Here is a 144,179-nt window from a genome sequence, read left to right as displayed (position 1 = left end):
CCATGTACTGGGGTCATAAAGTCCAGTACCCTCTCAAGTCCTCTTTGTGCTGCTTTTAAATAAGTCCTTTGTCTATTCATTTATAAATGCTTATTTTGGTAACTATGTGCAGAGAACATTACTCAGTTCCTCACTTCAGTGATGGAAATAAGACCGATGGCACTAAATGTCAGCAATGATGGCTGGGCTGGGGAAGCTGTCCCTGTAAAATTTCTTTTAACTTTGATGAGAACAGAGCTTGGGACTAAAATTGCTGATGCAAATGGCAAGGACCACTATCCCTGGAAAGGGTATAACCCTTGGGGTTAAGTAAGTGAGGGTAGCTTTGTGCAATAATTGTCATAAAATGAGTAAAATATACATTTTCCTTTCTTCTCACAATAAATGCCCTGGGGTTTGATCTGTGCTATTCCTTAAGAGATCTTTTTCCTGCTCACACAGATATTATTATTCCCTTCGGCTTCAGCTGAACCATTTGGGCAAGCCAGAATTGCAGGATTTGAGCCCTTTTGGCATTTACAATGCACATTTAATAACATGACATAATTTTAAGGCACTTCGCAGATGTTAGTGAAGCCTCCTGTCACTTTTATGAAGTTAAACGGGTGTGATAACTTGGGAAAGGGTGGGGAACAAGGACCAGGACTGAAGTTTATTACCCCATAAGTGTCTTTCCATAGTCCTTCCTGGGAAGCCACCTCCCTGCTTTTGCCAAGCCCTGCCTGGGTTACCCGTGTCCTCCTCCTGTCACCTCCCACACCGCTTGCTCCCTGTCCCAGCCCTGGCCGTAGCGGTGGCAGGGTGGGTGCTGCAGGCAGCCCCTGCATCAAACTGTCTCCGATTTGTGGATAATGAAATAAAATAGCTTTGAGTGTGTTTCAGGTGCGCGAGGGAAGAATAGATGTGAATTATGCTTGCTGTTACCAGTAACAGCGGTCGTTAAAATATGAAAACATTTTTCATTACTTGGATTTACTGTATTCTGTTTTTCCATTGTTTACACATGCAAATATATTAATTGGATTTATTTTAATGCCCCTTTTTGAGTTCATCTCACAGAATGATACAGTGCTGCTGCGGCACAAAAGACCGTTCATGCACTGCTTTCTGGAGAGATCAGTTTTGTGTTAATTCCTAACATGGAGACATTTCTGTGGGGCATGGGTTTAGACTGGCTTCAATTTTAAGAAAATAAATGGTTTGTGAGTAAGTTTAACCCCTTAATTTTGCTTTAAAATAATCCTCACCACTCCTACCTTGGGGAAACTTCCTTGAGGGGTTTATTGATCGGCTCAGGAATCGTAATCCAGGCTTGTACTTACATGTAAGCAGACTCAGCAGGCTAATTATGTTGCCTTTTTTAGATTTTGTTTTAGTGTGATCTTTGTTAATTGGATGGATTAATTTGGTGCTGTTTTTTGTTACCATTACAGTCCTAGCTATGAGTACCATAACAGTACTTGCTTCGTAGGGTCTGGGTAATAGCTCCATGCTTTGTCGCTTTGACCTGGTTTTTCTGTGTTTTCCTTTTTGATATGGCTGGGCATTTCTATCCTTTTCTCACAGGTTGTTATGTTTATTACCAAGGATGTGGTGACATGGCTGGTAAATCAAGTTCCTGGCCAAGGCAAATGCCCACAGACAGTGCATTTGGAGCCTCCCTGCCTTTCCAACTCTTAAGTTTCCCCGAAGAACAGAAAGGACATAAAGACATCATAAATATCCTCATTAATTCTTATTAAGAAGAGGAAGAAGCACGTAGTAAATCAGTTTTGAAACTACAACTGGTGTGCAAAAATGAAAAAAAAACCCAAACCAAACCTGCTCTCGTTGTAGAGCTTGTGATTTGATCTCAGGGGCTATGGACACCTGTGTTCTGCCTGACGAGAAGGGAAGATGTGAGAATCCTGCACCAGCAGGCATGGATGACTTGCCTCCCTCCCTACAGCTAGCCTCTAAGGATAGGCTTAACTTCAGAAGTGTGAATTTTTGTGTCCTGTCCAGTTATCATTAACAACAATTTATCCACATGAATATTTTGTTCATTTTTTACTTTGGCTGAGTTCATGGCCTTGGCAGGTTCCCACTGAGATGAATGCTGAAGCCTGTTTGCACATCATATGGAAAGGTGTTTTCTTCAGCCAGCTCAGGGTTTTGTCAACACTTAACTTTGACTGAATGCTTCCTTGAGTTCATGACATGAAAGAGATTAGGAGCTTCTCCTTGGCCTCTGTCCCATGAAGAATGCATTATTTTATTTACTGTTCCAATGCCTCTTTTTTTTAACTTGTCTTCTAAGATGCTCTCTCACAGCATTAAGTCCCAACTCTCCCGCAATGCTGGTACATCAGGCTTTTTTGTTTTAATTCACATATAGGATCCAAATCTGTTAGTCTCTGACACTGATCAACAGTAGATCCCTGGGTGAGAGTTTTTGGACAAGAAAACATGTCATGATGCAGCCCTGACAGAATCTCTCAGCCTGTAGCTCTTCATGATCAGGGATGGCTTGGACCCAGGATGGTACCTGTAGATTTTTTTCCATAAATTTGAACTCCAAAATGACATAGGTAATTTTGGACACAGCATAGTCCTCTGGCTTAAGAATACATTGAATGAAAAAGTATTTCATCTTGCTTGTCTGAACCTGCTGCTTGCTTGTGCCTCTAGATGGCTATTTAGACAGATAGAAGACAACAAACAACCTTTCTTTCCCCATTTATCTTATTCTCGTCAGTAATGATTTCATTAGCCTGTAGCATGCCACCCTGCAGTCAGGTCTGGAGAATATGCCTCCTTAATCATCCCTGATATGACAGCTGTACCTTTGTATCAATCACTATTGTTGCCTTTACCACAACTTTTCTAGGTCTTCTATAACTTCTCAGGTGGAGCAGAATCAGAACTGCACAGCGATACCCATTTTGTAGGTGCAGCACTGGAACGTTCTCTATTTTATTCTTTCTGCCTTTCCTACTACTTTATGTAATATGATCTGCTTTTCTTAATTGATACATTTTCATACAGCTACTTTAACTTCAAACTCTCTTTCCTGAGTAGTTGTGAATTGTGCAGAAGACTCCACCATGTACATAATATGCAAGTGATGGCTGGTTTTCTTTGCTGTTGTCTCTGTGAATTTCATCTTGCCGTTTTCTTCACCCCATTAGTATCTTCTGGTGTTTCTGCAGTTCTTCCCAGTTGTCCTTTATTCTTACAGCCCTTAATAATTTTGTTGCCTCACTCCCCACTCCCCTTTCTACATTTTTAGGAATCTGTTGGACAACGCGGCTGCCAGCACAGAATCTACTGGAGTATTTGATGTTCTCCTTCTATTGCGAAACCTGAGTATTTTTTCCTACTCTTTGGAGAGACCTTCCCTCTTGCTCTGTGGCAATTTAGCTTCTTCCCCAGTCTTTGGTGAGAGACCTTGTCTAGCATCTTTCAGAAATCCAGGAAAACAATCAACTGTAATTTCCTTGACCATAGGCTGGCTGGTCTGTCTAAAGAACCTTAATATATTTGTGAGATATCAGAGACTTTTCTTCCCTATTGCCTGTGGAATTATTCAGATGATCATAGTAGTTCTTACACATAATGTTATTTTGCTTTATGGGATATTTTGTGGATGTATTCTGGATGGTTATTGGCTGGGAGAGTCAGGTTTCTCCTTATCCTTTAGGAGAAGCGACGAGTTCCCTTCCTGACTCGGCCAGGGCATTATTCTGTACTTCGGAGTCTTGCTCAGGTCTTCTTCAAAGTGTTTCCAGGAAAACTGCCTTTGGATTCAACTCCTAAGTGCCCTGTTTCTAGAATTCCTTATTACTGTAGCATTTGGGATGTTGCTGTATGAAGCAGATATATATGCCCAGAGAGGCATATTAGTTTGAAAGTATAAGGCAGTACCAGGTGGATCAATCTATAGCTGAGTTTAAAGCAAAGAGAGCTTTTTCTGCTAATCAGATTTTTTTTTTTTTTGACTGGAAAGTGAAAGGCCTGTTAGGTGAAATACTGCATGGCCTTCCCAGAATAACGAGGCAAAATGAACTAGGAGTGAAATTTGGCCACGGCCAACGAAGTCAGGAAAGCAGCTATTTTCATTCTGCATGAGGCTTGTACAACAAAAGAGGCAGTGACATCCTTTAAGCTATTTATATCGAAAAATTGTCCTGGTTTGGTTTCATAACTACCTGCTCCTTTTTCCTATGAAATCCATTTTTGCTGCCCATGCAGTCCCAACACTTGAGCCCAGTGAAATGACCTCCTTTCGCGTGCCTGTGGGAGGGGTATGAGAGCTAAGGGACATCTAAAAGAATTACAGCAGGTTAGTGTAAAACCGAGGAATTCCTCAGACAACATTTTGGCACTGGGGAGGATTATGTCATTTATCCAGGGGCTGGATTTAGCTTTAGCACTTCTCATTGTTTCCATTTGCTGTAGTCTTCAGAGGAGAGACTCTGGTTATGCATCACCAGACTAATTCTCACACTTTTCTGAGAAAACGGATCTAAATGGGTAGAACAAACCCAGGCACTTAACGTCTTTCCCTCCTCAAGTCTGCAGCTAACCCTTGTGAGTTCATGTTTGCGCGCGTAATGTTCAACAAAAATATGTGAGCTGCCTCCAGACTTTCTGGGCCATTTAGGATGAATAAGCGTAGCTATTCTTGGGGAAAAAAAAAAAACCAACCTTGTGGCACAGCCAGTGTAGACCTCTAAACGTCCGTCAGCGGACGAGATCGTTTGAGTGCTGTCAATGGGATTCTGTGCAGGCGAGGGGGGCTGCCACACTGAGCCCATTGTGGGACCCCGGCCGTTTCCCTCTTGCAGGATGAGATCTATTTGAGGTCCAGGCACTTCACACAGTCCCGTTTGCAGGAGGTAATGAATAACCTCTCATCCTGCTCTTTAAGGCCCCCTTTAGAATACGCTTTTTCTGAAGTTTCAATGTAATGTCTGGAGGGGGAGCGGAATACCCGTCATCGGTTGCCTGAGTTTTATTTTTATCAGGTCTTCGGAGGAGTGGGGGAAGGAACGCTATGAGCCTAAATCTGGTCCCTTCAGCGGGCAGATCCCCACGAGTGCGAGGGGGAAGGTACAAATATGGGCTGTTTCCTCCTTGTTCAGTTGAACCCCATGCTCTGAATATGCCTTGGAGGGGAAAGAAAAAGGCTTCCTATTTTAACCTCCATCCCGTCACACTCACTAGCTGCTGTGTTTCAAACTCTCCCACAAGAACAGCTAGAGTTGTATGAAGATATGCGGCTAAACTGCGTTCACAAATAATAATAATAATTTATTTTTAAAATCACATCTCTCTCTGTGAGTGATGGAAAGACACTGAATCTTTAATTTCCTCCCTGAAAGGCTATAAATCCCTTGAATGAGGGTTTCTTCACACAGAAAAACACAGCACAAAGAAATTACCAGGAAAGAGAAGGGAATAAAACGCTGGCCAATTATTCTCTAGCTCTGGAGTGTTGCTGCCAAGGCTATTTATTTTCACAGACAGTGTTAATTTTGTATGCACACACACAGCTTTGCTTGCTTATACCACAGTGAATTTTAATTTTGGAGGAGGCTCTGGTTCTTGTCACCCTTAAATTCACCTCCCCATTTACTGGATATGAGCATCTTTCTGACTGGAGATCTCCAGGTTATTTTCTTCCATCTGTTTCTTGGGTTTATGTGTCTAAAAGGGTTTTCAGGTGATCCTAATAAATTCTTCCTGAAAAGCCACACAGGCCAAATGGAGTTTTTTCTCTGGGTAAGACATAGGCAAAACACCCTCTCTGATTTAAGGTGTCCGGTGAAGATGAAGTCTCAAAGGCAGGCCACTGTGGTGATGGTGACATGGCGTGATGATCTGGCATCTTCTCACCGGCTGACTCCGTATCCCTGCTTTTCAGGTAACTACAGAAAGACCTTAGCTAAATATGCCATACGTGACTTCCAAGTGAGTCATTCTGTAGAGCATGTGCTGAATCTCTCTCCCCTCACTGGAAAATCGGTTTTTGCACTTGTGGTGTGACAATTTAAAAGGACCTTAGCAGTTTGCATCTGGCATTGGGTTCTTCAGCTACAGCAGATGTTAATTATGAATTGGCAAGGCATGACGCTGACAATCCAAGAGCAAAGGTACAATACATGAAGCTTTACTGCAAGGACTGCAAGGATTCACTCACATTCAGCCTCTCTTGGAAGGCACTCTTACACATGCAGGATTGTTCATAATTCTTTTCTCCTTTGTTATAAGGCATGCTTTCTTGTGACGATGATGTCCAGTCTTCTGTGCTTTAATGATCTTTGTGAAATGAGAATGGCAAAAGCAGCCATGTCTTTATTTAACTTAGTTTCTGCTTGAGCTTGATTGCTGAAGTGAAAAATCAAAACACTTAAATTTGGAGGGAGGACAGCAAAACACCTGTTAAAGCTCAACTTCATAAATAAGGTTAATCTGCATAAATCACTGCATTGAATTTTATGTTAATTAAAGCTTTTGTGCCTTCAGTACACTAATTGAGGTGTGGAATTCTCATTTTGCAGCCTCCTTTGCAGGGGCAACTGCAGGTGCTGAGCTTTTTTGAAAAGTAGGCCAGCATGGTGCGCACAGAATCAGAAGCCTCTTTGAAATGCCTGTTTCTATTTACTAAACAAAGCTCTTATTTTAATCATGGTTTCTCAGTAAAATTATCCTTGGACTTTCCTTAAAACTTCAGTGAGGCCAATAGAAGATTCTTATGAGTTGGACCTCTACTGAGGGTCGGTGAGGTGAAGGATAGTATAGGTATCTACTAAAGCATCATTAAAATGTAATTTTGCCCATTCTGACAAAAAAAATTTACATTCTTTAGTGGAGTCTCCAAAATATAATTTGAACATGACACATGTGTTTGGGAAGCTATTGCTTCTTTTTCAAAGGAACCACACCAAAGCTTGGACCATCAAATCAATTTTTTGGTATTAACTGTCTTCAAGTGTACACAGTGTTTCAGTTTGGGAAATTTGATTTCACAACATGTGAATTTCACAAATTGGAGTTCACCAGGATTTAGGAAATTCTAAAACTAAGGGGTTATTTGGGACTGCTCTTTGAAATGTAGAAAACTCGATGAATTCTCTGATAGCCGTCATAGGCAGGAACAACACTGAGACAGTTTGGATGGACCCTGTGACTGTGCATGTTATCATTTGATGTTATTTTTGATCGAATACCATTTTTACTCTTCAAAGAAATAGTAAATAATTTCTACAATTAGGATTTGGCTGAACATTAGGATTAACGTGGTTTATGTGCGTGCAAAAGGCTCAATGCAATATTTCATCTCCACACATCCTGTATACATTTGATATATTCAAAACCAGATATACAGCACTTACTGCACTACCTTTACAGCCCTACTTGTTGCAATGGTTGTATGTTGTTTTATAACTTGTACCACTGGGATAATAGGTGTCTTGCCTAGTGATTTCTTGGTCATTTCTTACAGCAAAACTGCAGCCAGTCTCTTAATCCTGAACTGTAGGTGAGATCGGGTGAGGATCTCGTCAAGGTTTGGTGTGACCCGAATCATTAGAGCATATCCAATCGTTTCTTTAAATGTGAAGGATGCTTCTGAATTTCTGTTCCCTGTGTTGCCTTTGAAGCTTCATGATCAAACACTTGTTAAGACATCAAGCCTCTGTGCTGAAGAACATTCATTTATAAGAGTGCATGCCATCAAGGCAGTGTAAATAAAAGCTGAAAAAGTCAGGTTGTGCTTCGGTAATATTTCTCTAACTTTTGCTTGATGGAAAGCAATTAAATAATTTGTGTTATTTATACAAATGAGTTTAAATGAAGTGTGGTTCAGTAAAACTGAAGATGTTTATAGTGCAATCCCCGTGATGCCATATGGATCATTATCTTATCTAGACACCTTATCTAACTTCTCTAAATACTGAGTTAACTGTAAATAAAATCGTGGAAACCCATTAGAACTTACTTTTCTTACTCTCCTAATAGAAGTCTGTTGTAGTTTTCTCTTTCCTTTTTCGACTTCTGTTATTTAATTGTGATGGGGAATTTCTTTTTGAAAATCCCACCTCCTTTGCTTGCCGTATTAAAGAAAATTAGGCCCTTTTCCAACGGTTTGAAAGACACACAGCAGATTGTTCTTAGGGAGCAGAAGTGTCATGCAAAGTACTTAGCTCGCGTAAAAGGTACGGGGTGACCCCACAGCCACCCTGAAGTCAATGAGAGTGCTGCAGTGGACACCATGAAAGCCAAACTGTTTTTCTTTTGTGGTTTCATCTGCTGATTTCCACGTTGGTAGATGAACTATATCCCAGCTGGCAGCAGCAGCCAGCTGCTGCCTCCTTAACTGTACAGGGAAGGGAAAAATACTGCCTTTTAATTCTACCTTGTCCATCTGCAAGGTGATGGCTGCTGTAAGCCGTTTGTATCAAGATAACCCTGGAAAGTCACCCAGCTAAGCTACAACCACATGCTGTTCTGGGGAATAAATCTGGAAGATGGTGCTGGGAATGGAGGGGAGCTATAGCGGTATGGATGTGAAAAGAAGGGAAGCATTAGTGACATGATAGCAAATATACACCACAACAAATGAGTGGTTTTTTGGTAAATAAATAAATAGTCTCCACTCAAGTGGGAAATGAACTTTTCATCACACCAATTTGAAATGGGAGAACTCTGGTTTTATGCCTCTTTGTACCACATGGAGAGTATGCAGATATGAGGAGAGTCTTTCAAGTTGATAATCCATGGCTCCCCAGCATTGTCCAACCAATTTTCTTGGCTTTTGGGTCAGGCAAAGGTGACAAGAACAGTGAAAGGCTGCTCTTCAAAGCTGTACCTGCCAGCCTGGAAATCTAGAAGCTGCAAGTCAGTCACAGAATAGCTGAGGAAGGTATGTTTTTCCCACAAATAGGATTCAAGATTAATCTCAGTTAAGCAGTGATTGAAATTGTCACCCCTTTCAAGCAGTTTAAACAACACAGTGATCTTTTTTCTGTTAGGAATGATGTGAAGTTTACATCCCAGAAGACCACCACCTCAACAGGCATCTCTCCATGGATTTGTGTGGTGGGCAGGAAGGCTGAACAAGTCTTTTTGCTTCCTGGACTGAGAGATTTACATTTACCCTGCATTGTACTTAGCCTTCTACATCCATGTGAAATGAATACAGATGAGATGTGTTGCACTTCTCTTTGTGCTTGCAGCCTGCTATAATGTGAACTCCCACCTGGCGCTGGTAGGAATGGCTCAGAGCAGAAGAGGACAGAGCCATCAGCCATCAGCCTCAAGGCACTTCAGTGTGACAGCCTCTTCCTATTATTTTCTGGACAGAAACTCTCACAGGCATAACAAACTTCAGATTTCAGGGCACTCAGTCAATTTTCTTACCTTCCTAGTTTTTCTGAGTTTGCACCATTTTTTTGTGGAACAATATGTGCAGTCTTCCTGCATTTGGTAAAAGGCTGAGTCCGAGTCTGAGGACTGATGCAGGGGGTCCCATCCTGAAAACCGTGTGTGTAAGGAATCGCACTGGCATTCAGAAGTGTTTTGAGTCTTGTGAGGGAAAATGTAGGTTTGGAAGTAACCGCTTCCTATATGTTTTCATTTACTGGGGTCTGAGTACTATATATTTCTGATGTAGCAGGTTTTCATCAAGTGCTTCTATGCTTTTAATCTTATTTTGCATATTTATTTTGCTACATATTAATGCTCCACTGATCCTATAGTACTTTCTGACCTCTCAAGAAGTTAATACTTATTTTTCAAAACTTATGATACAATCCAGCTCCTAAAGAATTGTAAAATAACTGAGGAAAAAGTCCAGTGGTTATTGCAAAAAGAAAAGAAAAAGTTATGGTGTTTCTGACAAAGTTGTGGCAAGTGGGTTGATTTCCTGTCTACCTGGGTTGAAGGGCTGGAGTATTTTTCTATTTCTTGACTTTTAAATTGCTTCTCAGTCTTCATCAGTATTAGCATTTTTCCAGGGGAGAGAGTGAGGCTGGCAGTTCAAGGGCTGGGGAGGGGGGGAAAAAAGACTCTCAATATGAGGTGGAGCAAATTAATTTAGTGAGCATTGCCCAGCATCCGAATTCCAGCACTGCCCTGAAAGGTTTCCGAAGTACTCGCTGCTCTATAGACTGCTATAATTTCTAGCCTGTGGGTTTGCCAGTTTGCTTGAGATGCTCCTCTTTCCTCCATGCCCTAGAGTCCTGTGGCTGTTAGGGTCCTGTCAGTGGGTCCTTCCTCCCTTGGTATTCATGGCACCACTCCCAAGCTTAAGCAGTTCCTGGCCCTCTTTGGCTTTTCTGTAGCTGGCACAACAGATGGCTCAGGAATATACGTGCTCTGGGGCCTCTCACATTCCAGCTCCCCCTTTCAAAACCCAAAAAACCTCATCTAATATCCATAATCCTTCATGTCAACTGTTTCACATTAAAAAGATATATATTTTTGGTTTGCTAAAAAAAAATTCCTAAGGGCAGACCTGCTAATGATTAGCTGATGTAACAATGCCCAATAAAAGCAACTTGTAGTGGTGAAGTAAATATTACCGCACCCAATAACCAATGGAGTATCTCCATTGTTTGCTGATTTGTAAATTCAATTGTGAAAAGTTTTAAGACTAACGATGTAACTCTTGCATCCACCTCATGAATACTTCAGTAAGTTACTCAGATTTTCTAGCAATAACCCAACATCCACCATCTTTCATTTGAATATTTGAAAGTGCTTTACAAACAAGTCTCAGAACACCCTGATTGCACCAGTTTTTCAGCACACTCTTTATTTCTTCTCAGACCATTCAAATAAACAGGCAAGGTTAATGGTTTAAGGCGTAACAAAAGTTGAGTGGAGCAAATGTTTCCTTCCTTCTTTGCACCAGCCCTAACATTTCCTACAGTGTCCATGAACCAGCCTGCAGCGAGATGCTGAAACACCCGTACCGCTCAGAAAGTAGCACTGAACCCAAACGAGAAAAGTCAATGGGACCTGAGGTGTGGCATCAGCACCGGGTACGGCAACACATGTGGTGGTGCCAGTTTGAAAAGAGTGACACTGGAGGGGAGGTGTTACCAGCGTGGTCTGCTGGGTGGATTACAGCCACAATGGCCAGAGAGCCCTTGCTTGGGTTTCAGTACTGAGCCTGTGGCTTTCTCTCTGTATTTTTGTTTGTTTGTTTTGAATGCTGTTTGCAAAGGAGAAGATACTTTTACAAAGGTCTACTTGAAAAACATGATATTTAATTTGATGTTGCTTTGGTGGGATTTCTGTAAACATTTGGGAAACAAACAGTAGTTTTAAAATAGTGGTTTTGCCAAAGCTCTGTTGTCCTTTAGATTTCAGGGGCAATTTGTAGCCAGTTCTACTGAAATAGGAGGATTACTCGACTGTTTACCAACCTTTTTTTAAAAAAAAATAATAATCTTGTGCAACTGATTTTTTTGACCATTGCAAGCAGCCCTGTCATAATAAAAATAACTGTAATAAACTCATTTCTTTTTTAAGTTTGGGCAGGATGTAACTTACCTCATCTTTAAAGAATAGCATTGGCACTCTTGCTCCCACTATTGCTGTCTCTTTGGAGACCAATATTCGAATGCAAAGAGTCAGCTCTTACTGCCATACAACTTTTTAATGAAAGATCCAAGCTCCAAGGGTGAAATGCATACCAAATTTTATTGAACCTGGAAAGAAAGGTTTTCTCATTGAGAATGCCCAGAATCAGTTTCACTTGGGCAAAATAATTACCTGCAGTTGTCACAGGTGAAGAGTGTTAGCCAAGGAAGCACATATGCTGGTCTATTAATTTGCTGAGAGACTAGGTAGGGTACTTTGAACTGGGTTTCTCTGCCTATTGGAGAAAAAAACTGAATATGTCCCTTGAATGATTCTCAAAACCGTATAATTAATGACTCCAGAGAGAGTGAGAAAGTTAGAAAATTCTTTGAAAGGGTATTCTGAGTTCTGAAATGACATATTTTAACATCAAGTAATCAGCCGATGAGATTCCCCAGCCCGTTTAAATATTCAATACTTTATGCATGATGATATCTATCATTCTCACGAAGCACAAGCTCCTGAAAAATCTCCTGTTTCTCCTCGCCACTGATTTTTACGGTAAGTATGCCATGCCATTTACCACCCAGGTTTGTGCGTGGAACTTCTGTTGGCACTAGCAAGGAGTGTGTGTGCTCCCAGCCATGGCACAGGTCAGTCGGTGGGCAGTTCTCCTCCTAACGAGCCCGTGGGGAACAGAACCATGCTGGGCGGCCAAAGCAGCTCTGATTTCCATGATTTTGTACATTCGAGTACTCTTATTTGCAACCTTCCAAAACAGTAAAGCTCGAGTCACAATGTAATGCCTAGGCCAAAAACCAAAGAAGCTGAGGATAACATTTGGAAACTTCACCAGCGGTTGGGGTTTTTTTAAAAGCTATTTTTATTTTCTTTGCAAGGCCATAGGTTTGATTAATCTTGAGTTTCTCCTGGATAAGTATTCCAGAATTGTTATTTCACTCTAAGTCCACACATAAACAGCCTTATTCTAAACAATTCTGATTTCAGCACAGTTCACTTTGGGTAACCGCCGCTAAGGACACTTTTTCTGGAGTAACTATTTCAGTAAATGCTCAACTGTAGAAAAGTCGAGTCTCTTTTTCCCTCAGGTTACAGTGAAGGTGAATGACTGTTGTTAGTTGGAACATACTGGTTTCATAAGGTAATTTAGATGAAGCCAGTGCTCCGGAATTTATCCTTATGTCTTCAAGCTTACCTTACTTCCCTGGCTTTGCTCTGGATTTCCCACATGCAGTTAACTCCTGGTGGATCTTCATCTTGTCAGTAAGATAGAAAGAGAAGTCCAATAAACACGATGGCATCATTTCTATGCATCTCTTGCTCACGTAAATCTACGCTAGAGTCACTACAACATAAACATACTCCGTCCAGCCTACTTGCTATCTACTTCTTCATAGAGATGCTATTTCCTCTCCTAGTTTACATCGACTTGTATTCTCTCCAGCAACCACCAGTTTAACACCTGCCCTGCCAGCAGCTTCTATTCCTCTGTCTTCCTATGTCTCAACGTTCTTTCACAAGCAATTTAGTACATTCATCTTCTCAGAGTGCACATTAATGTCATCAAATACATCCCAGCTCAGTTACACCCTTTGCTTTGGTCAATCTGCTGTTCATCCATACTTTCAAAGGCTTAGGCTCTTGCAGCCTTTAAAGAAGCACCTGTTGGTCACTTAATCATCAGTGTTACATACTATACAGTACTGGGGAAAAAAACATCAGAGCAGGTGAATATTATCTGATGTTGTATAAGACTACCTGCCTGAATTAAAAGATGCAGTCTTTGAATTTGTGACAAATTACTGAGAATAACATTGCTATAGTAATTACTTTTTAATGTGGTATTACAAAAGACACCCCAGCCTACACCAGAACTTACTTCGTGGTGAGAGACAGAGTAGGATATTATAATAAGCCAGAAGAAGTGCATGCTCTCTTGTGTTTCTAGAATCACAAGAGAATTGAATCTAGAATCAGAAGAATTTCAAACCTATGCAGGAATAAATGACAATAGTTCATAGTAATTCCAGTGCCAAAGCAATGGTGACCAGTGTCATTTTAGACACCCTGCCTGCCCTTCACCTGCCTTTCCAGACGTTGCAGATGTGCTATGTCACATTTGCCAGCCTTAAGCAAGTGTCTTGGAACCATAGGACATCGACAGCTACTTTGCATCTATTGCCTTAAGTGCCTGTGCTTTGGCACTTGAATTGTTCTGTATGTGCCCTGAGTCCCAGTTAAATGCCTTGGCCATGAACATGTTTTTTCTTAAGAAGATGAAAATTTTCCTATCATTACAACTACCATGGAATTTAATTCTTCATTTCAAAAGGTATTGCAATAGAAGTAAATTCTCCTGAGTGTTTCTCAATGACAATTAAAGACGTAACAGGAACATGAAAATTGCATGTCTGCAAGACAAATTGAAAACTTTCTCTCCTCCCATCCCTTCAAAAGAAAACATGGAGTTAAACATGAAAGTTCTCAACAATCCCTGTTCTGTAAGATTGCAAACATCTTAAATGATTTATTATCACACCAGGTATTTTCTTTACCACACTTGGCTTTGAAACAGTCCTTTAAATACAAACATACCCTCTATTACTTGCATGGTGTAATACTGTAAGCACCAGGGTGCAGCAATGGTGGGTGGGCTCCTTTCGTTGCTGAACACAGGAATTCTCTAATGTTGTACCAGCACACATGGACGATCCGTGTGGGATGGTCCCATTCTCCCACTCCTCTGCTGCCTCCCTTTCCCTTCAGTTAATCCAGTAAAGTCTCATGAGCGCTGGAAGGTGGAAGATGAAGTCATGCAAATCAACACACCTTAAATCACTGGGCAACAAAGGAACCCTGTTAATCTCCCCAGACTTTTCCGCCCAGGAATGAAATCCCATGTGAGGTGTACGAAATGCTTCTGCTTATAACAGAAGTGCCGATTCCTCTTTTTGGGCCAAACACTACTCCTAGGTGCACACATGAGGCCCAGCTGAGGGAAACAGAAGACAAATGGAGCATCCACTAGCAAAATTTGACCCAGATACCAGGGAAATTTCTAGTCCTGATAATTGACTGCAATGGTGACACGGAAGTTGTTACTTATATCAAAGAGTGATGTCCCCCACCTCGGTAATTTTGCTGTGAAGATCTCCCCTATGGCACAGGCAGAGACCTCTCCTGTATTTCGCCTTATTCCCACCTCAAGCAACCTAAGCTGACGTGGCTGACGTGCAACAATTTTTCCCAAAAAAATATCTGTATGAACATGTCTGACTGTGTTGATGTACTCTCGACAAAATGGGATGAGCCACACATTTTTCTTGCTGAACCGTATGAGAAGCTGGGAGAGATGCGAAAAGCTAGATTCTCTGCTGCACTGAGACATTTCGTACTGTTAGAACAATGGGGCCAGAAAAAGATGGATCTTCCCACCGGGCGATTTATTCCATTGTTGGGAAATCTTTAGCCCCAGTGACTTCTGCAGCTGGTGGCAGGCAGAACTCTGGAGATGACAGGAACAGTGTTGCTGTTCCCTGCCCTTGCGAGCTCTTGATAAACAGATGGTTTAGCTTAGAGCAGCCGCAAGGCTTTTTTTTTTTTTTTTTTTTTTTTTCAACTGCTCACGATCTGCTTTAGATAAAACTAGAGCTAGGAAGCAACAGCCAGCTCCATTGTCATCCTTCTACCTTACAGCTGCAACTGGCAGCCATAGGGTACTGCTAAAAATGCTGAGGGACTTGCTGCTTCTCCCCATCAGACACAGGGGACTGCCCCGTGCCTGCTGCCATCCCTGCAGACAGCTTCCTACAGGGGTGCTCCCTCCCTGCTGACGTAAAAATGAACTCTGCTCCTAAAAAATCCTAATTGCACGTGGCGCTTCAGAGTCTTGGGGGCAGAGAAACACCCTGGGTGCTTGTCTGCAATGGTCAGTGTGTGGGGAAGCAGAGCGGGTGTCTCCAAACCCACCAGACTACATGCTCAGTCCGTGCTGCCCCGGAGCAGTGGGACCGTGGCTTCGTGCCTCGTGTGTGGATGGGGGGGCAGTGCACACTTCTCCCTCGATGGTGGGGCGAGAGTCCTCTCCTTTATCCAGCCCCTTCCTTTCATGAAACTGGTTGGAGCTTTCTGGCTGCTGCCCATCTGACCTTTTGAAATTGTCCTACGGTTTCAGAAGTTACCAGGAGGGAGATAAAGATGTATGCTCACTCCCCTGCATACAGCACATGTGCATTGTTTCCTTAGGCAACTAGATCTAACATAAAACCAAGAAATGTAGCTATTTTTTTTGTCATGTTCTTAATGCTGGATTTAAATTAGTGTGATACCATTAATGCCACTCATTCACAGAGATAAGACAATCCCAATGGTTTACTGCTTTTTGGCACCCCTGTAACCAATTACACCAGGGAAAGGTGGGTTTAAACTGCTATCAGTTGAAAATAGAAGCATTTTAAAATCACTTTGTGGGGTATGTATCATTTCAGAAGGTTCTGAGTAACCATGAATCAAGCTTCAAACCTCTTACCACATGTTAGGAGACCATCTAAATCTTCCCATCCTCTCAGTGCAGAATAGCTTTCACTCGAAGAGACACTATTAATGGCAAAATGGATTTAAAAAAAAAAAAAAAAAAAAAGAAGGGAAAAGGAATAATAATAAAAACCCCTTCAATCACTCGACTTACAGATGCAACTAATTGATTTGAGGGTTGGCAGGGGAGTGCCATGGCAGCTAGTTTGATGTAGTAATTAATGCAATCATCCTCCTTTGTTATTACTTTAATAAGGTAAACACCCTGTTAAAATAAACTGAAACAGTTGTCTCTGGCCAAGAGTTTGCAGTTGTGGTGAGCAGTGTAATAACCCCACAATGTAAAACTTGGACAGGAAAGAATGAATTACATTAATCCCTGAAGGTTCTTACTGCAGACTTTTGAAGTTTTAACTTTAAAGTTAGAGTGGAAAAGGAGATCTGAAACTTGGAGGCTATTCACCCTGTGGCTCCTGAGAGAAGGCAGCATGTGTCTGCTCCAGTACCCTGAATTCTGCTCATACAGCTGGAGGTAAGCTCGGTTTCTGCAAACACTCGTGCTTGTACTTATCTACACTAACACAAACAGTCCCATGGTACTAAAAGTTAGGCACAGGCATAAAAATCAGCACTTGCACAGGTAGTTTTTGTACTGCACTGGAGTACCAGTAAGAAGAAGGAAGGTTTCAGTTTTGCTTTTAACCTAATGACTGTTTTTTCAGAAGTGGTTTCCAGCAAAACCCACTTGATTCAAAGGGCTGCTTTATTTGGTTGGGTTGTCTGCTTCAGACGTTCATTCTGCCCATTGGCATGAAGAAGGATAGCTGCACCACGTTGTTAAGGATCCCTTCAATAAAAGGGAGTTGCTGGAACAACCAGCAAAATGGGGAAAACCAATTTACCAGTGAATAATGAAAATATTTTTCTCCCTATTTACTTACAATGTTTTAACCGTAAGATGTGTGCAACTCAGAATTTTATTCAGATACTTGAGATTTCTCTTAGTTTCTAAACGTCTTGTCTCAGTGGCTTTACCTAAAATACATGAGCACTCCTTTGGACTGAAATCTTTGCACTGGAAACTTTCAATTATTTTTATGCAAAGCCTATGTGGCTTCTTTGAGAAGTCCCATGTGACCAAAATATTTGGATTTCTTCTCAGTTCCTCTCTTCCCATTGACGCTTCAAGCATCAATAACCTAAATGATAATTTGCCAGATTCCCATAAGGTATGGGTCCAAAGATGAATGATATCATTGGAAATGCATGAGTAACTTCTGTGATGAATAACGTATTTTTCAGGATGGTGAGTGCAGAGTATGTTGTATTAGGGTAGATTTACGGTGTGAACAGGTAATAAGGGGTTATGGCCTCCTTATTCATGTCAGCCAGCATAACGAGCTCAGGGCGTCATGGGCAACATAGTCTCAGTTTGTGGAATTTTTGCTTTATTATTTATTGCCAATTAACATAAATTTCTGATTACTGGTTAGGGTACTGAGAAAAACAAAATGCCAACATTTAAACACTGAAGTAAACAGCTTTCCTCTTCTTTCTCAATGCTCAGCTTGGGTCAAACCCCTCTCCTAGCCCTGCCTCATCGCAGCTTCTCTGATTTCCCATGCAGGTTACACTTGGTCTGTCCCAACGCCTTTGCTGAGGCAGCTGGTGTCTGCCTGCCATGCCGGCTGTATTCGTTTCTTTTGGTTTATGCCTACTTTTTGCTGGTTTCACTCTGCTGCTTTTACTTGGGTTACCCTTGGCTGTAGTCCCCCAGGGTTATCCCTGCCCCAGTGTGGGTCCCTCGGAGGTGTCCCTGCCATAGGCAGGGAGCGCCTCCAGCCAACAGCCCCTCTCTCTCCAGCTGCCTCCTCCACAGCATCTCCAGCCCCACGTCTCCAAGAGCATCACTTGCCCCTGAAGCCTGCTACTTGCTTTCTTAAATAGGTCTGAGCCAGGGTACCACGTGCTCCTCAGATGGGCAGAAGTTCTGGCAAGTAATGGGGTGTTTTCACGTGTTCCTGAGATGGCTGTGCTTGGCACTTGACTCCTCATAACCTCTTCCATACTGGTCATCCCCGGCTATCAACTCTCTGCTGTTTATGCCCAATGCAGAGTCCCTCTGCAGGCTGTGCTGTCCCCTCTACAGGGCCCTCCATGCCGCTCACTTAATTTTTTTCAGGATTAGCATTTTAACGCGAAAACCTTCAGAAAGCTGAAGACTGTCCTCGCTGTCCAGAAGAGAGGCGTTACTCACAGCTCATGGCTGCGTATGCTCTTCAACGAAGCATCTTCTTGTCAAATTTTCAATTTGTCATTTCTACAGCAGTTGAAGTTGATAACAGAAATAGCACAATCCACAGAGAAAGCAGCTGATACATGTACAAAAATATATATCGAAGATATACGTACAAGAAGAGTAAGGACGCTGCTTATGATGACAACTCTTAATTCCCTTCTTTTCATTCTTTGGCTGGAATTCTTCATTCACATTCCTACAGCTGCATCTTCGTTGCTGGCTTCTGGCTGAAAAATAAAGTAGATGGTGAGTGCAGGTGTGTAGTAAGGGACCTGAGAGGACAGTGAAAACTGTCAGCTCTGAAATAGGAAAGAGAGAAGGCCACCAGCGCAGTCCCCTTCCCTTCTCTTTGGGTGGCATGGCAGGAAGAGCGAGCTGCCAGCCTGCAGGACCCGTGGCGTTTTTCAGTGCCCTCCCCCAGATGGAAGGGTGCCCCTGAGAAAGGATGGCGGCGCCGGGAACCAGAGCAGCGTGTCCCCGTCGCTGCTGGCCCGGGGTACCGCGGCATTGCCACCAGACGGGTGTTGCACCCACTTTTCCATGTGTCAGACCTAGTAGTGGCCGTGCGGCCGCGGTGGCTGTGGGCAGGAGGTGACCCCAGACCTTGGGTGGCAGCTCTGGCTTGGCGGGGGTCGGCGAGTTGATGGTTCATCGGCCCAGCTCACGGGGGCAGTTTGCCCTGTGGCCACCTGTGTTAGGGCAGGAGGGAAACACAGCACCGCCGCTTCGTGGCGGGCACCGGCACCGGGAGCGGGCACCGGCACCCGGCTGCCCCGCACGTGGGTGCTGCACCGCCGAGCCGCAGGCACAGCCGGGCCCGGGGCCGAGCGGCGGCGGCCGCCTGAGCTTCCCGGGCGCGCCACAGGGGGGCACGGCCGCACTGGGAACCACCGGGCCGGGCCCAGCAAACCCAGCCGTGCCGTGCCGAGCCGGGCCGAGCCGGGCCCAGCAAACCCAGCCGTGCCGTGCCGAGCCGGGCCGAGCCGGGCCCAGCAAACCCAGCCGTGCCGTGCCGAGCCGGGCCGAGCCGGGCCCAGCAAACCCAGCCGTGCCGTGCCGAGCCGGGCCGAGCCGGGCCCAGCAAACCCAGCCGTGCCGTGCCGAGCCGGGCCGAGCTGGGCCCAGCAAACCCAGCCGTGCCGTGCCGGGCCGAGCCGGGCCCAGCAAACCCAGCCGTGCCGTGCCGAGCCGGGCCGAGCCGGGCCCAGCAAACCCAGCCGTGCCGTGCCGAGCCGGGCCGAGCCGGGCCCAGCAAACCCAGCCGTGCCGTGCCGAGCCGGGCCGAGCCGGGCCCAGCAAACCCAGCCGTGCCGTGCCGAGCCGGGCCGAGCCGGGCCCAGCAAACCCAGCCGTGCCGTGCCGAGCCGGGCCGAGCCGGGCCCAGCAAACCCAGCCGTGCCGTGCCGAGCCAGGCCGAGCCAGGCCCAGCAAACCCAGCCGTGCCATGCCGAGCCAGGCCGAGCAAACCCAGCCCTGCTGTGCCGAGCTGGGCCCAGCAAACACAGCTGTGCCATGCCACGCCAAGCCGAGCAAACCCAGCCGTGCCGTGCCAAGCTGAGCCGGGCCCAGCAAACCCAGCCGTGCCATGCCAAGCTGAGCCGGGCCCAGCAAACCCAGCTGTGCCGTGCCGAGCCGAGCCAAGCAAACCCAGCTGTGCCGGGCCAGGCCGAGCAAACCCAGCCGTGCCGAGCCGTGCCGTGCCAAGCCAAGCAAACCCAGCCATGCTGTGCTGAGCCAGGCCGAGCAAACCCAGCCATGCCATGCCGAGTTGGGCCCAGCAAACGCAGCCATGCCGTGCTGTGCCGTGCCTAGCCGAGCCTCACCACAACGACACCCCGTCGTGCCCAGCGACGCCCGCCCCGCCGTGCCGCAGCTGCTGCGGCCCATCCCAGTTAGCGCGGGTTTGGCCCCGTGTCCGCCGGCGAGTCCCGGTGTGCCCGGCCCGGCCCGGGGAGATGCCCCGTCTGTGCGGGCCGCGGTGCCGGTGCTGCCTAGCCGAGCAAAGGCACCTGCCGGAGGCCTGGCAATCCCCGGGGCCTCCCCCGGTCTGTCCTTGGCCACCTGCCCGTTGGGCCGGGGCGGGAGTGGGGCTTGTGCCTGCCGGGGCTGGCGGCAGGTGGGGGCCTGGCACTGCCCGCCCTCAGCGCCAGCAGATTTGGGGCAGGGGCGGGGGGCTGTGCTGTGTCCCTGGGGGAGCTGGAAGTGGGGGGGAAGGCAGAGAAGTGCCCCCTCCCCGCCCTGCCACCCCGAAGGTGCATGAATGCGGGGGAGACTGTCCCCAGCCGCTGCCCCGCAGGAGTGGGGATCTGGCCTGTGCCACAGAGCTGCGGCTGATGGCCGGGGGGGGGGGGCAGGGGGGTCTGGTAACCGTTACCGTAAGGCTGCTCCTGTGCGTGGGCCCTGACCCTCTCCACACACAGAGTCCGGCCGGTTGCAGGAGGAGCTGTGGCTTTTTCACCCCCCGGGAAGCACCAGCAGAAGCGAACACGCAGGTGTCGGGCCGCCGTGGGGTTTCCCGCACCCACCGTGCTGTGCCCACCACGGCCCCTCGCACACGCGTCGCCCGACGCCTCGGCCAGCCCTGGCTGTGCAGGGGGAAGCAAGGTCTGCCCCCCACCCTGCTGCCCCAAAGGTGGGCGAACACGGGGAAGACCTGCCGTGCAGACCTTGCTCGGCTGCCCAAGGCAAGTGCAGAGGCATCTTCTTCCCCCTCAAAACCTCCTGCGCTTACTCTACTCGTCGGCCACGGTTGTGCGTGTGTGGATGTGCCTACAGGTGTAACCCACGGCAGATGTCGGTGGGATGGTCCCTCCGAACGTGCATGCGTTTGCGGGACGAGGGGTTTGCACGTTCCCCGTTCCCCTCCCGTTATTCCAGGTGAAGTTGAGGCAGAAGGGGGCCCTTCCAAAACCAGGGGATTTTATAGCAGAGTGAATGGGAGTCAGAGAGCAAACATACCTCTGAGGAGCGAACGTGGAGAGGACCTTGTGCCAACTATAATAATCAGTGTGACTAATAGGGAACACCGAGAACTGTTCCATTACATCATGAGACATTACATCGTGCTTGAAAAAACAGTCTTTGATGGCATGCGAAGGATTGGCAAGTGCATTTCAGGGAATCCTCCTTTATTTCTTCAAGGATTTCAACCCGTGTTCACCATGTTGTGCATAATTTAACTTTCTCAGCGGTTAGATTGAACATGTTGGTATGGGTTTTACGTATTCATCATTTAAATTTGGGTGAACAGAAGGCGTATGAATTATTTTAAAAGTTACTCATTTATAGTTCCTCGGAGGAATTAGAAACTGGGACTTTACGGTAATTTCACCATGTATTTCTAGACCTCGCCCAACGTGCTATGGTTTTGCAAAAAGCCAGATAGTAGCAAAACTTCGTTTGCATTTAGTCTCATAGAGCGTACAGAGTAATACTTCTATGTAAAGTATTGTGATATTGAGTCTCATATTTTTTGTAATTTTAATATCACAAGTGTCAATCAGGAAGGAGATTGTTGCCTTTATTACAACTAATATAGTAGAGCAAAACAAAGAACTTTTTAGAAAATGAATATGCTCTGGGGAAATTCAATAAATCTTTGTTAGAAGAAAAAAGGTCTTACATATAAATATATAAAGGCTTGCTGTGTATTGTGCAAAAGTTGCTTACTGCTAAAGGAGTAATGCATTGTAAATCAACAGTGGGTCCCATAGCACATTATGGCATATTTTATTGGGTTTTTACCTTAAGGTAAGGTCTTTTATTAAGAGTATATAAGAGCACATGCTGCTGAATACCTTGTTTTTCACAGTGCTCTATACATAATGGTTTTTTTTTTTTAAATTTGCTTCATTAAACATTCCTGTAATTAATGCATTTAATGGAAATCCAGCAGTAACAAATATAAAATTTACTGTGGTTTAAAAAAAAACCCCACTTTGGTTACTAGATTTTCCATTAGCAAATGGCAATGACCAAATTCCTCAAAATATTTCTGCATTCACCCTAGAAATCTCCTGGTAAAACAGGTGATGTTTCTAACTGTGTAATAGGAAAGAAATGCCACATAAATAATCCTTGTGAAGGACTCGGTATAAAAGTGGAGGGAGGGAGGGAGCATCAAAAAGTGTCTTTAAAATAATCCCCCAAACCCCCTGTTTCGGGCTTGATAAGAAGACGTCTGTATTAGCACTGGAGCTTGCCGGGTGAGTTATTAGGTGTTGAAAGACACCGTCTAGGAAGTCTGACCCATCAGAATTTGAATGCAAAAGGCAAGTGACAACTGAATACATGAAAAGCCTTAGACCCCAGTCCCAAAGCCCTCTTTCCCCGCCTGAAAAGCCCGTTTATCTTCGGATGAATAAGAGTTACAGAATTGGAACCTAAGGAAAAGATCGGTGGTATCCGTGGCCAAGGGAATGTCTCCCTCCCACCCGTTTGATTAGAACCATGTGCAAGTTTGGCTAATGAGACTGCAGGGCTTTCCCCTCGCCTCTGTGGATGATTGTGGCATTTTATTTGAATGCTGATATGGTTTCCCATTCCTGTTCTTTGCAAGCTTTTGGTCTGGGCAAATAAAAAAAGAGATGTCAGAACCAGGGAATCTTTTTACAGTGTATAAAAATCTTCCCATCTAATCCAAGAGGAAATCGTAATGTGGAGAACATCGGTGTTTTAATGGCCTCCTAATGAGGACGAGCTTGGCCAGAGCTTTGAAGAAGACAAATGGAAAGCAAACCAGCTCATTTCTCCTGGAGGGCAAGGATTATGAGAGGGCTGCATGGATGTGCCTTCAGCAGGTAAAGCTTCGCCTGCCTGAGGTCTCCTGGCAGGGCCCTGATGTACGGGCTGTTGGCAAGAGCAGGAAGGGGGTAGGCGAGTGGGGGGTGTGCTCACATTTTCTGGTTTCTCTGTCAGTCTATTCCTCTCTGTGTGCTGCTGGGAAAAAACGAATACAATTATATTTACCTAAACCCCTGGGTAATTAAGGCACTGAATTAAAGCCTGAGGAGCACTTGAAACTCTCTGATGAAAGAGCCTGTACACAGACAGCACGCTTGCAAACTTACATGTCTGAGGTTCTCCCTAAGGTACGGGGGATACACAGCAAACACTCTGTACAGCCCCAGATAGGTGATCACATCTAATTTAAAAGCCCTCATTACTCCCTCCTGACAGGCTTGGATGTTTGCCTGCCTAGTTCCAAAGCCAGCGTCTATCCATTTAAAATTAATATTTTTCATTCCTGTCTCCGCCGTGTGCATTTCAAAGCCGTCCTTGGCTTCCCCTCCCAGCTGCTGGCTCCGGTTAGCCCAGCAGCGGCTGATGGAGCTCCGCTCCGCGGCACTGATGGGATCCTACTGTGCTCATACCACGTTAGAAGCAGAGCTTTCCTGGAAAAGGGGCTGCCTTGCTCCCGAGGTCTTCTGGGGCTTCAGCAAGCCAAGGGGGCTTCATTTCCAATCGGGAAAAATGGGCTTTTCTCATCCCCTCCCAGAAATGAGCCGTGAGTGCCAGGGCCTCGTGGTTCCTCCTGTGGCACTGTCCCTCAGCAGGGCTCAGCCATGCGCTCCCTGCGCTCGGTAGGGGCTTGCAAGGGAAGGAGAAACGTTTTTGTGAGGCATCAAAATGGTACCTGGTTTTGCTGCTGCAAAAATAATTTTGTAGAATTCTCCTCAACGGACAACACGGCACAACAGGGCAGAGGAGATTGTCCTTGTGAAGATACACTTGAAGGTTGTCTTAAGCGATTGAAAATGTGGGTTCTGCTCTGGTAAGCAACTGTAAAAAGAAGTGAAAACCAAACAAACAACATTGTTTTAATCAGCAGCTTGGGTTTCCTTCTACCTGCCGAGTGAGGCCTGCCGACTCTTTAAGGGCAGAGAGCAGGTCACGTTTTAAAGCTGCTTTTGGCTTCATGGGCTTTGGAGGGGAAGGACAACTCTGGGTGGAGCCTTGCTGGTGGGTCAGCACCAGAAGTACAACCAGGTGGGTAAACCTCATGGGGGCAACGGGGCAGCACCACCACCACTGATGGCACAGGCTGTGGATACCATCTCCTGCAAGTTTCCATCTGGTGCCCTGGGCACAGCCTGGAGATACAGCATCATCCCGCAGCAGCTCACAGACATCTTGGCCATCGTCACCCCACTGACTTCCCTGTGCTCTGCTTGCTCCCTGCCCACCCAGGGCTCTGCACACAGTGAGCTGCATGGTTTGCTACACTGGCAATGCCATAAATACCTTTCTGCTGCGTTTTTGCCTGGTTTTATTCAGTCAGATTGGCTTTCGCCTGAATGACAGGACCTTGGTGTAGCTCAGCTCTTGCAGTGCCGGAGCCAAGCGGGGTCAGTCCAGTGGGACTCCAGCAAACCTCGCTGCCAGCACGGCCAGGATGTTGCCAGTCAGTGTGGGGCTGTGGGTGGCCCTGCAGGCTTTCCACCTCATCCCACGGGAGTACTAGCACAAAGAGGCAGCAGGAACACCTTCACAGAGGGCTGATTGTCCCTCAGCTATTTTAGGAGATGAGCTTAAGGTTGCAGCGCAGCTCCTAAAGGCAAGCCACCACTGCAGCAGGACAAAAGCAAAGCCACCGCTCCCTCATCCTCCCAGTTCAGCTTGTGAAAACTGCCTGGCTTTAACCTCAGTTCTGACAATTTGGCTTCTAGATCAAAGTGCAGGGAATAGCTACAGAAAAACACCAACAACAAAAACCTCAAGCCAGAACAATGGTCGGTGTTGTGATACCAAACACAATTCTGCGTAACTGGAATCTGCAGCCATGTCCCACTGTGGATGGTTCCTTTTTCTCATCCATGGCTATATGTTGTCTTTGCAGCACAGCTTCTTGAAGCTAAGAAAAACTTTTGCTAAGCTGGAATTGGCTCAGCCGCCTTAGAACACAGAATGAAAACGATTAGTGAAACAAAAGAGAAAGTGTGAGGAGGATATAGAGTCCTTCCATACAAAGCCTCCTGTCTTCCTGTGAGATCCATTATAATCCAGAGGGCCCCAAATTTAAACTAATCCATTTCTGCCTTTATTTATTTTTTCTCAACTCAATTTCCTACATGAACTGGCCGGTTATGTCAAGTATTTTTCTTTCTTTTGGCATGACTTGCCGTCAGCTGGATGTAATGCCCTGTGAAAACACCTGCTGACCTGCTGTATATACACATACATGCAGACACATCTCTACCATCCACATCTATACATCTATATCGTCTATATGTACCTATATAATCTGTCTGCCTACCTATACCATCTACTTATATCTATATAATCTGTGCCTGCCAATCGATCTATCTCATCTGTAAATGTATAGAATTTGCTTTTAGTGTAGGGCACACAGGTTGAAAATTCCTTAAGCCTCTGCAAAATACATCTTCAGGCTCCCCTCTCTTTTGGGAAAGGCAGCTGCCCCATTGCTTCTAGTTCAGGCTGCTCCGGCTTGCTTTGCCGGCAAGTCCTGGGGGAATGGGCTGATCAGGTTCGCTAATGGTGGGGCTCTCGTGGTATTTGCTTACCTAACACAATCAGAACACGTCTTAAATATTTTATCAGCTTTGCAGGGTCATTCTCATACCGTGGCGTGGTGTTGCACTGAAGAATAGAGCAGGCTGGAGGAGAAATGGTGCTCAAGAGTGCTGTAGAAAGAGAGTTTTAAGTAAATGGCCAGCACTAATGCCCTGCTTAGAGCTGCTAAAGCAAATGCCCCCTTTGCAGCAGAGCAGACTGGAGGCAAAAAAGAGGTTAGGGCAGGTGCAATAACACAGCAAACCAAAGAATTGAGCAAATGGCCCAACCCCCTTAGTTGCTGGCTCTGATCTGAAGGGTGGTGGTAGTCCTTGTTTAACTTAGATCCCTCTTTCTGACCCTTGAGTAATTTTTTTGCTTCCTTTAGACTAATCCTCAGGAAGTTTTGTGTTTAATCTTGTGCTTATTCCCTGTGGGCCAACCTCATGAATGAATGTGAGTAAAACCTTTCTGTAAAGAAAGTGGGTGCAAGAGGGTAGGTCTGGGGGGTAGCCCCAAGAGCTGGAGTCTCCTGTAGCGGGGCCTCAGCAACCAGTAGCTATTGCAGAGGGAAAAACTGGTTTTCCCTCTAAACTGGCCCATTGTCTGCCTCCAGCTGGGCAGCACTGAGTGCAGGGTGAGCCCGGAGAGCCGAGGTCGGTCTGCGCTGCGTGCCTTTGCTTGGGCCGTGGGTGGCAGGGCTGCTGGGGTGGGGAGCGTAACCAGCCCCCCCATTTCTGAGACTGCCCCCATGTGCTGGGGGGGGATTCCCCAGCAGACGGTCAGGCTCGCTTTCGTTCTTCTATGCAGAGAGCCAGTGTGATGTTGGAAAGCTTTGTGTTCTTGCGTGTTCAACGTTCCCTCTGTCCCAGTATATTCTATGAATCACCCCAAGACTAACAAGAAACCACTCATGTCCGCGTGCTTCTCCATCCTCCTGCTGAAAGGTTTCCTTAGCCCCACCCCGCTTCCAGTTTCTCCGCTCTTGCCCCCGTTTACATCTGGGCCTCTTTGGGTTCACCCCCCTCCCCTAGCCCCGCACCCCTTTTTGGGGGGAGGTGTCTGCTTTCTCTAGATTGCTGTGGCTGATCTGTTATGCTGCCTGCTTTGTGCCAACGCCTTTAGGTACAGACGGTGCCCTCTGTGCTGGCTCATCGTCCCTGCCCAAACCCTGCTGCGCTGCCGTTAGCTCTGGGTGCCCTTACAGCAAGTTTAGCCGAGGCTGCAACCTGGGTTCGGGAGAAAGCTGGGGGCAGACTGGGAGGCACAGTAGGTCCAGCCAAAGTATGAGGGGCTGGTGTGGCAGGGGGAAGGAGTCTTTGCACCACTGCTTCAACTGTGGTAAGCTGGGGCAAGCCTCTCACTGGTGTGGAGCGTCCTCAGCTCAGTCTAGTTCTGCCTCCATCCCTGCAAAGGAGAAGGGAAAGAGCGTGTGCTCACACTGATTAATTTTTTCTCTGCTAATAACTTTGTTATGATGTCCAGAGCAGCCCAGAGAGAGCAATAGTAACAGTGGACTGCTTGGAAGGGGAACAAATACTGCAGGAATGGTTTGGGAAACCATGAATCAGCTGCAAAGGGCAGTATTACCTCAGCCTGAGTACATTTTGCTTAGCTCATGCTGTCAGGTGTAAATATAACTGTGTGGACAATAAAATAGTCCTGTGATATGTCTTCATGAGAAGCATCTATTTTTACAGATATGATGATCTTTTTTCAGTATTTGGCCCCAGAGCAAAGGCCCTGCTGTATAAATACAGGATAAGCTGTGGCACAACCACCCTGCTTTAAAGGTGATGCAGGAGAATGTGGCCTCAGAAATGGCCCCAGCTAATGCCATGCCTTGATGTTTGGAGAAAAGAGGGAGCCATGTGCGCCCACTGCCCCATCTTCCAGCTTTTACAAAGGGAGAATAGGAACAGGGGCACGGTTCTGCCTTTTTCCTACCCATTTTAGGAGGGTGACTGCTCTCAGCCAGATTTAGCCTTTGGAAAACCAGGGGCGGAGCAGCAGAACCTGTGCCCGTGCCAGGGCCTCCAAGGGAGCAGCACGGTCATGCTGTGTGGGGCCAGTGTCCTGCAGTGTGACACCAGGACCTCTCAGCCCTCAGCCCCCCCCCCCCCCCCAGGTCAGGCCATCGCACTGGGACTGCCGGCAAGGTCACCAGGTTGCATTGATCTAAAGCGGCTTTCCCACTGGGGAGATGGGTTCGTCCTGACTAACTTTAGATCACGGTTTACGCATTATTGTGCCAAGGTCTGTATTGGACCAATTCATAGTGAGAAGTGAGGTTGGCAAGATAACAGGGGCATCACAATTAGAGCTAATTAGCCCAGCAGGAAATCCATTTCCAGGCAGCTTTTGGCAAGAGGCAAGGTTGGCGGGATAACAAGCATAGAGTGTATTTTGATATAAGCACACTCCAGCTGCAAGAAGAAGTAAAATAACAGCTTGTCTCATCCTTATGTGGAGGCCTCACGTCAGGGTCCACCACCTAAGTATTTTTGTTTGAGGCTTTGCAGCCTCCCTGCTTGGAAAAGGTTCACAGAGCTTGTTCTTGCAAAGCCACCTGGGCTGCTGGAGGGACATGGCGGGCTGCAGGGTCTGCAGGGCCCCTTGCTCCTGCTGCCAGGCAGGAGGATGCCCAGCACTGTGGTCCCCCTCTGACTTCGGGGGAGATGAGGGACTGCAGCTCAAAACAGAAATCACTGAAGAGTAGCTCGGTTTAATTGCAGGAGTCATCTGTATCGTAACATCTCTGGGGTATAGACACAGCCAAACTACTGTTACTATTTGTATTTGAGTGCTTTATTATATTGGAATTGCGGTGATATTATTAACATTTGTACAAATGCACAAAATTCTTGTCTCTTCTAGCTAGAAAGAGATGTAAAAATCTGACCTAGTTGAACAGTCTCAATGAACTCATTGTCCATTTGTAACAATAATGGGTTCACAATGCAAAAAAAAAAAAAAAGCTTAACATAAAATTAAACATATTAAATGCTGCAGCAAGTATTTACACTTATGTACCAAAAAAAAAAAAAAAATTTCTCCCTCCATTAAGGAAGGTGGTTGCTTTACAGAATAAAACAAACAGACAAACAAACACAAAACCTTTGCATACAATACAAACAACCTCAAGCCCAAAACTTACTGTGACAGCACCTTTTTTTTTAATATAATATACATATATATTTATATATAAACTTCCATAGTTTAGGCTTACTCCAAGCAGTGCTAAAAGTTCCTTAAAACCAGGACAATGGCAATAGTTCGAAGAAGCGACGTTCACCGACGAGTGCTACCCAGTGCTTGAATGGAGCTGTTAGAGAGGGGGGCGCAGAGCTCACAGCCACGGGCTGGGAAACACTTGGGTCCCAGCGATAAAGTCCTTGGCAAACCTCTCAGTGGCAATTCTTCTTGTTCAGAAGAGTGAAAATACCTTTTGTGCAAAATAGTTTGTCATCTGGAAGCATGGTAAAGGTTGTCTCTGACCGGGACCTCTGCAATCTCAGCTTTGAGGGGTGGGGGAATAAAATTCTCTGGAATGTCCTAAATTCCAGCAAGGAAAACATTTCCCTTGAAATGGCCTACCAGCCCTCCCACCTCCCTCACGTCCTGACACTGCTGCAGTTTCTGCAAAGCCAGAAGGAGCTTTCAGGCTTCATTCAGAGGGCTGCTGCACAGATTTTTAGCCAAGAAAGAGATTTGGGTCTGAGTCTCACGGCATCAGATGGCAAGCTCTTACTACGGGCTTCAGGAACAGTTCTACCAGGTGAAACTCAACATCACCAACACTTAATGTGCATAAATACAGAACTGGAGAGCCTGAATCCCAGGTATTACACATTGGTCTAAATATAGCAAGTTGCAGTTATTGATTCCAGTCCAAGGAGAGCCTGGGAAAGGATCAGATTTCCACTTAGAATAAATCTTGTCGGTGAGTGTGTGTGAATGCTGACATATTTTGGCCTCATACAGTTTAGGATTTACTATAAAGTCATTTTGAAAGCTATGGAAAACCAATAATGGTAAGCAATTTAGCTCTTAAATGTAAAGCCACTGATAAAACTGAGGTAACTGTAAGCTCTGGGAAAAAAAATGGAGTTGTAAACGGATGTAAACAGTCTCATCTGTCTTTGCAGTAAGATTATTTCAAATGTTGAAAAATAGATTTTTTTCTTTTGGTGTTCAGATCACTTGAGATTTTATTGCTTTTGTTTGTACTTAGAAGTTTTTCAGTTTTTTGTCTCTTTTCTTAATTATTTTTTTTTAAAAGGTGCTGTCCCTAGTCAAGTTATAAGGCAACATATTTTATTGATTCAGAACTCTAATACATAGTATGGCCACTGTTATCACCGCAGCTTCACAGCTACCGTGAGTTGGACAACAGTCAAAGTGCATGGCAATGCACAACAGAGCCAGTCTCCTGACTTCACGATATACAGGACACTTTGGTTCTTGGGATGAGAGATTATAAATGTAGCTTAGATGCTGCCTCACACACTTTGCATAATAAAACATTTATATGCTGTCATGAAGAGGGTGTAAAGTCTAAGTCACACTGCAGGTTGGCTGTTCTCAGCTTCTCCGTTGGGCAGGTGTGAGAGACAAGTTGTAGATATGCCACCAGTGAAAGCATATAAATGTATCTGGTGCAAACGTTTTACAAGAGTTATTTATAAATGATTCAACAAGGGAGACCAAGAAAGAGAGTGAGAGCTAAAGTGCAATTTTAAAATAATATAAATAATTGAAACGTAGAAATAAGATACTGATTAGTTGTAACCGGTTTTGTTTTATAGGCACAGTTTAGTTTTTATGTCTACAGATCAATCTTTTTCTCCTCTTCCCCCTCCAGTCATTTTCTCTGATGTATAATGGAGTTTCAATGGTCTAAATCTAAGGAACACTGCTCAGTAAGAGGACAGAAGAGGCAATGATAAGGCAGTATAGTGCAACTCACTATGAGATATTAGAAAAGAAACAAGGATGGGGTTAGATCTTCTGTGGTGATGTATAAAATCAGCCTTAAAAAAAAGGAGAGAAAAAAAAAAGACAGGCTTTCCAGTTATATGTTGACCCATGCTTTATAAAATGAGAGCACATTTTCCAATACAAAGGAAATAACTGAAGGTTTATAATTTGTTTTGTTGTTACCAAAAAAAAAAAAAAAAAGAAGAAAGAAAAAAAAAAAGAAAAAAGCAGATGCTGCTTTAAGGAAAACATTTAATTCTAGGAATTTCTGTACAACTGACCTCAGCAAGCTTTTCCATCTTAGATGGATGGCTTCTGCTTGAGACCCTGAAAGATTAAGATGCACACACACCTAGAGTAGTTTATTGCAAAACTAATATTGTAACTTAAAAAAAACAAACAAACAGATTCTGTACAAGAATACTGTTCAAATGGAATGTGTTAAAATAACATTTATTAATAAATACTTTATAAAATTCTATGTGAATACTAAATTAATAGATTCCTGTTTTAAAATTGCTTTGGTCCTCATGAATTTTCATAAATTCACTCTATACGCTTTTTTTTTAAAAAAGGTATTAGCTGCTAAAAAGCACATTTTGCCTAAACTAAAAGACTAGTTTTCAACACTAAATATTGTTGCTTAAAAAAATATGAATCCTCAAAAGTTGGGCATTTAACAACAGTTATAGCTGGCTTGTTAGTTAACAGGACAGAGTCAGTTAACACACTAAATCCACACGCACTGAGGCACTGAACCATTGACTTTCCACTATTCAGAAGATGGGCAGCAGACATTTAGCTTCGTAGCAGGAATTAACTCCCAACAGCGTGAAATTCTCCATAAATCATCATCATCATCGTCATCGTCGTCTTTATAAAACACACCATGATAGCACACAAACTACTTGTCTCCCACAGGCAGCGTTATGAATATGGCTTGCATAAATTGCCTCGGGCAAGGGGGGCTGGGGGCGAGCGCACCGCATCACAGCATCATTTCTTTTGGATCAAAGTATTGCAGTTGTCTGTGGCTGAGATTTCCAATGTGCTTCTGATGTTGCGCAATGAGAGATGCTGTCCACCGAAACACCTCCTTCGAGCAAGGTACCGGCTGAGGCTCGCGGCCCCGCTGGTGCCCGGCAGAGCGGGCAAGGGAAGGGTCCGAGTCACCCGCTGGCAGCGGGATGGGGCACGGAGCCCGATGAGCCCGACGGGCTGGCTTGGCAGCGCAGGAGGCAAGTGGAGCATCTCCAGCAGTAGCTCATGGAAAAGCAGGATTTCTCCTCAATGGAAGGAGCCCGGGAAGTGCATTTCGAGTGACATGCTTAGGAAGAGGCCACAGCCACTGACCGCTCAACAGGGGGACAGCCTGGGGACAGAGGGGCAGGGGCTGCTCCCACAGCCCTTGCTCAGGCAGCCTCCGGTGCCTGGCCAGACCGGCAGCTTGAGGAAAGGCTGCAGGATCACTCCCCTGGAAAACAAGAGCGTTTTAATGTGGAAGTGAATCTGATGAATAGTATAAGGTGCCTGGTACAGTTGGTCCTTTTACCGATGATATAGCCGATATAAATATGCTGCGTGTTGTCTTGGCCTGTGAACCTGCGACAGAGTTACAAGAAGCAATAGCAAATAGCTTTTCATCCTTTACTTATTTCCACATCACTAGCAAGGATTATACCTAAAGGCCAACAGTATAGAGAGGAGACATTTCATTGTAATTACACATTTAGGCCAACATGTGTGGTTGGCTTGCCTAGTTAGCATTAAAAAAAGAAATAATTGAGCTATATATAATACACATCAGTCAAACTGTCAAGCTGCTGAATTTAACAAAACTTAGGCAAGGTTTTTGCATTTTTCCTTTTTTTTTTTTTTTTTTTTTCTTTTTAATGTAGAAGCTTTCAGTTTAACAGCTAAATATTTTAATTGAGGAGACTGAATAAAATGAAGCTAAACCGTAATTCTAGTGCAGTGTAGTTCAACTGGGTATTCTAATATTACCAACAGCTTTGATTTTTATTTTGTAATGTATTTAAGTGCTACCTATATAGAGGGAAAGTTTTTTAAATAAACCTGCGATGGCATTTTCTTTTTCATAGTGAATGATGAAATTCAGACACAGGGGAAATGCTTATTTGTTTTGTTTTTTTTTACATAGTGGATACTCAGCTGGAACATTTTGCTTGACTGCATATTTGAAAAGAGTTCCCTTGGGAGCCGTGATGAAGCAAAACCATTTAGCTATTACAACTGGAGGTTTAAAAAAAATTATAGATTCAGTATTTAAAACACTTTAAAAGTATATGTTTGTCTAAAATATAATAGAAAATCCTTTACATTTGTATTTTTTCATGGTTTTTTTTTTGGTTCTTAGACTATATAATCAAGTCAAGATTTACACTGTACATTAAAAATCTTCTTCTTCTGAATGTATTTGCATAAATGGAAAGCACGATGTTAAAGAAAAGAATACTGATAAAAAGTTAGTTACCAAGATAAGAACTAATTTGGAAATGCATGATTCTCAGAACTTTGCTTTCCTTTCCAGGCAGGCCCTACGCCTCACGCTTCAGTTGTTTCACTCTCCTTCCTGCACGGAGAAGAGCCACCCTTTTAAAATCCACGACTCCTTTAAAAACCAAAGACAGCGTCTTTGAGGAGGAGAACTTTGCTTCAGAACAAAGCATGTCCAGGGCTAGAGGATTTGCTGGGAATAATGTGAATTAGCTTTTGCTATTAGGGATGCAGCTCAAAATGTTTGAACATTTATCACCGGCTTGGAGCCCGCTTCCTGGGTAAGCAGTGGGAGGTTTTTGCCGCTGACAGATTTGAGAGCAAAATCAGGTCCCAATATACAGCAAGGCAGCATAATTAACTGGCATCATCTCTGTCTGATTTTCCCATCAATCACTGGTACCACTCGGGGATGCAAATCAGTCCCGCTGAGGGGCAGGCCCGGAGTCCAAACAAAAACCTTAATTGTGGCATAAGGCTCTTTTCCAGACCCTCTTTGCAGGACTGAATTTTATCCGGAGTGCAGTGGGATTTGCCATTCTTGCAGTGCTTTTTAATGGCTGCATGCCTTCTAAAAATTATTTAGCGTCCTAATGAGACAACTCCTCGCCTGCCGTAAACAGGCGTTAAGTGCCATTAAAGTCAGTGAAGCTACGCTGCTGTCTGCCAGCTTGGGATCGGTCTGTGGATGCTTAAAGGAACGCCAGCAGAGAGCAGGTCTTTCCCTGGGAATTAAAAATGGCATTTCTTCAACTGGTCAGAACCGTTTTGCTGATTTATTCCTCATTTATAGCCTGTGAAACCTGAAGCTGTTAGCTTTCGCTGCTAGAACAACGCAACCGGGTTAGGGAACAGAACTTTTCCAAATTATTATATAGTACATGGATTTTTCTATGTTAATGACCAGCAGTGCAAAAGAATTGCTGTGATTCTCAGATGTACCTCACCACAGAAGCTTACAGGGCTGCTAGCACCAACACAGCTGGCTCGCAATCCTGCTTCACCTGGGGCTGCACTGCTTTCACCTTTTGCTGTTTATTAAAAACACTAAATCAGGAGCATTTCTACTTTTTAAAAGCCAAATGCTTGGCACAGCGCAGCCGCGGGTGAAGAGCTAGTGAAAGTAGCAGCCGTGCTGACAGTTTTCAGGTGGGCTTGAAGTTTTTGCTTGTTCATCACCGTTCTTTGACAAAGAGAGGGAAGTCAGAAAGCCTTGGAATGAAAAAAAGCAGGAAAAAAAGGCGGGGGGTGAAAAGGGTTTGGGAAGGGAAGAGGAAGGTGTAAGAATAACTGGAGGAGAAAAAGGCCAGGGCAGGGGAGAGAGGAGAAGAGGAAGGGCTAGATAAAAGAGTACGTTATTTGGGCTTGATTTTGTCCTGACGGCCACATCCCATAAAACCACTTTGAAAGAGGTTCTGAATGCAAGATGGGTCTGCTGAGAGCACAACGCTCGCTTGTTTTTATTATGCTGTCAGCAGATGCCCTCTCTCTATATTTGTAGCCTAATTACTCCTAGTTAACTACGTACGACTCTCTAATACTTTTCATGCCTCACATCGGCTAACGGCTGCGATTTAACACAACTCTGTATTTCTGAGGCTTCAGGCTAGATTGGTGAGAAGGAAACATGACTATGTACAGGAACAGTTAGGTTTATAAACAAGTAACTGGTACCAAAAAAACTGGAGAAAGCACCAAAGCATTTCTCAAGCTGATAGCATATTAATTGCATAACTCCCTTTTATGTAACTAAGTATAAAAGACTTTTTAATAACTATAAAAATGAAAGCCAGAGTCTTTCAAGAACTGAGGAATCTTCCAGGCTTGAGTTACGGTTGCAAATGTCCTTAGCACAGAGGACGCTTTGATACGCTACCACACTCCCCTAGCAGTTTCTGATCAACCACTTTTAAAGGATGGGGTTGATATCTGTTCTGTGGCTGGCGAGCTGGGTGAGAGTGGAGCTTCCCACGACGTCACTGACAGAGGAGGAGGTCGTGATGGTGTTGTGCTGGATGACTTGCTGCTGGGAGCAAGCTGGGACCGGGCTCGCGGGAGGACTGCTCTCGGGACCTGGGAAGGGGGTGAGGGCACAGAGACAACACATGTTCATTTTTCCATCTGAGTAACAAGCCCAGGCTGGATGATGCCCCTGGAAAAGGGATATACTACTATGGCAGCAATACTAACGACCTGAGGCATGCACAAGTCCCAGGATTTCAAAATACACAGTTATCCAACACTGCCTGACTTTTCTGATCTTTTGCAGTTTGGGGTTTGTGGTTTTTTTAAGCCAGCTTCTCTGATATCAACCTGACTTCAGGAGTTGGGACCTTGAAAAAAGTCCAAGATCCTAATGCTTATGAGACCAATATTGGGATAAAACATCCGATATCTTAAGGTCTATAAAATCAGTTGGCATGCTTAAACACTTTATTTGCTCCAGCAGGAATCAAAATTAGAGTGCAGTGCACTGCAGCACAGAAAATCTAATTCAAGCAAAACCTGATAGGCATGTAATTCAATTATGTATTTTTTTCTTTGAGTACTGTTAAAGAGCCAGATGCATAGTGATGCAGAGGAGACAGAAATGGCTCTATTTTAAGAGAATGCCGCAATCTAGCAAATATTAACCCTGAGGCTCTTCTGAGCCATCGTAGAGCCAAGCAAAGAATTCATCCCTAAATTACCACAGTCATAAAATGCATCAACTAGACAGAATCAATTCAATGTCTCCATCAGATGAGAAGTTTTTGAAAAAAAAAAAATAAATATCAAAGATAAGAGTTAAAAAAGAGTTAACAAACCTTGAAAACCTGCGCCACTCCTGGTCTGTGCGACTGTCACAGCACAGTACCATTTTTGCTGGAGGGGGACTGTAATGTTTTCCTTTTTAACTTTCCTTTTGAGAGTTATTTTAAGGTTCTGGCAGCACTGCACCCGGGAGGACTCTTGCAGGTTTGGAGCTGTGAGTTCAAGCAGGATCCTCCACAGGGGAGCGAGCGTCCATCCGTGTGCATCTCCTTGCCGAAGGGAGGGGGTGGGGAAGGCTAGCTCTGCTGTGTGGGATGCAAACCAGGGCTGCTCTGGTTTTGAGTGGGGCTGGATAAATAAGGGCAGAAGATTGGATGGCTCGGATGATGTTTGAGAAGTCAGGTTCAAGTGATAATACGACCAGCAAGGGGTTCTGGAGGGAAGAACTGGAAACTTTGCTATCCTGTGAGGAGTATGGAGACAGTGCAAACATACCAGCTACTTACTTAGATATCCTTGTGATTCTTTCTGCATAGCTGTTATCGGACAGTCTTTATGTGTTAACAATAACTGTTTCAGCTGTGCTACCTCATTTTTCAGCATGGAAACCTCATTCTGGAAAAGAAAGAGAGGGTTTGGTTTGCCCCAAAGCTTAAACCAGGCTCTTCTGCAAAGCTTAAACCTAAGAACACACAAACTGCTCCACAGCTTCGGAAGGACTGAGCAAAAATGGCACTCGGAGCTTGTCTGCTGGGTTTATGTTAAACATTTGTCCGTAACATTATTTTATAACTTCTTCTGAAGGCAATTTGTCTTCCAGATTTAGTGACATAAACAGACAACTGAACTAACCTCACAGCACCAGAGATACTTGAGGCAATGTTTTAACCCACTCGGGAAATAACACTGGCTCTGTGCATCGGGACAGGGAGGGCAGACCCGTGCGGGCAAACGGCACCCCGCCACCTGCTTTTATACTGTTGAAATACTGTTGTATTGTTGTAACAGTACTGTTGTGCTACAGCCGGTGCCTGTGTGCTGCCAAGAGCAGAAAGACCATTTCTGTCATGGCACTCCCCTAAAACACAGAGGCGTGAGCAGCACACCTCTGGATGGGGCAGAAGTACCGTGCCCACCCTAAGAAGGGCAGCACAGTAAGAAAGGCTTTTGTTATCATATTCAGGGTATTTTCATCTATCCATTTCATTTTCCTTATTGGGAGATTGAGCTATTTATGCTCCTATCTTGTTGGCTTTGAATGAGGGTTTAGCTACATGCCCTGCTTTGAAGAAGTCCTTTACAGCCAAGTTAATGGCACTTCCAAAAAAAATCCCCACAAAAAGCAGCGACAAGAAAAGAAAATAAATACAAATCCATCTAGCGAAGGCTTCTAAATCCCAAGACAGCTTTTTCCTGGCTTATCCCACTAAAATGTAATTATTCCTTTAATTGAAGCACACACATCTTGATTAATCAACTTTGATTATGCCCCATGCTCCCACAGGGGCAGCCCCAAGGGTGGTGAGGTCCTGCCGGCACCGCCAGCCCCTCCGAGCACAAAGAGCCCCTCTGTGCCCTCGGGGGTGCAGACAGTGGCTCGTACCTGAAGTTGCATGTTTGTCTGGGTGAGCTCTTCTGCTTTCTTTTCCAGTGACATCACCCAGACCTTCCTCTTCTGTCTGCAGCGCGTGGCGGCGGCTCGGTTCCTTTCCAGAAATTTCCGCCTCCTCTCATCCGGGTCTTCATCCACCACCCTCCTCCGGCGACCTCCGGTCGGCTGTGGCGGCTGTATCGTCTGCGTGGGCTGCATCTGCTGCGCTGCTGGCGAAACCTGGAGGGGAGGAAGAGGTTTGGCAGGGGGTGGTGAGGGGGGAAAGTCACGGAGGGGGATGCTGAAATGGGAAGGGAAGTCTCGTATGCTCGTCCTGCTCCCTGACGAGGTCTGCACCAGGCCCAAGTCTGGCTGCGCCAGATGCCACTGAAATTAGCTGCTGGCACATCCTTGCCATGGTCAAAGGGGAGATTTTTTTTTTTAAATAATCCTCTGAATATTAGTAGGGAAAATATTTTTCCCCTTACAGTAAGTTATTAAAAACATTCACTTAGGTACTTTCTTTGCCACCACCTATTTCAAACCTGAAATGTCAAGTTTCTCTCGGCAACTGTTCTAATCAAAGCAAGGACTGTAGTGGCCTTACTTCTGTCTCTCTCTCTTTTTTTTTCTCCAATGACCTCCAAAATTTTAGGACATTTCTGTTTCACAGGCTCCCCCACCCCCGTCTCACGCTCCACCACCTCTGCAGACAGGCGCTGCCGCGCTCCGGGCGCTTGGCGGGGGAGCCACGGGCAGGGACCACGCAAGGCCAGCAAACCTCGGGGGGCAAAAGAAAGGATTTAGTTACCTGAACTTGAACCTGCATTTTGGTATCCCTGCACTGCGTGGAGAAGGGGTATTCCCCTTAGCAGACATTTCCATTTAACCCAACATGGTTATTACGGTCTGTTTTATTCAGCAGCCTGGCTTTGACAGTAGAGACATGCCACATCCAGCCTGGCTGCTACAAAACTATGGAAAAATATGTATTTATGCTTTCCAGGTGCAGGAGAGTGTTGATCCTGCTCCTGAGAGTACCTGGCCCATGCCGTAACAGAAAAGGCGCGTGGTGGGGGCAGCCCCACACAGCCCATGCTCCAGCTGCTGGGCAGATGAAACAAACGCCCCCGTCCCTGTCAGGAACCAGCATCAGACTTAACGACCAGCTACCTGGGAATAGCCAGCTTTTGGACTGCTTTCCTGCCTCTCCGTGGTGCCTAGTTCAGGGGCTCTGGACTGTGCTGGGGGCTCAGGAACTCGAGCCAGGGGTCCCATTGCTTGCGCCCAGCCCAGCGGGAACCACTGCCAGGGCTCACATTGCTGCTGCTGCTCCGACACTGTCTGGAACAGTCTGGAAACCTGAATTGTCGACTCAAAATTAACCCTCTTGTTCTGGCAAAGGCCCAAACCTCCAAGGTGCTTCCTTTTGACTCCAGGGAGTGGACATACTCAGCGCTTTGTCAGACTGAGCCCCGGATTTCAATTGCGGCAATTAACATGTGTTTGCCTAACACCTCTGTCTGTCTCAATTAAAATGATACTATCATCTTGCGAGGTCGCTTTTCTGTCTAGAGTCTCGCCACAAACTCTGAAGAAGAGTTTGCTCCCTCCCCCAGCTGACTTGTGTCAATTAAAGTGGCAATTTTATGTGTAATTATTCTGTGCATCTGATAACGCTTTTTGCATAAAGCTGAATTTATTCCCAGCTTTATGTTGCACAGTCAGGGAATATCTCTCCCAGGAGCAGAAGAATGTTTTTAAAAAAAAAACCTTCCAAAAATAAATAAGCCACCCTGCACTTTCCTGACTGATTTGTTAAATTTCAGCTTGTATGAACTCCGTATGTTTGCTGGTAAAATTCTCCAACCCCCTGTCCACACCGGGGCTTGAAGTCCCAGGGCTACGGCAGCTGCAGTGGCTGCAGCCACCAGCGCAGCACAGGACCACCAGCCAGCATCACACAGGACCACCAGCCGTGGCCCCCGTTCTTGCCAGCATCCCTGGGCTGCTGCTGGGACATCACTGCCAAGGGATGCCAGCTGCTTGCCCTCCACTGGGGCTTGGCACGCCACCTATTTAGCAGTACGTCTGAGCACAGAGGCCTCAGAGATCCCTTTTAACTCAACATCTCATCAAAGGTTTTTCATGTTCTCACATACACCACCTTTCCAGACTTCAGAGATCTGTTATTTATGTTTCTGGACACCAAAAGCTTTCCTTATCTCATTTCTCTCCTGTTTCATTCAGCTTTAAAAATTCTTGTTTCTTAACTCTCCCAGTGGGGTCTGTGACATAGGCAGAAAAAGGTAACTATACAATTCTTTTTTTTTTTTTTTTCTCCTTATATGTTCATTTTCTCCTGAATAACTAGCCAAGCCATTTTGTTTTCAGAATGTACCCGTCAGTCTTTGGGCACTCAGAGAGCATTTTCAGAACAACAAAATCTCTGGCAGATATTAATTATAAAGGTTGCCATTACATCACTAATCATGTCACGTGGCATAATTAACTGACTCTTACTAGATTGCTCTTAACCCTGAAATCTGTTAGGCTATATCTTAGTAACTGTCTAAGCATCATTCTCTCGCAGGATTTCTCTGCCCTGCCTAGGGATGTAAGAAAGAAAATGAATATATATTAACATTGAAGTTAGGTTTTTTTTTTAGAGGATGCTAATCATAATGAAGACAAATGCAGGACAGCTAAGAGAATGAAACAACATCCAAACCCCTACTTTGCTTAAGCTATCACTCTGTCAAGTTTGATAAGAAAAAACCTTGATGGGACCAACACAAGAAAGATAGCATCATTGTTGTAGTAGTTGAGGCGACACAGCTACAACTTGGTAAAATATCTCTCTTTTCTCAGAAAGGTGCCCATCAGAAGGTGATTTCTACTTTTAAGTTTGATCCAGTATTTCTCTCTGTTCTTTGCAGCTTACCGCAAAACTAATACCCATTCACTCGTTCTACAAAAGCATAATTCATTGGGCTCCTGTGTATCAAAATGGTAGCTGAAAAGCATGAAATTAGTTCTGACATTACAGGAGGGTGTGGTGTAGAATAACAATGGTGTCGGCATGGGAGCGCACAGTTTACAGCAGCATGGACCATGCTGTCATTTGGCAGGTGGTTTGGAAAGGAAAAATCTGGCTCAGAAGAATGAGGAGGTTAATAATTAGTAAAACACACCATAAAATTAATGTCTGCCGGAGCAATCTGACCCCTAAAGATGCTATTACCATGGGGACTACAGATAAGCTTACAAATAACATGTGGTTATTAGTCAGCAAAGCCTTCTTTTCTCCCCACTAAGGCACCTGTTGAGGAATCACTGTTGCCTTCACGCCGTGGGAGCCGCTGCACAGCAAGAGCTCTGCTGCCTAGGGAAGCTGCTCGCCCTAGGATTCCTACTCCATCACCCTCCATTCCCGTCCTCTTGGTGACACTTACACCTACGGACAAGGTGAAGACCTCCTTGATCCCTGATGGGGCCTGTTGCTTCCAGCGACATGTGCATGGCAAAGCTCAGCTGACTCCACAGGCTCAGCTCCGGAGACGGTGCAGTGCTGGGCACAGGGTGAATCTGACGTAGCTTTGTGGCTGCCGGTCAGCGCACCTGGCGCCTGCATCTCTTCTTGCCTGCCTGGGAGTCTTTTGGGGTGCTTAGCTATCAGGGAATGCAGAGCACAAGAGGTCTAGGCTGTCCTAAGTGGAATGGGTGTAAGAAAGACACAGACCTGCTTGAGCGGGTCGAGAGGAGGGCCACAGGCTCACCGATCTTATCCTTCAAACTGGGACGTTTGTTTTCTCTGGTAACTGTTCCCTTCTCACCCGTTAGAAGTGGTAATACGGAGGCTTTGCAGCAGTGCTCCATACGTGGTGTCTGACTCCCTCGCCTGCACTAACATGTTCGTCCTCCCAAGCCCTCGGTGCGGTACCAGTACTATTACCCTTGGTTTTAACAGCCTCAGAGAGGTTGAGTGACTTCTTCCATCTCATCCATGGAGTCCTCAGTCTGCTAAGCACAACTTTACTCCTACTCTCTCATGGATCTCCAAGACAGCCATCAGGTTGCTTTTGGTTTCTCTGTTATGAGATAATGTGTTTTTATTGCAGTTTTTAAACAACTACAAGGAAAATAACTCATTAACAGATGGGAAAATAATTGAATTCACAAAGTAAAAACTGAACTAAACTTAGGAAAGCTCTGGACATCTTCTCACAGGGGAGTCTGCTGCTCTCTTATTTAGACTGTTTCTCTAAAGCTGACAATTCATTTTACATTAGCAAATGCTTTAGGGAAATCCCATGTGCTTGCAGCCTCCGCAATAATAAAGCTAGATGTTAGTAAATAGTTAATGTTGTGGGACACTGGGATGTCAGCCAAATCCTCTCATTTTCTTTAATGTTTTCTAAGAGCTTGTCTGAAAGGTATTTGCAAGCAACACAATACTTCACAGATTGAACTTCTTATGGCTGGCACTCCTTTTTGTCCTCATTCTATGCACTGCCCACTTGTCTTCCTTAAATTTGCTCCCCAGACATGACATGTTACAGTCACTGCCCTCAGAGCTTTATTTTTCTTGTGTGATCCTGATGCAGAAGCCTATCATCTTAAGACATTAATAGAATTCCTCTTAAAAATTACTCTGCTCAGTTCTTTAGTTCAAGAAACATTTAGTGCGGATACACACTCACACACCCCACACCCCCAGTGCCATTTTACTTCCCTAAAGATTCTGCTATGTATTTCTGCAGGTAGAACACACACAGCTCTTTAAATCTTGGCCTCAAAATTCAGGTTCAAGCACATTAAGCAACCTATATAACATGCTAATCTCCATAATAAACCTCATCCATAAAAGGGTATGTGGCAATTTGCAGAGCTCAGAGCACTGAAAAACCTTGGAACTCCTTATAAAGTAAGATATTACAAGTGTCTAGCAAATTAAGCAGCAAAACAAGTTGTTGCTTCACTCTGTTTTCTGAATAAACTTTGCGCTTCCCCACCACTGGTAGCAGACATTTATGAGTAGCCTGAGGGGCTTGTATCTAACAAGGCGTGTGTGAAGAAACAATACAGGGATCAGGCTTTTGCTTCACGTAACAGCAAAACTCAGCAATGCAGCGTGGCATGAAGGTCTACCTGTGCTTGTCCGCCTGAGTGCAGCGGGGGGTGCGGCGAGGTCTGGTGATGTGCCGGGTGTGCGTGAAGGTGCGAGTGAGAGTGGTGGTGGGGATGGTTCTGCTGGTGATGAGGCTGAGGATGAGGATGGTGCGCCGGATGCTGGTGCTGATGTGGGTACGAGTGATGAGGGGGCAGTGTCTGGTGCTGATGAGGATGTGAGTGCATATGATGGTGTGGCGTCTGGTCCTGCCGCGAGCTCATCATTTCCATCATGTGGCCCATGGTGTTCATATTCCCGTTCGACATGGCGGCAGGATGATGGGTCAGCGCTGCCTTCAGTCTCTGGAACAGAACAAGGCAGAAAATTCAACATTCATACACGATGACCTGAGCAATCAGAATAAGATTTCTGCTGTTGTAGAAACGGTGCCTTGTCTTGTGTATTTAGTTTTTTTTCTTGCTGTTCCCTTGATAAAAGGCATCTTATTTCAGGTTGAGAAAGAACACATTCTTGGGCTTTCATCTAGTTTTCCACTGTAAATATGTAAAGATATAAACATCTGAACTGAAGTTTAACAGTTACACATTTCCTACTGTGCTCTGAGGAAAAACAACTGGCTCTCATCCTTTTCTACTTGGCCAGCGCAGTAGCATTAGCTTCGTGAAGCTTGTACTCTTGCAACTTTTAAAAATGAAAGTCTGATTAAAATAAAGGTAAAACAAAGTTCCCCTCTTGTTTTTACTACACGTATTATTAAAAAGACTCATTGGTAAATAAATTGCATTGATGTGTTTTTCAAATTCTGGCTCAAATATATCCTCCAGTTGTGCTAGCACCCAACCTGTTCTTTCATCAGGAAGACAGGAAAATAATGAGGGCGGCCTCAATCTGATCCCTTTTCCTTGCTGAAAGGTTCAAATGTCTGATGGTGTTATCATATGCTAATCCCTCTCTCTGTTTTGTACTCTTCATGTTTTCTTCTGTCACTGGGCTGGGCCCTGGAGTCTTGACCAGGGCAAAACTCTCCTTAATGTCAATGGGATTTGTTGACTTTCACCTGACCACCACCGAAGGGAAATGGGAAGAGCGGCCAAATTTTGGACCGCAGGATAGAGCACTTGTGTACTAAGGCTATAGCTGAAATAACACAGGAAAAAAGGTTCTCTGTCGGCACAGGTACAGGGTCATCCCAAACCCGTGGGCTGCTCTGGCATACAGGCACCTCACTGGTGTCACCCTGCCCTTGGAGTACTGGGTGAAATCACCAGCGTCCTAGGAGAGTGTGCCAAAGAGCCTGACGGACGTCAGCTAGGAGAAGGGCTCCTTCCAAACCCATAGAAACCTCCTTCATATCCACGGTTCTGCCTCTGGCTCAACGTAGAACATTCTTTACAGGCAGCCACCCAAGACCTCTTTACCTCTACATTTCTGAAGCAGTAGGCGTAAGCTTCGTTTACTCTCACTAATGCAAGTAGTTAGTCAGGAGAAAATAGACAAAAATGGAAGGAAGGAGGTCCACGGTATTACTTCATACCAGACTGGTATGATCTGAGTAACCCACCAACTGGCTCATAATTCATTATCCAGCCAGGGTTTATAACGAATAACAGAGAGCTCATGAGTAAGAGTTGCCGCCTATAGGACAGACAGCAAGAAACAGCAATGGTACGAGGAGCAGAGATGTGCCTTTCCCCATAGCAATATCTGAGTCACAGATGACAATCAAAAGATCCTACGAGCCAGCGTGGCTGAAATCTGCCAGTGAAGGAGCAATGACCGGTTTGAACTGCATTTTTGGTTTTGTCTTTAAAGCAAAGAAAGTGACTGCCACGACACTCAGAACCTATAGATGGGAATTTCAATCTACTTTATATTGAAATAACATCTGTCTGTGCAACTCCATTGCAAGGCCACAGATAAAGGCTCCTATGCCCAAAGCTGCTACCCTTTCGTGTTCGTGCACCTGGGAGTGAGGAAGAAAGAAATTCTTTCTTAAGGAGGGAAAAAAAAAAAAAAAGAGGGAATAAAAAAAAAAAGGAGAGAAAAAAAGCAGGTTGTGGAAGGCATAAAGAAGTAACAACATCAATTCAAAGTGTCATCTTCAAATTTTTGTATCCTACAGGTTTCTGCAGGCTTCATGGAGGTCACTCCACTGAGGTATTCTAATTATCTATTAATCCAGATTTAGTGGCTTATTTCACTAACAATCAATTGGTCGAACAAGACAAAAAAAAAAAAAAAAGAAGATACATTTGCAAAACATGTCAGTGCCTCAGTTTGCTTGAAGGAAAACGAGACTGGTGACTTTTAAGAAGTTTCCTTAAGAAAGCCTACTGAACCATACCAGCATTACGACATGTCGCAACCTGACCATCTTCTCAAAAAGAGATGGAGGCAACTATGGCAGTGAAGTTAAATACCTCCTTCCCTATCTCTACAGTCAAAACCGAGCTCAATCAAATATAAATTGCAGTAACCCATCCTGGCTATAAAATGGAGGATTTGAACAGCTGTTGTTCTTAACTTTCCAAATTCAAATGGTACCCTGATTACTGCAAGAAGATCTTCACAATGCTCAGGATAACTGGTGTTACCCAGGAGGGTATTACGAGAATCATGGAAAACAGCACATGAATAAGTCAAGTCATTCTGCACACCATTCTTCTTCAAAACTCACTGAGACCTTTTTCATGGGGCTAAGCAACCATGCAGATCTAAGCCAAAGCACCGACAAAAGCTGTTGTAACTTTGTTTTCTGAATCAAAATGCAAAATAACCAAGCTCTCATTAGCCAGCAGTTTTACGTGACAAATGCATAACAAAATCTATAAATGCCAAATTTGTTAAAGACCTCTGAAACTGAACTACAGCATGTCTTATTCTAAACTGCAGACTTTCAAAGCCACAAAAAAAAAAAAAAAAAAAAAGAGAAGGAAAAACTTAATCTGCGAATAAACATTTTTTTCGGCTGTAAAAACTGTGGCTTATTAGTGTGGCACGACTTCAAGGAGAATAAATTATTTTGTTTTCTTTCCATAGCCCCTTCTACCACATCCATTTATTTGAGATAGCAAATCAAGAGAGACAGTGAGAGGTCTGACATGCAGCTGGTTTCAGTCAATAGGGGTCATTTCCATTTGGTCTGTGTATTTTACAAGCTCCTTGTTCACTGTTCCCAATGGGAGGGTGGGCCAGCTGCCCTGGATCCCAGTGCTGGTAAGAAACCAGCTCTCTACCTCATCCTGTCCCAGCGCAGCATCAGCCATCGCCCAGCCCTCACCTCCCTTTAACTTCATGCTTAGATCAGCTCCGCAGCAAGAGTCCTGCCTGCACACGCACCCTGAGCAACATTTATCTTCCATTAACCAGGCGCTGCTGCCCATCAGAAACATTTGGGGAACGATAAACATTTTTTTGTTGTTTGGCCTTCTGCGAGATCAATTGTTTTAGCTGTTTTACTTAGACCACAGGGAGGGAAAATCACCAGCACTTGGTGAACTCTTTGCATTGAGTATGTGTAGAGTTGGAAGGGCAGGCTGCATTTTTGTTATTGTTCTTTTTATGTGTGCTAATTGCAAACAGCTGTTTTAGTTTAGTGTCAAATAAAATGTGACGGCATCAAAACTGAGCATATTGGACAGACTACATTAGCAAACCTCCTCTAGAATGAAACAGTAACTCGGGACCCAAACCTGCGGCCGGTCAGTTTTCCAGTGCCTTCACTAGAGCCTGCAGGTACCTGGCAGTTCGAAAACTGGGGCTGAAACAGAGGACTCACTACGCAGATCTGCTCTCACCAAAATCCAGGATTTCTGCTAACCTCAGTGGTAACATCTTTTAGGGCACAATCCCTCTTCTCTCCCTTTCGGACTGCAATTTTCCAAAAAAACCTCAGCAACCTCCAGCGAAGAGGAAATGCAGGCACTCACCTGGCTTTTGGCCCTTATTCATTATTTTTATCATTTCATAAAAGTAACACTGTGACCAACATTGGTTACAGATGATTTCCACTCAGTTATGCTACTTCCATTAACGGCTGTCAGTGACACGGACAACGTGATAAATCTTTCACAGGGAACAGCACACTTCGCCTCTGATCAAGTGAATAAAGAAAACTCCATTTTGATCCTACAGGAAGCTAGAAGCACATAAACTCTCACCTTTGATGCTTAGGAGGAAATAGAAACAGTGAAAATTAGTGCTCCACAGGTATTAGTGTTGTTCCCTGTACTATGGTGATGCCCCTGACGCATTTACTCCGAAGTTATCCCATCGAATGTCATACGAAGATAAAACCTGAAAGAACTTATTGTATCTGGAATACTCGGTGGTTGGTTTTTTTAAAACAGTTTTCACAGTGCTTCCTCCATCTAAAGCCTAACATCATGGTAGACTGAACTGCTGGATGTTTCCTTTTATCAACATAGATCATAATTTATTTGCTGAACGTCTTTGGGAAACCCTAAGTCTACCAAAAATGGGCTACAAGCCTTTGAGATCACGAATAAAAACCACCAGCTTCCCCAGCACTTCTGCAGTTGAGGATCTTGCTGCTTTTTAATCTTTGTCGTATCATTACATGTATTTCATGGTTGCCTGGGTTTTTACCCCACCTTCCTTTGTCCAAAATTGCTAGTGAAAAACAGAGAGCGTTTTTTTCCAGTTTCTCAGAAGAAGAAGGAAAAAAAAAGATAAATAAACCTGTAAATTTGGACACAACTAAAAACTCAAATAATTTTGGGGCTTTCATATGTATATAAATATGTAAAATATTTATAGCATGTTCTATTTACAGTATAGCAGATCATAAAAATTATATTATATGCCATATTCTGTATATAACTATGAACGACAACTTTCTCCCATTTATTACTCAGTGGAGAAAGAACAAATATCTCCTTCAATTTTACAGATGTTATTACCTGAGTGGCCTATGTTTGCATCAAACAATAAGCTATTATATCATCCAGCTGAATTTTAGGTTGGGACAGACATGGAATGCTGGTTTTGAACAGGATTGAATTGTTCTGAATAAGTATGCATTGCTGCACTCAGAAAAAATCTCTCTCCCACTTCTGGTCTGCATGCCCAAATCCCACGAAATTACAGAAGAGACAAGACCAGCTGTAGTATCAGCTTAACGTCTGGTATATTCTCATCAGGAGGTTATATCAGACCCCTGTAGGCAGATGGAATATGATCTCAAAGATATTTTCTTGTGCTAGTGACTGTGATTCTAGTCCCTGTTATGCAGGGTTGTAACAAGTTCCCCACAGGGGATAGAAGAGACTACAGAGGGGTGGGAAATCAGAAAAAAATACAGACATCAAGCATCCCCACGCACCTGCAAATCAGGTAGCGACCTCAGGGTAAAAATCTTGATTAGCCAAACTTCATGGCAAGCGTAACGTTGACTTCAGTGGCAATAACACTGTTTTCTCAACCAATGGTCAAGTTTTCTTTTTTACTCATGCTCCTCTAAGCATCATACCCAAGATGAATAAATGGAGTTAAGCCAGTGGCAGCTAAAGCTGCAAACAGAACTTTACCCTGCGCGTTCCAGAGCATCACACTGAATTTTATCCTTTCCTCCAACTATGACTGCGATGAGAGAACTTAAGCATAAATGTCACTCAGGTCTTTTATAGTTGGCTGCTTACAAGCATTTCACAGTGTAAATAACAGAAACCACTCTTTGCAAATGTTCCACTCACATTCATAAAAGCAAATTGGAAGTGATTCATCTCCACCCAATAAGTGAACTGCAGATACTTATGAGCACATTTCAGAGACTGGTGATTAGAAAGTCCCTGATGCTACATTAAATGCTTGCTCCTACATTTCTTGTGCAATAAAATACAGTCCTGCGTATTGACTGAAGGAGGAGTGAGAGGTGTGTGAAGGACATGAAATCGAGAACCAAAGTGACGCATTACACTAATGTAAAGAGAAAAGGGGGATGCATTTAATTCACAGCTTGCCAGTAAACAGCGCCAAGCTGCTAATCTTCTAATTATTCTCAGGCTGTTTGGCAAATCTGAATTATACTTTTCCCTTCCTTTGTGCTTTCTTCCCTACTTAGCTGGATTTTGTAACAACACGAACAATGGATCGTCATCCAGCCTTCAGTGCAGCTTAGCCTCTAATAAAAACAACAAATTTGCTCCCTTGTCCTTCCAAATGCAAACTGAATTAAACTTCAGCAGAAAGCAGCAAGAATCAACTGCAAACAATCAAAGCAGCAATAAAACTAATAGACACCATGCTGCTCAAGGACGGGTCAGCTGCAAGAGCTGTGTTGGTGTCCCTGAACTCGGAGCACGGAGGAGCTCTGAGCAGCCACGTTGCCCGGTGACATCAGTCCCAGTGACACCTATCCAGATGACTGCCAGTTTTAAGTAATGCAATGCAGGCTGCAGCCAGGGTGGCCCAAGGGTACTCCGCCAGAACTGCCGTCTTCTGGTGACAGCATTTCATTGAGAACAGCCACGGCTCCAGGGATAGCAGAAAACACAAGGGAGTTTGCATCCCATCTCCACCCATCAATTTCCTTCTCTTCATCTTAAAGCACCTTGCAAAGGAGATAAGCATCGTTATGCTTGTGCAACGCAACACCTTTTTAAGGATTAGAAATAGAAAAATACGAGATTCTCCATTCCTATTCTACATGCGTTTTTAAAGAGCAAGTAAATTATAATCAAGACAGAAAATATCCTGAAAGTACGGTTTGTGCTTCTCACTATATATTATTTCTTGCGTGAATCATTTCTCAATGCAGTGTTAAACAACTGGATTTGATTTGCACAGGAGTCAGGAAATATAAAGTTCAAAAAAATCAAACCCCTAATTCCCACCAAGTCTAAGTCAATCCCTCCATATGTATCCATGACAAGGGATATTTAATTCTGTAATCACACAACAGACAGCAACGTGATTTATTACTGGCAAATGGTGTCATATAATTTCAACATACAATACCAAAGGAAGGATCCAAAAAATACAACCAGCTTCTGCCTGATTTCCCCTCTGTGCGCCAGAGCGCAAAAGGAAAGCTGCTACTTAGCTGCTACCTACCCCTGGAGAGGCAGGTTTCTGACAGCAAAACGCCTGACATATTGGGGATTAATTGCCTGTGCCTGCAATCAGTGGGCAGGCACACAACTAATCGTCATCCTAATTCTCCAAATAGACAGTCTTTTGCTTAGTTACTCTGCCAGATTCACCTGTGGGATATCCTCATGCATGCTAGGTTGTCACCTGTGGAAAACACAGGAAAAGGAGGTGGCAATAAAATCACTCAGTGTTAATAGCAAGGCAGCAGGAAAACTTGGGTTTGAGGGGACCTGAGTCTGCACTGCTCATCTTCCAGATCTGTTCTCTAATGCCCATATTACAGCTCATTCCCGAGTCGAGAGACCATGGACTCTTTCTTCACACTGGACATAAAACACTTTGGCAAATCCTCTGGCAAAGGGGCTGGAGCTCAGTCCCACAAGTAAAGGCTGTAATTAGGCTTCTTAAGTCATGTTCCCATCTTCTAGTACAAAGCAAGTGGGCAGTGCTTGTGCAATGCTTGCATTGCTATGTGTATATCTCACCTGAGCACACAATGAACATTTTTGGAGGTATTAAATGAGAAAAGTGGGAATTGGTTTCAGAGGAAGTTTGGGAAATCTCCTATACAAGGCAGATACGGAGCAAATCCTCAAATCAGAGCACTCTAACACTGGAAGGAACACTGTGGGTTTGGGTACTCAAGATCAGGTGGGAATAGCACCACAAAAATCCCCCTGCAGAACACTGGTCTGAAGTCTCAAGACCCCTTCAGGAGTGACTTCAGTTTCCTGCCAAAGGATGCAAGTTGCCTGCTTTCCTTTTCCTTCTTATAAGCATAATATACAAACCAAGGACATGAGAAAGGCAGGTTCAAAGTGCTTCTCCATCAGAAGATTTCTGAACTTTCATCACCCACCTCTCACTAAGGCTGATTATGATGAAGTCATCCATATTCAAAGAAAAATGCCATACAAGTATATAAAACTTGGGTGGTGTTTCTTTTTCTTTTTTTTTTCCCTTCACTGCTGTGATTTTTGAATACTCGTTTTTCCTGGATTAAACCCAGCACATTTAAAGGGCTACTACCAAGCCAGAAACGTGATACGTGTGCACTTACAAGTGCTTTGATTTCATCCCAGATGTGCAGTGCTCAAGGGTGTCCACATACACACACATGCATGGTGCACACGCACACACACACACACACACACACACTGACTGCGTAGAGGATACAATCTGACCCGTAGATTTTATTTCAAGATTATACCAACCAGCCTCTGAAATGTAAAACCAAAGCCCTGACCACTTATAGCCATTAGGGATCCCAGGGTTCTTTGTGAAAGAGTATTGATGTTCATTAGCCTGTTGGCTGGACGGCAGAATCCAGTGCAGGTAATTAGATGTTGTCTCATTACCACGTCGCTTCAGGTGAAGTTATTTTTCCCCTTAGTCTCTAAAGTTAAGTGATTCGTGAAAGATTTTTGAAGCATTCATGAATTTTTATTTTTTTTTTCTGAAGACATTGCTAGATTTTGACATACAGTTCAGGATCATATAAAATGAGAATGTTTTTAGGGATTTATTTACATTTTCTAAAAGCAGAATTCCAGAACCTGACACAAAAAAAGGTAAATAACATTTTAATTCAGCAGACAGATTTTGATTATCTGCTGATGAAAACCTAGTGACTAGTGATATTTTAAATACATGCACTCAGGTATGGCATGAATTATATAGACAGAAACTGTAAAATGTATGAACAGGTTCATTTACTGTTATAAAATAAATATAATCTATGCTGAGAGTTATCTGCATGGATATCATGAATATGCAGCATTCAACAGATGAGTGTTGGTATGTTCTGTCCGTTTACACCCGCATGCAAGGTCTCCTATGCCCTCCCACCTTCCCCACACTCACCCCCTGACTTCATCCCTCAGGCTGCTGACCTCCACTGTACCCCTTTTGTTCTTCACCTGCAATGCCACCCCCCCTCATTCATACACAGCTCAAGTTGCTGCCCTGTTTTTCACCACTCGCGTCTATCAGCTGCTTTTAAACAGCAGTATCTTGGGTCAGACGCATTAAATTTCAAAGCCACTTGAGGCTCCATGAACAGCAACATCTCAACCCTCTACCAGATCCCAGCTAGCTACTCTACCAGTGCCACGAGCTACCATGTGAAATGATAAAAAGTAGCAAACTCCCAACTATTCTTTTTTATTGGCGATTTACACTAATAGGCTTTACTTTGCATTTGAAGGGGCTGGGCGTGCATCCCCACACACTTCCCATGGCTCATCTGACAAGCAATAACCTACTAAAATGCAATGTATCAGCTGCTCGCTCTGTCGCACGTGGTATGCTTACTCTTTGGCAATACTGCTTTTCAGAGCAACGTGTCAGAGCAAACCAAAAAAACCCAGCATTCCCCAGGGAAGGGAAGGATGCTGCCTGCTTGGTAAGCCATTAACTCATCCTGCCATTTCTGGACAGCTGGATTTGGCTTTCCTATGGCACGTACCACAGGACGCAGAACAAATTTGGACAGGTCAGGGACCTGGGCTAGACCCACAGTTGTGGTGGCTGTCACTTGAGCAGGATTTCCTTGCCAGCACCAAGTGACAGGTACAAAGTATCCTGCCTTGGTTGGCTGTGCACTCGTCCCTGTCCCTCCTGCCCAAGGGAAAGAGGGCAGAAATAACCACTTGCAGGCAAACCTTTGGCTGAGGTGCCCTGCCTGGGGACAGGCAGGCAGAGGGTCCCTACAGCACCCTGCACCCTGAGGGAGGCAGAACAGGTTGTGTGGCAGGTGAGCATCCCCCATGGGGACAGGGTGATGCTAGACCCAGACACCTTCCCACAGATCAGAAGCAGCTGCCAGGATCACAGGAACAGACAATTTCTGCAAACCGGTTCTCTCTCCATGCTCACTGTCCTTCACAGCACGGATGAGCCTTCCAAAACGCACATTGGGGATTTGTCTGCTCCTGACATTGCTCTACCTTCCTTTTTTTAATATTTCTTGTGTACTTTTACTGAGTGTGAGAGAAAGGCATAAATACCATCTTGTTTTGGTGCTTAACACATCTTCCTGTCTCCTCTCCCAGCCTTGCCGACAGCATTATCCATCTTCCTGACACCACCATTGTCTGATTCATTTGACATATGCACCAGAAAAAAATGTCATGTTCTGAACAAGAACATAACACTGTGATCTCATTCCCATCTCAGACTCCTCAGTGACTCCGCAGCACCTCCCGTTTCTTGCTGCTTTAGAAAGAGAGGGACTTTTCCAGCTTACTTGCTAGGAAGCTTATAGAGGAGATGCGGTAAGAGAAACCAGGTCAGCAAAGGCACACAAGCACTTACACGAGTACGTTGGAGGTCATGCTAATGCCATAGAAACATCAGCTATTTAGCTCCTACCCAGAGCAGCAAAATCTTTCTCATCGCCTGTTACTTAGGGCTGTTGAGGGACTCTACACAGATACGTGTTATTTCCAAAAGGGAACAGCACTTTGAGAGGTGATGGCAGGGACATTTTGACTGTATTATGGAAATCACTGAGCTCTTGCGGTCGTTTTCCTCTCTTCTGAAACAAAAAAGCCTCAGGCACTACCCACCTATTCAGGACTGCCTTAGATGAAGTTCCCCCTTTCAGCTGGCACATCAGCAAGTCAATGTAAGGCTTCCTGATGCCTTGTCTCATAGAATCATAGAACCACAGAACAGTATGGGTCAGAAGGGACCTTTAAAGGTCATCTAGTCCAACCCCCTGTAATAAGAAGGGCCATCTTCAACTAGATCAGGTTGCTCAGAGCCCCAGAGTCCAACCTGACCTTGAATGTTTCCAGGGATGGGGCATCTACCACATCTCGGGGCAACCTGTTCCACTGTTTCACCACCCTTGTAAAAAATTTCTTCCTTATATCTAGTCTAAATCTACTCTCTTTTAGTTTAAAACCATTACCGCTTGTCCTATTGCAACAGGTCCTGCTTAAGAGTTTGTCCCTGTCTTTCTTGTAAACCATCTTGAAGTATTGTAAAGCTGCAATAAGGCCTCCCTGGAGCCTTCTCTTCTCCAGGCTAAACAATCCCAACTCTCTCAGCCTTTCCTCATAGGAGAGGTGCTCCATCCCTCTGATTGTCTTTGTGACTGCCCTCCTGACTCGCTCCAACAGGTCCATGTCTTTCCTGTGCTGAGGGCTTCAGAACTGGACACAGAACTCCAGGTGGAGTGCCACCAGCGCAGAGTAGAGGGGCAGAACCACCTCCCTCAACCTGCTGGCCATGCTTCTTTTGAAGCTTTTCATCCACTTGTACCCGCAAGTAAGTCCTTCTCGGCAGGGCTGCTCTCAACCCCTTCATCCCCCAGCCTGTGTTGATACTGGGGGCTGCTCCAACCCAGGTGCAGGACCTTGCGCTTGGCCTTGTTGAACCTCATGAGGTTCACACGGGCCCACTTCTTGAGCTTGTCCAGGTCCCTCTGGATGGCATCATCTCCCCTAGGGCATCAACTACACTGCTCAGCTTGGTGTCATCTGCAAACTTGCTGAGGTTGCATTCAATCCCACTGTCTATGCTACTGATAAAGATATTAAACAGTGACTCCTCCTGTTCGGTTGCACCCCTTGTTGGACCTTGTGTGCGGCTTCTGCCTCAGCACGGGCAGTCTCACCCCAAACACATGCCCAGCGCTCCCAAAGCCTCCAACCCTCTTTCCCAGCGAGCAGCGGGAACGTCAGCATCCCACCACCACCTACAGCCTTGGTAACCCATTAGCGGCCTGGCCAAATGAGCTACTCTCTCACAGCTCCTTCTCTTTGGAGATCTGCCGAAGGAGAAAAGACAAGGGGTGAGGAGGGTGGAGGCAAACCAAATCAGGAGCTTGGGTAGACAGGGGAAGGGGAAAGAGGGGAGAAGTGTTGGAGAGGAAAGGTTGAGGCAGCTAATTTTTTCATATTTTCCCTGCGGTTAAAGCTTTGACAGATAATTTATCACACATTTTGATGGTGCTCCAGCTGGCAGGGAAAAGAGCTATCTGTTTATTAATTCAATTAGCCTGCTTATTTATCAGCGGAGGGCGAGAAGGTGCAGTCACAGGCCAAACTGTGCCAGTCTCAGCCCGCCCACTGCTGGGCTGGGAGGGTGACCAGGAGTGGGAACATCCTGCCCCAGCCGCCCTGGCCAGTGCACTCATCACCACGTTATCTAAGGCCTTCTGAGATAAGAAAAGAAAAAAATAAAATACAAAATTTAACAGCATACATCGTACACACCCGTGAATGTGGAAGGCAGGCTTACAACCAGAGCCACACGGCTCTGCTGACACTAGTTCTGTGCCCTGAAAGTATTTATGTTTGACATTCTGCCCAGAACTGATTTTTTTACTTCATTAAAATGGATGAATACACTTTGAATTTCCAGTTCAATGGGGATAGTGTTCAAACCAACACATCAATAGAGCACCAAGCTGCTGGAGGGAGTAGGAGAGGGCCAGAAGGGTGCTGCCCAGGTACCCGCCAACATCTGTCATCTTTAAAAAGGGGACGTTTGTGAGAGAGGACGAAAACAGAGGAAAGAAAGGCTGGCCTTGGAACATCAGAGAAATGCCCTGACCTAGGAAAGCATTTCAGAGACTGGGAAGAGTGGTGAGACGTACCACTTTTCTGCCTATCTAGGACTACCAGGTTTCTTTCCCATTTGTTAAGAAGTCCAAGACTTCTGACTGTTGAAGCTTCAACTTCAGAAAATGTGCAAAATGCTGCCTTGAGCTACCTGAGCTGAGGCGTCTCTAAAACCACAAAATATGTGGAAAATCCATGATGCTGGAGTGCAGTTTCCCAACAGGCAAGCAACCTCAGCCTTACAACCTGAAGACCATCACTTCTACCCGATTTCAACGCAATGATAAACGGTGTTTATTTTTCTCTCGCTGCTTCTATAAACTCTCCAGCTCCCTTGTCTATCACACATAAACACAGTTACAATATAGATACTGGCTTCCAGTTTAGCCCTTGAAATACATTGTGGCTTCCCATTCATACAAGTCAGTCCTGCGGATGCTTTGACTTAAAAATGAGCCTGCTGACAAGGGTAGAGGGGTCTCCTTGAGATAAGACTAGGACGCACATGTTCTCAAACGCTGCTGCTGTTACTCTTCTCATTTTGTTCCTCCACCAAGAGATGCTTAAAGAAAATTTGCATTTTTAAGCATTTTTTTTCCTAAAGTTTCTTCAGAGGCATTCTTTCACTTTCTGAAATCTTGAAGGATGTTTCAAGGCAGGACACTATCAGACTAGGATGGCAGCAAATGTTTCCACTGCAGATGAGCTCACAGGAGCCTTTGACAAAAGGTTTGCTAGAAATACACCCCCTCTGCCCCCCAGCTCCATGGCCAAGTTTGCCTTTCAGCCTGTCCTGGCTGATGATTAGTTTAATATTCTGAACCAAGATCCTGCTTGACAGATGATTCCACTACCACCGATAGTTTAGGCCACATATCAACATTTTATAAATTCTTAATTTTCTCACTGCAGCCATATTGAACAGTTTTGTGCAAATGAGGCTTATAATTACCCAGATAAATCAGTCCAATGCAGTATTTCTTAGGATCTTTCTCAATTTTCTCCCTGGAGGATGGGATCCCATCTGCTTCGCTACATTCAGGCTAATTGAAGGGCACTGACTTCTCCAAATGGATTCATTAATTACTCTAGCCAGATTCTCTGTGGGGTTCTTCGTTCAATGGATGACACTTGGGCTGTACTATACCATCCACCCATGTTTAGCAATGTTGCTCTGATTTTCAGCTATGAGCTAAAACATTTGCAGATGCGTTGGCAGGAATGGTTCTGGCCTTAACTGTTCAGCGTTACAAAACAAATGTAATTCCGCCTCTTTGCTTCTAATTTAATATGTATTCAGAATCTATAAATATTGTAACCACGACTGTTTCAATATGTTTTACTCCTTGCCATCATAAATATAAGCAACCGCCCCAAAGAAGAAACCGTAAGTTTACAGGTATTGCATTGCCAAAAGCAGAAAGAGAAACAAGCATTCACTGTCACATTGCAGAAAATCTGGTATGTGTGGAAGCATATCGTGAAATTAAATTATTAAACTTAAATGCAAAGCTGTCCTATATAATTCTGGGCCTGCGCTGATTTTATTTAGTGCAGCAGCAGCCTGGGCTTTCAATAAATTCACATGTAATCATATTGCTCACTGAAATGCCAGGCAGACACCAAAGAAAAATAAAGACCCTTCTAGCACAGACCTAGCCTAGGTGAGGAAGGTGGTGGTGGCAATCTTCAGGTCAGAGCAGGCAGAAGGGAACCTGCCAGCAGTCGCAGAGTCTGGCTCTGCTGGAAGGTTTATCAGCTTTCCCCAATAGCAGGCATAATTTCATGCTCCTTCAAATATTTTATGGGGGTTTTTTTTGGTTAATTCAGGTCTGTGAGGCAACTGGTCTGGGAATCGGTGACACCATCTGCTCTGAGCGAACAACAAGCCTTCCCGCTTTCCAGGAATCCCACAGCATTTTGCAAACAGCAGACCCAACTGTGGAAGTCGCCTAGCCTCTTTGCATGGGTCCACGTTGCTGCACCGCGCACAGCTTTAAAGGTGAACGTGACATCACTCCATGTGGTGGGACACCCACTTTACAGATCAGTGAACTAAAAATCTGAGATTGCCCCGATATCATAGAAACTCTTAGTGGGGGGGCCAGAAACACAGCCCAGGCGCCGACTTGCTTACAGACGGAACCAGTCCTGCTCCCTTTGAACTGCCTGCCGATGGTATTGCAAGTCCCCAGGATGCAGTAAGCGTCTAGCCTCTTGTGCCTTATTAGAGGCAATAACTCTACTTGAGTTACGAACAGACAATAAACCCCCCTGTATATATATATTTTAGCTTTAATTATGTGGTTGCTTTGGGCAGTTAATGCCACGCAAACAAAAGTCTAATGATACAACTCATCTAACAAATCCGTGAACGTACAATTCTTCTCATGTAACGCACCACAGACCTAAACAAATTTCTCAGGTGAGTAGATCATGTACATTGGGATGTACATAGGGCCATGGGGTGTATGTAGGGATGTACTTTCCCCTCTGCAATTCAAGAAAGAATTTCTCTTCTCCGCTATCCTTTCCTTCTTAGCTCAGCAATTGCGCTTCCTCAAAGTTCTTACAAAGGTGGACTTGCAAAGGAGCTTCTCTTTTGGGACAGAAAAGATGTCTCTCACATTCACGTTCGTTTCCCTCTGATTGCCAGCTTATCTCTTCTAAACGACGTACCCCTGCTCTCTCAGCAGCTAGTAAGTTCACTCCTTCACTGGCCAGTATAGCAAGCTATGCACCTTCTGTATCTTTTGCTTCTTATTTGTTTTTCTCTCTAGAGCCAGTGCGGGCAGACGAAGCGTGGCAGGCAGGCAGCCCCCCTCCCCTGCCCTCCCCTCCCCTCTCAGCTGGCTGGTGGCTGGCCCGGCGGCTGCAGGGAAGCTATGCTGATATATGTCAGCTGAGAGCCTGGACCTCTCCACCCAAGTCCATGCCAGCGCTGCCGGTTAGCACCGCATCTGGTTGTGTTTGAGCTCTCAGAAGCCAGCCAGAGACATTTTTGTTTAGGTTAATACATTTTATCACCTTTATGACGGTGAAAATCTATAGCTCCCGTGCTCCAGTTCTTAAGGGGGGTGTCCAGGACCTATGAATCACAGGGAACATTTTGCAGTGAGAAGGACACTCTGTGTTTTGCAATGCAAGAAATCAGTCTAGACATTACCAACTTTTAAAAAACAATGTTGAAAGCAGCCCGCTAGAACTTTTCAGAATTTTTTTTTTTAAATTCAAAAACAGCTCCACATGCTCAAACGAACTTGATCATGAGCCAAAGACAGTAAGCTGGTCTCAGCCCTAACTGCAGCAGTGCTACACCTTTTTATTCAGGAGCTGAGGCATATGACATATTATATACACCAGTGAATTGCAAAGTAGTTAATTTTCTGTGCAGCTGATCGGAGTGATCGATTGGGCTCACTCCTGACAACAGCCTCACCTTCTCCCTCTCACCTCCTCCCTCCCCGCCCCAGAAATGACTTACACCACAACTTCCATCAAGTCACAGGTGCAATTTTAGCAAAGAGCTTCACAGGACAGCAAGCAGGACTTCGTGTTCCCTCTGTATTTAAGTACCACAGCCAGTTTCGCCCTGCACAGCTCTGAACCAGACCGTAAGATTATTTCCTATCTCTAGCCCGTTTCTGTTGCAGTTGCTTGAAGAGCTGCGTTACTGTTTTATTTCACATTATATTTGAGGTGGAGGGGAAAATATAATGGGACTCCATAGCAGCTAAAACTGCCTGCAAGTTGTTCAAAATTCTCCCTAATTCTTTCCTGTCAATTTTATCAGCATCTTTCTCCCATTATAGTAGCACTCTGAAATATTTTAGTAAGATTCAGAGAAAACCTCACTCATTTAACATCTTTATTATTTTAAAGGAATTTTTTAATTCCACCAATCCTCAAAGTCTGTACTTCCAAAAGGCTATTCTTCCCACTGTTTTCTGACTGAAACCCATGGAGGCACAGATGAATGTGTCTTTTTGACCTTAAAATCACCGTATTTTGAGTAAGGAGTAATGTTATCAAAAGCAACATGCATCTGACAAGATTTGCCCACAAAAGGAATAATAATGATTTATTTTAGAAGTGTTTCTTAAACTGGTACATGCTTGGGTGGACCACATTATACCTACTTAAGCTAGGCATACAGTAGTTTCAACTAGAATTAGACAAATCTCAGTAGCTACTTCCAGAGAGTATTATTATTCTTTGCCATGTTGATTGAAAAATGAAACTCATCTTTGTCCATATTCTAGACGTACTGTGGTTTATTTTTCTTTGGTCTTTTCCTCCTTTTGATTCTGGAGGTTTAAATACACTTTGAAGTAACAGTATCTTTGCCCATGATGTCAAACTACGCAGCTAATGTCACAGTCTATCTGCAGTGTAGCATCTCACATGAATCCTACTTTCTTCAAAATTTGTTTCTCTCACACTGTGGCAAAGTAGGATAAATTAAATATACCACAGCAGACGTATTGGAAGAATTCACTTCACGTATGCAGTTGTTGCCCTGGGACAGCTGAGTAAACAGCTTGCAAAAGTCTGTTTGAAGACTGCCAGCTAGTTACACCCATAATTTCATCTCTATTAACAAAAACAACTCAAACTGCTGCAATGCCCCGAGTTGATTACCGAGCATCTAAATTATAGAGTGTTGCTTGAGTAACCCTCTGCAGCAGCAGGGGCTGTGTTTTGATGCCCATTCAATACTTCCCACCTTGCTGATTAGTGGAGTATCCATCAAAACCAGCAAATACATAGGAAAAGATACACAGAGGTTTTGGCAATATTATCCCATGACTGACAGAAAAATAGTTGTGTAATACTGTTAAACTCAGTGAGTCAGAACAACAAGTTTTATAAATATGTCCTTCTGAACTGGACACAGAACAATCTAGGGAACGAGAGAGTGATCGGGGGGTGGGGGATGGGGGTGGGGTGGGGAACCCACATTAACTGTTTTTGCAAATAATGCTAAAAAAAAAAAAATCATGTTCAAATAGCTGGTGTTTCTGATGAAGTGCTCAGCAGCAGATCATCAACATGGCTACCTGCACAGGCTTACTGAACTTCAAAGTGATGTGTTGACAAAACCCAGAAGACTGCTTGGGCTGTGACACCATAACTGGAATGGAAAACAACAGCTTGCTGGCGACCCTCTTACTGGAAATCTGAGAGTCCCTCACTGAGACTACCCAAGAGAGTTATTCCACACTAACATAAGGGTCAAAATATGGCCAGAAATCAGTATCAGCAGCTCTGCTTGGTGACTGAAATGCACAAAGCCCAGAAAGCAATGACCAAAGCCTTCACCAGTACAGAAGTGATCTCCATTATACATGCCATTCTGCCACCAGAAATAACCTGGAGTGGGGTTAAATACAAAAGAAATACCTTGGAATTACCAAAGAGCGGCTTGACTAACTTTCCAAATTAAAGTGATGTCTTTGCAGGCTTTTTATACTTCAGATTACTTTCTATTATTCCTTCTAATCTTCATTAATCAAGCCAAGCTAAAAAGCTTGTATGAGGACACCACGGATTCACATCATACTTCAAACTTAGATCTGTTGATGCTACTTGATGAAAAAAGGCATCACTAACACAACATCATGCTAAATTATAAAATCAGAAATTCAGGCCAAGGGAACCCAAATTGTTGTTTGTGGAAACAATTTGATGGCTATCACGCAATGCAGCAAAACATACATGCACTGCAATGCTTTTAGGCATGGTACGACATTTAAGGACATGTCGCACTACAATACACTGACATTCACTACTGTGAATGTATCAAGTCCTTTGCAACAAATAAAAAAAATTGGGGAACTGCAATTATCAAGTGAGCCGCGTGTTGGGAATCCCCGATGTCAGTGTTAGTTAACACAGCTACACCATAAGTAATCTACACTTCAGCAAAATCTGAACGACCATCAGTCTCAATATTTGTAGCAACTTCCAGTTCTTTTTGATGAATCGCCCTTGTAAAAATACATATTTTTCATCATACTGGTTTGATTAAGTTTTTAACTGCAAAAAGCCTGGCAAGACGAATGAAGACTTCAGACAAAGATTTAAAAATTATGCATTCAAAGAAACATGCTCCCTCCTGTTCAAATTTGTCTTTCCACATTGTCTTAACATATTAAGAAATCTTAACACATTAAACAGAAATTGTGCAATAATTTTAAAGATTAATGACAAGAGTGGGAGAAGACAATGACTTTTCTTTGAGAAATTATCTGGAGGCACTTTGCCTCCAGTCTCCAATTAAAAAGAAACCACAGAACACCTTTTATCTTCCCCTATTTCAATTTCTTCCTCAAAATACTGTGCTAAAGCAGTATCCCGGACCAAAAAACAGGAATGAACTAGATAACATGAGCAATCTGGGTAATAGGCTTTACGTAGTCCACAGAATTCAAGCACGATTGTGCTTATTTCACAAAAGCTATGTCTGCGTTCATTACACTCTGAATTGTACAGGCTATACACGAGAGGTGTGGCAAACTACAGAATTATGTACTCCTCCGTGGGTATCATTCCCACCAAAACCAACTTTTTCAGCTAGCTTTTGGTTCTCCAGTACAGATGTCCCATGCAAGCCCAAGCTCAGCCCAACGTGCCGGCAAGCATCCCAGGAATCCAACCGTTCGTACTAATGGAGTGACACAGAGTTTATACACCTTTTGCAGGGCACATTGCTCTGATGCCGTTTTGCATTAGTGTTGGAAGGACAGTGGGATAGAATATTAGATTGCAAATGATTGCAGCACTTAGGACAGCAAAGGAGAATGGGTGATTTGCTGTCGGTGGTTGCACATAGAGATTACAGAGGTGAACCGCTGCATTTGTGACTGACAGTAGCTGAACTGAGCCTCTCCATCTTTCCCTTCACGCTTTTACTGACTGGACTCAAGACAGTACGGCTGTGCACACCCCCACATGTGTGTGCCTTATTCGTGGTACCCCCTCTGACCTGCCTGCCTGTGAAACCCTCCTGCGCATCCCTGTTCAGCCCCTGGCAGGTCCCTGGGCAGGGCTCCCGCCATCTCAGCATCTCACTCTGCAGCCGCTGCAAAGCAGTTCAAGGTCACTAAGTGGACAGCAGGCTGCAAGCACAGTGTGTTATTGCTACCATGGCAGTTCAAGTGGAAATATCTGCGAGGTCCTTCACAAGCCCAAAATTTCCATAAGGTTCACTTCCAAGCGAGTATAGAGTATACGGATGGAGTATGAAAACAACGGGGGCGCTTGGTAACGTTTATAGTTGTGAAGGCAGCAGCTGAGTGAGAGCTCAAAGAGTTGGCACAGGATCTCCTCCTCCTCCAGCCTAGCAAGGAAAAGACATTACAGGAATGGGGGTGGGAGGAGAAGGCGGCAATCCACCACTACAGAGGAGCTCAGTGCTTGAGGAGTTACAAACAGGCCGCCCATCAAGGGTGGACTCTGCAGTTGGACACAGTGACTGCAGCGAGGGAAATGATTAACTGAGTTACAAAATAAGGAAAATAAGGCACCAAAAAGCTGTGACCCACCCACTCAAACTCATATGTGAAACTATAAATCAACCACTAACCGCCCAGCAAATTGGCAGCTGGCACTATAACGTTAAATGCAGTGCCAGCTGAAGGCTTCCTTATATGTTTTGGGTTAACTTTATTTTTTAAGGTCTTTGCCACAAAATAAAAGCCTTAAAGATATATGTGCGTGCCGCTGAATTTAGGAGAGAAGAATAAGGATAAAGAAACTCTTCAGAGAGCAGCACTGCTGCCGACCGTCTATCGGCTCCCGCTGCTCCCTTCGGTAGAACCCCTGTGAAGAAACTGAACAAATTGGGCTCAGCATCGCTGACAATCTGTCATTTCAACAGGCAGCACTTTCTGCCATGCTGTAACAAATGTTTCATGCTGGCAAATTCACTTTTTTACCACCTCTAGTGTCTCGCTAGGACTGGCGGCAGACAACTTCACCAAACCTCAAAGCCAGCCTTTTATAACATCTTCACAGCGTCTTCTATTGTAACAGCAGTTAAACAAAAAACCAACGCAAACCCCCAAACAAAACCAGCAAACCTTTTAAGTTCTCTCTTTTCCAGTGCCATTGGTGAACCTTAATGAGATTCATGGTCCAAAAGGCGAGTTTTGTTCTAAATTTCCTACTGAATATACTGGCAAAACAACAGCTGTTGTACAGTGCTAAGGCTGTCTCCTACCCACCCCCTGCCCTGGCACTGCTCCCTTGGATGTGTTGATTCATACGTAGGAAAAGGGGAAAGCACTGGACCCACTGGCTGTGGAGCGTAGGAAGGAGGTGCGTCTGCCAGCACATCTCTAGACTTTGATCACTCCTACTTATTTGCCTCTGTCTCCCTGCTGCACTCATTTTGCCTACAGTCATCCCACCTTGGCAAGGACGTTTGCAAAAGCTCATAAGCCAAGCAGAGTCAAGCCTAGTTAGTATAGAGATGGGAAACCTCCAAGGAAAACCTAGCTACCGCAGGAAGATATCCAGCTGGCATGCTGCTTTCTGTTTTAGCAAGAAACAGTCGCCTAGCATTGCGTGGTGGGTGAATGGGTAGGAATTTGGTGGTGGAAAGCACTTTTTCCTTTCTTCCTTCAAACCAAAGCCTGGGTCGCTTATAATCACTGAAGAACCTTAAGAATTTACCTCAAATAGTCACATGAAAAGAGATATCCAGGTGAAAATCTAACCTGATTCATATTCTACCTCCTTAAAATTATGCCTGCAAATCTAAAACACATGTCCCCCTTTCTCATTTTAAGGTATGGAATGGATTTGATTCTCTTAAGAAGCTACAACATTTCACCTCAAAGGGGTTTAGCATAAAAAGTCATTCAAGCTTGCTAAAGGTTTTGGCATGAAATACAACACATCTAACTATCTTTGCATCTTGTGTAGTCATTTGGACCCATATAAAATGCAACACCCCACCATCTGAGCAATGAAGATCGCATTTTACGTAAGTGTGAAAAGTCAATGCCTGTAGAGTGAGACCCAGTATGTCCTGGAGCAGCCTTACTCAACTGGTGGTCTACCAGACATCAGAAGGTGGTCCCTCTAATGCGCAGAAAAACATACATTCCTGTGCAGCTGGGACGTCAGTGTCTATAGGCACAGCTCTAGCTGGGAGTCAGTGCTGGATTCATGTTAGTGTCTAACTAACATGCTTGTAATTAGAGAAGCAAATTTATAATTTTACAAAATAATACCAGTTTACAAGTGCTGCATATCTCATCTACCATACCACTGCCCACCACTGCCTTCCCTGCCCCAACAGGTAAGCAACGGTGGGATGCAACATTTTATCTACGGAGTTTGCTCTTAACAGTGAGATGCCCTTCCAGTTTAAAAATGTGAAGAATCACTGCTCTACAGAAACATTCGGGGGATGCTTTAGTAAAGGTTTGTGGTCCTGGTTCATCTTGCCAATATAAGCGCCTCCCATTTTATGGGACTTGCACCTCTGGGTTTCTGCTCTACCACCCACAGTCACTGTAATTTCCTATTACTTCAGCATCCACCCACAGGTTCTCCAAACAATATATGGGGCTCTTCAGGCACTATGACAATACTGATACATAATAATTACATTATTATACATTTGCATACCCACCTTCCTTCTCCAGCAACCCCTGAGCTGAGGCAGCAACAGATTTGAGCTTTACCAAGAGAGCTGCACTGTGACCAGCTGAGGATGCTACTTTGGTCCTGGTGGCGCACAGCGGGCACGTGTACAGAAAAGCCCAGCACCGTTATCACGGCATACATTTTCATTTCCATCAAAATGGGAAACATTTCCCCTTCAGCAGAGCGTGACTCAGAAGCCTGCTTCTTGGTAGAAAGGAGTCCTTCATTTTGTTTTTGTCTAATCAAAACCATGAAACAGCCACATTTCACCCAATTTGCTCAACATCATGTGAAAGTGTTTGCAACTGTAAGCAAAACATTAAAAATATCATGAAGATTAGCAAGGGGAAGATGGGAACCGCCTGGCAGGATGGTGGCTGACAGCTGATGTTTATTAGGACTGGATGGAGCAGCAAGTTAACAAAATCTGCCACTTCAAAACAACCAAAACCAAACATGTCCCGAGGATCAGAATCCAAACCGGGAAGGGGAGGGGGTGACAGAGCAGGCAGCCCCTCCCTGCAACAGCTCTGACAGCTTTTGCTTTGGGATATAGCAAATTTTAGCACACAATGTACCAGAGCCTCATTATTGAAAACATCACAGCTTGCTGAGCGTGCTAGTATATATGAAGTTTATAGTAACTCCATATTCCTGAAGAGTTCTCAAAGAATTTGACTACAGGGCTTGAATTGCAGACCTATTGTCAATAAACTACTTACAGGATATGCCAAGGCACCTAAGACAACCCTGTCCCCTTCAGTCTAATACAGAGAAATGCTAAGCCTGGGAATTACAACGATATTATCACTGTTGCTGTGTAGTAACAGAGGAAAATACTGACTTTCAGTGATCTCAGATTGTTAAAAATCTGTGAGTAATTAAAATTAATGTGGAAATTTCTGCTAGACCGCTGAAGAAATAAAGAAGCTAACACTGCTGACTCTGATGATAAGTTAAAGATTTGCTGAGGACATCAGACTATGAGAAAAAGAAAAAAATTGAAGATACAGCCTTTTTTTTTTCCAGTGGCACATGCATAGTCTGTCATGGGCTGGCACACTCTCATATGCAATATCATCTTTCAGACATGACAATTTTTACTTATCTTTTAAAAAGAATTATAGCTAGAATCTCAGTTGGGGGAAAAACACTGATCACAGCATGCAGAAATGAACAGTAACAGAACTTTTACTGAGTGCTATTGCAAGGTTGTTTTAAAAAAATTTTTACTGGCAAATGTTCATTATAGCAAAATATTCCCTTTTGTAGAAACTAAGAATAAAATTAGAGGTAATATGTTAATCTAATCACTCCACATGAACCAGAACCACCACCAAAAAAAAAAAAAATCTAGCATTTCTTGGTAAGATTTACCCTCGCAAAAATTATTTGATCCAATTTTTAGATTTGGGCTAATTCATTTGGTAACAGTGATCTGTTTCTACTTCCATCCAATCAAGGAAAAAAAATTCCCAGTAGGGCAAGGGTTGAACCATTTTACTTTTAAGTTTATTTTTCCTTGTTGTATTTAACGTTCTAACCAGACGTCCTACAAAATAAACTACAACAAGCTTGTCTGGACATTTAATAAGGGCCAGATTCAGCAAACACCAGCTAGTAAATTTAGCATTTAATGGGCACAATTTTCTGGCCCTATTTTGTAAAAAGAAAGACACATATTCAGGGAAGGATATTACATGCAGAGATGTCTCAGAGAGATACAGCTAAACTGTACATCAGTTTGCATTTATATGGTTTAATTCTTGGATGTGATATCTTTATTGTGTAAAGACTTGTGCCATTTCACATAACTTACCAACTATTTTTTAATATTTCCAAATAGATAGTTCAGCAGTAGACTTATTTCAGTACAGCATTTTCAAACCCTGATAGAGTTCACCTGGAGCCTTTTTGATTTTTGGCAACAGAGGTCAAAGCAGGACAGGAGATGGTAAAGACCCAAAGTACCCGTTTCCCTTCTGAATGTCATTATTTTTGTACTTTGTAATACTTAAAACAATCAGAACGCTATGAGGATACACAACTTTGTTATTAGTAATATTAATCTATCTCCATTGGTCAAAAGAGCCGAGCTAAAGAAGTTAAAAAGAACCTAGCTCATATTAAGAGATGAGTTTCCAGTATTTTTGTTTCAGGCTGTGTGGAACAACAGCTTTACAACTGGCCATGAAAGCACCCAGCTAATGTGGCGCTGAGGACCTGATCCCACTCCCAGTAAAGTCAGTGGAAAGAGTTCAGCAGCGCTTGGACCAAGCCTGTTACACAAGGTGAGTGAGTAATAAGAATAATACACAGAATGATTCACATTTAATAGGACTATTGTCAAAATACAATGCAAGCAGGAGTGTCAAATCCCTTGAATGTCTGTCAGTGCACGTCTTTTCACCCGATTGTCTGTCTTTATTTCTTACTGCAAACTAGATGGCAAAGTAAGAGCAAGAAGCTGGCTCAAACCACTGCTGACCACCAACAAATGCCCAAACACACAGAGTTAAGGGTGATGCTCCTTTCTTAGCCCAAGCTGGGTTTTGCAGACTTTGGGGTAAGGGGAATGTAGGGGTGTTGAACAAAGCTAGGACACAAGATCAGACTTAGGTCTTGTGGTCAGATGCTCTGGTCAATATTTCGCACATATGCTACCCCCACTGCCCCTGGCGCAGCCTGGCCCTCTTGGGCAAACCTTTAGTCTAGTGTTGGGAACACGAAGGCAGTGATAAAGCTTGCTCAAACCAGGGAACACTGCAGAACTGGACTGGGGAGCTAGTACTTTCTCATCTCTCCTGCTAGAAAATGTGTTTGTTTGTGTGAGTCTACATTGCCCCAATCAAAATTAGTGCCCTTATGTGCCACAGCATCTGGGCAAATGGTAGCAAAGCACAGCTCAGCTAGAAATGAGATCCCAGGCAAGAAGGGAAACCGCATAAAATAAAACTGGTGTATGAATCAACCTGTTTACCCACTTGCTTTACTAGGATCAGAGTTATAAAAGAGATGGTAAGGAGCTTAAAAGGGACTTTCTGAATTCCTTTGGGTAGGAAAAAAAGTAGGAAAAGAGAGATTTTCATCACTTACATTTGAAGGAGAAAAGAGAAATTAAAAAGGAAGCACATAATCAAGTGCATTGCAATGAATATTTAACAAAGACATTCAGGGAATGACCACGCACACTGCAATTTATTATATTGTTTTGATTTTTAAAATGCAATTTTGACAATGGAATTGCTTTGACTGTCTCTAGTGATAGCAACTACTTATAACCATTGCTTGTATTACAGCAAGAGTCCTTTTAACATCTGAAAACAATAAACAGAATGCTGAAAGGCAACCTATGCTTTCAGCTTTTTGATTTACCAGCCCCAAACAGCACTCCAATGAGTAATACTGAAATAGCCCAAACCTGACATTATCTCATGTTGTTGCCATTGTTTAAATGAATAGTATATGCTGAATTTTCTACAAGAGAATATGAACAGTAACAGACTGTATAAAGTATTTATCTACGATAGAAAAGGTAAAAGCCACATGATACACAAATGGGTAATGGTGATTTATATAATGCTCACTGAGTGTAAATGACCCCACTAAATCTCATTATCCTAAGTATAGATATAAATTCCTAGGTGACAACTGAAATGTGGAAATAGCAAGAGCATTATAGATCTCCACTCTCCAATTACTCTAGGTAAAATATGAAAGATATTTTTATTAAATGACAAAAGCATCAGAGAAAATAGCAAGTAATATGGTAGGTAAAGACTTTATAATCTACTGCCTTGAACTTCTTTTCATATTAACAGGAAGTGAAATTTGGGTCTGAACTCCATATAATAAACTTGACTTTGTTCCCACTGACATCAGCTCCAATTTTGCTTCCAACCTTCACAGGAATGGACTAAGTGAAATAACACATGAAACAGATTACCCTAACTATGTATTTACCAGTCTTTTTTTAACACGGCCTTTCTGAGGTGCTGAGAAATAACAGAGTTACTGCTACGGCGCTTAACAGTGACAGTGACTCTTAAGGATGCATATTCTCCTACATACATGTGCATGCATAGACAAAAAAAACAGGTAAAAATTTTCACATAAATGTACAGCATTCACTCTGTCTAAACTCAGAGACAGATGAAACACCTAGAAATAAAAATGAATGTGTAATCAACACAATACCCCAAAAGCACACTCCAGCAGGAATCATCACCTGCACAGGCAACTTCCACATTAACAGCCAGGTTGCACAGATGTAAAATGTACAAGTTTGGCCTATTTTATTCAGCAGCAGTCCCATAAAAACAGGATTTATCTCACTCCACTTCCACAACAAGAAAATTTGCCTAACCCTGTCTCTTAAGCATCCTTTATAGCCTGTGGAAGGGACAGGCACTTCCAGAGAGTGATTAATCCCACCTAATTCCTGAATTTCTTCCATCCCATCATGCTTGGGACATCTGCATTTGAAATGCAGCAAATCAGAAGGTGTGCCCAGCTCTAGAGCAGAGAGGACTAAGGAGGAGGACCTGGCAGCTACTTTGGTCGGTTATAATTTGCCTACATTTGCAAACACACAAATTTGTACAGCCCTTCTGCATTGCTGTCTAGCCTGATTCATTTTGTCTGCTCTTGTAAGTATCAAAACTTCGCCTGCAGATGACAAATTAAAAGAAAAGGGAAACATGACCCTTTTTATACAAAGATAGTTACAGGCATGTTTTTTGTATTTCTTTCACATAAATCAGAGGAACAACATCACCGGGTTTCAGTCTGTATCAAGCCCGATACGCATCAGCCTTGCCTCTCCTCTCCTCCCCCTCAAAGTAAAGCAAGCAGTGATATTTTCATCTCGGTTCATATCACAAATATGATCTGAATTTTATGTATGGTAGAACAAATCCAGAAGAACTGCAGCAAGGCTGCAAGCACGTAAACCCAGGATGAAACCAAATTTTGTCTCCACGGATGCAAGCAGGGTGTAATCAACTCCTATAGACCTGAGAAGTTCAAATACAAGACGCTGCTGTCTCGCAGATGCACTCGGCAACCTCAACCTATATGCCATGTGCCACTGAGTTAATCTGTCAAGATCAGGATAAATACCCATGAGATGGTTGCTTTCAATTAAAGTGCTCAACAAGCTCTACCAGGTAGTTTTGAAGCAGACACAAGAGTAATTCTTAAATTGAATTCCCTTCCTGGGTTAATTGCATTCTCCTGGATTAGCCTGGGGCTATCTGTATCTACACCATACAAAGTTTGTGAAATAAACATCCAAACTCTCCAGCTATCATTCGGGTTTTTATATAAACAAAGCCCTCTTCATTTATTCACACAGATTGTTTTGGTTGAAGAAGTCAAACCAATAATCTGCAGAGGTTTATTCAGCTCTAGCCATTACTATCAATTTGCAAAGAAGTTTGGGGATGGGAAAGGGGGATTGGGTATGTAAAGAGATACCAGGGCTCTTCTCTCAGTTCCAAAGGAAATTTGGGATTGCAAAGCAGAGCAGAGGTCCAGCCCCTGGCAGGGGCATGGTAGGGACCTGCTGCTCGGGTGAGGGACGGCTCAAGCCGAGCAGCTTCACCTTGATTTCACCAACCTGCACCTCCGTGGCTCTGCAGAGGTACGAGGCGGTGCTGGCTGCCTGCGAGCTGGCTGTGAGTCAGGGCACAGCCGTCTGTCAGGCGCTGAGGAGCCCGCCATGCTCCAGCCAGGGCTTGCAGTCAGCTCTCAGAATATGATTTCAGGGACCTGCCAACTGGAGCCAGAAGCCAAGTCCCGTTTGCCTGACGCCCCATTACTTGCAGACTTTTGCCTCCCTCATTTAATTCTCCCTCAAATCCTCCCGGGGGGGCCTTAGGTATGAACAACCCTGCGTGAGCAGATCTGAAGGGGAGGGCCACGACAGATTTATCCCTTGTCAAGTCTTTTAGCGGCTCGCTCCCCAAAAGCGTACTGACCTTGGCACGGTCCCCATCATGACCACACAGCAGCAGATAAAGGAGACATTCACTGCTTCGTGACCCATCCAAGTACCCCCAAAACCACCAGCGGGGTCCCAAGGACAGGAACACCCCTCTCTACCTCCACACTGCCCCACCACTGCCCTCAAACCAGTGCCCAGCACCAACCTCACAGAGGTCCCATGCTCCAGCAAGGGGAAGGGGCAGACACGGGGCTGCCGAACCTCCCACCATGTGTGCACCCCCCAGAAGGAGAGTTAGCGATCAGGGAAAGGCAAGGGATGACCACAGTCTCTGTTTTTAATAAGGCAGAACTCTTGCTTTAAGAGGAAATCGTTTTATGGACCATCTAGGCCTGGTCTTGAAACCTTGGCAGCACAGCATTATAGACCAACTTTCCTAACTTAAACCTTTTGCCAACAACAGAGATGTTTCCATGAAACAAAAGGAAAAAACACACCTCATGCATAGTTTAAAGACACTTGTAAAGGGAATGTTTTTGGCTTCTCTCCCAGTTTACTCAATATGTGAGCTCTACCACTTGATCAGAAAGAAAAAAATAAGGGAAAAAAGGGCAATGTATTGTAGCTACATTCTTGCTTTTGCCTTTTGGGGCTGTAAGAAAGAACAATTAATAATTGTTCCAAATAACTGTTGTCAAAATGCTTTCCTTTTTTTGGCAATGTAGACATTAATTAATTACATCTGTGTGATTCGCGGGGGATCTCTCACTTGCCTGTAATACCTCTGTACTTGAACTAGCATTGTTAGAAAGACATCAGCCCCCGTATTCCTGTGCTGGTATTGTATACGTATTCAGTAGCTTTTCAAATTGACTTAAGCTCCCTTGCGCTGGTAATATTATTTACAGAATGCCTTATAAGGGGACAGTTTGCACTGATGTATGCAGAACTGTATGAAGTTAAGAGACCCAGAGACCTCTGGTTGAAAACCAAATTAAATTGCTGGTGACATCTGCATAATATTGCCCATTTCCCACCTTGTCTAAGCTCTCCTCTGGAAAAACCTGATGCAGGCTAAACCCAAGAGTCATGAAGAACTCCCAAGTCCCACTCTCAGTCTCCTCACTGAAAAGCACTAACGCAGTGTCCTTTAGGGGCAGGGGCCCGCACAGAGATACCATTAAAAAGGAAGCTGGAATGAAATGGTTTGTAAATGGCAGTGAACACCATATACACCGTATCTAGATTATTTCCGCACAGGGCAAACCATCCCATGTCTCAGGGATGAATTAACCTCTGGAAGTGATTACAGCTTACGGGAGGAGTTTAGTCCAGGCTGAACGAGACAGCTAATGCTGGGTGACAAGAGGCACACCATTCATAGCTCAGCTGGCTTCAACCCTTAGACCTGGCAGCGACAAATTCCATGTCCCAGTACCCCAAATTACACAGTCTGGAGGCCCGTGCCATTTCAAGCAGACATACGTGCTGTAAAATCTAACCTGATGTTAGCCTGCACGATATGACCTGATGTGCTGCTGTGCCTTAGCATACTGCCGGCTGACATGCTTTCATGCTTCACACGGCCAAAACAATACAGTAGCTTTTATGAACAAATTTAATGCCAATTCACGACAAGGAATGCTGGAAGTATTACCCACACTTCGTTGAATCCCTTGGGAAAATACCTGAACTGTTTTAGCAATGAACAGCTCACCATAATGCAAAATGATATCAAAGACAAGGAAAGGTTGCATAGGAAATCACCAGTGAAATAAACTTCTCCTGAGAAGGTGTGTTTGTTGTTTAAAACACATTTTCCACAAATAAAATCAAAACAAACACAGAAGTTCTGCGTGGGAGGGGAGGAAAAGGGAGGGGGAACATATCTGGAATTTATGCATTGAAGCCCATCAAATCATGGATGAGGAATCAGAGCTGACATCATGGCATAAGCAACAGTCTGGGACCCATTTGCATGTGGTTAGGAACTAAATTCTCCTCTGCTGCTGATGTCATTTGACAAACTTGCATTAGAGATGTAGATTGGCAGGATTTCCTTTTTTTCCACATAATAAACACCCATGGCATACCACAGGCCTACGGGAACCTGGGCATGTCAGGAACACTGCGAAGATGCGAGGTATTGGAGAGGAAAACAATGCCTGCTCCGGGGCTGCACACGCTGGGGCAGGGAGCGATGACACCCACTGCCATCTTCTGCATCCACTCCTTCAGCCTGCGGTCCGCAACACCAAACAGCGCAGCATTAATCGTGTCAACGTATTTCATAAGCAAATACTGTAGTTAGTACGCCAAAGAAACAAACAAGGTGATTCCTCTTTCACCCCTCCAGGCAAAATAGCTCAAGCCGCATGAATGCGTACAGTGTGTAAACCAATTAGGCAGTCGTGCAAAAGCAGTGGTATCCAAACAACCCGTGCATGACACAGGAGCAACCAATGCCGATTTACGGTCACATCTGCTTTCCTAAGCAATTAAATGAAACAGTCTCTTAAGTAAAAATTCAGCTAAAAGTAGAATTGAAGTTCACTGTGTTTCTTGTTTATTTATAGCTTTCTTTTATACATAGGTACACAGTGTCTATATTCATTTTTTTCTAATATATACTAGAATTATATGCTGAATGCTCTAAACCATCCTGACTTTCGGTTCCAGTGTACTGTGACAAGGAAAAGCTATGTAATTAATCATGCTAATTCAAATGAGAACTACTTTTTGGGTGAACTAGTGTTTTTACAATTGCCTCCAGATTTTGTGCTTTTCATTAATACTATTAGTGTTATGGAATTACTTACTCCGCATTTTAGATACGCTTTTCTGTGAGTCAACTAACAAAACTAATTAGTAGCTGTGAAAGAACATATTGATAGAATAAAAATGCATAAAATAGATCTGAGAATTCTCAGACTGAACCCTATATACCATGGGGTTTTGCTTAGTACTCCAGGCCCTTTTTCCTAATATAAATAAACTTATGTAAAATTGAAGGTTTTTAAACTTGCTTTTAAGGGACCATACACTTCCTGAATGAACCATTTTTAAATTACACATTAACACATGTAATCAATCTTTACTATGCAGCCAGGAATTCAGCATATGGTGGGGGGTTATGTTTTTATTTTTTTAAAGGAGGCACTTGGCACTTGTAGATGAAAATGTACAATTAGCAACAATAACCTAGACTAAGACAAAAAAGCAAATTTTACAGTATCCTGCAATGACAACACCACTGTAAGAGTTAAATAATTCAACAGCAGCAGCTGTACCCAGTGAGGCCCAGGCAGAATTTGGATTAACAGCTTCACAAAAGCAGAGCAAAGGTGAGGAACATTTTTCGAGTTTGTTTTTACTGTTTTAAAGATTATGGGGCAGAACTGCACCTGGAGTGAGCGGACAAAAGCGTGCTGAAGTCAACTGAACAGTGGTAACTTACATTTGCCTTGGGAATATAAACCCACGTATGGGTTGCAAGAGCAGCTGAAGTGTATCGTGCGCGACGTTTCCGAGCGCTCCCCCCGTCTGTAACGCTCGTACACGGCTCTTCCCAGGCCACGGGCTGCTCGACCTCGTCTGTAACAGGGCTCTGAGCTGCAGCAGGCAAAGCTGCGGGGCATACAGGCTGAACAAGGTGTGAGCTCTCCAGGTACCCCCGAGATGAGCCGGCAATGAGGAGTTCACGGGGATTTATTTACAGCTCATCCTGATCACCTGGAGGTGGGCTAGGTGACAGAGACCCGCACGTGAGGGCCATGTAACCCACCTGCTCTGCTCTGTGAGCAGGCAGACTCGCCAGCTCCCACGTGCCTCAGGTTATGCATCAACCAGGCACCACCAAAAGACACTGGATTCTTCAGCAACAGCCTAGTACCTTCTCCCACCACGGGATCACTGCGTTTGGAGCATGCAATCGCCCAGGTCTGCACCCACATGCCTGCTCTTGTCATAGACCAGCATAACATAACCTCATGCAACAGATTTCCAGGGACTTGAGAGGTTTGTGTAAATACAAAAGCGAATAAAAAAGGGGAAGCTGAAGGACGCAAGTACACGTATTTAAATTAAGATTTCTAAAGGCTTCCAGAGATGCATGTAAAAATCCTAAAGAGCTTTATTTTTTGGAAGCTGCTATCACACAGGTAGAAACAGAGAGATGGTGTAGGAACATCAATGACCAAGACATAATCCTACTCCAAATTACATTCGCTGACCCTGTATAAGCCTAAGGGTGATTACACCAAGGACAGGCAGGCACCTTAGCTGGGACTGTTTGGTAAATGAAAATAATGTGAATTGCCCTAACAGAGGCTGTTCCCAGTAACAACAGTTTATCCATCTCAACTGCATCTTTGTAAATTTAGTTCTATATTCCTAATCCATTAGTTTCCTCAAAGTTTAATTACTTCAAGCATAAAAAATAAAAATAAAAAAAATCAGTGCAAAAAGGAGAAAGAGAACCTTCTTAAAAGTGAAATCAAAGCTGCAGGAACAGCACTCAAAGCTGAATATCCCTGTTTATTTACAGAGCGGGTACAACACAAACAACAGCAGTTTGAGCCCTCCCTGGCTACCTTGCCAGCTTGCTTTAACGCCGACTTAGAAGGACCACCCAGGCGAGGGTATCACGGGCTCAGTGCCCATGCAGATTTTGGCCCCGCTTCTGAAGCTGCCAGCAAAGATGCCAATTAGGGCCAGCAGTGATTTGGACACCTGTCTGCTCCGATCCCGAATGAGACCACCAACTAATGCTTTACATGTGGGTTCCAAAGCAGCTATCGCTTTCCAGCTCAGCTTCTGTGGGCTGGATTTGAACTACTGACCTGGAAGCAAAAGGCTCATTTATGCTCTGGCTGCAAGAGCCTGAATTCCTCCCACTCCACTCTCTGACTCCCAGCCTTTCCACAGTCAGACAAAACCAGGACACAGACATTTGGGAAAGAAGCAGCGGCCACCAGAAAATACAATTAAAGCATAACAAGACCGGGCTTTACAAATGCATGTTAAGACAAAGGGAGGTTTTGGCGGGAGTGAGGATGATGGGGGAGGAGGCGAGGAGATGCTGACAGGTGGCCAAGGGCAGGAGGAGGAGGAAGGAGAGGGAGGGGAAGCAGAGCACCCGCTCCTTCCGGCAGCCCTGCAAGTTTCCTTTTGCTTCTGTCCCATGTTTCCTTTCCTAGAATAGAGTCAGATGCAAGTTACACCAAAGGACAGAATTGGAAAGAAGCACAAGCATTTACTCTTTTGTGTTACATTTACTGTGTTCTCCCAATAAAAGCAACTTGTGCTGCACGTCCAGCTTCCAGAGACTGAATGTGGCTGTTTGAAGTGCTACCCGGATACTTGCTTTTTGCCCACATCCCTCTGGACACACTTGTCCTTTGGCAGGGTCTTTATACAATTACACTTTTTTTCTGCTCTAGTTTCTGCTTCATTTATTCCCTTACTTCTGTGTAATTTTTCATCCCACCATCACTCTCTCACCCCATCTGGTATCTCTCCCTCCTTCTCTCCTTGCGCTGCCACAATCCCAAACTCACAGCTGGGGCAGAGAGGCCATGGAGAAGTGCAGATGTTAGTGTGGCCAGACCAGGGCAAGCCAGCAGCAGCTCTCAGCCTCCCATTTGCAGGTCCAATGTTTATCAGTAACTCAGACGCTGTGGGGGCAGGAAAATCAGAAATTGTTTTGGTGTTTAGGGATGCGTGCAGCAGAGATAAAAGAGCCTCTGAGCTCCTGTTTCTACAGGGAGGACACACACATGCTGTCCTGCCTGGCACCCCAGGGTGAACAAGGTCTTTGCTCAAAAGGTAACTCAAAAATGGCTAGTTTTCCCAGAGGAAAGGCTCTTCAAACTTCTGCATCTGCCTTATGAGCTCCTACCTGGTCTTCCTGTACTGTGCAAAGATGAGGGTAAGCCAAATGAGCCACAAAGTCCTTCTAAAACTTCCAACTTTAATCTGATAACACTTGTATCTCAACCCACTGCCTGTGAGGTGAGGAAAAAAAAGAAAAAAAAAAAGCCAAAAGGGGTGAATAAACCCTGATGTTGGCTTGATCAGAAGACTTCTGCAGCAGAAATGTAGTGCTGAGTGTCCTGCTTCCCGAAACACCCGATGGCATACTGGTCTGACCTCAGGGTTATCAGCAGCTGCCTCGGCTGCCTAAGGGCAAGAGTTTGATAGGTGAGACAGAAACCAGCTACTCAGGTAAGTCTGGGGCAAGACGAGTGGTGGGTTCAGTGTGACACGACGTGGCAAAGGCAATCATGAGCAAGAAGGTGTTTGTATTTTGGACCAGTTTGTTGGGAACGCATGGAACCGCACTGGGAAGCCCAAGCAGCAAGAGGCTGTGTGGGATGAAAACAGAGCCCCTTTGGCTCCTGCACTGGGTGGTGAGGCTGGGATGGACAGTCTTGTTTGAAATAGCAGCTGCTCCAAGTCTACCCAGGTTTGTGAGCTTGGAGAGCTTTGTGGAAAAAGGGCAAGAAGCGCTTGCTCGCTAGGCAGGTTTTTCCAAGTTCTCAGAGCTCTAATTATGATGGTGGGTGAGCAGAGGAGATTTGCCAGTGTACCCTTGGCATCCTGTTTATATGGCCTTTAAAGTTAATACAAGGAATAGGTAAAATATGAACCGACATACAGATTTAGCAAGTCTCGCACTCCTTCAAATGCTGCCTTGCTATGTCACCCTTCCACTGCCCAGCTCTCAGACACGCACACCAGCACGTGCCATCCTGTATATTTGTAAGAGTTCCCACTAGGTACAAAGGTGATGCCAATCGGAAGCCATCAGTCTTCATAAGGTTGAGTCATTTCTTTTTAAAAGAATGAGGGGGGAAAAAAGCTCTTTGATGGGCCAAACGCTGCTCCCCTGATGCTGGCATAAATCCTGAACATCAGTGAGTATTACAAAGGGACTGCTCAGGATTTACGCCACATAAGTCAGAGCAGAATGAGGCCTGATAACTGTTTATTTTTTTTTAAGATGAAGGCTTTAAAATAAACCATATGGATTTTCACTTATATTAGATGTGTAAAGAGGTCTCTGAAGAGCAGTTTGTAAAAGCAGAGGAAACCGTATACTGTGCATCAGACCGTATAGTAGAGCCAGGAATGTATCTAGAGCCCTGCGAGGGACGTTCAGCTCCGCAGGCAGTGCCCACTGTGACTCCGGCTCGGGCAAAAGCACTGTACTCCTTTAAGCACAAGCTGGTGCACCGTGTAGCAGAGAGGCTGTAGATTCAGCTGTGTTCTTACCTCACTTTCCCTGCTGCAGTGACCTCATCCTGTTACAATGCTGCTATTCATCAAGATGGGGTGGAAGACTGCATACAAAAGTTTCATTTAGGCACATAAACATGAATATTTAGCCTTTTTGATTAGAAATGAAAGCCAAATACTTCTACTTTTTGCAATCTGCGAGGGACTTTTTCATTTTTTAGTAATCCTGATTTTACAGGACAGCACTGAAGAACAACGTAATGAAAGACATGTAATAATTTCTCTAATAACCATGTCAATATCTTTGTCCTCAGTGATCCCACAGCAGCTTCTTTTGCTTAAAAATATTAGTGAGAGAGGGAAGGAGAGCACATGCAAGGATGCACCAAGAGAAGACTGAAACAAGAAGAAAACAACCCTGAGTCTGATTCTCAGCAAATGTAAACTGGTGTTGCTGAAGTCAACACAGCTCTATAGATACTAGACCAGTTAGAAACTCTAACCCCAAACTGCTAGTAATATATCTGCTATTTCACTAAGTGGTTACTATGTCTCTCCCTGACTCGTACAGTTTTTAACCATGCACAACTATAGTGATGAACACTAAAGAATATTCCACTGTTGAACTTTCTGAAGCTTGGAGTGTGAATTCTTATTCATAGGACTTGAAATTTGTCACCAGGCTGGGGAGCCTTGGCTACCCCCAGTCCTGTGGTGCCACCAGAGAGACATCCAGAGAACCCCATGTAATTAGCTCCAGAGAACCTCACGTAATTAGCTCTTAACCTAAGTGCTCCATTAACTCTGTTAGGAGCTTTGACTCCTGCTTTAGACAGGTGTCTCAAATTGAGCTATGTAAATAAATCCCAGATAGTTTCCACAGCTAGACTTGACACTCCACCAATTTCAAATGAAGAAGATAAGCAATTAAATCATTTTGCACCCTGTTTCCTCTGCTCAGCAGTTCCCAGCCTCAGCTACCTCCCTGCCATGTCAACATCCCAGTGTTGATCCTGAAGAAATCCATGGGGTATAGTAATTTTTGTTGACTACATCTCATGTACTTGGGCAATCACTACTACAGAGCTCAGGTGGTCTTACTGAATTCTGCTACCCATGTTTTTTGCTGTATCTCTTTATGTGAGGATTTCTATCACATGTTGCTCTATATAAGCAATTACACAACACAGCTGATGGGAAATTGCAGCAAAATAGGTCTATTTACAGAAATTGTGAGCCTTTTCACTGCTCCAGAGTAAGAGCACTCCAGTTTTACATGGATGTCCAGTAGTACTTTAAAGTCTAAGTTCAAAGAAACAGATCACAATTTACACACATGGTGCATCCACCATGACAGCTACTCATGTGTCTAATCATAACCATGTTACAAGTAAAAGGAACCATTTGATCTGGCTTGGGTAGTCCTAGGGGTTGTTCCCATCACTGATAGATAACTTTCTTTGGCCCTCTTCAAGTGAGCCCTGATGCCTTTCTGTGTTCACCTCGCCTTGTTGCACCGTACACATCTTGGCAAATTCCTGTCCTCCTTCAAAGGCCACATCTCTGCCAGCTGCTGAGATTGCACTCAAGTTTAGTCCCTCCCCTTCGAAAGTTTCCTTGTTTTACATCCTCCTTTGATGGTCTTTTACCTTCATCCTCCCCAGCTTCTTAATAAAAACAGAAGAGTGACTGAGTTGAATTTCTGTCCTGTGAGCAGTTTGGGAAGGGACAGAACTGTCCGCCACAGCTGAGGAACTGAGGTCTGTCAACACTTTAGGCGTTGCTGGCCAATACCGGCTAGGGAACCAGCAAAATATTTTGCCACTTCTCCCTGCTCTCCATCCATGGCAACCTTTTAATCCCTTCCTAACCACAGTCTTGCATCTCTGGACAGCCCCATCGACATCTGGGATCTACCCCATCCTTTGCAGCCAAACCCAAATCTGCTGAACTGCCTCACGTTCATGAGAATATTGCCCATATCAAGACAACAATAATGATACCACCAAGATAACGGTTAGCTCCCAAACGGGACCTTGATGTCCATGGAGACTAGTACCCAAAGCAGACTGAGACTGATAATGGGTAAGCACCAATATAAAATACACTGGGAAAATTATCTCCTGTGATTCACCTGCTAAATTACAGCTCTTGGACCTCGTGCTTCCTGCATTTGCAGTTTTCCCACTTACTGTCACGGAGGGATGGGGTTATGATGAGAAAAGGGAACAGCAGACTTGGCCTCTGAAAAGCAGATCTGAGAGGAGATTTTTGCTATAAATTTGCTAGCCAGTTAATTAAACACATCTTTACAGGGATCTGAGCAGCTATTAATCTCAAACCAATGATGTTTAGAATTTTACAAGCATTTTGGTTTGATAATTTACATGGGCTCTCCTTCAGCTGTCTTGCTGAGGCAAATCCACCTATAGCATTTATGAAATCATGCTTCTGGATGGATTTCTGGATCGCTCTTATTCCAGAAGAGCGAAAAGTAATTTCTGTGGTCTCATTTTGCTGCAATTTGCTCTCACCAGCCGTGTTGTGTGACTGCTCGTACTGTACACGTACAGTAACTTTTCTATTGCAGAGAGAGACGGAGTCACAAACCCCTCTTCCTTTCACGTTTGTTAGTGCACGCTGAGGTGCTGAGGGACACCTAACCATGTGGCGTGCATTGCAAAGCTGCTCTCCTTCTTCACTGGCTAGTGGGAAACCTTCACTGGGTCCCTACACACATTTTGGCATCTGGTAAAGGTTTATGAACTCCTCATCTTCCACCCGGAGAATCATCTTTCAAATCGAGATGAACTCTCAAAAGATGACAGCTCTGACCCAAAAAGCATCGAAAATGCTGCACTTGCAGAAAACTGATTGTTGCAAGATTCCACTGTGGTGACTAAGTGAATGTTTGGGAAGACCCTGAAAACTGCAGAAAAGAAAAATTTGGCGTTCTTATTCCATGTAAATTCATCCCTGACAGATTAGGTTTTACCCAGTGGCACTTTCAATTACATGCCTCAAATAAGGTTTTAATTTAGATTTAATAAGACAGTTATTGCATGCTAATTAAATACTAATGGATTATTAAAAACATATTTTCTGCAGGTTTAACAATCCCATAGTAAGCACATCTATCTAAACCTGAATACACATGGTTTTAATCAGTCATTGGAATTAAGTTAAAACATAATTGCTGAAAGTTGAAGTATGTGATTGGATTCGAGAAGACAATTACTGTATGTCTATTACACAAACATGGATTTGATGGAAGAATTAATAGGCAATAATTATATTTATCTGCTAAATAATGGTATTGATTTAAAAGTATTCATATGTCATACATATTAACTGTATTTAAATAAAAAAATACATAAAAGAACAAATAAATTGCATTAAGCAGACTCACACAGGACTGGTTAGTAAATTGCATTTCGTTTAAAAACGATTCTCAACTAAAAGACATTTCATTATTCTTAGACACAGATTTTTGCTTAGAAGTAGTATAGTGTGCTTTTTATATAGTGTCTGTTAACAAAAATATATCTTTATCACTTGCCAAGAATGATGTCACATTTTTAGTCTTTGGCCAATTCCTTAGCCAATTGGAGTCTACTTCTGAAGCATGTAAAACTATTTATCTTTCAAAAAATCTGGCAATCTCATTGAACACTTCTACACATATTGATGTACTAGGTACCCCTAGCAACTAAGTAAACAGAAAATAATCTGGAGGATTATTTTAACTAATGAGATAATTTAGTAATTACAGGTATTTTAATAAACATTGGTAAAGACATCCTTAAAAAAAATTGATTGTTTAATGAGCAACCATCTTCTGTTGCCCCAGATCACAGAAGCCACCATAACAGGCTGCCCCACTGAAGTCCTTACCATGCCTTGAGCCCATGCTGAAAGGATATGGGCACCCCAGGAAGCCCTCATCATCATACCTTTAATTAATACTTGGAACTGTAGAACGACAGTTGCTGAAGCAAACTACACACACTGAAACTATTACCCGCTTTTTTAGGACATTCTCACATTTCTCTGCACCATTGACACAAGCCTGTAAACAGAAAGCAATCAAGCCCATCCTTCTGCAGTGCAGGGATTACCGGCAATTGTTCATCTATTCATACCTCCTGCTCTTGGCAGATCCCTCTCAAATATTCCATAGAACGGTCAGCTTGGGAAAGGAGTAATATCCCTTTGGTTGCATCAGCACAAAAGTGGAAACGGGGACTTTCACAGCAGGAACCCCCTGTTAAATACCTTGGCACGAGAGATGCCAACCTAGCAGTCAAAAACTAATCACATCAAAAGGAAAATTAAATCGGTGGTCTCACTGCATATGCCAGTTGTGAGCATTTTGAAGCTGCTCACTGGGTCTGTGCTACGGCAGCAGGACAACCGCTGGAAAAAAAAAGGTGTTACAAGCCAGACTAGAGGTACCTTGGCAGGCTGCATGGGTGAGCTTGCATCGCTCCTGCCAGCACTACGATTATTAGATGCTATCATCCCCTTGCATTCACCAGTACATGCAAACTTTTAAAACAAACAAGCAAATCAACCACACAATGAAGTAATGGGCTGTTTTGCATCTCTCCTGGCAGGGATACAACCTCATTCATCTGAGATAGCCATGCTACTGAAACCCAAGCACAGAAAACTCAAAAGTCAAACAAATGAAAATGCATAGACTTATTCTTGTACTCACTCTCCCAGACAGCGCAGGAAAGGAGAGACAGTACAGAACATTTGCAGCAGTATCTATGGGATGACAAGCACTTAAAACCATTCCTCAGCACAAGCTCAGAGCTAGCGCTTGTGCCAAGTTTCAGTGACATGCTTCAGTAACACGAATTGCTTACTGTTGGGCTTCATTTAACCATCCTGTTTCTAGTAGTTCTCTCAACTATGGATTCTTCTCCCCGAGAATACAAAAGCCGAAGGTATGAGTTCATTGCTAAAGAACGAAAGCATCTTAGCAGCCCAGGCTGCCTGGTGATTTGCTGAGCTCATCTGCGCCAGTTATGAGTTTTCCTCTAATTTAACTGTTAAGGTTTAAGCTAAAAAGAATCCACTCAGTGAAGCACTGTATCTGCACAAGCATGATCCTAATCCAAGCCAGGAACAACTCTCCAGTAAGACTTTTTGTTGTTGTTGTTTAATTAAGGAAAAGTAGTACTCCTAAAACACTACAGTGTTTGCAGTAAAGACTGAGGTTATTTAATTTTTGAAGAAACGCTGTGGTTTCGCCTCACCTTTAAAAGAGATGTAGCTAAAGCACCCTTTTTTGCTTTTTATGAATCACTAGACAGGAGAAGGCTTTTTCCCACAGAAAGCCACATTTGCCTCAGTGCTCCAAAGCAATCTGTAAAACTTGCCTCTATTGCTGACTAATTATTACTGTTAGGCAAATGTTTGTCTAATGCTTATATCTGAAGCCATCAGACAAACTATAATTTGTGACCAGCCTTTGTATTTGGTAATAGCCTAATGTGGCGGAGTCAGAATCCATTCATTAGCTCTGGCAGGCAGCTCCAGCCTTCTGTGCAAGGAGCAAAGCTTAATGCGGACATTGTACTCGGGGTGGCCCTCGTACTGCGAACCCCGTGGTTTCAGCTTCATTTACAAAACCAGAAATCTTTTTTTCTTTGCTCAGAAGAAACACTGTTAGTGAGTGAAAGCAGTGATATTAATAAAGAAACTTAACCATGTAAGACATCCCTGATTTTTACATTATTTACACATCGACTAGGATATTCATCCTACTTAGTTTAAATGATACGCCACTAGCTGTTCCCCATCCCCAGAAATGCACTGGGACAAATTTTTGACTGGAATGTGACTGATAGGGCTGGGAAATGAAATGTTCCAACTTATTACTGAGATTAATGCCTAAATACGAAATAGTAGCATATTCCCAGAAAACAATTCAGAACTGATGAAATTCAAGCATATCCTTTGCTCTGTCTTCTTCAAAACAGGCAACTCTGTAGTAAGATACACTGTACTTTCCTACATTTCCAGTTTGTGCTTTGTGTTGTTAACTGTTTATTTCTGACTTTTTGAGGTGGTTTAATTTATGTCATACTCTTTGTCCTAAATATTTGTTCCTTATTGTAAATTTATCTTTTGACACTGAAGCTCATGCTGATAGGGAAAAGTAATTTAATTGAGCATTTTAAGGCTTGATTCCCCAAACTGTTTGAGCATCTGCTTAATTAGATTCTGAAATCACACTATAAAGAAGCACAAAGAATCATAGTCTAACTGTGAACTGGGATGTTTGTCTGGGTTCTCTGTGTTTTAATTTCACTCTATATCTGCCATCTATTAGCCAGGCACAATATGTAAACATAAGCAAGTATTATCTAAATTGAACTGTAAATACAACACACAATTATTCTGAATTAAAGTTTAGGATGTTGTAAGAAAATTAAGAAAATACTGATAATAAGACACTTAAATTATCCATGCCTTTTGAATGTATTCATTTAGCTTAAAAGCAAATGGAGATAGCGTATCTCTTGCAGAACTCATCAATGACACCAGACAGACTACCCAACATGTCTTCAATAGCATCTTCTTTTACTGAAACAAAAAGACTGAAGAAGGCATTCAGCTCCACTCATTCTATATAGAAAATATATATTCTCAAACTGCACATAATTTGGGAGGAAATTGTCAGGAAATTATGAGTTTGTCCGTAATTTCTTAAATTACGCATTTGTTCTTAATTCCTTTATGTGTGGAATTGACAGGAGTTACACTAGTGTAATACATTTACTTTTTCTCTCCATTCGTCAAAGCAAAAGAAGTTAAATTCCAGTCACAGTTACGGCCTCAGGGAATCTAGGGTTTCACTAAGACAATAGAAGTGAGTTTATACAGCCCAAGACACCACAGGAAAGCCACGAATAAATGTCAAAATATCCTATTTCTCTACCGTGTATGTTTCTCTATCGCATAGTGCCTTTATTTCAAGTAAACTTCATTCACAGGTTCCTGTTCCTTTGAACTCAAGTTTGCATCGCTACAAGTGGATCTGTAAGGTCCAGAGCCCTCTCTGCCTGTCCCACTGCATGCACGCCCCCAGCAGCCCCCTGCCCCTGCACATTAAGGCTCCCCCCCATCCTAAACAGCCTACCCTGAGGGTGGGGAATCTTTCCATTGCTCAGGGCAGAATTAATGTGGTTTGGAGGCCAAAAAAACCCACACACCTTAGTGCTATCCAAGAATAATGCCTAAAGAAGTAATAGCTGCATCCCCCTGGCCACATGAGATGACATCATGGGTCCTTCCAGACCCGGAGCTGCCGGTTCCCCTGGGCACCGCCAATTCAGAGGTCTTCCTGAATTGAACATACAAGTGATTTCTGCCCTCCAAACATCACCAAAGCCATTAATCATGACCTCATGGTACACACAAGGAGAAGAAAGAAATAGAAAGTGTCAAACTTATCTTTTAAGGCCCTTTTGCTCTTTCCAAGTATTTCTTATAGAGGCAAGACATTTCTTCAGTGCCTGCTTCTCCACTGTTCTTTTAGAAATCACCAAAAAGACTATATATATGTGTGTGTGTGTGTTGTTTATGATACGTGTTATTACAGAATGAAAGGTAGGACTGATCTAAACGCATCAGAAGCTGAGAACGCTGAGCTTTTAAGGCAATGAGGTGTCAAAGCTTGCTCAGCGTTTACACACTGCCAGCGCAGAGCTCAGAGCACGGACTTGCTCGTGAGCAGTGACATGGAGCAAAATGAATCTGGGAAGAGCACATGTCCAGCGACGTTCATAGAAAGGCTTTGTGCATGCCATAGTGCATCAATAATATACCTTTTGTTAGATGTAATAAAGTCTTGGCAGAGACAGGTGATGACTCAGGAGGCACAAACAAACAAAGTCTCTGAAAAACTGAGCAAAACAACTCCAGCCCGTTTCAAGTTTAAAAGAAATAGTACCAAAATCAAAAGCAACATCTAGCAACTGGTCTCCTACCACCTCGATGTAATTCTGACTGTGCTCCATTAGTGTTCAGAGATGGTTTTAGTGCAGTCCAAAGGCCAGCAGAGACAGACAGTTCGGAGCTCCTACGCTCAGACAGCCCACGGATCATTTCTCCCCTACAGAAGCTTCTGAATACAGAGCAGAAACATCTTCTATGAAGTTTCCAGAATGGAAACCAAAATATTTCTCTAAGGATATTTTTCCTCTGCTCTTGGGCTGGTAACCTGATGTGCACCTTCTCACTTGAACTTTCTTCTCCGGGCACTGGAGTGGGCGCAGCCCGTTGGGCTGCTGACCGTGCAGAGGGTCTCAGAGCAGCTGGGGTGGCTGGCTCACCTCGGCAGGCAACGCACGCAAATCTGACTTATTTTGCACTTTACACAGACAACGAACATCGACACAAGAAGCTACCACATCTCAACTGAGGGAACACATTAGGCTGCTCAGCCTCCATCCTAAGAGTGTGTCTGACTATGCCTTAACGAGAGGGCTCCACCACACCGCACGGGTTAGCACCGAAACCCTGAGACTCTGCAGGTGCTCTTAGGAGCTGACATAGGAGGCGTTCGCTATGCCTTTGCTGTTGGGCCTCATGTTGCAAAAGGGTGTGGAGATGGCAAGCAGTGTGGAAAGCAGTGGTCAGCACTGGGTGTTCTTCAGCTCCTAAGCATTGCTAATGCATGGTATCACAAGCAAGGTCAAATACATGACGTCAAAGGACACCATTTATGTTCTGGAGGGGACTTCTAAAGTTACCCTAACTGAAAATGTAGCTTTTCATACCTATTTGAAGAAAACAGCACACATACTACTACTAACTTAAGAGTCATCAAAAAGGACTAGGTTATTAATATATCACAGTGATAGGACTCAGTAAAGCTTTGGAGACAGAGAGAGAAATACCAGTGGAAGACAGTCAGGTTTTATGGTGGTGGTGTCCTCAGGCCAAATCCATCCTTCGTGAAACTGTGCTGACACCATTAAAGACACCCCAAGGATGAATTAGGCTCATTACATCTTACATTACATAATGAGATCTGTACAGGGGAATTTCTTACAGTTTCACTGCTACAGCTCCTAATGTTAAATAGGGTTTGTACATCCCTAACTTAAAATGAAGTTTCCGAAGTATTTTAAGGCCTACATCACCTATACTCCATAAACCTAATTTATGAAACAGGTTTCCAAAACATACATGCTTCAGTCTCTGGCCCGAGTTGTTTCACAGCATTGCTATCTGCTGTTAAATTGTGGGTCCAAGTCCCACTCAGGACAAGAATGCACTTCCCAGCTGCAAGAAGTGAGCCCTAACACGTGAGGACATAAAAATGTTGATACCTTGCGACCTCCAGAGAACAAAAAGCAAGTATGGTCCCCATGGCCAGTGATAAAATGAGCCATTCATACACTGAAAAACCTCTTCCCAACAAAGCTGTCTGCCACATCTTCTTTTCAGCAGCAGAGAAATAAAATGCAAGGCACAGGACCTGTCCTTCCCGCTACGGGTTAAACCTGGGTAAAATGAGGTACGTCCAATGAACCTGAAGGAGGAGGTGAAGTAAGACTGCCTGCATGCTCGCAAGCTCCGTGCTGCGTTTGAGCCTTCAGTATAGAGCTCAGCTTGACATTGAAAAGCTTTGTAGAGGTTGGTCGTTCTCTCAAACTTGACACAGTCATAAATCCGAGGCACTGTGCAGCCAGGCACAGAGTTATTTTTTTTTCCAGGATGAGAACACATCTGAAACAACATGCTCAGACAGTATGGTATTATTTACTTACAGCTGAGCTTCGAGGATCGGGTAGCAGCCTCAGAAATTATCCCAATTATTCAAAATTGCAGTACAGTTTAAGAATTCTGTCAGGAGAGAGGAGTGCAAGAGGCAGAGCAGTGGGAAAAATTAAAATGGCTTTTTTTTTTTTTTAATAAAGCAAAATGAACCAAGGCAAGTGTTCAAAAATAAGTTACTAAAAACCATTTTATAAACTAGCTTTAAAATCTCTTAATAGCATTAGCTTACCTTCTGTTCTGTCTGAAGAAATATATATGAACCAATAATGTTCTCATGAGATTTCATTACTGAAAAGGCTCATTAGAAAAGGCATTAAAATACTAATTACCTCATAAACTATTTAGTTGTGTACCCACTGGGATAGTACTTACGAGTGCTCAAGCTCTTCATAGATCCAGCTAATCAATTAATGCTCATTACAACCAGAAAGAGTATGCAGACTGCAGCATGCAGGAGAAATAAATAAGTCAGAGGTTAGCAAAGAAAGTGACTTGGCTGTAATTGAGCCTTCCTTTGTAACACAACTGTTGTCTGCTACGATTTAATTTTAATCAGCCTTTTTGGTACTTCTGGTAACGTGACTCTTCTCGTCTCAAGAATCTCAACTATTGTTATTGCTCCTTGAAGTACATAATTTATTACGGGAGATACATTAAATGCTGCGTGGAGATTCAAGTGTACAGGTACAGCGTTCACTGATACCATGCTAACGTTACCTGCTGGGTGTGGAAACGAAGAGGAGAGGGACTTGGGGGAGTGTCTTGGGTGGTCTTCTCCTTCAAAGAGGAGCAGCCACAGAGACACAGAGGCACTGCCAGCTGTCCTGCATGTGCTCCCACAGAACGCAAAGCCCAACACCAGCACCTGCCTACCCTCTGCCAAGGCTCAGGAAGGGGCAGGAGATGTCTGCTGGCGAGAAAAGGGCTCTCAGGGTGCTTTAGAAACACCAAGGGAAAGGGGTCCTGCTTTACGCCCTGCAGAGACAGCACATACGCACGCCCCCTCACTTCAGGAGCATTAGGACTGCGGACCCTCTCTCCTCACCGGACATGGCAGCCCAGCATCAACGCTGGAAGTGTGTGGAGCCTGGATGGGGGCTGCCAGCCTCCTCTCCTTGCCTTTCGCCTGGGCTGCTGCAGGGAGGCTGCTGGCGTACCTGCTGTCACCATCAGCCTTGCCTGGATACCGGCCCATCACCTGTGATGCTGACGGCCCACTGAGAAACAAAGGATGGAGAGGGACCTGCAGGCAGCCCACAGCTGCAGGCAAATGCCGTCTTCCAGCCATGTGCACATCATTTCTCCTGCCAGGAGGCTGGCAGTGCTCTTCTGAAAGACAGACACCTTAGGAAACGTAGCCCTCAGCATCTCTGGTTAAAGACATCCAGGACTTAATCCTGGTTGCTTATCATCCCCTTCACACATGCAACTCATGAGCTTCGCACCTTAAAAATCTCTGCAGAAAGGTCTCACATGCTCCAGAGAAATGCATGTGCATGGTCTCTGTTGTTTGCACTGTGGAGGGGACAAACCAAAGACGGGAGCAAGCGAGGAAATTCAGAGCTACTTCTTCCAGCTGGTCATTGCCCAGGTTGTGGTGGTCAGGAGCCCTAGGGGTACCCAAGCTACTCCTCTAGGAGGAAAGCACATGCTGGATGGATACTAGAAGTCACAGCCATGTTATCTGGATTTTCATGGGCGGTATTAAACTAGCATCATATGTATCAGTTTTACTAAGACTAGCATAAACACATGTTGAATTTTAAGTGTAGTAGAAAGGGAAGTTTTACTTTCTAAAATGTTTAAAATGGGATCAAGGTACCTTGTTTTCTGAAATGAAGGATTTGCATATCCTTGTACAATTCCAGTAACCACAAATTTCACCAAGGGCAATTCATTCCTATTTTGATTCTCAGTACTGATGCAGATCTATACCAGTTTTCGCATAAACCCTAGATTACCTCTGGGAACTCTTTATGCAACTAATTCAAACATTGCTTGGATCAAGTTTCCAATCAAACTAATCCACCGCTAACATAATTTAGAAGACTGACAACTCTCTGCAAATTGATGTAGCAGAACAAATTTCCCATTCTTTGTGCAAATGGTAGTCATCCTAAATGTTAGTAAGTACGGTTTGGGTAACACACATGGATTTTCAGATTCTTATTGTTCTTCACCATTCTAAAGTACTTCAGGAAAAGTGGTTTCTTAACAAAAGAGAAGGTAATGCACAAATAAACAGATGGACAAAGTTAGCCAAATAGGCGTCAATAACATTATGCTTACACACTAACAGTGCGTGGAATGAAGGAGGTAAAAATCCCACCAAAACCACGGAAGAGAAAAAAGGTTACACAAATGTACACGTGCACAAACAGGCACACCTGCAGACATCTGACAAACAAAGCTGGAGCTCTTCAGATTGTTAGCTGTTACTATCACCTACCACTGCCTCTTGTTTAAATGAAGTACCCAGAGAGGCCAGATTTTGTACACATCCAGATATGAATGTTTTGGCATGATTTTTTAATTTAAGAGGATCCCTAGAAGATAAAATTAGAGCAGTATCTGTTACAAAACCCCAAACACTTAGTTTTCTCTCTGACACACACACACACACACACAACTGCACCCCAGCACCAGCCTTCCGAGCAGCTGCACACGTCCATCAGATGGAAAGCAGATCAGGACTGCATCCACCCTTACCTGGGTATCTCCTGGCTGCTATGTTGGCAGCCAAAACAAAGTTCACGCTTAACCTCATGCTAAAGAACCTCTGTTAACAGTCGGGGAACACAGTCCATCCTCTTTACATATATTTCTCTTGAACCACAAGCAGCACATAAAGCAGACTCTAGTCATATTCAGTAATGATGCTAGGTATTTTGGGGAAAAAAAAAAAAAAGGCAAAAAGTTGGCACAGTAAGGCAAATGTCATACTTTGGTGTATAGTGGTGTTCTGTCAGAAGCCAGACATATTAAAAATATTTACATAATTTAAAATAATTTGTACAGGTCTAGTAAAGTCTATTTTGGGCTTTGGGCTTTAATAAAAGTTTAAACATTTGCTAGATCCCATCGGGCTTCATGTGTAACCTTGGCATTTGAGGGCAGTATTGAGGATATGCCATTACTAAACTTTTCATATTAGTATGAGTGTGAACTGAAATACCATAATAAAAATATAACAATATTTCTTGCGCCTTGAAAACAGCCCTGGACTTTATATGTATTTCCAGATGGGAAACTAAAAATGTACTCTATGTTTGCACATGTATACTCAGAGGTGGCTTTTAGTCTAATTTAAACATTCCAGAATAATGTGGCCTAAATGTAACAACATGAATCATCCATCAGTTTGAAAGAAATATCTGGCAGTTTTTCATTATGAACCATTAGGGACAGGTACCGATACCTGTGACTGACTGATATAGGAGAGTCAAAAAACTTCCGGTGATTGGTATGATGAATCAATTATAAAAATCTCCTGGCATTATTTTAGGGCTTAGAGAAAATAATTTATCTTTATTATGCAATGAACATCTATAGGAAGCAGAACTGAAAAATTTAATCGGAAAAAGATCATATAAGATGCTGGCAAAGTTGGCAAAATTCCAGTGTGCAGAAAGAGGAGGCAAATATGTAGTGTATTCTAAATAAAAGCCTTAACAGTCGAACTAAAAGTCAAAACCAACAAAATGCTTACCTGGCAGTATCAAACCGTGGAAGGGCCAGAGCCTGCCTAAAGGAAAATTTTGATATTCAGAAGTATAAACTACGTCCTCAGTTGATGCAAAAACCACACAGTTCCTTTAAGTCGGTGACTTTATACAGTTTTACAGAAGCTGAGGATCAGGGCTAAATCCTAAAAGTGATCTTTGACTATGTCAAAAATGTTGCTTCTGATACTTTAAAGCTAGAGGAGTGTGAAATTATCTCTTGAGCTGCTTATGGGGCTTGTTTTCTTTCTGAACACTTATTTTTGAAAATTGAAATGGAGAGGAGAGGAGGGGAGAGAGGAGCTGCAGTGAAAAGGTGGCTATTTTGTTTTAAATCATTTCCAGTATACTGAAAAACAAAGCTACAGCAATCCTGGCTGCTTTTTTTCTATTTTACAAAAGCTTTCTGTTTTTTTACAACATAATTTTAAGATCAAGCTTTCATGAATGAAAACCTAATATAATGAAGGTAACAATCCTAAATTAAAGTACTTTTACACTCATATTGCTACTAAATGAAGAATTTGATACTATCTTAAAATAAGATTTTTAGAACATTTTTCAATATGATAATGAGTTGGTTTCACTATGACTTTAATATACAAAATAGAAAAAATAGCACATCCATGATGTGATGAAGAGGGAGGTTTTGCATAAATTAAATTATATTCCTAAAAGATTGACAGTCTTTTAGTCAAATCTTTAAAGTTCATCTTTAGTTGGTAAAGTCCATCTTCCCCTTGCCTCTGCAATACCAATGGGAAATTATTCCATTTATAGCAAGTATTTTGCTCTCTTCTATGTAACATAAGTGACTTAAAATGAACTATCTAAAGCACAGCAGTTTAGAGGTGCCTACATTGCCAGAGAAATTGCAATCAGTCCTTGGCATGTGAGGAACAACCTGTGAGCAAAGATTGCTCAGGTCCCCTCTGGGGTCCGGTAACGTGGGCTATGCAGTAGCTGTAGCGTAAGGAAGATACAGAGTGCAGAGGACACAACCAACTACACTACATCCCATGCAACGCGACTACAGAGCACATTTGGGAAGATTATTCATAGCATTTCGTACACTAAAATCTCTGATAAACATTACCGGCCAGCAGTTTGCTAGTAAAAACCGCAAGTGGAGCAAAGTTTGCTGCGTAAGTGTTTCCAGGGTGGGAGACTGAGCCTGTCCCAGTTTTTAAATCACCTCCTTGATAATTCTCTGAACATAAATAAGAGAAGTTGCACTAATGAACATCTGGAAGACAGTATATAACTCTCCCACCACTGAAAAGTGTCACTGGCCATATCTGACAGAAGAAACAACAAATGCTGTGAGCATTTCCTCAGACGGAACACAGCTTGTAGCAGTATTTCAAATATGCCTGTGATCTTAGAAGGAGCTCTGTAGGGGTATTCGTTAGTCCTGGTTTGGATATGGTTGACATTATGTGAAAGTAAGTGCTCTCCTGAGATTTCATTGAAAGCCACGATGCCAGGGAAGCTGATCTCACAAGGCTTCCATCATCTCAGATGACAGAAGTTGCAGAAGATCAGTTAATTTTTGTCATTCTGAGCCAAAATCTCATCAGTAAAGTTCAGGAAATTTCAGGGGTATTAAATCCAAACACAAACTGTCACCTTCATTTGGAATGGAATCCTGAATTTGAGTGTGTAACCCCCTAAGTTTGAGGAGCCGAGTCCCCCCATTATTTCCCCAGTGCTGGGAAAACACTGTATTTCAACAATTATACTGATGCTACCATATCAGTACATTTCAACAATTATACTGATGTTAAAATAATCAATATTAACCTGAAAAAATACATATACATAAATTTTACTCGGATAGAAGTTGTGTTTTCTGGAAGTGACAGCCAGAAATTCTTCTGTGCTTGTTTCAGCTCTTCCACTGATAAATTGTGTGGCCTCTAGTGAGTCACTTCACTTTTCTCTCTCGGTTCAACAGTCTAAAATTATTTATCTCACAGGAATGCTATCATAATTAATAAACTGCTTCATTAGCTACTGCACAGTTTTCAGAAAATGCTTTTTAAGCCTGTCCATAACAAAGAGATTTATCACCATGAGAATTCTGCTTCCAGTTCTTGTGTCCTCAGTGGTTAAAATATGGAGCTGGTAAAGTGTGTAACGCCACCCCCGTTGCCCCAAAGCCCACGGTGTGTCACGAGAGGCACGTGTACATCCCAAGCAAAGCCCAGGTTTAGTGTGCAACAGCCTGAAGTGCAAAACAACTTCCATTATTCATGGCTCTTGCAAAAATCTTGGAAAGTGAAAGCTGTACATATTCCAAGCAAAAGACTGAAATGTATCTATGCGAAGCAGAACTTCCCTGTAACACAACCTTGGTTTTATTTTTATAATTTCCTTTTTCCCTGGCTTCGCTACCATAAGGACTTGCTTTTACTTGCAGCAGCTCCTACTGACACACAACCTCACACAAACAAAACCTTTTCTGGAAGGGACAGTTTGGCACCAAAGAAGTCGCCCTCACATATACGGATGCATCTAACTCAGGTTTCAAAACTTTACAATACACAAAAGTCCGCAGTTCATGCGCCGGGCTACACGACAGCTACAGCAAGCAAATATTAGGATTGTATTTCAATTATTGCTATGGTTACAAAATCAGGGTGGACACTGAAGGGAAAAGGAGAAAAAGAAACAAATCTACAAAGACGGTAATTCCTCTGAGGAAAGAGAGGGTGGTGGAGAAACAGAGGGACAGAGAAAGGGTGAGGGCTGGTGGGTGGGGGAGAAAGCGAGGTCATTTTAACACCCAGCTGAATCAAGGCAAACAAAATAATAAAAATCCAAGTTCTGCTAGGGAAATAGTGCCGATAAGATCACCGCGGGATAAAGTGACACAAAGAAAGAAAAATGCAAGGAATTGTTACAACTTGTGTCTGCAACAGGCAACGCAATTTGTATGCACTCGGGAGAAGCAAGATCAAATATTCAGCACGTATTTGCAGCAGCTATGAGTAACCGAACCGCCTTGCTTCTCTGTTGCACTTATTGAGCCACTGGCAGCCTAAGAAGAATTAGTTCCTACCCAGTCTAGTTCATAATCCACGATTTAGGCATGACGGGTACAAGGTCCTGTTTCAGTAAACAAAAAATATGATTAGCTTCACCCATCATGATAATACCTTAATCCACAGTAAGGCATACTGTCTGCAGGCAAAGCTACTGCCCGGGGAGGATTTTAAAGCGTAGATCAGGAACACACTGAAAGGTTGGCTTTGGGGACTTTAAAACATAAGCACAAATGTTACAGGAGATACAATTTCAGAACAGCGAGTTTTGTCAACAGTTGCAGAAGCACCGTGTTTTTTAACTATTTAGCAGTCCCTTCCCTGAAAACACTTCTCAGTTACCAATACAGGAAATTTTACCACAGCTGTTTTTTTTTTATATTGGAAGGCTTTGCTTTGCACATTATTTTTTTTTTTTTTTATGTTGCTTTCATTGCTTTATTGTGAAGGACAAGATGAGCAATTGCTGTTGATAGCTCTGCAGAGATGTGACATATTTCTTTCTGCTCAGTAGTCCAGAACCCATGTGAAGAAAAGCCTTCTGGCCCCGAAGCAATGCATGCTGCTCTACTAAAGTGACTGCTTACCCAGCCAGCTTATAGGAAGACACGGACTTCAAGACATTTATTATATTTAACAAAATACCTTCAGTCATGAAGTGTTACGTAGCTAAACCTAGAGCTTCGGTGGCTCTGATCCTGCCCGGACTGCCTGCACCAGGCTCCTACCTGAAATCAGTATGGAAATCTTGCAAACCTGAGCCCAGCGCTGGTACCCAGTGGGTGGGATGTCCTTAAGGCCCCCGGCTGTCCCAGGGTACCACTGCTGTTAGGGCAGCGTTCCTGTTTCTGCATCCAACGGCAGAGCTGAGTACCAGACCCAGAGCTAGGGGTAGGAGCTTACTCCAGCCATTTCTCCCTTTGCACTAGTTGCACCATCACAGCTCACGGGCGCCAAAACACACATTATTTGTAACACAAGCAGCAGCAGAAGACTCCACCCAAACACAGACCCCAATCTGCACCCAAGCAAAGCTGACCACCTTGGTGGCCGAGCCTTTCCCACTTGTCTGACGTGCTGTGTTTCTGGCAAAAGCGAGCAGTGCCTGTCCGACAGCCATACAACATGCACCCAGGTCCCTGCAGCCAGCCCTGTCTTTCTGCTGGGATGAAGAGCTGAGCGACGCTTGGACCAGGATTTTCACAGCCACCAGTAGGATCTGGACCCTTCACTCCCATAAGCTGAATAAAATTTCTGATTTTTTAATAAATAAATCAAAATATATCTATATAAAAAAAAAATTAAAAAATGAGTGCTGATGACAACTGGCTAACGGCAGTTTCTTTCACCTCTCTCTTCCTCCTTCGCCAAAGCTGTCCAGTGTTCTTAGGTAAATTATGAGGTTCAGTTAATGTGGATATTTTACCATTATAATTAGGAACATGCTCATTACTGGTTTATTACTTTTCTTTTCTGGTTACGTTGTCACTCTTACATCTGATAGACACTTTCAAATTCATTTTCTTATTATTACTGTTCAACCTAATAACGCATACAAGGCAAAAACAATAGCCCACAACCCTGCATAGCTCTGATACGGAAATAATTTATTTTTTAAAGAACCATGCAGATTCTGTCAGGAAGGCAGGCATAGCCAAGTCACCCATATTACATTTTATTTAAATTTTATAAAACTACATACCCAGCAAGGGGCAGATGGAGAGGGTAAAAGAAAAAAATTAATAGGTCAAATGGAAAACCGTATTTTTAAGTTTGATTACTTTCGTTGCCAACCTGCTTTTTATACCTCCTTTCGGAGCTCATAAATCTCTACAGGTAAAGATCAATGCCTTGCAAAATTCAGATAAAGAGGCATCAGCTCCACCAAAAAGACCTGCTGTCACACAGCCTTCCAGTGGTTCAGTGCACACTATTTATCTTTCACTCCAGTAACCCACACGGTATTGCACTTCCGAGTTAGAAAACCTTGAATACTCTGAAACTGCAAAACCAAACTGCATGTAAGCAGGGCGTTAAGGCAAAGGCACCACCAACAATTACGAGTTCATAATATTCTCAGCCTACTGAACCACATGTTAATATGCTACACATGCTGTTCTGCATATTTTTACCACGTACACTTAGAGCTATATGTTTTCTCCACTTTCCAATGCAATATATTTTAATACAAAATCAATGTGTGTTTTTGGTGGGCAGCATAAAGGTTTTATCCACTCAGCTCTGAATCTAAGAAGAAAGCAGTATTGATTTAGATGTTCACTCATTCATTTACTAGGACAGTTTTAAAGCATTAGGTGATAACCTGATTGAGAGGCACACTGTGAGGGAAACTTGAGATTGTTGTGATAAATTAAATCAGTTCCAGGATGTCATCTACAATACTTCAATATTTGAAGGAACATTCTCCTGAAAAAAAATTAAAGCAGGAAACAAGCACCTCGGGTGGCAGAGTGTGGCTTTCCATAAATGCCAGGTAATACAAGCTGATTAAAATTGTATAGATAAATAAATTGCTTATTATACAAACTTAACATTAATGCAACATATATTCTATATGCATCTGTAGATGTGTATATCAGACAATGCATGTATTTATCAGACTGGCTTTCATTTCCCACTACAAACTGATTATGAACCGATCAAGGGTGTCAAACTTTTCCCATCTGTCTGCTTTCTCTAAAACACTTGGCGTCACACAGCATCCCTACAGATATTATTTATTCCTATTGATTCTACAGAAGCAAATTAAGTCACCCATGTCACCAAATATTGTTAGGACTGCTGCATACCAAATCATGCTTGCATTGCTCATGTACATACTTTCATGAGGCCAGAATGATTTGGTCTCACATCTAGAGAAGCCTGTCCTGCATTCTCTCATGTAGGCACAAATAAAATGCTGATCCACCTGCCATGGCTGATGAATCAGACCTGAAGTCCCCCAAACTTCTCCAGTTACTGCAGGCATTAGCTACAAGCAGCTTAGACAACCGTCTAGTGTTCAAGACATATAGTCTTCACAGAATGGGGCCAGCCAAAGAGAAAATAAGCAGTGCTGGATGCACCAGCAGTAACAGCATTAGCAGAATCCAGTGAAATCTGAAATTCCTTCCTAATGCAGGATGCAATCCAGAAAGCTACTAAGCACCCTCACTTTCAGCTTTCTAAAAAAAGTCAACAGAGTATGTGAAGTCTCACGCTTTGAGCACGAAGTAAAGTGAAATAGTAAATAAGAACAAACATGCCTGTAATACAGATGATCCTGATTTAAAATTCATGAGCTTACGCATAAGAAATAATTTTTCTCTGAATATTTCCTACATTTCTTCCGCTTCGTCTTCAGGCAGAGTATTGTTGATAGCTTCGTATTCCTCAAAGCAGTGGCTAAACGAAGAGGCCTTTTGCATTACACGTGTGCTCACATAGAAACAAAGTATAAAACTAGAATATAGAATATTAAAAAAACCACAACACTTGTATTTCAAAAGAAGAAAGGTTCTGGAGCTCTGAATGATGCCTTTTACTCCTAAGAGTTAACGCGTGTGGATTTTTTTCCACCTCTGGAGAGGGGCAGAAAGCCCCTGAGCAGCAAAGGCGCTGCTCGTTCCCCACACTGTGCTTTGGAACCAACAGCAATTTCTGTCTGAAAGAACCATGCCTTCACGCGTTAGGTTTAGGGACAAAACCTGCTTATCCAGATTAAAAAGTAATTTGTGTTGATGTACAGTTTCAGCCATTAAAGCAAAGAATTCTCACCATATGCACCAATAATTTAATCTTGTTCTTAAGTAGCCTCACACTTCCAGTAAAAAAAAGGCAGGGGGTGCAGGGGGAGCATAAACTCCAGAACCTTTAGCCCCCAAAACAGATGCCAGTTTTAGATTTATTCAGCCAAGGAGTATTTAGCTTGGCTCATCTATGCTTGCGTTGAAAAAAACACTTGCCTATTCCAAAAAGTTTTTAACAAGCTCTGCTGCAGATGCTGTTGCCATTTGGCATGTCACCGTCACTGTGTGGTACGGCAGAGAGAGAACCCTTGACCACAGGTTTTCCTTGGCTGGGGAAGCCAGCGTTTTTGGCGATCGCTTTTCTTCTGGCCAACTGGCTGCATGTTTACAGAGTGTGGTTTCAGACGGGGTGTTAACAGAGGTTGGGTTAACAGCCTAACCCAGACCAACAGTGAGGCGAAGGCATGACCTATCCAGTCTAAGAAAACAGGGATAGAATAAACTTGTATACGTTGTTGCTCTTAATCCAGAATCTCTTGCACGCACCATACCTATAGACAAGATGATATTTTTCTTTGCCTCAGGATAGATGACAACAACTTTAAAAGCTGTACCAGCCATGCAAAGTAGAAATATATAAAAACATGTGGTTGCTTAATCTTCGTCGGCTTGATTTCATTCTCTCACTTATGACAATTTTACTTTGGCGAAATGCCACTGAAAGAAGTTCAGTGAAGTTACTCCTGTTTTCCACTAGGATGAGCTATCTGGAGAGGATAAAAATCCTACAGAGTTAAACTCCTATCCTTGTATTTCCACTAGCCAGCAAATGGCAGTTCTGAAACTGAAAAAGCCTAAGTGTTTCTACATTGATGAACTTGGTTCCAGGGGTTATTAGTGCCAAATGCCTTCATGACAGTGCATATAAAGCTGGGGAAAACTCACAAATGCCCACTTATAGTTTAGCTTACCTACATTAATCCTACACCAGTACATACGCCCGAGAAGCCTTGACTTTGTACATACAACAAGACATACAACAACTTTAAAAAACACTACGACATTTCACTTGTATAAACACAATATTTTTGTCCAAATTCTGACTCTTCTTTTTAATGCAACACCTCTGTTGCACTCAAGCAAAAGAAAATATCTCAGTTTTATATACATTGTTTGGTCTGCTTTTCTAACACTGCCATTACTCTGACAGACCATGCACCTCTCTGGAAAAAACAAAGACTATGTACACTCCACTGCTTTTTACTTCACTCTTTGTTAACTGTTAATTTTCTTCAAGCCAAGTTGTGGAGCACAGGCACCATCAGAGAACTAGCCGGACCATCTGCTTAAATTCCACTAATCTGCACCAAAAGTCTTATTTCACACAGTACGAATCAGATAACCCACCCTTCACTTCAGTTCCTTCTCACGAAGAGTTCAGCTAGGACTAGGAGCATGTTGAAAGTTCATAGACACAAAGGCAATTTACTGCAGCATATTAAAAAAGAGTATAACATATGACTAAGAATGAAGTAAGCAGTGTCTGGCTACATCCCCCACTGTCTGGGTAACCCGTATGCAAGAGCAATATAAGAAAAGAAAAGATTTTGTAAAAAAAAATTCTCTTTTTACCATTTTGGCTTCTGAATGCATTGGGGGGACTTGAGGTGAAGCACACGGGTTATTGAGGTTCGGTCCCTGCATCCCCATGATGTTAGAGTTCATTGACATTTGTCGCTCCATCTTATAAAACAAAAAGAAAAGCAAAAAAGAAAAAAAAAAAGCTTTGAAAACATCTGGAGACATTTGCAAGAATTTACGCTCGGTTTCTATTTAAATGGACTCAGCTTTATTTCTTCAAGTCATGACTGGAAAAATAACAATCTGTGTCGTGAATTGCATGTGTGTATGCACACAGGCGTGTGTTTCATCAGAATCGGCCCTGAAAACTCACAGCCAATTATACAGAAAAAGGGTTCTTTACTAAACAAATGTACCAGCCACCCAGGTTTGTACTTTTTTGTAATGATTTTCTCCCTTCCAGTATAACAACACTCGGAGTTAAGTGGTTTTAAAAGCATCACTGTATAAAGTCGTAGCTTCCCCTGTCAGTGCAGCCCAACTTAGCTTGTTAAAAACATAAATAAAAATCTATAATCTTGAGTATATGGAAAACAAGTTGGCTCTTTTTCCTTCACTCAAACCGCTCAGCTAAGAAGAGTTTTCCGTACGTCTTGTAAAGGAAGCTTTCATGTACTGCTGAGATAGCAAAACACAAAGCAGAACTCTTCCCGGCTACTCAGAGCCCTTTCTGCAAGCTAATCTCACTAGGCTGGGGGGGGGGGGGGGGGGGATATGATTTCCAAGACAAACTAATGGCAGTAAGGCCTAGGTGAAATAATTTCCTGGAGTGCCTTCCCCGAAAAGAGGCAAGCCCTGTTACCCTGCTAATTGGTAGGGGTGGTAAGTAGGGTTATGGTGCCGCTTTCGCGAGAGCTGCTCATCCTGCCTTGCTTTGGGCCATCCCTTGAATCGTTAGTTCATACAAGGAAGAAGCTTTTGGATCCCCCTGAGCAGTTCCGAGGAGGGGAGCTAGTTTTTGTGCTCTGTGGTGAGGTATTGACTCCTACCCTCCAGGATCCCAGCAAGAATGGATGGGTGCTGGGCCTGGGGGAGAGGACAAGAGGCCACTGCTCACTGGCAGGCAGAAGCTGCCCCTGCCAGGGACCCTCACCCTTCCCATGGGGCAGGATCAGCTCCCACTGCCACCTCCTCTGCAGACCTTTCAGGAGGGCTGTGGGGCAGGAGCTGGAGCCAGGGCAGCCAGCGCTGCCAGGGTCTGTCTCGCTTTCATGCTCACACCTCTGGGACCCTCAGACTGAGCACCCTGCTTGTCTGCAAGCAGAGCTGCCCAAAGGGCTCCCCCGCAGCAACCCAAAGCCCCTGAGCTTACAGTGAAGCAGGATGTTAGCTCTGTTTCAGGTCCCTTAGGAATCATGCTGGGAAAAAAATTGCCCACAGTGACATATGTTATTTTCATTGAACTTCCTGGTTCATATTCCAGGAGAGCCTTATTGACGAGTTATGAATTAATAACTTATTAATGACTGCTCAAAAAGCAGCCAACCCTGAATCTTTGTAGCCCGGTGGAGTGTCCTCCTTGCTCCAGCAAAGCCAGAACAAGCAGTGCTTTCCTCCCTCCCATGGTCAATTGCTCTCAGGTCGTCTTCCAAACCAAGCACCATGGAACGAAACAGAAACTTCTCCTTTCCCAATCCCCATTCCCCCGTGCTATCCTTACTCATCTCCACCCCTCATCTGCCTGAACCTTTTATATTGAAAGGGTTGTTAAGATAATTCAAAAATTTGAAGATACAATTGCAAAGCACCCCTTGGTCTCCCAGAAGATGGCAAATATTCCCACCTCTGCAGAAATAAGTGTAAGATGAGCGGCAATCATGAGTGAATTCTGTTTAAGTGCAAGTTACCGGGCCAGAAAAGTAAGTTACATTTCTTTCTTGTTAGCTGGTTATCTCCCACAAACAAGAGGATTACTTGGAGTTCACTGGCATAACTTATGTACATGGCTTTTCCAGTTTTGTCTGACTTCAGAAAAATCTTTTTGTTCCAGCGCAGACATACTGATCTCACCTACAAGACTAAGTGTGAGAACCAGAAACTGTAGTCTCATGTAAACCATTTCTAACCACTCTCATACTAATTAACATGCCATTAATTGCACCAGAAATGCTCCTGTGTAAGATGAAGCAGTGAAAGAAGTCCAGCTTCCTTAACTCGTTACACTTTGACGTTTTAGAAAATTCAGCACACTTTCACCTCTGCATAGGCTGAATCGAGCAAAAAAACAACCTTCCTCCCCCACGAAAAACCCAAACCAGAAAACTTACAGGCATGAGTACAGCAGAAGATCCAGGCATGGTAGGGTTGGGCAGGGTGCCAGGCATAGAGGCAGGCATAGGCTGTCTTTGTCGGTTGTGTAGATGCAGTAGTGAGGACAGAGAACCTGGGACAGGCCTAGGAGAAAAGGAAAGAAAGGTGTCATGGGCTATGGAGACCAAAACAAGCCTTACCGTGCCAGCCATTGCTATGCACAGGCAACTCTAGACAAGCAGGCACAGATAAGCCAATCCAGCATTTGTCCTCTCCTGCATAAATGAGTAGAACAGAAAGATTTCCAGAAAGAGATGAATCACCTTCCCTCTGCCATTTATCAGTTAAAGCACCAGGATAGTTGATCTGACAGAGCATGAATGTAATACTAACAGCCATCTCAGTCTATGCACCTCTGCATCTTACAGTGGCCAGCAAAAGGTTTCTACAGACAAAGCAGGAAAATCTCCTGGCATGCTGCACCAGTGCATTGCTGTAAATTCAGCCCTCAGGAACAAAAATATCTGGATAATAGTTTTGCAGACTATGACAGAAAATGTGACACTTAAAATTAATGTTGAAATTTTATCACCTGTAAATAAACTACTTTAAAATGAGTAATTCATCTCACTCTTTATATTCCTGCCTGGGAAACTGTTCCAAAGCGATTCCTGATTTTACAAGTTAGCATGTCACCAGGGCACAGAAAATGGAAAAAAAAAGAAAGAAAATTAGCCAAATTACGTTCAGATTAAGTAGGTTGTAAAGGCAAAAAGTACGGACTATAAAAAGGCAGAGTGAGTTATTTTGGCAAAATGAGTTCAAAAGATTTAGAAGGATTTTTCTAAGTACAGCACAGGGAAAAGAGTGCATGTGAGAAAGCAGGCCCACTCACAAAGGAGAAGAATCATAAAATAAATGGATTAAACAAAGCTGGGACTGCTCTTTGAAAATAGCCTTTAAGAGTGTGGTCTTGGGAGTTAGTTAAATTAATCAGCTTCTTTTGGTTTGGTTTGGTTTGGTTTGAAGAAGGTATGAGTTGCTTGAAGTTTGGGGTAAATACAACTTGTTACCATTTCAAAAAGCATGAAAATAAGAAAGCTTCCACATACAGTATCTCAACAAACATTGCTAGTACAAGTTAGTACTTTAAATTCTCACAGAGCAGGATGCTCTCTAGTATAGTATGTGGTTTACATTGTTTATTAGTCAGAAGAGATACCCCTAAAGTTATGAGAAGGACCGGAGAGAAGGGGCCATAGTCTGGGAGCTTGAATGGCCTCTGCAGGGGGGAGCATGGAAAGACGTTTGGAGCCTCTAAACATCAGGGTCGATTCTCAGCCTTGGCGGACGCACACTTTGATTCGGTGATGAATCCACAACTAGCCATAAAAGCCTCGAAATCGCGCTGGTCCAGTCAGGGAAGTAGAGTCATAACCTGAGAGCTGCAAGGGGGAAGACAGCCACTTCTTCCGTGTGGTCTGAACCACGTCACACCAAATGATGGGGCTTTACTTCTTGCCCCTCCAACCGTAAGTGATACTGGCAATCATGAACACATACACACCTCCTCTACCTTCAGCTGTCAGTTCCATTTATCTAACAGCAAGCAAAGAGGCCAACAGCTGTGAGCAATGGAATTCACAGACATCCCATATGGAGGACACCACATCCAGGTTCCCAAAGTGGAGGTGCTTGTTTCACGGCAAGCCCAACTTCTTCTAACCTACAAGTCTCATCCTCCTCTGCCCAGCACTCAAACCACTTAATCCCCTCTTCCCTAAAACTCCCCAGTACTCCCCATCCTTAGACCTTCAGTCCTTCCATCCTCCTCTCTTCAAGCCTGTTCCCCCCAGAAACTTTTCTGTCCCAACAAATGCCACCTCAAAGTCCTTGCCCTGCCTACCCCCTCGTACCCAGACACCCCTGCTACTCCCATCCCTCTGCCCTCAGCTGCCTTCTTCTCTTTAGCAGCTGCACACAACTGAACCCATCCTTTTGTCTTGGTTCTCCATGGAGAGAAAAGGGCTGTGTTTTGAAGGATGTTTTTAAAATCCTCCTCGACACATACAGTCCTCATTCAGAAGGGGGAGAAAAAAACCAAAACAACAAATGTATCTCAGACACAGACAAGAAGCTCTTCCTATGCCTCCCTGGCTATCTGCTGATGGAGTAATATGATGTACTTTACATCTCCACACCCCCCCACAGAAACTCAAGACAATGTCTCCCAAATACATGGTGTACCATTGTGAGAGGGTGCAAGGAGTTCTGTGAGGGAGCATGAATCAGCTTCTGGGATAGGGGACTCTATGGTCAGCTCAGCACAAGGCTGCACCTGGGGAGCTCTGGAGGTGCTGTAAGTGGAATGGATGTAGGGCTGGAAAAATGAGCTCAGAAAACATACTTACAGTACACGGTCCCTGACCCATCCTACTCTCCACCTAAAACACAGCTGCTCCATGTACCGGCACTCGTCCACACAAGAGGACTGACAAGTCATTAGGGCAGGGTCAAAACAGCATGAAAAGCAAGATTCGGTGACCCTTTGAAAATAAAAAAGTGAGGAGGTACCAGGCAGGATGTGAGGAAGGGAATTATCTCGGTTTCGTTTCCAGAGGCTGTGGTGACCCCCACAAGCAGATTCCACTCCCCACCAGCCCATCCTCACTGCAGCTACAGCCCTGCAAAGCAACAGACAAGTTCAAACGGATCTTCCCTGTTTCATACTGGAAAGTCCTTGTGACGGTTGCCTGACAGAAGGGCCGAGACCCCCGTGCTGGGGCAGCTGAGGAGCAGAACAGAGTGTGCTACGGTCCCTGCTGGGGGTGCACCCTGGGTCCCCTCCCAGGAAAGCAGGCAGAGAAGAGTGGGCAGGAAAGGAGAAAGCACTGGTGCACTCACGCCTGTCCTGGGACAAGACTGAGGTGTGCACCCACCCACCCGCCTGCTGGGGCCCTGAAGCCCTCTGGGCCCACCAGCTCAGACACAGCCTACGGGAACTGTGCTGGCTAACAGGAGCAATGCACTCAATAAAAACATCACCTGAGTTTTCACTGGGACCAAAGTAAAACAAGTACCATGACAACAGCCCCCACCGACCTTTTATTCATTCTGAGACTGTCCCACATACAGACCCTTTGTACAATTCACCAGTTTCATAATAAGCTTAGGTGTTAGGCTGTTTGACAGAAACTTATTCTGGCCTGACCTATGCAATTTCTGCAAGTGATTCTCAAGGGACTACATGGTTTGACTTTTGTTTATATGTCCCAGAGCCAAAAAAATTTCCAAAATTGCTTTAATGAGTTTGGGAATATGGGACTTGGGCAAAAGGGAATTATTGGTATTTATTAAAATGGCAAAGAAGCCTCCTTGTTGTCCCCGGTTTCACCTTTAATGCTGCTTCATTTTGGGGCTCTGCATGTGCTTGACACTTGGCTAGAGGAAAAAAAACCCTCAGTACTTCAGGTATTTTTTCTTGCTACGCTCCTGCTAGTCCGTTCCCAAGTGTGTTTTTGCAAAGAGGTGCAGAGCAGTCAGAGAAACCTTGCGCTTCAAGGTTGACCCTCTGTTGAAAAGTCTGCACCGCTCCTGCCACCAATAAAAGTGCTACATAATGCACACCAGATTCCGCTCCCCATCGGGGAAGCTGACATTGGCCAGTACTCATGGATACTTCTATTGCTTCCACATTGAATACAGGTCATCAATTAGCCCGTGCTCGTGCGCACTCACTTGTGCAGAGCTCGGGGAACGTGTATGGCACAGAACCGTACAGGCTGAGATACTCAATTTGTCTAAGACATTTATTCTCCTTCCAAGGACAACACAATCTCTTTTGTTGTTGCTTTCTATCCTGCAGCAAAGAAAGTCAGTGAGAGTTTATAATTGTTATTTTTAATGTTGGACACGTCAACTCTGCTCCTCTCTTTGTAAATGCTGAGGAGGTGCTGCCTGCAGCCTGTCAGTCAATATTGCTGACTGAGGGATTTTAATTCCTTGGCACCTGTGTTGCTAAATGAATAGGGTTGTTGGGCAAACAGCCCAAAAATGAAGGACAGATAAGATAGAGAACTGGCAGGTGCTCAACCTCACTGAAAATCGGGCCATCCCTAGGGTTTTTCCCCAGTTTTAGAATTTTCACTGTGTTCCAGCAGGAGCCCACTGTTGGGCAGGATGGGGTCTCAGTCAGCACTGGTACACTATCCCTTTGGGTGTGCGTGGCCTGGATGGGTAGGGTTACAGTGGCTTAGTGAACTACCACGTGTTAGCCAAGCTGCTGTAACTGAGCACGTTGGCTCCCCTCCCTCTGCACGGTCGTGCTAACACCATGAGTCATCCTCACTAACATTTAAACAGATGGGCGGAACCCCGCTAAGCTGTGGTGACTCGACCATGTTCCATCATATGACTCTGTCCAACGATTAAAGATAACTCCACTAATGTAATCAAATATCTATGATACGTATTTTGCTATGGGCTTTCTTGATTAATACCAAATATTCTGTCTGCTATGATGCAACACCTATATGACCCAGTCTTCTAGATTGTCTGATGACTAAATACTACATTCACCTATTAAAAGACTAGGGTTCTCTTAATTGGTAGTCTTCAAGAACAGTTTCTGCAGATGACTATTAGCTGCTGAGGTCTCAGGAGACTGGGTTCATACTCACTTAGATCATTTGGGGCTGCGTGCGGAAGGACTGACGCTATTTAAAGCACCACTGCAGCAAGTTTTCTATTATGGTAAAGCACTGCGGGTCAGTGGCTCTTACCATGACCTCTCTCCTGCTCCTTACTCTCCTGCATGTAGCGTTCATGCAAAGTCAGCAACAATACCTACAGCACAACCGAGTTTCTTCTACTTAGTTATCCCTGGTGTGGAAAAAGTAAAGCTGTAAGTATACGGAGTTGCACTGGAGCAAAGGAACTCATCTCTTGACTTTCTATGGCCTCCAGACCCAACCAGCTCACACAGGAGCAACCCACAGGTGGCTGGCTGTGGTGGCAATTTGCCATGTTGGGTCAGCACTGGCTCAGGGATTTCTGCACCACACTCCAGTTACGCAACACAGACTTGCCCAGACTTTCATCATTTTTATATATATATGCATGTATATATATGTATGTACACACACACACATATATATATATTTATTTATTCAAACACTGCCTAGAAGCCTTGGTTTAAAAACTACGGATGAGGTCCTGCCCCAAAAAGCTTATAGACCAAGGATAAAATGAGGGAGAGCAAGTGGAAGCAACAGGGAGACACAGGTGAATAAGGCAGCAATGACACTGTTAGGATCAATGTAATAAGGAGCAACCACTGCATACCAGCAGCCAGGATCTTTTCAAGGTATGGCAGTATGTGCATGTGGTTTAGGTGGCTTTCAGGCTGAAGCACCCAAGTAGACCACCATGCCAAGAACGAGCGCAGTCGGCAACAGCCTACCTTCTGAATGTCTGATGGACAACCAGGTATTGTCACAATTGAAGTTTTCATTGCTAAAAAGTTCACTGGAGCACGTAGTGCTACAGACCAGCTGCAGACCCATTCCACAGAAGCTACTGAGGCCACAGTATGACCCAAGTGCTGGCCTGGGCCTTCAGTATTTCAAAAATCCAGTCAGAGAGGAAAGATTTGGAAAGGATGTTCTAAGCTGAGAAAAGTGTACTGACTGGAGAGGCTGCCTCACTTACTGCTGGTCGGCTGTTGTTTGATCCACAGTGCCATTATTTAAGCTCATCAATCCAATTATAGCTTTCTTCATTTGTGGCCCATTGTTTAAGGTGCGCCCTGGCCCTAAAAAGTATGGCAGTCCTGCCTAGTTTCAATTTATTCATTCGTCATTCAGAGGAGGAATGAGAAAACAAACAGAAAGGAAAGCAACAACAAAGCATCAGACAAGTACTTGGAATACCTCGCATAGTTGCAGGGACCTCACCTGACCTGCCATATCCCATGTTTAATGATCTTTTAATCACTACATCACCAGAGAGCCAAGCTTTCCAAGAAGTGGGAGGTTTGTGTCACCAGATTTTTCAGGGAGCCAAACTATATTCAGGAGAAAAGAAAACTGGCACCTAAAATTAATGGCTCTTTGCCAACCTAGTAAAGATCCTTGTTTGTATTTCTCAGACAATTCAGACATCTGCATGATGTGGGTAGATTATTATTATCAGTAGCAGACATTTATACTGTGGTGGTGCCCAAAGGTCCCAGTCGGGACCGGGACCCCATTGAGCCTGTCACTGTATAAACACAGATAAGAGACAATTCTTACACAGTGTGTTTACAATCTAGAGACACAAAACAGATGAAAAGTAGAAGATGGAGATAGAACACACAAGCAAATAAATATGCTAAAGAAGTGGAGACAGTTAGGTGGCAGTCCTCTCGTTGCTTTTTTGTTTCTTTGTATGTTTTTTAACTCGTATACTTAGAAATGCAGGATCGAGGAAGTTTGCAAGAGGAAGGGAGTAACTAAGATTGAGACACAGGAAGGGCAACACTCTAGAGAGGGAAAACTGTGGCTCGTAACTTAGAGGATTTGGGGAGCATCCAGACAAAGTTATGCTTTCTGTAGAGATTTTTAAACAGGCTGTGCATATATTTTCATATATGTGTTACCTTAAGGTATTTCCCCAGTGTTGGACAAGAAGAGATTTCAGTCTGTGAAAGAGAAACTAGCTGACGGTAAAGACACTGGCAAAGTTAAAGTGATGCTTGACACTGTAAAGAGACACTGGAGGACTGAGATAAGATAAAAGCTAAACTGCAAAAAGTCTTAAAGACAAGAAGCTTGATTCAGAAGTGAAGGGAAAGCCCGTGTAAGTGTTTGAGGAGAGCTGGCACAATTAAGATAACAAGCTATATGTTGGCAAGAGGTAGAAGGAATTCAGCAACAAGCATCACAAAAGGAGCAAGATGCAGCATACAGATACAAAATGATACTGACAAAGTCAAAAGTTAGCAAAGAGATGTTAAGTCTCAAATCATAAACCCCTTGAGAAGCTGTTCACTGGGAACAAAGCAACTACATCAGAAATGCGTTCGTGCTCATTTCTTTTCAATTGCAGTGAGATAACATCTACCTAAAGGGAAAGAATAAGCCAAAACCCAAACAACAACAACAAAAAAAGGACAGGGAATGGGTATACCTACAGTAAAACACTAGAAACCTGTGGAAAGATGCCTCCAACATTTGTTAAGTATTCTGTACTTCTCACCCGAGCTTCTAGGAGAAAAGCCCCACAAATTGGCAGCCCCACTGCTATAATGTATTTAGTGTGCCAAACTATTTAAAGATATAGTCAATGAAAAATCTTGCCTTTAGAAACTCCAATTGTGCTAATGCCACCTGTATTTCCTGAACACGTTTAAGGAAACTCTGCAAATTCAGCATAAGTACAACGACCAGCAGGTCCTTGGAAGCCTCACAGAACCCATTAACATTTGCCTTTTGGCTCTTACAGGTCTTAGAAACTGCTGGTTTCAGTCTTCCCTTCCCTCTAAATATTTCACTGGGTCTTACTGCCTGACCCATTACAAGAAAAATAAGAAAAGCTAGAATGGTTTCTTAGACTCAGAGTTTATGTTCTGCACAGTGTTAGACACACAGCTGGAACTCACAAATGATACATGGAGGATAACAGCATAGTTAAAGCAAAACAAGGAAACACTGCAAAAGGCAGGTTCAAGGCATTGTAAAGAACTAGCTCATATAAAAACACATTCTTGTAATAATATAAAAAAGTGGGATAAAACCAAAACACTGCAGCATAAACATGATTTGATCATAAAAGCAAGCAATGTTGTCAAACTGATTCCACTGTTGTTGTGGCCTCCCAGCTCAGACAGCACAAAGCTTAATTCTTCAGGAAAACAAATTATTTTGCATCACCACAAATAAATGTGTATCAGTTTTCACTGAAGAAAGAAGGTAGCAATAATGCACAAATGTACCACATGGCAGCTGACTTAAAACCAGGAATAATAACAGCAATAAAGCTTACGCAAACGCTTTCTAACATGTCCACTCTTTGTAAGGGTCGAGCTTAAGGCTCCAGCCTGGCAAGCAAATTCAAGAAAACTTGAAAATTTAAGACTCACTGAGGAAAAATGTCAACAGGTTAAACAGCTGGAAAGGAACCTAATTCCAGCATCCAGACAAAAGTGACAACTGAACACCAACTAACATTTCTGCCGGGTTTGTGCTACCTAATGGTGCCAGAGCCTTCGTTTACTCAAGTGACTCCATTTGCAAACATGTTATAGCATTGCAAATAGCTTTTATTTGACCTTCATAACTTTGCATCTGAAAAGAATAGTAGGTTGCAGAAGAAAAAAAAAGCTCCTTTTACTCTTAAAGGGCTGAGAGGGTATTTGGAGAGCTCTCCGTGAGTACTCAATACCAACAGATCTTATACTGGAAATGTGGTAAACCAAATTTCTCAAAATTCTCTTTCTGTTTACCCTCATTATTTGGACCAGCGCAATTTAATAGAAGTATAAGATAAAAGAAGTTTGTAAACCTTCCTTTATAATGAAAATGAAAAAAAGAATGTTTTTGAAGTGATTTATTTTCCCTTTTTTTTTGTTCTTTTTTTTTTTTTTTTAACTTCCCAAACAAAGCAGAAGTTTGTCTCTGAAAAAAAGACGGTGAATTACAGCAAAGTCATGAAAACAAAGAACCAACAGTTTCTCCAGTGCAGGCTTGTTACCATGAGCTAATAATTCCAGACTTTAAGCAAGCTGAGCCTCTTTTTTAATAACTGCATGCCTCTAGGCAAAGTATTTCTACTAAAAATTATTGAGGCATGGAACAAGGCAAGGTGTGTGAGCTAATGTTGGATTGTTCAGTTACTAAACCAACTCCTATAGCAATGAGCCTGCTCTGAACTGACAGATTATTTCTCTGTATACACTTGTATAAACACACTGCTTAAGGTCGAAATCTGTGTAAGCTTTCTTTTCAATTAAAATGTCAAAGATGACAGCACATGTTTTCACTGTCCTCCACAGGATGATGGATGCTGCGGCAGCAGTTTCATGTCCCTGTGTTTCAGAGAAGTTTGCCTGCCTGTGTGTCTCAGAAAGATGGACTTGCTGACCTTCTCGTACGCCTGCAGGCAGGCAGGACTGCTATGGAGACCTTACGCTCTGGAGGGCTTAACATCTCTCAACTCTTTCTTCCTCAGCATCCCCCCATCTGCCCCCACAACCAACACTGTAAAAGTTGGAGGGGGAAGGTTGTTGTGCTCAAAGTAGCTGGGAAAAGGGTCCTGACTTCAAACACCACATTCCTGCTTATCTGGACTCTGGTCATGGTCAGTCACTTCAGGCACCCAACTTAAGCGCCCACGGAAACACAACTGCTGTGGGTACTCAACAGAAAAACACAGTGCACCCCAGAAGGAGCTTCCAGCAATTAAAAAAAAAAAAACAGTGGTGGTGGTGGTGGTGGGAATTAATCTGAATCTTTACATTCCTGCAGTTCCATACCCGTGACAATGAATAAAATGTCATCCATCAGCCTCTTATTCATTTTTGTCAGTCTAGAGCTCTCAAAGCTTGTACTCTAGACAGCGCTTCCAAACATCACTGGGTCTTAAGACCATGTAGCAATACAACTCATAGCACACGTAGCCACAATGCTATGGTTGGGCCTGGAGCACTGATTTGGTCACGATTTTGCTGGAAAAATATTGACTAATGAAAACACTCCAGCATCTGCACTGGCAGATTCAGTCTGTCTAACATTGACAAGACACAACTGTGTTGTATGCACTATGGAAAGCAGTATGCCCACAGTCACTAGTGAGGAAAACAAGTAGGTATATACGTGTGAGATGATTTATTTACTGACATTTAACCTCTACCCTCAACACCAAAAATACTATAAAAGTAACACATACCGTAGAAAGAAGTCTTTAAGAAAGACATTATATGAGAAAGCACAAACTTAAACAAAACATCAAATCAGTACAATAGTAGAAAACTGTAAGCTTGGAAAAGTCTCTGATGACATATGGCATCAGTGGCAGACCAAAACACATTCTTCAACAAGAATACTATAGAGATACTTTGTCTGGGCTTTTTAACGTACATTGCCTCCCTTGCACTTCTGCCCTCTGCACGTGCTCCTGTGGTGCCAAGCTCTCGACACCCCAGAGGAAAGTTAGCACTTGTGCGTAGCCCACCACGGTCACAGCCCCAAACATGCTCAGTGTCTCAAAGCTGCTGGTTGTTCCAGTGGGTGGCAGTGGGGGAGGAGGGAGAGGAGTACATACATGAGGATGTACTCGCAATTATCTGTTTAGCAAGTCACCTCCAGGTGTAAAAATATCTTACGAGCTGCCAAATAGCTATATATCTTCAGTGACCCTCTTCCCACCCCAAACCCACTTCACTGATTCCTTTCAAACTTTCATAGAGATCAAAATGAATGTATGCCATTTCCTGGGAGGAACTTTTGCACGTGCTTCATCTCTTAAACATGCTAAAAATCCCAATTGACAGCTGTATTAGCGCAAATGATGACAAGCACAGGGAAGAGGTGAATCTCAAGGCAGAAAGAACAAAGTCGTGGAGAACTGCTGCAGCTGTGCTTCGACAGAGATCAGCTCCAAGCTAGTGCTGTCTGCTCTCCTTATTTAAAGAGCTCACTTTGCCTTCTCTGCCTACACCTCAATGGGAGTTACTACTGACTGAGAGCATCAACTGAGTAAACAAGAATCCCAAACTCATCTACAGTATTTTTCACATAGCTAAGGCCAGTATCACTGAAGGATAGAACCGTGTTAGCTGCTATTTGTTAATAAAGTCCCCCAGAACAGTCTCCCTGAGCAGTATGCTCCAGAAATGCCCCATGGCAACGACAGAAGCACTACAGGTAGCAGCTGCTGAAGATGTCACTGACATTTAGATGCCAACACAGACCAGCAAAGATTTCCAGCAGCGTGCAAGGAGAAGAAGTGATAGCTAGTAAAAGCCACTGTCCACTCACGTGCAACCACAGATACATGGGAAAATTTCTCTCCCTACGCATGCATGCATGCTAAAAGAAAGAGCAAAAAAGAGCGGGCATTGAAAAAAGGTTATTTTACTCCTCCAACAAAGTGTATATTGTCATCATAATTTCCAGTCACTATTTGTGTCCGCTCCCTCCCTTTTAAGTACTGGTTGGAGCATGAACCTGCAGCTAATTTTGAGGTTGGAGTTCATTTGTTTTCACATCAATGCAATTAATCTCCACTGGAAAATGCATCTCAGGCATTCAATCAAAATAGGCCTAAAATAATTCTGAAAAGCTCATCTGTCTCCAATCTATATAATGTTTTAAAAATTGGATGCATGCCCTGCAATAACATTGCACTTCACAAAGCTTAAAGCTCTAAAATTGAGGGTATCAGTTACATTGAAACTGTAGTAAATTAAAACATCCAGTTTCTGGTTTGCATTGATTTATAAATATCGACAAAACTACTATTGCAGTCATTACCGCTTTGGGTGCTCTGAGTTGAATTTTCAACAGTTCAGGGTCATTTTCATTCTTATTGTGTCTACAGTAGCCTTTCAAGTTACAGATCAAATTCCAGATATCATGTAAATTTTAAATCTTAGTTTAAAAAATATGCATACAAATCTAACAATACTTTTAATAAAAAGCAGCAAGTCTAAGTGGTCAGTAATGTCAGGTACCAAGCGCATTTTTTTTAGACTCTCTAGCTTATAGCAGAAAGGATACTTACTATTAGGAGATGTTTTAAATAGAAGCAAGCTGAAATGTGATAAAATATGAAAAAGCAAATATTTTACTGCTTTTACCGGGATTTTGCTGTTGTCTTTTGAATTGTCCTTTGGAATGAGAGAATCAGAAGCGTATTCAAAACTTTCCTCCTAAAGAGCTTTGCACATTAGTCTACCTGGTGACCTTCAAAATGTGCTTGTTTATGAGCAAAATATCACTGAGGAAATATAAACCTGAAAAATAAAGAGACCTCACGAGCTGTAGCCCAGTTAGCACAGTAATTTGAGAAACAATAAGAAAAGCATGAAGATATCAACAGCAATAGAGCCAATTCTCAATGGTGTACAGCACGCAGCTTTGCCAAAGACAATGGATTTAAAGCAACTGGGAATCTCACTCATACGCACACATGCACGCACACTCCATAAACACACAGTATGAAACATGCATTACATCTAGCTGTAAAACAAGCTCTGACAGTGATCTATGTCTTACGCTTCAAAAGAAAACCAAAAATCCCCACCTTACACCTTGACATCTGTGGACTACTACTGAGTATTTTCTCCTGACCCCTGGTGGTGATTAGCTTATGAACTGAAGCAGGAGGATCACCACAATATTCACAGCATTTCTCCTGAAAGCATTGGCCAAATTCTACCCTCGCTGCTCTTCTTGATACTGTCACTGAAGCCAGCGTGCTGATCCGCAATCCAGCCTTCCACTGTTCCTTGCGTTCATCATATTTGCCTTGTGCAGCATGTACAGCACAGTTGAGAAAGCAAAGGGGAGGTTGAGCCTACTGTAGCAGATGTTCTTTTGGGCATGATGCTCTTGCCATTGAAATTCACAGGAGTGCTGCTAATACAATCATTTAGAACAGAATCAGACTCATAAAAACATATGACACCTACGAAGAAATTTTCCTAAATTATACCCCGAAATGCTGACTTACGCGTGTTAATAATACACTACATCGCACTAAGGAGAAGTTTATTTTACATATTTACCTTCCAATTTGTACCGATGCTTCTGGTTTAGTACTTCACAGCTGTTTGGGGGTTTTTAATTTTATTTTTGTCTTGAGAGACATATTGTCTTAAAGAAGAAACATTCTTCTCCCAAACCAGAACTTTATGTTCAAGATTAAACAGCATCCACTGCATCAATTCAGAATAAAGACCATAATGGTCAATGGGAAGTCATGCAAAAGCTCGGGTCACCCTGTCCATTTCCAAAAGTCTGCAGTATGAATAACACACTGTTAATATATTTTTTTCTGATTATTTATTTGATGTCTTTAACGTGAACCGTAAGCATACTCCATGCATAGTTTCGGTTTGCACTGTTTCTTTTTTTCCTCCACTTACCCCGTGAGAACTGCTGCTGAAACAGTGCTTTAACTAGAATAAGCTGCGATGCCAGGGGAAGTCGCGTAGCAGCATGAATTAGGTAAATTTTGAAATTCTGAGAGCACTGGACAACTTCAAGATTTTGCACCTCACATTTTCAGCATTACAATTCAGCAGGGAGGCATCATCTTTGCATAAAATAGTTTAAGAAAGGTTATGCTGACCAGGCTAGAAGGACCTCTCGAGCTGCATTTGCATGGCTGAAGTGATGCCGCTCGTCTAGACATGGCCCAAGTCTCCCGTAGACAGGCAGGTCTGGCAACAGCCCGTACAGGAACACAAGCTTGGTTTCAACTCATGCTGACTGCCCAATGCTGCAAAACCCAGCTCCAAAGCACCACTTTGCAGTCAAGCACCACTACAGCCATTGGAATCGACTGCAGCATTTGCATTAAGGGTTTCCAGATTTAAACTGTGGGAACTGGTACCCTGAAGTTGTCACTGGAAGGCCTCTGACAATGTGATTTGTCTCTCCTGCTGGCCTGACAAAGTCAAAGCATGCTGACATTCAAGAAACATTAGTTGGTTTTGTGGGGGTTTTTTTTCTCTCTCTCTCTTTTTTTTTTTTTTTCAACTGTTTGCTTGGAGCTGTGGAGAGGGGCAGGGGAAAAGGACTGTCAGCTTAGGAAGGGGAAGAGGCAGAAGAAGGAGAATGGAAAGGAGAAGACATGCACTTTTCTAGATGTGTCCTGTAAAATAAGCAAGTGTTTGTCACACACTTACCCTTAGCCATGCCAATACAGCGCAGGTGAACATGTGAAAAAAGTTAACTTCAGCTAACAACAAAGTGTCAGCTCCACTCAGTTTACAATAACATCAGATCTATTTGATTTGGCCCACAGGGAGCCAGACATTTGACTGATCTGGTTAAAATATCTCAACAGTCACATAAAGAGGCCTAGCCAAAGCCTGTTGCATCACCTGCATTTATTTTTTACTGTTAATATTTAGCAGTGGAAGAAAGATACAGATCTGTGCTCTATACACTTGCCATCTCCAACAGCATGATCTCAGCTCAGAGAGCAGCAGGAATTTGCACAGCAGTGAGTATGGCCAGTTTCCAGGGGTCGGAAGCCATGGCTTACTCACTCTGCTCCGTGTTTTCTGTTGTCGTTCTTTTTCATTATTTTTTTTTTTTAACAGGAAAGGCAAATATGATGAATGTAAAGAATAGTGGCAGTCAGATTGCAAGTCAGCATCTTTTTGTTTCCCCCCTGCCCACAGTCTCTCTATTTTGTGAGGCACGGATTTAGCCCTGGTATAATATATCAACATCTACCAGATAACAAGTCCTTAAAATGGCTTAGACGTAAAATTTGATGAGAACTGAATGTTTAGGAATAATGATTCAGATATGTACCTTTTAGACCAACAAGGTAATCTGCCTTTATCTCTTTCTCTATAGCAACAAGCCATCTGAATCGACAACATTACACCTCGTATAAATCTGGCCTGGTCTATGCAGGATATGGAACAAAGGTAATCTGTGGCTTAAGAGAAGAAAATGCAGCAGTATATATGCAAGACACTTTGCATTTGGCAGACACATATAACCAGCTGTTTGTTCTTTAGCTTGTGGCTATACATCTACTGGGACGTCCCCCACCCCTGTAAACCTTGCTTAGCTCCTGGTCTTATTTCCACTGTAGATTTAACCCTAAGCCATGGATAAGCATAGTGTTTGGGGTTTAAAGTTAAGTGTCATTTAGTATCATTTCTGACATCTCCATACATGAGAATGAGCTTCTTTTTCACAGGGGACTTGGGATCTGATTTTAATTTGTGGTAGGGTTATGGTCACAATAAATGTCTATTTCAGATATTCATGAGAAGCCTCTAATGCAAATGGAAATGGAAAGTGGCTGTTTTCTTGTAGTTTCAAAGCCATGTATGTAAAACACACAGGACAGATCCGTTCCACATGCAAACCCGTTGTCAAGCCACTGTTGTGCCCTGGCTTCTGCCCTGGCAGCAGGCACCCCCGTGCCGAACAGTCTCAGCAGGTTTTATAGCTTGCATAATTAAAAGAACAGGTTATGAAATCATTAGCACCTCAGCTGAGGCTGCCACAGGGATGCCCCTGTGTTCGTTGTGAAACGTTTCTTTGGCAGCTGCATTCTAGAAGTATACTTGGATGTTGTTGCTTCAGCACCAACACACAGAGTGGGAAGTAAATCACTATTTTCATGTTCTGAACTGAGGTGTGGGCGGTGGAAGCCACTCTGGTCCACCTCCAGGCTAATTCTCCCCATTTACACACATCTCATCCTAGGCACCAAGACCTCTAGGAAGCCCAGATGTCTGTAATCACAGTCCAGCCCTATGCAGCCAGCATTGCCAAGGACCTGGGCCATGCCTAGGGACGCTGGAAGAGACTTCAGCTTTGTCAAACACCACACGTTCCAGCTCCCCTTACCTTGCGGGCAGCCACTGCTAGTGGTGCTTCAGAGCAGCCCAAATGCAGCTGCGGGCTGCCCTCCCCTTGGCTGGAGTCCTGGTTTGGGGTACAACGCACAGCCCACAGGCACTTTCTCCTCTGTAAATGCAAGCTCAGGTGAAACTGTTCATCATCAGTTCAAGCAGATGAAGCTGAACTCGCTTGCCTCTCCATAGGGGAATCCATGCCCCCAACAGAAAGAAATAAAATAAACTCTATTGCTGGTCACTGAGCAAAGCATCTAGGTCCCTTTGGATGTTCCTTGAGACCCTTCTTGGGAAGTTCAGAATATTCGTGAACCTTGCCCTTGCAAATGAGCAAGATAGCAAAACCACAATCTGGCCTGAGGACAACTGGGGCCCTAAATATCTAAGAATCCAAACCCAAGAAAAGGGGAAGCTGTGCAACTCAAAGGAAAGCCCTAACACCGGGTGGGGAGGGGAACTTGTTGGAGGCGGTGACATTTAACTGACTGGAGTCATCCACTTGTATTTGCAAGACTGAATTAAACCAGTTTTGCCAACTGCATGAGATAGAGCACCCAAAGACAGGACCTGTGTCAGGTTCCGGAGCATTAAGTAAAGCTGGGCTGTGTTGCTGTCTTTCTTAATCAATGCGCCAGGTCATGATTTAAGTAATTGAGGCGCTGGGGCTTTTTAAAGCAGCGTAAGTTAATAGCTAAGCTTGATGTGATATAAAAAGCACCACAACAGAAAGAAGAACTTAATGTTGTAATGAAAATCACTTACCCTTAATCATCCCTGAGACAGTCTTTTTACAACACTACTTGATTTATTCAACTAGCAAACATGCCTCCTTTGACTTTTCTAATAACAGGTCATCTTAGCCATGCTTGTTGGGATCTGAGTTTGGGGTTTTTTTTAATCTTCCCAGGTATGTTATTTAAATGTCTTTGATGCCTTTTCTTTAAAAGGATTTGCTAAGCAACCAATCATATTTATTTGCAAAGTAGACACCCCCACCCCCCCCAAATAAAAAAATCCCAAACAACCCAAACTATTACTAGGAAACTTTGGAAGTTTGGTCACAGGTGTGTAACCAGCGTTGCACATTTCTAATTGCTTAAAGACTTACTGAAGCCCGCATTCATTGCTGCTGACAAGTGTGCCGCTTAGTGTACAAGGCTGTATGAAAGGCTGCTTGCTGTGGGATTTACGATGGTGCCCTTACACCAAGGAGGAAGGACTGCAAACTACCTGTGCTCTGCCGAGCAGCTCCACGCTTCCCCTCGCATGGAAGGGCCTCAGCTTTCGGAAAAGCTGGACAATTTCTCAAGTGAGTACACTCTTGTGACACTGAGGCTAGCCAGACCACAAACTATTTTATTATGTTGTGCAAAAACCTATGTGCAAAAAAAACCCTCTTTAATTAAGATAGAGCAACCAGCGCTGCGGTTGTAATTACCTTGGACTGCTTTACCCCCGGGCATAATGAAATAAAATTGGGCCCTCTGTATTTTTGTTTTTAAACTAAGTAAACCCAAATTAATTTATTCAACTCAAACCAGACAGGTTTCTCTTTAAAAGGAAGGCATATATGGTCGGAGGGGCTGGTGCAGGAGGCAGAGTGACATGCAATGATGACTGTGAACTGCAAACTGCTGGCAAAACATTTGGCTTGCCGTTGGTCTGTGGCCAGTATTTTCCTTTGTTAATGAATCCCACATCTTTTCTAAGTTAAGCATTTTTTCTTCTCTTATTTGAAACATATTTTAAATATTTTTGTTTTTATGACGTCGTGGAACACGATACAGCCCCCTCCTAACCCTGAATATGGGAAAATCAATTAAAATTCTGACATTAGGAGCTATGATATAAACATATGGTTCAACTGCTCAGACTTCTTTGTTTTTTTTTTTTTTCCTTTTTTTTAAGCAACATATCTGTGCTTACAGAGAGAAATAACCAAACAAGAACTCCACGTTACTGGGTAAAAATGACACCAACTGAAAGTGTATCACAGTCAGAACCTTGCTGCAAATTTGGCAGGTTTTGACAGATTTCCTATTAGACTTAGGATTACATATTTTTCATCTGTGTTCTTTTCTGAGGAAAATGCCCATTAAAGAAAGAGCCATCCTGAATGCTGTGTTTAATATTTAATATATTTTGTCTCACCCAGAGTACCTTCATTTTATGACTTAAAGAATGCAACCTTAAAATGGAGTTTCACAGGCTTCCTCATTAACTTTTGACTCTTCCCTAAACAAAATAGAAGAAAAAATAATTGAGACATTTCCCATCAGAACAGGAACATGATTTTCAAACGAAATGATAATTTTGGGCATCCAGTCACACCTGCCCTACTGACCACCAGTCCTCAGGTCTATGTGACAGTGAAAATCCTTCCAACTCCTTTTGGTATTTCAAATCGTCAAAACCCGAGACAGGCAAAATCAGTCGCTGCAACTCCAGGGAATACAGGCAGCAAACAGAAGATTTAACTCTCTAGGTCACTGCGCACGAGGTTCCTGCTGAAGCAAAAAGAACATTTTTCCCAGAGGTCTTGTAAGATTGGAACCAGTGTTACAGGCAGCTTAAAGTGAAGAGTTATTTTTAATCTGTCACTGGCGAGGAAACAAGTTTTTTCAATCATCTTCTATGGACATCTAGTCTCCAATCCTGCAAGCACCTAGCGACATGAATTTACATGCCCTCCTTTAATATTCTCGAGTTTTACAAACCTTGCAAAATTTCTTCAGCCACTGTAATTCATAGCTAGTTCTACTGATGGCAGAGATGACGAAAGTATAGCACAGTGTATCGCTGGCCCTGCAGCCCACACCGCCTGAGGACGAAAATACACTGGAAAAAATAAAGTTGCAAAAGCCTCTTCTGCAGCAACCTCCTTACTTTCATAGCATGAACGGTGCCATGCTCATGTTAGAAATGACAAAAAGCTTTTTCGACAGGTTCCTAATGTCATCTCAAACTCTAAAGTTATGTGAGGAGACTTCAATTATCTATAGAGTATGTGCAAATTAAATATACTTTGTTGCAGTGAATTCACTTGCATTGTAACCGACGTGATTTACGCAGGAAACTGAAGCCAAGCTCAAAAGCTAGAGCTGGACTTTTTTTTCCCCCAGTAAAATAGATAATTTACCAAAAGCAGCACTTTCAGGTTGACCAAAATTATTAAATTCACTAATAAATTATATATTAAAAGTATTACAGGTGAGGAAGAATAGATATTTTGAAAAGCAGAGTTTTCAACATTTGTAAATGTTCCAATCTGAAATACCGTATTAATTAGGAGGTTTACCTAGCTAATTTTAAAGAGTTAATTTTCTTGTAAACCAGAAAATGTCTTTGCTCTTTTTTATTTGCACAGAATTATTAAGAAATTAAGTCATATCAAGTTAACCTAAATTATTATTTTTAATTTCAGTCACTAAGTCATCAAGTTATTCATGTATAACTAGTTAGTTACAGCTCACCTGCAATAAGCAAACCAATGACTCAAAAGAAACCTTAAATCTGTTTTTCTTCAGTTCCTGTCCTAGAAACAACCTAATATTCCAACTCATTCCTCTCTTTCATGTCTTCTCTCCAAGATTTTTCCTAACTGATTTTAACAGCTAGTTACAAAAGTGAGCATCAATATCGATGTATTAATGAAAAACAGAACCAACACTGATATTTTCAAAACCACCTTACTTACAGACTGATTAGGTTCATTAATAAATTAACTAGATAATAATGCCGTTTTCAAGGCAAAAGGAAAACAGTATATTCTACAGGAAGGTGCAGGACTTTTTGTTTTGTTTTCAGAGGGGATTAGCTCTTCCAGCCAGGAAGTTTTTACCACAAGTCCAGATTCAGACGGATTTGCTCTCCATCGGACAGTGGTGCAAAATCATCTTTGACATTTACTGAAGCATCAGGCACAGCACTTTAAAAGGACAAAGCTTGTCTTGATTACAGGAAAAGAGGATGCAAACAAGGTGAATACGTGACAGTAAGGAATGTGCCAGCTGTATGCTCCAGGACTGCACTTTTGGAACCCTCTGAAATAGGAAAAACATCCTTCTCTAAACCTTTTAGCTCAAGACGAATATGAGATTCAGTCAGTGTCACTGCACAGGCTTTTGTCAGTGAAAACTCGTGACTGTTCCTCAGTCTTTACGTTATGCTCCATCATAAATTATTAATTTTGCAATAATAAAATAACTGAGCATGCAGAAGGGCAAAGTATGATTTTACATGTGATATCAGTGACAGCATATTGGATAGTCATTAGTTAATGGACAAATACAAACGCAGGATAAGGTAGACAAGGAGTTCATTGCAAAAAGGCATTAATGTGCCATTAGTTTTATAGTGGGAACAGCTTTTACTAGCTAAGTTCCTGTAAAACATACTTGGAGCTTACAGGGATATTAGCAAATGGATCCCTCGCATGGTGATGGACAAAGCTTTTCTCCTAGTTTTGCAAAACATGCTGAAAAACACCACAGAGGCCCAGAAGTTTTATTTGTTATGGGTTAATCCCCACCCCCACCCCTTTTTTTTTTTTTTTGTATAACGAAAAAGGAGGGGGCAAAGAGTGGTGTTTAAACAGCTGACTGGTTTAGAAATACCTCAGAGATGGATTTTCTCATAGCATTTTATCGTTCTCCTGCAATTCTTGACTATAAGCAGAAAATACTTAGTCAAGCAGAGAACGAGACTTAATTCAGCTGTTTACGAAATGAAAAGATCCTTGGCTTCATTTTGGCTGATTTCAGACAAAAATGGCTGGTTGTCAGGATTCCTATTTTATCTTTGCATGCTTATCAGGCATCTCCTAAAACTTTGGTGACCCTCGCTTACAGCACGGTGGGACAGCCAGGAAATGAAGCACCTTGAAGTGTAATTTACTCTCTCCTCAGTCACAGCAACTCAAGAGTCCCCAGTTACACCTTCCACATGAGCGCATACACTTCTTACTTCTCAAAACAAAGTGGACACAAGCAGGTATGGGATATGCTTTAGATGACATTATGCTCTTGCCATTTGCTTCTTGCTTTTTCATCATCAAAATTCTTCCTGCTTCCTCTCCCCGTACAGCCAGCCAGCGCTGCCACCAGTGCAGGACCAGAGAACCGTTTCAGCCAGAAGGCACCTCTGAAGATCACCTTGTCCAGCCTCCTGCTCCAAGCAGGGCTAAATGCAGCATCACAGCGGGCTGCTGGGGGACTTTTCTAAACAAAGTGTGAAAAGCTCCAGCAACAGAGACTGCACCATCTCTCTAGCCTGTTGCTGTGCCTCGCCACGCTCCTCCTGCGGGAGCCTTTCTGTCTTTAGGTCCCACGGGAATTTCTCTTGCTGAAACTTGTGACTGTTGTCTTTTGCGGGAGCCTTTCTGTCTTTAGGTCCCATGGGAATTTCTCTTGCTGAAACTTGTGACTGTTGTCTTTTGCCTTCAGGCTGCAAAGTGGGGCAGACCCTGCCCGGTCTGTAACTAGCCTGTAAGTAGCTGAAGGCTGCAGTTAGACCCCCTGTTAGGCATCTCTTCCTAGGCTAAATAAACCGAGTTCCCCGATCTCCGCTTCTCCTGATGCTCTCTCCCTGTGACCTAGGGACTATGTCTGTAATGGCATCCGTCCACCGTGCAACTCGCCCACCGCGTGGGTGCCACTCACTATAAGTCTTTGCAGGCTCACCCAGGAACACGTGCGCAGTCTTGGGGTGCCCATTTTGGGGTTATCCAACAGTCCAAACAGATTTCACCTTGAACTGCTCAAGACTTTGGGCACAGAAGGGTTTTTATTCTCCCCGCAATAGAGAAGTTCTTTCTAAGTCCTCTGGGGATTGTTTGGGTGAACCCAAACATCTGACCCTGAGCCAATCAGTTACTTATTATATCTAATGTTTGTCCTATTTGATAATTGCTGTGCACACGAGACACATGCCAATGTAGATCTGCTGCCGAAATCCAGCGCTCCGTTGCTCAGTGCCGCATGGGGAAGCAGCAGACTCATACCCTTCCTACATACAGCTCAGCCCTATCTACACTCCAAATAGTTCTTATGGAGCATTGCTTCTTTAAAACAAGTCTCACCGAGATAAAGAACTATTTTTTTAATTTTTTTTTTTTTTTTTTGGGGGGGGGGGTGGGGCAGGGGTAGGTGAAGGAGACTGAGATGGAGTTGCTGCTGGCTGTACTGTCAGTCAAGAACTTGTCCAGGGCACCAGGTGAGACCGAAGTTTAAAAACTCTGGAATGTAACACATGCAATTGCCACAGTATTATTGCCTTTCTTATCATCTGCAACTCTTCACACTTTGGGGCATTTTCCCACAGAAACAAATCACAAGTAACAGAACCATCAGAAGAGACACGGGCCATCAAAAAGAAAATAAAATGTACAAAGCTTAATAATTTTTCAGTGTACAGCAAGTGAGAAAGCTGCTCATTTTTAAGACCTTTTTAAAATAACAAAAAAAAAAAAATCTCAGCAAACACAATTACCAATTTGGAAGGGAAAGCATTTTCCCTTGAAACAATTCCCAATTTCCCTTGAAACAAATGTTATTTGCCAAAAGCCTGAATTTTAACAATTATTGAACCTTGTTGGAAACTTTTCAATCAACCACATTTCACTTTTCTAAATAGATCTTTATAAATCCATGCTTTTTGAACTAACTCTATACTCAATTTTTCTCTGTAATATTCGTTTATTTTCTCATTATATTTTTATAAATGTTGCTGGTAAGATTTTGTACTTTTCCTGAAGTATGCGGCAGCTCTCAGAGGGCACTACAGAGTCTTGTCAAAACAGTTTAAACTAAAAAATGGCTAGATTAATTGCTGAAAGGGAATTTGCTACATATTCTTGGTTCATTCAACATATTACAGTATCTACTGAATTGCAGTAGCTGCATCAGGTTTTGCTCTGAATGGAAAAAGTTCCATAATGCACAAGACTAGTAAGTAAAAAGCAAAACAAAACACCTACTGATGCACAGCAATGTCCCTTATTAATTGTTGTTTAATTTTTTGCCCAAGATGCGATTTCTCTTTCTGAAAAAACTTGAAATCGGAGGTAGAGCTGAGGAGTGCTAATACAGTTTCAATTAAAAAAAAAAAGAAAAAGAAAAGAAACTGTCATTCCAATGTATATACCTACATCACCACCTTAAGTCATGCAACTTGGGATCTTATTTATGTGATAAATTCTTTCTGACAGGATTGCTTAGGAATAACAGGTTAATTTTGCCTTGCAGCCTCAAGTATATTTGGGGGGATGACACTATATACACATACAGATCCATGCATACAGAGATTTCTGTACTAATCTGTACTCTGTGCAACACATCCCTGTTTCATACTCTAGATTCCAACGGCAAGGAGCTTTGGTTCAGGCAATCCTTAAACCAAACCTTAATTTAGTCTTTTAGTTTGATTTTTCAGCCAATCTTACTTCTATGTGAATTTACAAAAGAAACTCACTTATTCGAAGGATGTCAGAAAACTAAAAAGTATTCAGAGCAATGGGAATTCCTGCAGTCCTGTGAGTGACAGTACAGGAGAAACACAGCTCACATCCTTAGCTGCAGCGAAAGAAAAGTTCACTTCTATCTGGAAACCAAATGACAACCGAGAACACAGTACTGGAACATTTTTTACATGATACTGAGTGCCCTTAAACTGAGGTCAAGGGAGGATCTGGTCTAGTAAGTTTTTTCTGTTGTGGTTTTTAAGACTCAGTTTGGAAAAAACTAGCTCATGTTAAAACTGACATATAAAATTACTGGTGCGGATGGGCTTTTCCAGTGTGGCAAAACATTCTAACCGTATTATTTTTGACAGGGCTTGTGATAACTAGTTGACATTTAGAGAAAGCATAATGAACTTTTATTATTATTATTTTGCTGCTACTAACGAGCACAGATTTATTGATCTCCAGAAAACAGTGCCCATCTGAACCACACTGCCCATATTCTTTATGGTCATGGAGCAGCACAAGAGCTGTAGATATCTGTAGTAAACCCCTCCATCTTATTATTTATATGAATATATCTTGTATTCATAGTAATAAATAGCTTTAATATGTTTGACTAATGGCTTCAATTTGCAAAATGTCCTGTGATGCTCTTGAATGAAAGATATTATGTTAAAATAATGACCACCACACAAATACAGCTTGTGCTGATCTGAGAGACCACAATTCTCACTGTCAACTAGTAGTTTTACTACAATGTGCAGAAATCTTTCAGCAAATTAAAAAATAGATGTTTTCAGTACAGTTACTCATTTAAACATAGGAAGCTGATGCTACAAGGAAACATCAGAACATAAAATAAAGAATGGAAGTGGGGATGGAATAAACAGTGTTCCGTTAAGTAAATGATACTTTCCTGGCTCTGTCAGGATCCAAAAGCCCTAAAAAGCAAAATGTGTGTCACTGGGGCTGAAAAATAATTCTTTTTTTTTTTTTACAATCAAGGCCTTGAAAATGTGTTTGAAGGAAGTGGAAGGGAAGATGGCAAGCACCACAACACAGAAATTCCACGCCACATTTAAAAACAAACACAAGTACCCCTGTAGAAGGGAAATCAGCCATAAACAGGGATCCAGGGTTCATAGGGCTGGGATCACTGTGGCTGAACAAGTAGTTTTTCAGGAGGGCACGTCCCAAAGGTAGAGATGTTGCAAACACGTAGGTGCTCAAAGGAATGAAAAGAGGATAGCTTTACAGATTTTATCCAGACCCCATCAAGGCAGCACTCACATTCACTGCAGCAAGCTTTGGACCAGGTTCAACATCCAAACGTAGTCCTCCCTCACTGGAATTGGCTGGTCACGTCAGAAACTGTTTGGGCAAGGTACCCCACCCATGAACAGAGCGCTCAGGGAGAGTATGGTAGCGAGCAACAAACAATTTGTCTCTCTGCCAAGATTCGGAGTTGTGTCTCCTACTCGTTCACCCACTGAGACAATAAAATGAGGGCTATAGTAAGGTTCTATCTCTGAAGCCATCCAAGAAGGAATGCCACATGAATGAGAAGCAAGAGGACCAGGGTTCCTTCGATTTTTATATAGAAAGTGGAAGAAGTGAGTAAGCGATGGGGTACAGAAAGCCACTAGCAGATGGATGCAGTGTTTCCATCAGCTCTTTTCTCTGGGATATGTAAGGAGGAAGAGGAACAGAAAGGAAATACAAACCTGAGTGTGGAAAGACAGTTCCACTACAGGAATTGCCACATCAGCTAGGTGGAAGACAGAGATATGCAAGTCCATTTGCAGGAGAAAGAGAGCATAAACACAGTTAAGTGGATATTAATGAACACTAAACAAGGATGGCAAGCCTGCTCTGAACTTACAAATCACATCCGCATTAATACCAAATGAGTTCATTAAGATTAACATTATTATGATGAGTATCAAAGGGATTAAAAGAGATTATGGCAAATAAGAGAGTCAGATAGGAATGAGATGTAATTACCTTCATATCTGGTTTATCTATAGCTGCAGAGAAAGACCCAGCATTCACTTCACACCGAAGGAACCTAACTCACAGTTTGATCTGAAGTGTAATTTTCGGCAAAGCTGATCTCAACAGTTTGGGCTGAACGCGGCCCAGGCATGTGCAGGACGAACAAAAGAAGGGTGGGAAGGTGAGGAGAGAGAGACGGGAAGGGTGGAGAAGGCCCGCTCCTGCCCCAGCACCCTCACCCAAGCGCAGGAGACAACTTGGTCTCGTGCCCGCCGGGTCCAAAAGGTGATGCGAGGCCAGCCCTGCCACCACCTCTGCCCAACATCGGGCCTGCCATGACCGCAGCACTCAGTATGCCGACTCTGAAAACTTCACTGGGCTTCACAAATATCAGCCAAGCCTTCCAAAAATGTTTGAGGGAAATAGTCTCACTGTAAAGCTAGGAAAATCGAGGAATACAGGGGCAGAGGTGTCATAGTCAGTGAAACAAAAAGAAACTCTGATTTTTACCTCTTGCTTTTGTATGGCAACTGCAGAGCCCATTCTATTATGCATGCAGAGACCAGCTAAGGAGCACCAAATTATGGCTTAAAATCACACACAGCTTATAGAGTGGATATTCTGCCAATGCACACATTCAACGATGCAGGCGGAAATGTTACTTGGGATGTTGGTGGGGAAAATTTGCTGGGACTCTTCCAGCTGGGCTCTGCTCTGAGCAGATTGCCTTTCTTCACCGGCCGGCTGCGCACAGTCAGCTCTCCAGTGCAAACAGCACTTCCCAGCTCTGGTGTGTTTGGCCTCTGGTTTGTTTGACAGGTTACATGTGCTTCTGACTGTATCTTCTGATGCTCTTTTTCAGAATGCCGTTAACATTTCTCTTGGCTGCTGTTTAAAAATGAGGTCTCTAAAGATATCATCCTTCAATATGAAAATCTCTTGCCAGAAGGGCTGGCTTCAAACATGTTGAGGCTGACTGTCAGAATTGTTGACTTCTGACGATGGAGCTGCAAGTCCACAGCCTTACCTGCACGTCGGCTTCAAGGCAGCAGCTAGCACTGGAGGAATCCAAAATGGGCAGCTACTTTCATTTTTTTGTTGTCCAAGATGAATGTGCATTTCAAGAGCACCTGTCAAGCACAACCAGAGTTGTCTGGCTCTCGTCAGGGCAGTTATACCTCATTAATTATAAGCTTTGTTGCTTCAATAGGCAATACACACACACAAACACGTGTGTGTGCATGTGTGTGTATGCACATGGAATTTACAACTGCAACTTTTTGAAAGAAGCCTTTAAAACTGGTTGTTTGGTTGGTTTTTTTTCTGTGGTGCTGTGTTGAGATCAGTTAAGCAGCAAAAGTGAACTGTAACTTGGAGTTACAATGCACTTCTGGAAGGGAAGCAGGATTCACATTTTTACACCCTCTACCTAACTTCGCCAAGCACAAATCAGCAGGGTGGAGAAGATGAAGTTGCTTTGCGGAAGTTGCGAGCACAAGGCAGGGTCACCGGTCAGTCCACAAAGACTAAAGCACCAAGATGTTCTCCTTTGTGGCTAGACAAGTGACACTCCGATCCCCCATGGAAGGCAACCCGATGCCCAAAGATGTCCAGGCCACACCACACCAAGTATTTATCTGTGTTTTTATAAAAGAAATAGTAAGGATGCATTTCTGCATAGGCAAAGATGAAGCACGACAGTCTGTCATCCTCTGCCCAGTGTCTTGCCAACATGGCTGGACACTACACTGATGGACTTTCCTGCACAAAGTCTCCAGCCAGAAAAGGCAGGAAGGGAAAGAGTGAAGGCAAGTCCACCTCAGCATCAGAAGCAGGCAGGCAAAGGGAAGAATCTACTCTGCTTTACTCTGATGGTCTGCAGAGCTGCACTTCCCAACGTTTCTAGGAGAAAATATGAGTCAGAAATCCTACGGGAACTCCTGCAGCAGCTCAGCTCCCTCCACAACCCACACATCCTCAACAGAGCACTGCGCAATCTAATCCATATGGTATATCTGCACTGCAACGTGGGCCAGAGCCGGGTGCGGCCTTACGTTAGGCTCTCAAATGATAAAAGTTTGGCACATGAGCAACTGTTTGTGCTTGAGCAGTCGGCTGAGGAGCTTGGAAATCAGGGCATTTAGGAAAAACCTGTGAGTAAAGTGCGCGGACGAAACAGCTAGGCACAAGATGGCTTTGCGGAGGGCTGCCAGGGGGAAGGGAAGGCAGGAGCTGGGCAGGGGCTCTTGTTCAGATGGAGATGGGGAGGGTTTGCCATCACTGCAGAACTGTTTGGTATCTCCCTCAGTCAGGCCCCAGTACAGGTTGCAAAAAAACCCCTCCAAACCCTCAAGAGTGTGTTTAAGGCTTTCTTTAGCCAAGCAAATCTGTGGTCCGCTGCTGATCCAGTGCTTCCCTCCAAGACAGAAACTCCCTGAAGAGGGCACTTCCGAGAGCAGCATCTTAAGAGCAGACAGCTCTTGACACAGAAACCTGATACAGAGTTCCTCCAGCAGAGTGGGTATCCTGAGGACACCAACACACACCTGGTATCTCACGTTCATCCCACATCTAAACACACGCAATGCCCGAGCAGGGGCTTAGTCGGTGTCAAACTGTGTGGCCCAGCCTACAGGTGATGTACTCAGAGCGCCCTTGGGGAAGAGGTACCTTTTCTCCCTCCCACCCAGACCTAGAGGCTGTTAGCTCTGTGGAAAAAGGAGTAAAACTCGTGTAAGGAGGCAGGCAGGCTTTGTAACACCAGCACAGTGCTCTGTCCTGCAAAGGCAACGCACGTGGGTAAGATGCCCCAACTCCTCGGGAGTTTTAGAGAGCAGGACCGTGACACAGGGGGATCTGCCGTGCAGGGTCGGGACCTCGGCAGGTCCAGCAAGGGGTGGAGAGCAGCCCACGGAACAGCAACGAGCCCAGGGTGAGCTACGGATCAGAATGCTGCTGACAGGTGCTAGGGATGAAACGCCGAGGTTCCTCGGGATGAGCTCTGCAAACCGCCTCCCTTAAATGCTTTATTTTCTCCAGCGGATCTCCAGCAGTAGGAGCTTTCACTCGCTCTGCTAGGCAGAGGCTGAACTGCTCTCTTCGTACAGTTTCAAATTCGCCAGCTACGCTCGAAGAACCACCCCTTTCTGCCTTTGCCTTTCTCTTTTCACTCTCTCCGGGCTTTTTTTGAAAGCGACACCCAGTTTCAAGCCATGTAAAAAAATATCAAAAAACCCTGGTGGAAAATAATTTGCAGCTGTGATAATATCACATTTTTTAGAATACCGTAATATAGTTTTACTTTTAATAATAAAAGATAAAAAAGGAGAGTCTGCGAATAATTAGAGAGTGCAGTCTGAAGCCAGTTACAGTCACTGCAATTGATAATAAACTTAAAGCCCCTTGACAGCAGGTAAATGCTGTGCAACCCTGACCCCCTTCCTCTCACATTACTTAACAACCCTGCAGTTCCAGCATTACATCACCGTCCAAGCCATTGGTTCCTGCATTTTAACTCTCTCCCTGTCTCCTCCGATTAGGAGCAACACAATGATGGGGGGGGTGGGGGGTGGGGGGGTAGGGGGGGTGGGGAGGGAAAGAACCAAAACACAACAAACCACCCAACTTCTCTCAAGTTTGCTGTGCTCCTTGTTTGGGTTTGGTTTGGTCCAAAAAAACACTGTTTCTGCTGCTAAGAGTAGAGGTTGCACGCACCAGAAAACAAACTCTGTCGAAGTGGAAGAAAGAGTGGGAAAGGGGGACTAGGGAGGGGAGGAGGAGAGGAGGAGGAAGGCAAGAGGGGGGGAAAAGTATATAAAAATCAGAAAAGGAAAAGAAAATTAAAAACAAACCTCATGGACATCACTGAGCCTGAATTCCCTGCTGAGGTGCAGAACATGAGAGCCCTGGAATGAGTGTATGTAGAACTTGAGCCAAAGCTTAACTAGCCCGAGTGAGTCATATCCTTCCCATTTGATTCCCGTCCAACTGATGATGTAATGCCCTGGCCCTCTCCCTCGCTCGCTCCCGCTCGCTACACTACCTCCCTCCTCCCCTTTTCTCCTTTTTAGCTCAGCGCTGGTGAAGTCACCATTTAAATCTGGCAGAGCTGAAGCAAAAACTTCAATGTAACCAAAACAGCCCCAGGCCAAGTTCCAGACGTACTGAGACTCGGTGGTGCAATTGCCATTGGAAACGAGTAAACAGAGAAAGAAACAGTGCTGCCTCTGAAGGGCCTGCGCAGCTGCCTGCCGGATCGCAGGAAAACCCAGGGATGGGGCTGACATGATTGACGGGGGCTGATCAGAAGCCCTTGCACACAAACGCGCTGGCTCCCAAATGCCCGCATGGTCCGGGCTTCAGGAAGATCCTGCGATGGGAAAAGGAGGAGAGCGAGCCGGAGACGAGGAGGGAAGCAGAGAAGCCCGTGAAGCGGATGCAGCGTGATTGTGTGGGTCTGGGGAGGATGAATAGCGCTGCTTTTATGGTTTACGCTGACGGACTGGGATTTCTCAGCCCTAGCCTGCGCAGGGCTGGAATCAAGCCCCGCGTCTTTGAAGGATAACTACGGGGCTGTTTCTTGGTGTGCCTGCAAACGTACAGGTGACAGGCACTTTCTTTCTCCGCTACTTAAAAAGTACCAGAACAGCCCCAAGCCGTACAGCACTGCAAGCTTACGAACTAACTCACTGTGGTGCTGCTGCTATTGCCTACGCTGCATTTAAAACGATGCCCTTCTGGCTTTTCTCTCCCAAGTCTGACATTCGTCATATTTTTAGGGATTAGAGGACGTTTCTAAGTGGAACTTCCAATAATTTTTCAGCTATGCAAGCATAAGCTATTGTGGTGCAAAGCACTCTGCTGCATCGTATTTCAGTTTCTAAGTCCTCCTGATGTTAAAAGCTACAGTGACTGGGGCTGAAATACTCCCCGTGTCCTCTCACACACAAGGTTTTTTCACTGTTCATCACCCACAATCAGTTGTAGTCAACACAGCACAAAACAGTTGCTCCACATAAGAATGCAAAGCCTAAGTGATAACAATATGTGAAAATACTTAAGCACACTTAACATCCCTCATCGATCCAAAGACTAACAGTTTCAACATCGGACTGCAGAGATTTAAGCATTAAGGGCACCTGAAACACGGGACAGGTATGTAAAAGTGACTCCTTTCTTTATAGGTCAAGACCTATTTTACAAAGTCACTTCATCCTATGACTCAGAGTGAAATTCAGTTTTCCAACAGTCAATGGACACACCTACCACCCAAAAATCAGAAAACAATAGGAAAACATCAAAGCCAATGTGCTCGCTTTTCTTCCTTATAACGATGTGAGTTTATGGAAAAGCAATTTCTATTGCCTAGCAGCATTTTACCAAACAGGGTTTTTTTGGGGTGGCAGATTCATCAATTGATCAAAGCAGCAATGCAAGAGATTACTGAAAAGTACCGAAGTCTTCTCCTGAGGATACTCTTACGGTTAAAAATTATCTTTAGAATATATTTCTATGAATCAGCACGGTTAGCTTCAGTCATCGTTTAGCCTTGAATTCAAGTAGTTTTAGTCATGAATCCAAATGATTTTTGTTTAAGTTAGATATGATTTTTACAGACAGAATGAGAGGAGGCGAAAACCAAGGGTTTACCCTATTCAATTAAAAAAACCACAGTTCTCTGCAGCAGGCTGACCTGCTGGATGACATCCTCAATTGATATTGATGCTGCAGCCACTCAGAGTGACACCTTTATCAACCAAGGCAGCTCTGAATTAGAGGTGATCAGCCATAATTATTACTGGCGCCACTGAAGCCTGTGGCTTGACAGCATCAGATGTGGTTGTTATAAAGTTTGGTCCATTGTGTCAATGGCCTGTATAACTCATTTATGTCTGAATTACCAGCTATTGATTTTTTGTCTTCTGTAATGTAATAAAATAAAAGTTAGATCATTCCTAAAGCTTTCTTTTAATTCCAGCCTTGCTGATAGTTTCATTTTAAGCTCAGCCCACTTCTCCCTTGCCACTTAAAAAGATGTGACTTCCAACCCTTTTTCTGTGCATGTCTAAGAGGTCATCTTCCCTTCCTCCTTCTTCTTATTTTGCCCTCTTCCATTTACACTTCTGGATTACATAGCTTCTCATCCAGTTTTGCTACTGGCATTGCTATAGTTTTTCATGGGCCCAGGACAGATGCTGGGCTCAGAACAGCTTCAAACTGAAGGGGAGCGTGGCTACAACCGAGGCACAAACTTAAATCCCAGGGCCCACCTTTGGAAGGAAGGAAGGAAGGAAGCTGCCACCAAAGAGAAAAAGGATTACCCTGAGGAACCCAGCTTACCCTGGGGCTGTTTGTGCATATGCATCCATTCCTGCAGTGCTGTCAGTGAACCGGCCTCTTCTCACTCTTCTGAAAGACCCACACTTCCACCACCCTGCTGTATTCAGAGCAAAATGCAACCAAAAAGATGATGCAGGAGCTGCAGTGTAGTTCATTGTCCTCCTGAGGCTTCAAGCACTTGCCTGGCAACTGTGCTCTTTCCAAAAGAAAACTTTGTTTACCAGAAGCCAGAGCAGATCCATTGTCCATCTGTGAGCATCTTACTCAAAATACTAGAGGAGTGACTGTGTTTGCATGGCAAATGGCCATTTTAATTATTATTACCTTCGTAGACACAAATTAATTTAGAAGAATTAAACTGCCCTGAAAACAGCCTTTGTCTTACAGAAGGAATTTCCAGGAGTTAGAGCATTTTCTGAAACAAACAAGAAAGAACCAAGCAGCCCGAACTGCCAATCATTTTTAAATTACATGTTTACACTCAATTCCCATTTCAAGAAGCAAACTGCTTTAAAACAGAGCTCACGCTCCAAAGGAGTTAAAAACTTATTTGTTCTTGCTGGTGGGAATACAAAAAGTTCTTTCCAGGCAGGTATTTCCAAGGCCTATTGATTTTTTTCTTCCCCTTAACAGGAAACACTGTTTTCCCATTTTCCTTCCTGTGACAGACCAGTTAATGATAAAGAATGTCCTGTGCTCAGAGGAAATTCCACTTGCATGCAAGAGCTCCCTCTTTATCTGTTTACTTGTCTGTCTTCTCTTTCTCCCCCCCCCCCCACTCCACCCCCAGCCTTAAATTTCCATGTTCAGCCACACTCAAGAATAGGGCCGTTGTGATGAGAGTTGTGGGATGTTTTAATTCTAATGGGAGCCTTCTTCAAAGCAGTGCCCTGGCCAGCGCAGTTATGACTCCAGCTTAGCTGTCTCGTTCAGGAATGTTTGCAACACCCTCCCTCCAGCATGTTTCATCCTCAGGGAAAGGGTGGTGGGGCACACCACAGATGTTTGGTGTAACAGAAACTTGACAAAAAATCACTGCTCCTGCTGAACGTTTCCAGTCTGAACAACCCCAAAGCTCTGAATTTCCAGAGCCCAAATGTCAGAGCGCACGGGGATTATCTCAAAAGTGTATCGTAGCAAGGAACTGGGTGTACTGCAGTTGAGATGGCGGATGGACAAATCATCAGTCCTACACGTATTTTAGGTGAGTGTACCACATACAGCCTTTGGGACTGACTTGTACCTATTGAGATCAGTGGCCCAAAGCATCGGCAAAGACCCTGTGGATGAAAGCACTATAGACCGATCATTTTCTTCTCCGCTACTTGGCTCTTAAAGAGGCTTGATTAAGAAAATATTCTGTAATAATGGTCCTGCACTCAGGAAAGTCTCATTTTCATTCTGACATTATTTTTCATTTCTGACCCAAGAGCCTTGCAGTCCCTGCGGAGTTAAAGAGGCCAGATAATTTCAGGGTTAAATAAGCTTTAATGACTATCACATGTATGGAACCTTAAACCTAGTATTAAAAATTATTTTTTTAAAGTGGCATCTCTTCCTTTTTTAATTTAAAATAACCATCCAGGTGGTTTCCTAAGGATTTCTTTGCAAATTGCTTCCAGTGAACCTCTTCAGTTACAGACCAGTGCAAACCCATGTGGTGGTATTCAGCATTCAGTTCAACTTGGGTGTCCTGTGTTTTCATAGTGGACAGAGGGACCGTCTGCACGGGGAGACTGAGGTCTAGGCAGGCTAGCTGTCACTAGCAAGGACATAAGAATGTATGGCCCCACCAACTTCAGCAGAACTAAAGTAAGGCAGAGCCAAGAGTGGATTTTTCAACTTGCTCCTAAGATAAGGGGACGCATGTTCCCAAGTCACCTGGGTGCTTCAGAAAAAGCCATTCTCCTTTAAGGAGACACAGATCAAAGTGGTCAGTGTTGAGCTGTATCAGAGCTAGAGCTGGTGTTTTCTATGTGCTCTCCAATTTGTTATGAAACAGAATATGTGGAAATATCCTTTCTGAGAACTGCCCCAGATTTCTTGAACATAAGCACTGTGAGAAACTGGATTGGACCAAGTCTAAATGAATCCTAGAACAATGATCTCCCTCCCTCACACATATGCATAAACGTGCTGCTTAGTAGAAACACTCTGCTGAAAATACTTGAGGGAGAAGAAATAGGAAAAGTTCAGCTCTGGAGACAGAGACGTGCAGTGGGCATGATGGCCAGTAGACTTCCTCACAACAGTCTGGCAATGAATCTTAACCTAAATCTTCAAGAACGGTTTCAAGATAAAAAACCCTTCCCCAGTGACAGTCCTAGGCATGCTAACGCCACTTGGGATCATGGCTTTTGTGCCGGGGACACTCAGCTACTAGGGAATGGAGTTGCCTACTTAGTATATACTTGCCAAATAGCCACGGGCCAGTGACTGGCGGCTGACCTGGAAGAGAAGAGCTCTGTACCCAATTACGTATCACTGAGTCGTCCAGCCGAGTAGCCAGCTATTTCGTTACAGCTGTAATCCACAAATACCTAAGACAAACAGGGTAGCATTTTATGCAAAAAAAAAAATTAAAAAAAATAATGCTTTACATTTCAGTAGAACCTTTCACCCTGAAAGATCCCAAAGCACCACACAGGCCAGCCACAAAACCTCATGCGATGCAATCACCCCTGACATGGGAGATGGCAGGCAGCCAGCAAACGGCACAGGAGTGCAGAGGGGAGATCTTGACTAAGGACAGAAGTAAAGAGCTGTGATTATTCTAAAAATGCCATGTAATCTTTAACGTTCATGCATAATGAACAGGAGGTTTCCTTCCCCCAGTGTGAATCTAATTACTCTAATGGATAATTAGAACACGCTGGTTGAAAAGTGGATCCACTGCTATATTTAGAGTTGCTTGAAGAACCTTTGCCATCCATGTACCATGTACCCTAAATATTTTGACCTCAGATCTCAGATATTTTAATCTTTAGTGTGAAACTCTACAGGCTTTATCTTGGATGCAGTTTAAAACTTGAATCACATACGGTCACGTCTCAACTTTTATAACAGAAAAAAGGATCTGGTTTTGGTGTTCTTTCACCATTGTGCTTCTAACGGACAGAAAAGTAAACTTAAATTGTAAAATCTGGATTAGAAGAGCCAACTCTTGTGTTGTGAAGCACAGTATGGTAAGCACTGAATAATAGTAGAGATTAGTTCTAAAACAAAATTTAGTCTTTTTCATGCATTTCTGTTAGCCCTCATCTTTATTTTTCAGCATGATAACAATAATTAATATTCTAAAAATCTTTTTTAAAAAATAGGCAAAGATCTGGAACTCAGTTCCAATTGGAAAAGGAGAGTGTTGGGACTCCGATCACCTTCATTACAGAAGCATAGATTTACAGTGCTTTCTGGTAAAAACATATACAAGATAACTTGCTTTTAAAGATACATCCCCTTTTTTTGTTAGAAATCCAGCTGATAGTACAATATTTACTCCATGAAAATGAACACCTACAGCCAACCACCAGGAAATGTTTGCTGGACTCTTGCTGGACAAAGTGACTTAAGCTTTGAAATTCCACGAATTACAGGTAGCCAAGGAACGCTGCTGGTCCTGGCCACCCCTCAGGCACAGGGTTTACACCACTCAATCACTACCACGACAATGAGAATTCATGATCCAAGTGGTGCCATTTTTAACTTGGCTTTATCCCAAGACCTGGAATTACATCGAGCATCTTGACACCTAAACTCCAGCCTCTTTCAGAACAGATTAGGGTTTCTCAATGCTTCTTCAAAACCAAAGAAGTCTGCAGCACAGAAACTGAGATACGGCCACAACTAAAGGGCAGCCTGCAATTCCCCATTTGCAGTGACTCCCATTGAAACATAATGTAGAATTTCCAACATAACAACTCAGCGACAAGAATTAAAACTCTGTTGTTGATAACATAAAGTTATTATATGATTAGACATTTTATTTTAAAAAGGAAAATCTATTGCCTTTTTCCTTTTTTTTTTTTTTTTCCGTAATGGGAGTTAAACAGGAAATCCTAGTTCAGTTTCCCTCACAGTAACTTCTCCAGTCACAGATTCATCATCTCAGAGATCCTTTCTGAAATCAAGTGAGGTCCATGTGTACCCATTTATGTTTTTAGGATTTACATACTATATTTAATTCTCCAATGCTTTTCTTCTGGAAATTATGTCTATCTATTATCTCTAAATGTATTAAAAACAAACAGATCTCTCGCAGACACTCACACAAATCCTTTCAGGACTCTGACAAGAAAACATCTGCATTTTACTGACATCAGAGTCAAGAGTTACACCACCAGTTCTACTGTAATGATAAATGAAAGAGCAATTATTTCTAACGTCAGTTCCACATTCTATGGTGCAGGATGCTGCTTTACTTTTAACACCAGTTTCTATGAATCAAAACATACAGCTTTCCTACTCTGGCATAAATAAGACCCAAGCTCCAGAATAAAAATATCTAGCTATAAAACATGCATGTACTCTGAAATATAGAGTGGGTAAGTACCTATTCTGTACAAACTGTGCCTACTAGGTTTACACGTGGAGCAGTCGTCTGCTTGGATCCTCTCTGACGTTAGCCCGTTCCTGCCACTCTACAAACCCAAATGGTCCTGCTTGTCCTTAGGGACTGTAGCCCATGTCAGTGAGGCACTTCTGTAAATTCTGTATTGGAAAAAAACCTACCTTGCTGAAAAATTAACCACAGTCAGAGAGCTTAATTTAAAAAAACCAAACAACAAACTAGACTTTTAAGCTGTTCAAATAATAATAAAAAAATATTATGGAAACAGGATAAACAGATTAAAACAATGATGTCTAACTCATCTTGAGAACCTGCAGAGTTCCCTTACAGCCCAAGATTCCTTCTAACACAAGCAGACACTTCTGTGAATATAGCTAAATAGTTTTGATACAAATGAAGCAGCACCTAGATCAGTGTCCCCACTTAACTGGGATGTGTCCCTTCAGCTTTTAAGCTTCCAAACCCTGAGCCTTTACTGTTTCTCTCTTGTCTCCTCCAAACTTTCCTTTTTTTTTTCCCCTCCTTCCACGTAACATGGCTTTAATTTCTTAGGGTTCAGAAATTTTCTGCTGTCTTCAGCCCCCATGCTCAAGCTTTTGTGTGTTAATTATTCTGCATGGAGATGCCAATCTGAATTTAGCTTGAAACCACTTCAGGGCTTATATATTCTTGTAATTGCTTCATAACCGGAACATATGTCTCACCACCCTTCACGTCAATAGTTGCAACATCGTTTTCTCTGCCTTTTACCAATGCAATTTTACCTCTTTCATATCTGTCCAGACTCCTTCTGCAAAGACCTTTTTCCCAACCCTTTGTGTTGAACTGTGTATCCCTTCATCAGCGGTCTTTCCTTCTGAAGTTACTTTCTTTCAAGACCCTTGGCAGCAGACCTCCTCCCACCTTCCCTAGCATGTTTTAATCAGTATTACCAGTCAGCTCCAGATCAGTCCGCCGTGCCTGTCTAATACCTCCCAATGCCTCTGGAAAGCCATGTCTCATTATTTAAGAGCGCTTGTGCCTAGGAAATGAGCAGACCACCACAGAAGTTTGCTGCCACTCCATGACCATTTACTACTATCCATGAGCCCTCCCTCCTACATATCTGTTTCCAGACAATGAGCTCCCAGCTTCTTCTAGAATTTTTTTCTTATTCCCCCCAGGCACAGCCTTGCATTTTTTAATATTGTATTTCATTCCATTTTCATTACTTCAGTACTCAAAGCTCATCCAGGTTTTTTTGAGTTGTTTTTTCTTTTTCTTCTGTTTTCTTTTTCTCTCTCTCTCTTTTTTTTTTTTTTTTTTTTTTAAGGATATCCAGGTCTTTCCCTCTATTGCCAGCACCTCCAAATCCTGCGTCACCAGCAGTACTTGTTATACTTGCATTACCATTGTTAATGAAAACGCTAAACAAAATCAGGGCTGTGCTGAACATTGTGTAGCTCCACAACAGCCTCCTCCAACCTGACACTTTCCTCTTCAACAACACCCAGTTCTTTCCTCTCCAGTAAACCCCATTAAATTGCAGCATGCTGAACCAAACCTACCTGCCCTGTTTCCTAGAGCACGTTCCTCGTTAGCTAGCCGTAGTTGCGGAGCAGTCCACAGCTGTCGGCAGCTTCTACTGAGCGGGAATTTGTCAGCATGAAGAACAGCGCAGGACAAGGTTTACACTTACTGATTCACTCCCAGCCCTGCCTGAAATTTCTTTTCGCTGAAAGAGTGGGATAAGCAACCTTTGGGAAAGTTTTGAAGAGGAGAAAGGTTTTCATTACAATGGAGATAAGAAGTATTAATGCTATGAAATATTTAAGCAACATTTCAGATGTCTGCTGACTCTCAGGACTATTATCAGAGGAATTTTGCATCTGTGCCCCCCAGACCTGAGAAGCCCCCTGTGTCAGTCTGCCGTTCTGCTCCAGATCTGCTCATTATGAGCCAGTACCATTATACAGAATTTCTGGTGTTCCTAAAAGGGGTTTTAGGAATGCCACAGCAAAAAAATGGATGGTTTGTTTACTTGATTAATGCCGTGATCTATGATTGCAAATCTGTCTACTGTTGCTTTCACAGGAAATTATTTCAAGAACCTCACTTCTGGGTGTTGCTTAACATCCAGCACTGACTCCACTGTAAACTCATGCGCATGATTTATCTGGTGGCCAGCATGTGTGGGAGGAAAGATCTAGGAGTCTGACAAAACTCTTCACTCCCTCTAACTTTCAGGCCATCAGATGTAGAAATCTAGACCGTTACACTCCTAAGCCTGTTTGTAAATCCTCAGCCAATGCAAACTATTAATATTGAGCTAAGTGAGTGCAAAATGAAAGTGATTAGGCACATCCTTTTTTAAAAAAAATTATGCACACATGTTTTACTAGCTCAAAAAGTTAAACCAGGCGATTACGTCATACCAACACAGTAAAAATGACTCCAAGGTAACCTAGGAAACTGTTTTTACTAAATAATAACTGAGTCCCTTCATTTAATCTCAATTCACACAAAACACAAGTTTAGCTTAATCTCCCTTCAGAGCAGTCTCACGCTGTAATTCCACGCTGTCTGTCCAGACCGGCTGCGATGCTCTTGCCGTCAGTTCACAGGGCAAAGCTCTCAGGGGACGGTGGCAAGGCTTTCTCAGATGAGGGGGCCTTGTCTGTTGTATTTGCTATTCTTGGTGGCCTGCCAGCAGCCCCAAATTTGGCAAGGTTCAGAGCACAAGCTACAATCCGGTTGCTTGATTATCATGAATATTATTATGTTCATTGATCAGTTAATATGCTTCACTTTGTTTTGATTTTGCTTTGATTGTCCATGTTGGCTATGCTGTGCCTCCAGCCTAAAGAGACAAAAGGATGGGCAGCCATCACAATCATCACCTAACTCTTAGCTAACGTATGGCTCATATGTTTCTTTTTCCTCTATATTTTGGAGGCCGTGTCATGAAATCTCTATCCGGTTGCATGTGATTCCTTAGTTGGTCAGCACTTCCACAGAGTGCTTAAACAAAAAGGTATTAAATACGTGCAAGTACTGTTAGAAGAAATGGAAGCTGCATGTGCCCAAAAGCAGCTTCAAGGATTGAGTCAAACGGGAGCTGGTCAGGTAAACACAAAGCAAAACGAGAACTAATTCTAGGATGTGTCTGGTGTGATTTCACCTGCCTCACTGCCGTCCTCATAATATGCATATGTAGGGGCATATATCTCACAAACACACACCTAGATAATAGTTATTATCATATAGGAAGCATTCTGCATATATAGTAAATGTGCCTATGTAAAAAGATACAGCTGACTTAAAAGAGTATTGCAGGATTAATGACATTAAAACTTATGTCTACAATTGCATCTTCATTTTCATTCTATCATCTCCCTTTTTAGATACTTTTAAAACCTTCCAAAACTTTCCCTTTTTAGGCTGAAATACTGCAGGCCTGGTCTTTGCCAGATAATGAATATTTTAAAAAACATTTCCTTAAACCATTTTGTCTGTTTTTTAGATGGACAGTGAAAAGTGTAAAGAGTTGTAAAGTCAGAAATCCTGGGAACTGAGAGTTGAACTTTGCCATGAAAACAGTCCTCTCAAAAAAAAGCTTTAAAGGGCATTGATAAAAAATTAGATTTTATTTGGTGAAGCCCTTCAAAGTTTTGTTTTGTTTAGGCCAATTATGTTTTCCACAAGTTTTCTTGCTAAGCTTTAAATCATGCACCTAAGAAAAACAACTCTATTTTTCACTTCAGCTAACCTGGCTTCCATAAAAAATTTATAGAGACTAAGAAAAAGGTCTGTAAAGTGCAGAGTGCTAGTGAATTTAGAAAGAAGCACATATGAGAGACAGGCTGATATACTGTCTGCAACTCAGCTCAGCTCGTTTGCAAAAAATGTTTTCATATAAGAGCTTTCTGTTTTGTCTTCTTCACACATATATTTGATCAAATCTGTTGGCTCTCCTAGTCTACGATACCAATTTTATTCTTCCTGTTCTCACTTACTCAGCCTATTCCAGGCTACATCTGTGACCTCTCTAGTCCTTCTGCTCCCTTCCACCCCATCTCTTCCTCTGTAATAAAAATACCAGCCCCTTGAAGTCTCATTCTTCTTTTTCCCCAGCAAAAACTCCCAACTCAGTTCACCAAACCACTGCTCTTTTTTTTTTTCCAAACCCCATCCAACTCACACCCTTCATACTGCCTATTGTATTGAGCTAATAAGCAGCAAAACCAGCACAGGGGACCCCCCTGAGTTACCTTCTCTGCCTAAACACATTTCCATCGTGCTAAGCTTTCTTCCCTGCGTATGAATCTGCTCTTGCTCAGTAGTCTTGCTGCTCACTCAGTAGTCTTGCAAACAAAATTATCTCATTTGGAAACAGCCAGGCCCACTGTACCTTTACAAACTGTTTTAAAAAAACACGGTTTTAGCATGTGCCAGGTAACGTTGTAGGCAGCAGGCAGAAAACGGACTGAAGGGTCACAGAAGGGATATAAATGGAATAAAAAAAATAAGGCTCCTTTTTTCATCAGAATAGTCTTAATGACTGAGAAAATCCAGAATTCATATGTTTAGCAGTCCAAAGTGTTGCTAAAAATGTTTTTCAAACATTTACCACAAGGTGCCAGCAGTTCTTTAATGCTTTTTTATTTTCAATTCCTGCTGTATACACTTAAAGCAGGGGTACAATGAGGCAAAGACTTCAGACAAGGAAGTTATAAGGGGTATTAATGCCAGGATCAGAGACCATTCATAGAGAACAAGATCCCAAGCATATACTAGTACCTTCAAAAGAAAAAAAAAACAACAACCAAACAACCGAAGGTCAGGTTTAGTAATTTGTACAGAGGTATGAAGCATGCTAGTTTGTGGTTGTTTGGGGTTTATTCATACTTTTGAAACCAGACAAACCATACCAGTACTGCCTATAGTGAGGATACTTAGCTACCAACGTCTGTTTTGCCGAGAGCTTATCCCCTACAAAAATTAGAAAGAGGGAGTAAATACCTTATACAATATAGCAAATCACTCTGGTCAGATTATAACTCCTCGTTATATTGGGACACTTACAAATTCTGCTGTAAACTGCCTAATGGAGGGGGGGGTTCTTAATTAGAATGAGAATATGAGCTGTGTTATGCAAAGCCAATATCTACCATTTGTAAATATATAAATAATGAAGTATCAATAAGGACGTACTGCAGTCAAGTGGAATTGTTCCAATTAATGTTAGCTGGATAGCGTTGATCCTAGTACTCACTACTGTTAGATTTAAACAACCATGTTGGTGAAGATTTACCAGTGTTTAACTACCAGACTTTCAATGGTGAAATCAGAATAATTCAGTACTAAAACAGCAGAACTGAAAAAGAGGCTGCCTTTCCAGTCTGCTTTATTACATTTTCAATCATATAGCTAGAACATGAAAGGTTGCTGTAAAAATTACCTGAAAGTATCTATACATGTTATATACACTCCATTAAGTCTTAATATTTTATACATGTGTGGCTCTTCCCACTCAGAAACGGGCACAAAGCAATTTACAAACAATATACGCAGCACTA

At 43.3% G+C, this 144,179-nt stretch overlaps 1 protein-coding gene across 1 annotated transcript; it reads right to left on the bottom strand.

Moving 5' to 3' along the window:
- Positions 1-31,117: 31,117 nt before the first annotated feature.
- LOC130149011 (cyclic AMP-responsive element-binding protein 5) lies at positions 31,118-131,610 on the bottom strand. The gene is made up of 7 exons (XM_056338232.1): positions 131,567-131,610; positions 102,681-102,807; positions 100,405-100,515; positions 42,936-43,259; positions 37,797-38,024; positions 36,700-36,808; positions 31,118-35,512 (listed from the first exon to the last, which is right to left on the bottom strand). The coding sequence occupies exons 1-7, from the start codon at positions 131,575-131,577 to the stop codon at positions 35,349-35,351; spliced, it is 1,074 nt and encodes a 357-aa protein (XP_056194207.1). The 5' UTR covers positions 131,578-131,610; the 3' UTR covers positions 31,118-35,348.
- Between the last annotated feature and the right edge of the window lie 12,569 nt (positions 131,611-144,179).

Source organism: Falco biarmicus, chromosome 4, assembly GCF_023638135.1.
Source record: "Falco biarmicus isolate bFalBia1 chromosome 4, bFalBia1.pri, whole genome shotgun sequence".
Lineage (NCBI taxonomy): Eukaryota > Metazoa > Chordata > Aves > Falconiformes > Falconidae > Falco > Falco biarmicus.
Note: the sequence above shows the minus strand (reverse complement) of the source record. Positions and strands in the feature narration are given on the sequence as shown.

Coding starts and splice junctions, on each gene's coding strand:
- LOC130149011 (XM_056338232.1), bottom strand. Junction 38,025..42,935: donor ACTCAGGCGGACAAGCACAG/GTAGACCTTCAT, acceptor CCTCCCCTCCAG/GTTTCGCCAGCAGCGCAGCA. Junction 35,513..36,699: donor AGAATCACAAGGATATCTAA/GTAAGTAGCTGG, acceptor CCCCCTTCCCAG/GTCCCGAGAGCAGTCCTCCC.